This window comes from Pelophylax lessonae, assembly GCF_965119305.1.
Source record: "Pelophylax lessonae genome assembly, chromosome: 1".
In the NCBI taxonomy this organism is placed as follows: Eukaryota; Metazoa; Chordata; class Amphibia; order Anura; family Ranidae; genus Pelophylax; species Pelophylax lessonae.
In genome coordinates this window covers 836,590,835-836,735,013 of record NC_138768.1, presented here as the reverse complement: position 1 = coordinate 836,735,013, position 144,179 = coordinate 836,590,835, and the positions used below count along the sequence as shown (strand labels likewise).

Here is a 144,179-nt window from a genome sequence, read left to right as displayed (position 1 = left end):
ATGAATTGGAGCGCAGACTGTGAGCCAGGCCTTCTCATCCACAACAGTGCCTGACCTCATAAATGTGCTTCTGGAAAATGGTCAAACATAACATTCCCATAGACAGCCTTCCCAGAAGAGTTGAAGCTGTTATATCTGTAAAGGGTGGGCAAACTCAATAATGAACTCTACGGACTAAGATTGGGATGCAATTAAAGTTCATGTGCGTGTAAAGGCAGGTGTCCCAATACTTTGGGTAATATAGTGTATATAACTTTTTTATTATAAAATTGACTTGTAGGGGGGTGTTGCTGGTAGCTAATGCCCCTGGAGCGGGTGTCAGCATGGAATGGAATGCAGCATTCTGCAGATCCCTCACTCATGTCCTGGTTGCCCTGTGTGCAGGATTATAAGTCGGGGGCCTTCTGTAAAAAAAAAAAAAAAAATGGTTGTGGTTTGCATTGTCCTGTTTTTTGAGCATGGCTTAACCTTCTTAGCGGTATTCCCGAGCGTGGCTCGGGGTTAAATTTCAGACCCAAAAGCGGTAACTCCGAGCCACACTCGGGGTACCACCAGAAGCATCGCTGGATCCTGTAAGCAGGGTTACTTACCTTGTCACCGGGATCCAGCGATGTGTCCCGGCGGTGTCTCGCGGCGGATCTTCCCCCCGATCCTCTCCGTGCCCGGGCTTCCGTCTCCTGCGATGTGACGTTCGCAGGGGGGTGGAACCGGCGGCAAATTCAAATGTAAAAACACACCAAACACACTGATACCATTCAAAATAAAAAAAAAATCATATTAGTTTGCCCCCAGTGCCCTTTCCTGAAGTTTTACTGTACTTTTTATGTATATATATATGTGTATATATATATATATATATACGTGTATATGTATGTATATATATATATATATATATATATATATATATATATACATAATTCTTGTGAATGAGCAGCCCAGACCAACTGTATACATTTATTATATATTTATATATATATATGTATATATATATATATACGTGTGTATATATATATATATATATATATATATATATAATGTATACAGTTGGTTTGGGCTGCTCATTCACAAGAATTACATGCAAAATAATGGTACCGCTTTCAGCACCTAAAATCCAAAAGAATCATACCGCCAGGGAGGTTAAAGGGGTGTGGTAAATGGAGTCTGAGACATCAGCTTCCTCTCGCCCCCTCCTAACATTGGCCAGGAAGCACAAGAGGCAGAGCAATCGGAATCATGGATGAAATGTACCCTTAATTTGCAGGAGTACAGATGTCCACAGAGGATGGCTGGTTCAGATGCCTAGGCAGGAATGCAGTACTTAGGCAGAAGTTTGGTCCAGGCCGCAGACAGAAAAGAAAGTCAATAAACAAGCAGTGGATCAGTTCAGGCAGCAGGCATAGATATGGTAAGAAAGCAGGCAAAGGGTCGATACACAGGAGATCAAAATACAATCCAATGGCAGTTAGTTAGGCACAAGGAAAAAAGCTGTAACATGCACCAGGCATAGGATCCATGGTGTTTAACGTCACTAGCCTGTGAGGCTCTGGGGAGCGAGCGCGCGCCGCCGGCGGCGCGATCCCACTCCTGCGCGGTCACGGACCCCCGCCCCCCGCCCCCCGCGTGTGTGACCGGCGGACCCGATGTCCGCCGCTCACTCTGCGATCGGCGGGGGAGAGGGAGAAAGTCAGGCAGCTTGTATAAACAAGCTGCCTGTCATTCTCCCCTGTGTAGAGACACCGATCATACGGTTCTACTATGTAGGACCGTTGATCAGTGTAACTACAGCTCAACAGACAGCTAATCACAGTTAGAATCACGCCCCTAGGGACACACACAGCCCCTCCCTCTCAAATAAAGTTAACCCCTTCACTGCCAGTGTATTTTTACAGTAACAGTGCATATATATAGCACTGATTACTGTAGAAATGTCACTGGTAACCCCAAAAGTGTCAAAAATGTCAGTCAAGGGTCCGATCTGTCCGCCGCAATGTCGCAGTCCCGCAAAAAAATCGCAGATCGCCGCCATTACGCATTAAAAAAAAACAACAAAAATCTTTCCCTTTGTTAGTAAACGCAATAACTTTTGCGCAAACCAATCAAAATACGCTTTTTGCAATTTTTTTTTACCAAACATATGTAGCATAAAACAAATTGGCCGAAAATGTTAAAAAATTTTGATTTTTACTTTTTTTTGGGGGGGAATTTCATATAAAAAAAAAGTGAAAAATATTGTTATTTTTGCAAAATTGACGCTCTTTTTTTGTTTATAGCGCGTGATCAAAAAATCGCACAGGTGATCAAATACCACCAAAAGAAAGCTCTGTTTGTGGGAAAAAAAGGACGTCAAATTTGTTTAGGGAAAACGTCGCACGACCGCGCAATTGTCCATTAAAGTCACGCAGTGCTGCATCGCAAAATACCCCCTGGTCAGCAAGGGGGTAAAATCTTCCGGGGCTTAAGTGGTTAAATCAGACGCCTCTGCATGGGTGAACCAATCAGGACAGAGGTGAGGAATGAAGGAAGGCATTGCATGCCAACCAGGTTTCCAAGAAGTTTATTCACAGGCGACTGCTCAACTGCAAAGTCGGATAAGGAGCCCAAGGTGCAGCCACATTGCCTAAATGACAGGACCCTGGGCTGTATAGCCACATGAATCACTAGCAGATGGAGAAAGGACCAGTGTGGGACACAGGAGGGGGAGAGCCTGATGGGAGCATTCAAGAGTGACAGGCATGACTGCAGCTGCGATGGGACCACATTATTCCCATCACATGTAGTGTATGAAAACTTAGCGAGCCCCATACCCTTTGAGCACACATTGCACCGATGAAGGATACACCCCTGGCTGCTTACTTCTGGTGCTATGAAAACCCTGCAGAGAACTGACTTGTCCTCTGTGCTGGAATTCCTATGGCCATCTTGGGAAAGATTTAGGCAGTCATCTTTGCCCAAAAAGGCTATACATATAGTCTCTGTTGGTATACTTTTGGCACACCCTGCAGTGCGGGGGAGTTCAGATAGGGAAAGAGGCCTGCTGTTGAGGGAAAGCTGAATTCAACATAGAAAAGGATACCATGGAGGAGGGTCAGTTTAGGATTGGTCCTGCAGTCACTGGAAGCCACCTGGTTTTTGTAAGATCCTTTCTGCCAGCCTGCACATGGATTGGCGCATCCTTGTGTCGCCAGCCCAGCATCTTATCTGGGAGGCCCATTGTGTAAACCCAAGAAGACCTGCTTAAAGCGGAGTTCCGGGCACAAAATCGACCTAATCGATTTTGTGGCCATCCGCTTGCTTTGCTTCACCTGAAAAGGAAATGGATAGTTAGGATTATTTTTTTTTTTTACTTACCTTGTAATTGTAGAAAGAAATACTCACCTATTTTCCACTTCCTCCCTCTGTGGCCTCAGCCCGCGCCGTCTCTTCCGGTTTGCAATGATTCCTGGGAGCTGAACGTCATCGCTCCCATTAATCAATGCGACGGCACCGGCCCCGCTCGTCACTTCCGGTGCGACGCCGTATTACCTGCTAAACAGCTTCTGGGCATGCCCAGAAGCTGTGCAGGAATGCGGTGCTGCACTGGAAGTGACGAGAGGGGCCGGTGCAGGCGCATTCTGGGAGAAGAAGACGCGGAAGAGGACGCAGAAGAGGATCGTGCTGGCTTCAGCTGCCCACAACAGAGATGGCAACGCTGTAGAAGAAATTTTATAAGTGAGTATTTCTTCTTGCAGGTAAGTGCGAACCGGGACAGATCAGAGGCTAGCCATTGTGGAATGTACTAGCCTTGACTGTCCCGGGGGTATGTTCATTGAAAAAATGTTTCTGTGCCCGGAACTCCGCTTTAAGAAAGAGCTGTTCAAGCTCAATGCCTCATGTGGATTGCATAGTTGAATTTACTTTTTACGGAACCGTAAAGGTGCCCAGCTGTTCATACAGATAGTTTGAAGATAACCATCACATGGCTGCATCTTCTACTATTCATTCCATAAAAATTTCCAATTTCCAGAAAATCACGATCATTTCTAAAAGATGTTGTCTTCCTGGTCCCTTTAACTTTCTGCCACCCAGTTTGCCCCAACCACACACTGTGGTATGAAGATTTGCCCCTGGTACCTGGAGGTCCCTGGCACTGTGCTTTCCTCTTGCTTCCTCTTGTGGGCAAAGTGTTGTAATGTTGAGATATCAGTGAAATATTGGCTTTTAGAATTTACAAATGTAACAATTTAGAAATTGGATGAAAGGTTTAGCACTGTAAAACATTTTTTGATAGATAATTAATGCATTTTACACACAACTATATAGATCAGACCAAAATGAGGGACAAATGAGGAGGAAAGAGAGACTTTGTTCCGAATGAGGGACAGTCTCTCGAAATCAGGAACAGTCGATAGCTATGGAACTATGCTTTATGAAAAGGGTGAATGGAGCCCAATGAAGTTTCATTAATTTAAGGGCAAATGTTGGAAGAATGTACAGGCAACATCATGTCATCTCCTTTATAAACAGACCCCCAAAGAGTGTACTTTTAATTTCATGTTGGCTTTGTTTACACATACCTATCAATAGAAGTTCATTTAGAATAGCAAAAATAAGTAATCTTATTAATCAATATCGCTGACACGTCGTGGTGACATGTGTGGCCGTGATTTGACATTGCGCAAACAAAAAGAAAATTGGCTTGCCCTTACATTAATTAAAATATGGCTACCGAGGGCAGGCCTCTTCACCAAGAGGTGACAAGCCACATAACTTTTCCAAGGGGGACCCCAAAGGAGAGGAAGGATATAGTTACATAGTTACATAGTTACATATTACATAGTTACATAGTAGGTGAGGTTGAATAAAGACAATAGTCCATCCAGTTCAACCTGTGTAGGTGTGTGTGGCCGTAATCATCTCACATAGCCCTTAATGTCCTGATCCTTGCATAGGTGTGCGCAGCCTATTGCATTAGGGTGTGCACCCCAAAGTTTAAATACACATGCATGTGTTTGCCTACATGTATATGGCCCCGGTACATTACTCTCCCTGCTGGCAAAGTGAAATAGAAGTGTGTGGCACTTCTCTTATGGCAGAGCAGGTCCGAGGGAGATCTTTCCCATCTCCTCACTGGCAAACAGAGCGATAATGCTAATGTGCCCTAGGTGATTAGGGTGTGCCCAGGCACACCCGGCACACCCTGTGCGCATGCCTATGGATCCTTGATATGTACGTCTAAGAGTCTTTTGAAAGCCACCATACTTCCCGCAGAAACCACCTCTTGTGGTAGAGAATTCCACAATCTTGTAGCTCTAACAGTAAAGAACCCCCCACGTTGCTTGAGGTTAAAACGCTTCTCCTCTAATCGCATTGTATGCCCTCGAGTCCTCATGCACTATATTATAATTGGGGCTCATTTAAAAAATATAATTGGGGCTCATTAAAAAAAATGCATCTGCATTGGCCAAAGCTAATAATCGCATTGTAGGTGTTTTTTTTTCCTCTAGCGTGAGCTTGAAATGTAAATTGAAAATTTATTTGATTCCTTTGGGTGACTTGTGGATTTTACTTTTTTTGGATTTGGTGCAGACACACACTGGAAGTCTTGCAAAGGTCTAAGCTTCTGATGCAGTGGTTCTTAACCTTGTTGGAGGTACTGAACCCCACCAGTTTCATATGCGCATTCACCGAACCCTTCTTAATTGAAAAAATAAAATATGATTTTTTCAAATTCAAAACATAGGTATATATTTAGATATATATTTATACATAGGTGCACAAAATGAACAAAACCATTAAAAAAACAAAATCATAAAAAAAAAAAAGGCTCCATAGCTCAGGGGTTAGAGCACTGGTCTTGTAAACCAGGGGTCGCGAGTTCAAATCTCGCTGGGGCCTCCCTGCAAGTGTTGGCGACTGTATCTCAAAAAACAAAACCATTAAGAACAAAGAACAAAACCATTAAAACATGGGGTGTCAGGAGGGCACACCATGGGGTGTCATGAGAGAACACACTGAGGGGGGAGGTGTTGGGAGGGCATACTATGGGGTATCAGGAGGGCACACACTGGGGGGAACACACTGGGGGGAGGTGTTGGGAGGGCATTCCATGGGGTATCAGGAGGACATACACGGGGGGGGGGGGGGGTTGTGGGAGGGCATACCATGGGGTATCAGGAGGGCACACACTGGGGGGGTTGGGAGGACATAGCATGGGGTGTCAAGAGGGAACACACTTTGGGGAGGTGTTTGGAGGGCATACCATGGGGTGTTAGGAGGGCATACATTGGGGGGAGGTGTTGGGAGAGCATTCCATGGGGTATCAGGAGGGCACACACCAGGGGGTATTCACAATGCTTTATTGAGCTAAATGAAAAGGACATGCATCTCCATCTGTCAGCTAACAGCACCTCTATGCTAAGCTGCAGTAACTCAGCAGACGTAGCATAGAGGTGCTTGTAAACGAATCCACCATGTACAGCTAGCTGAGCCTACCTCCAGGAACATTCACTCGGCTCCCTCTGCTCAGCTGCTCACACTTCCCTCTTCCAGGCGGGCGTGATCTCCGTGGTCAGGTACATCCCCATCCTGCCCACTCACGCAGCAAGCAGCCTGCAGGAGATAGGCTGGAAACCTGCTGGGGGAGGTACAGGGGGCGGAGTGTCAAGTGTCTATGTGTAATGGCTGTGAGTTGTCCCGACCGCAGCTCTGATTTCCCGGGGTGCGCTCGGCCTCACAATCAGTAATATTTTCTCGGGGGGAGCAATTGCCCCTTTGTCGTACCCCCCCCCCCCCGCCAAACCCCGGAGACTGACTCACCGAACCCCTGGGGTTCGATCGAACCCAGGTTAAGAACCACTGTTCTGATGTATTAAAGAACATGTAAACCCAACATTTCAAATTCCTGATATGTGACTGTGATACCATGTATGAAAAAGTATCCCGTTCTCCTGTATTGCTTTCTTTGATGAAATCCCTGGTGATCCTGCCAGGGATGGGGCTTTCTTATAAAACTGACCATACTAGGCAGCACAGTTCTCTAGCTGTGCTGGGAACTCAGATCAAAAAAGCAAGGGGATATCCAGTCACAGCTTACCAACCAGCCAGCGACCAACCGAATTGACCTGTCTGACAGTATGTGTTAAAAACAGGGGTTTAGTTGCACACATTTGCAAATACATGCGTAAGCTGCAGGCCCCAGGAAGGCACCCTGATATCTGCAGTCCCTAACTCTACAATTTAAAGAGTCTCCACAATGGGAGCAAATGCATTCTAATGGATAGATGGAGGACAGGTGACTGGAGGGAGCCCACCCCTCCTTAACCACTTCAGCCCCGGAGGATTTGGCTGCTCAAAGACCAGGCCCTTTTTTGCGATTCAGCACTGCGTGACTTTACCGGACAATTGCGCGATCGTGCGACGCTGTACCCAAATGAAATTGACACCCTTTTTTTCCCCACAAACAGAGCATTCTTTTGGTGGTATTTGATCACCTGCGCGATTTTTATTTTTTGCGCTATGAATAAAAAAAGGGGGCATGATTCTAACTGTTAGGGGGCGTGGCTTGTGAAGTAATCACAGAGACATGCGATCCTACATAGCAGGATCACATAGCCTCTGTCATTACTTCAGGGAGAATGACAGACGGCTGTGTTTACATCATCCATCTGTTTTTCTCCCTCTCCTGTGGGAGATTGCGAGTGGCCGGCAGACATCGGAGCCGCAGGTCACACGCACTGGGGGCATGAGCTCGGCGGCGGCGGCACGCGCTCGCCCCCTACAGGCTCTTTGGCAAGCGACGTAGTACTATGTCACTTTGCCTGTAAGTGGCTGAGTGTAAAATGTACAGGAGGTGGTCGGCAAGTGGTTAAAGGGTCACACTGAACACCCAGCACATGCCACCATGGCAGCAAAGGTGTCAGTGCGTTGCCTGGCCAATATAAATATGAACGATAATACAAAAAGTGGTCACCACCCCCACCTATAACTGGTCTTGATAGTAAGGATCACTGGAAGGGCAAACGCAGATCAAAAAAGCAAGGGGATTTCCAGTCACTACTTACCAACCAGCCAGCAACCAACCGAATTAACCTGTCTATCAGTATGCGTTAAAAGCAGGGGTTTAGTTGCACACATTTGCAAATACATGCGTAAGCTGCAGGCCACGGCTAGGCACCCTGATATCTGCAGTGCTGGGAACTCAGCCTGCTTTTCTCCAATGACTAGACTTGTCCTGACAGCCCCCCCCCCCCCCCCCGCACAGTCTTTCACTGGGAAGATCAATGTGCTGCCCTTTCTCATCCCATAGCTCTTATGCAGCTGAGAAAAGAGGCAATGGGATCACTTAGGGCTCTTTCACACAGCCCGTCCGTCGGACGGACTCCGTTTATCTCAGGGGGGGGATCCATCCGCTGATCCCCCACTGAGCAGGAGGATGACAGCTGTTCTCCGCACTGTGTGCGGAGACACAGCTGTCAGTTCCCCATACATCTCTATGGGGGAATCGGATGGGAACGGACCGTCGGTCCGTTCTCATCCGATCCGATCCGCTGGACGGATGGAAAATAGGGTTTCCATCCATCCAGATTGACGTATCGGATTGGATCTGATGTCAGTGGACATGTCTCCGCTGACATCTGATGCCCCATAGGGATGTATGGGGGGACTGTTCAGATCCACCAAAAAAACGGACAGGCGGATCTGAACGGTCCGCCTGTGTGAAAGGGACCTTAAAAAAAACATGTATTTGGAATTTTTTTTTATATTTATACATTTGGCTTTCATTTCTATTTGAAAATGAATGAGTTGTTTTACAGGGTGATCAGTTACAATCACTTTAAGAAGAAAGAGCTACTTCCAGATGAGCCTGCTCTCTGTTTGTGCATTGCTATATACACTATATTGTCAAAAGTATTGGGACGCCTGCCTTTACACGCACATGAACTTTAATGGCATCCCAGTCTTAGTCCATAGGGTTCAATATTGAGTTGGCTCATCCTTTGCAGCTATAACAGCTTCAACTCTTCTAGGAGAGATGTCCACAAGGTTTAGGAGTGTGTCTATGGGAATGTTTGACCATTCTTCTAGAAGCGAATTTGTGAGGTCAGGCAGTGATGTTGGAGAGAAGGCCTGGCTCGCAGTCTTCACTCTAATTATTCCCAAAGGTTTTCTATCGGGTTGAGGTCAGGACTCTGTGCAGGCCAGTCAAGTTCCTCCCCCCAGACTCGCTCATCCATGTCTTTATGGACCTTGCTTTGTGCACTGGTGCGCAGTCATGTTGGAACAGGAAGGGACCATTCCCAAACTGTTCCCACAAAGTTGGGAGCATGAAATTGTCCAAAATGTCTTGGTATGCTGACGCCTTAAGAGTTCTCATAACTGGAACTAAGGGACCAAGCCCAACCACTGAAAAACAACCCCTCACCAAAATTATTTGGACCAGTACACAAAGCAAGCACTTTTCAACAAAAATACATTTAATAAAAAAAAACATTCCCTTAGACACACTCCTAAACCTTGTGAACAGCCTTCCCAGAATAGTTAAAGCTGTTGTAGCTGCAAAGGGTGGGCCAACTCAATGTAAAACCCTACAGACTAAGACTGGGATGCCAATAAAGTTCATGTGCGTGTAAAGGCAGGCGTCCCAATACTTTTGACAATATAGTGTATGTTACCATAGCTTGGAACTAATTTAAAGTTAGTAGCCAAATTCATCAGAGGTGCCTTCACAAAGCTATGTGGCTTTCACATGTATTTGCAAACGTATGCAAGAACAACCTCAGTTTTTTGGTTGAGTATGTAAGTTAATTTAGGCTCCTTTCACACGGCCGCTCCGTGTGAAAGGTCCGCTGCGGGACTTTTTTTTTTTTTTTCCACGGAGCGGCCCAGTCTCCGAAGGGATGGGGTCATGCTCTGCTTCAGTATGTCACAGTACATGTTGGCATTCATGGTTCCCTCAATGAACTGTAGCTCCCCAGTGCCGGTAGCACTCATGCAACCCCAGACCATGACACTCCCACCACCATGCTTGACTGTAGGCAAGACACACTTGTCTTTGTACTCCTCACCTGGTTGCCACCACACACCCTTGACACCATCTGAACCAAATAAGTTTATCTTGGTCTCATCAGACCACAGGGCATGGCTCCAGTAATCCATATTCTTAATCTGCTTGTCTTCAGCAAACTGTTTGTGGTCTTTCTTGAGCATTATCTTTAGAAGAGGCTTCCTTCTGGGATGACAGCCATGCAGACCAATTTTATGCAGTGTGCGGTGTATGGTCTGAGCACTGACAGACTGACCCCCCCCCCCCCCACCCCTTCAACCTCTGCAGCAATGCTGGCAGCATTCATATGTCTGTTTCACAAAGACAACCTCTGGATATGACGCTGAGCATGTGCACTCAACTTCTTTGGTCAACCATGGCGAGGCCTGTTCTGAGTGGAACTGTCCTGTTAAACCACTGTATGGTCTTGGACACCGTGCTGCAGCTCAGTTTCAGGGTCTTGGCAATCTTCTTATAGCCTAGGCCATCTTTATGTAGAGCAACAATTATTTTTTTCACATCCTTTGCCATGAGGTGCCATGTTGAACTTCCAGTGACCAGTATGAGAGAGTGAGAGAGATAATACCAAATTTAACATACCTGCTCCCCATTTACACCTGAGACCTTGTAACACTAATGAGTCACATGTCACTGGGGAGGGAAAATGGCTAATTGGGCCCAATTTCGTCATTTTCACTTAGGGGGGTACTCACTTTTGTTGCCAGCAGTTTAGACATTAATGGCTGTGTGTTGAGTTATTTTGAAGGGGACAGCAAATTTACACTGTTATACAAGCTGTACACTCACTACTTTACATTGTAGCAAAGTGTCATTTCTTCAGTGTTGTCACATGAAAATATATAATAAAATATTTACAAAAATGTGAGGGGTGTACTCACTTTTGTGAGATACTGTATATCATGTCTCCCAATGCTCTGGCTGTGAGATGTTTGCCTATTTAATTATCACAGCTGTAGCGCTACTTCCAAAGGCACACAGGCTCATTCACATGTTTCTTCAATGACAAGTCTAGGGGTGTTTTTGTTGTTTTTATTTTTGGAGAATATGGATAGAGATGAGGGAATTAGGTGGGGTAATCTAAAAACCAGAACTATGTACACTTGAGGACTTAGGTATTCTTCAGAACAAGCTATAATAATGGAAGGCCCGAAGCTAGGAGGAACAAATGAAGCGTAGGGAGGGCTGGCAAGAAAGGGTGGAAGGGGAACCAGACAGCAGAGAGTTAATGTACAAAAGAGAGAGGTGGGAGTCTTATTTACTGTACGTGATTGGTTCAGTAGATGGGTGATGGGGAGGAGCATAGAAGAAAAGACTGTAGGAAGGGGTGGTACAGTAACAGCTGGAGTAGGGAGCCATTGGATGAACATCTTGCCCTAACCTAAGCGGTTAGAGGGGTAGGTACGGAGATGGCTGTTGGGACCCCTTGGATGGGGTTAAAAATCGGTTGGTGTGATACAAGTGGGGAACCATCGTTGGTATGGTGTCCTCTGGTTGGGTGTGGTCCAATGAGAGGGACCAGGTAGTGTTAGACCTGTAAGGTCTGTGGGACAAGTGGTAATGTCCCCGAGTCGGTGTTCTGTGCCTGGGGACATCTAGCTTTGGTTTATGTAACTGTTATTTTATTGTTATTTAATATTTATGTTGATATTTATGTTGTTTATGTTGTTATTTATGTTGTTTAATAAAATGCCGGAAGGCCATTTAACTCCACCTTGTGTCTTGTGTCTTAATAGGGTAAAAGGGGGGGTGGGGCTTATAAGGGGACCTTGGACAAAGCTTTTTGGGACACTAGCCTGTTTCCCTTTAAATAGACCCACAGCTGACTCTCTAACACCAAAGGTGTTCCAAAAGCACAAAGGTCCACAAGGTCTCTCAAAGCATCTGTACTCACGCAAGGCCCAAAGAAAAACTGGTTGCCTCCTTCCAACTTCCAAGCGACACCTTACTTCGGTGATATCAGACTAGATGTTTAGCGGACAGCCCCCCTCAGTCAGTTCTCTTTAGTTCCTGGGTCTCAGCATCCAGACCCTCAGGTTGCCCACCTGAACCTTTACAACAGTAGACATAGCAGCAGTGCTTGAGAGGGCGGTGTGCCCTCCAGGCTGGACTAATCCTCTCCAGGAAAAGACCCAAAGCTCAGTGTGTTCACAGTATATACAGTCTCCCAGCATGCCATCAGAGCCAGCTTCTCCGCGATTCACCAGAGCTGTATCCATATGCATACTGCTATCTGCATGGCTCCACTCCTGTCATCCAGAAACTTCTCAAGTTCCCTGGATACAGAGGAAGCTATCAGACAGACTGGCAGCAGCTGAGCACACTGAGCAGACCTAACTAATTGATCACAGTTACTCTGAGTACAGTGAGCAAATTATACTTTTAACTAACAAACAATTACAGCCACACTGACTACAGTGTGTCAACTAAATGTACCTAACAAAACACAAACTAATTCTATTTATCTAAACCTGCACCTTTCTAGGAGGGTGCTACACAGCTATTTATATAGTGCAGGCACTTTATGAAGCACTTAACATACTGTACATTTACATCAGACCCTGGCCTCAAGGAGCTTACAATCTAAGGTCCCTAACTCACATGCATACTCAAACGAGGTCTAGCTTAGATGGGGGCCAATTTTCCTACCCGGAGTACCTGGAGGAAACCCATGCAATCACAGGGAAGACATCAACTTGATGAACAGGGTTTCCAGGTCTCGATCCATACTGAGCTGTGCTGCAAGGCAGAAGCTCTAACCACTTTAAGATTCACAGTGTTTAAAATTAGAGTGCTTAACTGTCCCTGGTTTCTGGGTTTGGTCCCCATTATGGTAGTGTTGGTCCCAGAATACAAGGCTGGGCATTAAACTTTGCATGTGCAAGGAAGAAGAAGGATAGCCATAGACAATGTGGGCTATGTGGGACTTTAAGTGAGACACCAGCAGGTATGCCCAGCGTCTCCATCCCTATATCGGAAAAAATGAATTGAAAAGGATTAAGAGAGGTGCATGGAAGCCAGCCAGCCCCCAGTCTGATGTACTCACCCTCCAGTCTGCCACCAACTAAGTAGACCTGTCTCATGATATAAATAAAGAACAGGGGTTTAGTTGACACGCATTTGCAAACGCATGTGTAAGCTGCAGGGCCACGACACGGCACCCTGTTTTATCTGCAGTCCTAACACTTTTGAATTTGAGTGTCTCCACTCTGGGAGTACATGGCTGCTAATGGATGGATAGGAGGCAGGTGAGAGGGAGCAGCCCAAACTTCCCCCAACCCACCTCCATCCATGACTGGTCTAGTATCTCAAAACTCTAATAGCAATGTTCTTAAGATGGTACATACTGAAAACAACCGGCTGAGAAGCATACACCTCCAACCCCTTGGTGGATGCAGTGCAAAACACAGATTGGGACTTTATATGAGGCTATTTGCCTGTATAGCTCAGTGCCTCCATCCCTAATTTCATAAAATATTTGGAACTTTACATGAGCAAGCAGGTCATGCTATGGTCTCCATCCCTGTATATGAAAAAACTGGGGTCAAATTAGACTGCATCCACCAAAAACGCACGAAAATCGCACGTTGGGACTTTAAATGAAGCACCAGCCTGTAGGCAAGGTGCCTCCATCCCTGGTTACATAGACAGGGTGCCATGTCGTGGCTCTGCAGCTTACACATGCATTTGCAAATGCGTGTCAACTAAACCCCTGTTCTTTATTTATATCAGAGACAGGTCTACTTGGTTGGTGGCAGACTGGAGGGTGAGTACATCAGACTGGGGGCTGGCTGGCTTCCATGCACCTCTCTTAATCCTTTTCAATTAGTTTTTTCCGATACAGGGGTGGAGACGCTGGGCATACCTGCTGGTGTCTCACTTAAAGTTCCACATAGCCCACATTGTCTATGTAACCAGGGATGGAGGCACCTTGCCTACAGGCTGGTGCTTCATTTAAAGTCCCACCGTGCGATTTTCGTGTGTTTTATGTGGATGCTGTCTAATTTGACCCTCGTTTTTTCATATACAGGGATGGAGACCATAGCATGACCTGCTCGTCTCATGTAAAGTCCCAAATATTTTATGAAATTAGGGATTGAGGCACTGTGCTATACAGGCAAACTGCCTCATATAAAGTCCCAATCTGTGCTTTGCACTGCATCCACCAAGGGGTTAGAGGTGTCTGCAGTGGCGTCGGCAGGGGGGGCTGACCTGGTCTATAGCCCCGAGTGTGCTCCCCAAAAGCCCCGGGTCTCCTGTTGCTTTTTTAAAATGATTAGCCCCAAGTCCCAAAGCTCAGCAGTGTAAGATTTATAAAGCACATCCAATGATTGGTGGGCAATCCGGGGCAGCCACAAGGAGAGTGAATGCAGCTGTCAAGTTTCAGCATTGATGTCGGGTGTGGGCGGGGCCGGTATGCCACGCCCACCTTCCTCCCCAGACAGCTTCTGTTTCTCTATGCACGGAACAATGGGGCGGAGCCCCGCATACCGGTCCCGCCCACACCCGAAATCAATGCTACTTGACAGCGGCAATCACTCTCCTTCCTTGCGGCTGCCCCAGATCGCCCACCAATCACTGGATGCAGTGGCGTAAAGGGCACTGTGTAAAGGGCAGGCAGTGGCAGCTCCTTCAGTCCGGGGACTAGCGGGGGCGGAGCCGCGGCGGGAAGGGGGCGGGGACTCGGCGGGAAGAAGGGGGCGGAGCCTCGGCGGGAAGAAGGTGAGTACCCATTGCCCAAGTGTGTGTGCTGGGTAGTAGAGGGATGGGGAAGCTGAATATAGAGGAATTCATCTTTCCCTATTCTTTCTGCAGCTGCTGAATAACCGATTCTCCTCCTCTCCCTCCTGCAGGAAGAATAGGGAAAGATCAATTCCTCTATATGCAGCTGCCCCATCCCCTCCTATACAACTTCTTTTGCTGGCTCACCAGTGCTCTTAACCCCCCCCCTCCAGTGTTCTAATCCCCCCTCAGTGCTCTTATCCCCCCCCACCCTCAGTGCACTTATCCCCGCCTCAGTGCTCTTATCCCCCCCCCCCTCAGTGCTCTTAACCCCCCCCCACCCAGTGCACTGGACTGCCCCCTGTTCTTTAGCCCTCCCCCGGTGCTCTTCAGCTCCCCACTGTGCTTTTCATCTCCCCCCCCCCTATGCTCCCTGTCCCCCCCAGTGCTCTCCACCCCCTGCGCCTTCCAACCCCCTGCAATGCTTTCCAAACCCCCTCTTAATACTCTCCAGTCCCCCACCCCCACCCCACCGTGCCCTTCAGCTCCTCCAGTGCTCTCTGCTTCGCCTGTGCTCTCCGGCCCCCCTAGTGCTCTTCTATCTTCTATCATGTCCTCAGTCTCTGAGCATCTCCTGTATCATGTCTGCAGTCTCTGACCGTCTCCTGAACCATGTCTGCAGTCTCTGACCATCTTCTGTAACATGTCCTCAGTCTCTGGCCATCTTCTGTTTAATGTCCTCAGTCTCTGACCATCTCCTGTATCATGTCTGCAGTCTCTGACCATCTCCTGTATCATGCCCTCAGTCTCTGACCCTCTCCTGTTTAATGTCTGCAGTCTCTGACCATCTCTTGTATCATGTCTGCAGTCTCTGACCATCTCCTGTATCATGCCCTCAGTCTCTGACCCTCTCCTGTTTAATGCCTGCAGTCTCTGACCATCTCTTGTATCATGTCTGCAGTCTCTGACCACCTCTTGTATCATGTCTGTAGTCTCTGACCATCTCCTGTACCATGTCTGCAGTCTCTGACCGTCTCATGAACCATGTCCTCAGTCTCTGGCCATCTTCTGTTTAATGTCCTCAGTCTCTGACCATCTCCAGTATCATGTCCTCAGTCTCTGACCATCTCCTGTATCATGTCCTCAGTCTCTGACCCTCTCCTGTTTAATGTCTGCAGTCTCTGACCATCTCTTGTATCATGTCTGCAGTCTCTGACCACCTCTTGTATCATGTCTGTAGTCTCTGACCATCTCCTGTACCATGTCTGCAGTCTCTGACCATCTCCTGTACCATGTCTGCAGTCTCTGACCGTCTCTTGTATCATGTCCTCAGTCTCTGACCATCTCTTGTATCATGTCTGCAGTCTCTGACCACCTCTTGTATCATGTCTGTAGTCTCTGACCGTCTCCTGTACCATGTCTGCAGTCTCTGACCATCTCCTGTACCATGTCTGCAGTCTCTGACCATCTCCTGTACTATGTCTGCAGTCTCTGGCCATCTCCTTTAGCAAGTCTCCAATCTCATACTCAAACTTAAACACATTGCTAATAGTATTAGCTATCTATTTATGCTGAAGGTAGGACTATGCAGGGGAGGGAGGCAGAGAGTGCAAAAGGGGGAACTGTGATTAGAGAGACGGAGGGCAGACTGCAAGGGGCACTGTGATGGGGGGCTGTGAAATGTGTGCAATAAATATTCTTGAAAACATTACACTTTTAAAGTTGGGGGGTGCCAGATATAGGATCCGCCCCGGGTGCCAAATGCTCTAGGTACACCACTGACTGGATGTGCTGTAATACATTTGCTTTCTAAAAAACCCCAGTGAGTCGGCGCACAATAGAAGAGATCTCAGAAGAAACTCAGACCGAGTCAACCAATCGCAGCAAGACCTCCCAAACTAAAATAAGAAAGGGGTCACACCATAAATATGTACCAATGTTTAAGAATGACCAAATAAATAATCTATAAGCAGCTAAAAAATCAACTGATTGAAGCAAACAACATATAAAATCCAACTCTTGTAGGCTGATCCGATTCCTTAAAAAAATTCTTAAAAAATCCTTAAAAAAATTCCTATATTCGCCTAGGATATATGAAGATAGGAAAATATATCCAACTTATAGACAACTCCCAATCTATATTAAAAGACGTGTATGATGCGAATCCTAAAATTGATCCAATTCCTTAACACTAATCATAAATAAGTAATCTAAATATCTGTTCCCAGTGGAATTATGGCTTCTTTTCCTAAAACAATATGAGATGAAAACAGGCTAAATAGTCGCAACAGCCGACTGGATCGCAATACTAGTTCGTAATTCACAAATATAGCCAATATTCTCACAAATGAATCAGTGATGATGCATGTGTACCCAAAGATCGTAAAGCTGTTGCAACTATTTAGCCTGTTTTCATCTCATATTGTTTTAGGAAAAGAAGTATTCCACTGGGAACAGATATTTAGATTACTTATTTATGATTAGTGTTAAGGAATTGGATCAATTTTAGGATTCGCATCATACACGTCTTTTAATATAGATTGGGAGTTGTTTACAAGTTGGATATATTTTCCTATCTTCATATATCCTAGGCGGATATAGGAATTTTTTTAAGGATTTTTTAAGAATTTTTTTAAGGAATCGGATCAGCCTACAAGAGTTGGATTTTATATGTTGTTTGCTTCAATCAGTTGACTTTTTAGCTGCTTATAGATTATTTATTTGGTCATTCTTAAACATTGGTACATATTTATGGTGAGACCCCTTTCTTTTAGTTTGGGAGGTCTCACTGCGATTGGTTGACTCGGTCTAAGTTTCTTCTGAGATCTCTTCTATTGTTCTCTAGTGAGAAATACTAGAGTTGGCTGCATGTAGAATCGGATTGAATCCGAATCTCAGAGTTATATATTTGTCACCAGCTGCAAAAAAACACATTAGAGGAACCCTCCTACTCGGATACACACGTGACAGCGCATATATATGACCCTATACTTTTTTAATACATTTACTTTAAAGCAGTCCTAAACACTAAGATATACTCTGAATGTCTTTCAAACATTATTATTGCTTCTGAAAGCATTAAAATCTCTTATTGGGCATCTGCAGGTTTCTTTGGGCTCTAGAGCTGGTAGAGCAGGGGTGGTATCAGTTTGTAGGCAGAGCTATTGATTGGCTGCTAAAAGATATCCAGTTATTGGCTGCAGCTGCACACAGATCCCACCCTCCTGCACCAGATTGTTGAGCTGCCCAAAGAAAGTATTACAGTTGTCTTCATCAATCTGGGTTAGACAGCATCAGAGGGAATTTAAAATAGATTTAGTGCATATTAGGGCTCTGGTAAACTTTAAACTACACTCCAAAGCTCATTGAGCACAGCCACGTTTCCCATGCAAACATGTATGTGCAAGTACTGGATGTTGAGTAAGTGAGCATGAAGGGAGATTGAACATTAAAATCTCTGGCAGTTTGCCTTTACTAATCACTAGTGGCCCAAAGTCTGACACCTGACGATCATACCTATGGTATATGAGATTGTTGGACATCCCTTTTAAAAACTATGGGCAAGAAAGTAGACTTTCACCCTCTGAATGCACTTGGCATCGTTATTTTTTTCTCTGGTTTGTTCTCCTTTTTTCATTTTTTTTTGTACACCCTGTCTTGCGGCTGCCATTCTTGTCTAGGTGAGAATGACGTCTCTAAGACTTTGAAATGTGTTCACCACATATACCAGGATGCTTCGCTTTCCATTCACAGGCCTGTGGAAGAGGTGCTGCAAATCACAGCAGGACAATGCTTGCTGGATCTGTTGGGTTGGGCAGGTGAGTGTTCCCACGTATAACATGTAAGAGGAGGGAAAAAAAATGATGGGACAATGGTCAGACATGGGGTGGTATGGAGAGGAGTACAGGGGGTCAGACATGGGGTGGTATGGAGAGGAGTACAGGGGGTCAGTCATGGGGTGGTATGGAGAGGAGAGGAGTACAGGGGGTCAGACATGGGGTGGTATGGAGAGGAGTACAGGGGGTCAGACATGGGTTGGTATGGAGAGGAGTACAGGGGGTCAGACATAGGGTGGTATGGAGAGGAGAGGAGTACAGGGGGTCAGTCATGGGGTGGTATGGAGAGGAGAGGAGTACAGGGGGTCAGACATGGGGTGGTATGGAGAGGAGTACAGGGGGTCAGACATGGGTTGGTATGGAGAGGAGTACAGGGGGTCAGACATGGGGTGGTATGGAGAGGAGAGGAGTACAGGGGGTCAGTCATGGGGTGGTATGGAGAGGAGAGGAGTACAGGGGGTCAGACATGGGGTGGTATGAAGAGGAGTACAGGGGGTCAGACATGGGGTGGTATGGAGAGGAGTACAGGGGGTCAGACATGGGGTGGTATGGAGAGGAGAGGAGTACAGGGGGTCAGACATGGGGTGGTATGGAGAGGAGTACAGGGGGTCAGACATGGGTTGGTATGGAGAGGAGTACAGGGGGTCAGACATAGGGTGGTATGGAGAGGAGAGGAGTACAGGGGGTCAGTCATGGGGTGGTATGGAGAGGAGAGGAGTACAGGGGGTCAGACATGGGGTGGTATGAAGAGGAGTACAGGGGATCAGACATGGGGTGGTATGGAGAGGAGTACAGGAGGTCAGTCATGGGGTGGTATGGAGAGCAGAGAAGTACAGGGGGTCAGACATGGGGTGATTTGGAGAGGAGTACAGGGGGGCAGATATAGGGTGGTATGGAGAGGAGCGGAGTACAGGGGGTCAGTCATGGGGTGGTATATTGAGTTGGTCTCACCTTTGCATCTGTAAACAGCTTCCACTTTTCTGGGAAGGCTTTCCACAAGATTTTGTATTGAGCTTGTGAGAACTTGTGCATTTTTGAGGTCAGGTACTGATGTTGGACAAGAAGACCTGGCTGTTTACATTTACGCCAAAGGAGTTTAATAGGATTGAGTTTAGGCTGCATTAATTTATGTTCCATCTGATGCCGGCAGTACTCCTCTCCATACCACCCCATGTCTGACCCCCTGTACTCCTCTCCATACCACCCCATGTCTGACCCCCTGTACTCCTCTCCATACCACCCCATGTCTGACCCCCTGTATTCCTCTTCATACCACCCCATGACTGAACCCCTGTACTTCTCTCCTCTCCATACCACCCCATGACTGACCCCCTGTACTCCGCTCCTCTCCATACCACCCTATATCTGCCCCCCTGTACTCCTCTCCATATCACCCCATGTCTGACCCCCTGTACTTCTCTGCTCTCCATACCACCCCATGACTGACCTCCTGTACTCCTCTCCTCTCCATACCACCCCATGTCTGACCCCCTGTACTCCTCTTCATACCACCCCATGTCTGACCCCCTGTACTCCTCTCCTCTCCATACCACCCCATGACTGACCCCCTGTACTCCTCTCCTCTCCATACCACCCCATGACTGACCCCCTGTACTCCTCTCCTCTCCATACCACCCCATGTCTGACCCCCTGTACTCCTCTCCATACCAACCCATGTCTGACCCCCTGTACTCCTCTCCATACCATCCCATGTCTGACCCCCTGTACTCCTCTCCTCTCCATACCACCCCATGACTGACCTCCTGTACTCCTCTCCATACCACCCTATGTCTGACCCCCTGTACTCCTCTCCATACCACCCCATGTCTGACCCCCTGTACTTCTCTCCATACCACCCCATGTCTGACCCCCTGTACTCCTCTCCATACCACCCCATGTCTGACCCCCTGTACTCCTCTCCATACCACCCCATTTCTGACTCCCTGTACTCCTCTCCTCTCCATACCACCCCATGACTGACCTCCTGTACTCCTCTCCATACCACCACATGACTGACCCCCTTTACCACCCAATTTCTCACCCCCTGTACTCCTCTCCATACCACCCCTTGACTGACCCTTGACTGAGGGGGCCATTGGGTGGAGCTTGGGCGGTACTTACTTTTAAATATGGGAGGAGCTTGGGCGGGGCTTACTTTAAAATGTGGGAGGGGGTTATCAAATTTATCTTCGGGCTGAAGCCCCTGGTCTTTTTCCCACCTAGCAACGCCCCTGGGTGTCTGCTTCTCAGCTGGTCGTTTTCAGTTTTAACCATCTGAAGAACATTGCTATTAGAGTTTTGAGATACTAGACCAGTCATGGATGGAAGTGGGTTGGGGGAAGTTTGGGCTGCTCCCTCTCACCTGCCTCCTATCCATCCATTAGCAGCCATGTACTCCCAGAGTGGAGACACTCAAATTTAAAAGTGTTAGGACTGCAGATAAAACAGGGTGCCGTGTCGAGGTTCCAATTTTAAAATTGGAAAATAAAGTGGATCAGTGCTGCGCTAAAACCATGAAGACTAGTTAGACTTATCTAACATATAAGTGCTACATATAAACAATTAAAAAATATAATGGTGCAAAATCAACTACCAGAACAGCCCAAAGCAAATACAAACTGCTCCATTGATTACAGAGGAGCCAAAAGAACTAAATGTACTTAGATTTCCTAGTATCCTATCTAGGGTGCTACATAGGAATGCTTTGAATCATGTTAGTAGGACAACAGTGCCCATACTGATATCCTCACAGATTTCCTCACCAACCTGTACACATGAGAAAAGAAGATAATAAGTAACTAAAACTATTTACAAAGTTAATTGTTTTTTTTTTGTTTTTGTTTTTTTGCCCAGTGTTCCAAATCGAAATTTGTTATAGAAGTAAGTAGAAGGAGCAAAGTAATAAAAGAAGGAGACTGTCTGAATGTGCGATGTGTGTCATCGGAGAAAGAAAGAGGATTAAACAAATGAGCAGAACAGGGAAAACGCCGGTATAAATATTCTGATATCGAAACTATGTGGATTCATTTCTGAAACAAGAGTTCTGAGTATAAGGAATAAATCCTGGGTGACAGGGGTGATGTACAATTACAGGGCCTGTCTAGAAAAAGTAAAGATTGATCATTTATTATTTTTCATCCTGGTAAATTTAGAGCCATGGGGGTTTGTGTACAGGGGGTACAAACCATACAGATCTGCCCAGTCTGGTTTTGGAGGGATCTGAATGCAGCAGTAAATTATACTATGGTCCATGCACAAAGCTGCATTGTGGACGGTAATCCCATGTAGCATTGAGCTGCGTAAAACTGAAGTTAAAAATGTACAATTGCCCATCTGATTTAGAATGTATTGTACATGCGAAAGGTGTAAATGGACATTGCCCTGTGATACTGCCGGCAGTGGTTAGGAGTATGTCCTATACAGCCCTACATACAAAGTGCAGTATTTAGGAGTATGTCCTATACAGCCCAACGTACAGAGTGCAGTAGTCTGGAGTATGTCCTACACAACCCAACATGCAAAGTGCATTAGTCAGGAGTATGTCCTACACAACCCAACATACAAAGTGCATTAGTCAGGAGTATGTCCTTTACAGCCCAACATACAAAGTGCATTAGTCAGGAGTATGTCCTATACAACCCAACATACAAAGTGCATTAGTCAGGAGTATGTCCTATACAACCCAACATACAAAGTGCATTAGTCAGGAGTATGTCCTATACAACCTAATGTACAGAGTGCAGTAGTCTGGAGTATGTCCTATACAGCCCTACATACAAAGTGCAGTATTTAGGAGTATGTCCTATACAGCCCAACGTAAAAAGTGCAGTATTTAGGAGTATGTCCTATACAGCCCAACGTACAGAGTGCAGTAGTCTGGAGTATGTCCTATACAACCCAACATACAAAGTGCATTAGTCAGGAGTATGTCCTATACAACCCAACATACAAAGTGCATTAGTCAGGAGTATGTCCTATACAACCCAACATACAAAGGGCATTAGTCAGGAGTATGTCCTATACAGCCCAACATACAAAGTGCATTAGTCAGGAGTATGTCCTATACAGCCCAACATACAAAGTGCATTAGTCAGGAGTATGTCCTATACAACCCAACATACAAAGTGCATTAGTCAGGAGTATGTCCTATACAACCCAACATACAATGTGCATTAGTCAGGAGTATGTCCTATACAACCTAACGTACAGAGTGCAGTAGTCTGGAGTATGTCCTATACAGCCCAACATACAAAGTGCAGCATTTAGGAGTATGTCCTATACAGCCCAACGTACAGAGTGCATTAGTCAGTAGGGATGATCGAACTTTTGAAAAGTTCGGTTCGACCAGAACACCCGAACTTCACGAAAGTTCGGCCCGGATTTCAGAACCCCATTGAAATCAATGGGACCCGAACTTCTGTAATCAAAAAACACCATTTTTAAGCCCTAAAACCCAATAAATGCCCCTAAAAAGTGCCTAGGGTTCTGGGTCATGCCCCATTAACTATTAATCACACAAAAAAAAGTTCTTAAAAATTGTCATTTTTGATAAAAAAGCCAATTATTGAAAAATTAAAAAAAAAAAAAGAGATTTTTTTGATTTTTACTTTGGATTTAGTATCTGGGGGGTCTAAAAGGTGTACATGTGAAGTTGCAGCTCTGTAGCATGTCCAGAACCATGAAAAAAAAAAAAAAGATAATTTTTCAGTAGAACAGGGATGTGGGTCGGGACCCTCCTTTAACTTTAACACCTATATGATCTTTTTTTCTGGTTCTGGACATGCTACAGAGCTGAAACTTCACAGGTACACCTTTTAGACCCCCCAGACACAAAATCACACAAAAAAAGTTCTTAAAAATTGTCATTTTTGATAAAAAAAGCCAATTATTGAAAAATTAAAAAAAAAAAAAAAGAGATTTTTTTATTTTTACTTTGGATTTAGTATCTGGGGGGTCTAAAAAGTGTACATGTGAAGTTGCAGCTCTGTAGCATGTCCAGAACCAGAAAAAAAAAGATCGTTTGTATTAGAAAACTTTAAGCACAGGAATATGGCTTCTCTGCTGTAACACCTTGCCGGTTTAATAGCAGGCATTTTTTTGGGTTCTTTGCAGTCAGGAAAAACATCTGAACTTGTGTATAGTGGTACTGTGCACAAGTTCTGATGTTTTGCCTGCCTCCAAAACCCCCCAAAAAATGCCAGCAAAAACACACCTGGGCATTTTTTTTTTGACGCTAGCGTTTTTTTTGGCATTTTTTGGGGTTCTTTTGAGGCAGGCAAAACATCTGAACTTGTGTATAGTGGTACTGTGCACAAGTTCTGATGTTTTGCCTGCCTCCAAAACCCCCCAAAAAATGCCAGCAAAAACACACCTGGGCATTTTTTTTTTTGACGCTAGCGTTTTTTTGGCATTTTTTGGGGTTCTTTTGAGGCAGGCAAAACATCTGAACTTGTGTATAGTGGTACTGTGCACAAGTTCTGATGTTTTGCCTGCCTCCAAAACCCCCCAAAAAATGCCAGCAAAAACACACCTGGGCATTTTTTTTTTTGACGCTAGCGTTTTTTTGGCATTTTTTGGGGTTCTTTTGAGGCAGGCAAAACATCTGAACATGTGTATAGGGGGTATATATAGGCATATATGTCTGAATATATACCCCTAGACATATATAGGTGTGATAGTAGCAGAAATATATTACTGTAAATGATTTCATTAGCGCAAGCATTTATTTCTGCTACTATCACACCTATATATGTCTAGGGGTATATATTCAGACATATATGTGTATATATACCCCCTATACACATGTTCAGATGTCATGTCTGACATCAAACATGTCCTCAAAAAAGCACTGGCAGTGGCAGCCCCTGCAGCATTAAAAAAATGCTTGGCTGGTGAGAAGCCATAATGGTGTCCCGAAGCAACTCAGAGAAATGATCATTTCTCTATAGCGGTCACCCTGCTATGGAAGGGTTTTGTCACCCTGCCATAGCAGTCACTGTCAGTTAACCCTATACTAAACTACGGTCCCCTGACACTTAACACTTTCCCTACAGAAACTAAATTTTTGAAGCTAACTTAAGTGTAAAGGAGCACTCTAACTACACTAGATATCCCTTTCCTCACACTAAAAATAGCTAAATGACACTTTTAAAGTAAAATTAACAGAACTGCTTCCACTCTCTTCCATGTCCAGTATAACAATGCTAGGAATATGGCGGGGGCTATCTTATATACTGGGGGGCGTATTCACTAATGATTGGTCTAGGGACCCCCTAGTCACTCCAATCACATTCCTAGCATTCTCCTGCCCCCTCAATTGGCTTTTGCTAATGGTTCTGGTCCAATCACGGGCTTTTAAAGCCCATTTCCTGAAGCATTGCATTTTGGGCGGTTCTGGTTGCCGAATTCCGAACTTTTTGGGCAAAAAGTTCTAAATTCGGCCGAACCTCGAACACCCAATGTTCGGGCCGAACCGATGGTGGACCCGAACCGTTCGATCATCCCTATTAGTCAGGAGTATGTCCTATACAACCCAACATACAAAGTGCAGTATTTAGGAGTATGTCCTATACAGCATTGGCCTAAAAGGATGAAAACAATAGATTTCTAATTTTTTTTTTTTTTGGGGGGGGGGGGGATGTCATATAGCAGAAAGTGAAAAATATATATTTTTTTCAGAATTGTCGCTCATTTTTTGTTTATAGTGAAAAAAATAAAAATCGCACAGGTGATCAAATACCACCGAAAGAAATCTCTATTTGTGGGAAAAAAAGACATCAATTTAATTTGGGTACAGCATCGCACGACCGCGCAATTGTCCATTAAAAATTAACACAGTGCCGAATCACAAAAAAATGGCCTGATCATTAAGGGGGCAAATCCTTCCGGTCCAGAACTGGTTAAACACAGGGATCCTCAAACTATTTTTTTTTTTTTTGTTGAACCAGATAGACTTGTGTCTTTTTTCAACCTGACTAACTATGTAACTATGTAATTATGTAACTATGTGACTACGGCCCTCCAGCTGTTGCGGAACTACACATCCCATGAGGCATTGTAAAACTCTGACATTCACAGACATGACTAGGCATGATGGGAATTGTAGTTCCTGAACAACTGGAGGGCCGTAGTTTGAAGACCCCTGAGGATAACGCAACTTTCACAACAAATCCTTCCATTGTTCTTGTACGCTGGATGCAGCACTCAGTCTCGCAGAGCTGCCCCTGACGTCCACTAGAGGGCAGTCTTGGCAGATGAGAAATGTATTGCGCAGGATGAGCTAATAGGACTAAGTTTTATCAATTTGTTCCTGGACTGAAACTTGAACGGTGTTATCTATCTGCTTTACATAAGACATTTAACCAAGGTAAGACTTTTATTCGGTTGTATACTCATCAAGCTTTTGTCTATATAGAGGTTTGCGATATTGATTTGCAGTTGATACGTTGCGTGATATCAATAGGATGAAAAACACCTGTAGGACACGAATCCTGGAATTATTATAAACCACCGCCAAAGCTGACTCTTAAATATCTTCCCTTTTTTCAGGCTTTGTGGTTTATTAAATGTGACCCAGAGGAGCGGTGGGTTTATTTTGCTCTTGTGGTTTATTGGCTTTTGTTTTATTACATTTTGTAATACCTGAATATTGACAGAGTCTCATTACATCGTATTTCATTTGTCCAGATCCGTGGGCTTGTCATCTGCATGTAAAAAATAAAAATAAAAAAAGAATTCAGTTACAATGGATTGGTGTGCGCAAACTGGGGAAAGTGTCCGTGCCGTCCATAATGACCAATTAACCACTTCTGGACCGGACCGGATTTGCCCCCTTAACGATCAGGCCATTTTTTGCGATTCGGCACTGTGCTATTTAACGGACAATTGTGCGATTGTGCGAGTCTGTATCTAAATAAAGCTGATGTCCTTTTTTCCCACAAACAGAGCTTTCTTTTGGTGGTATTTGATCACCTGTGCGATTTTTATTTATTGCGCTATAAACAAAAAAAGAGCAACAATTCTGAAAAAAAAAAAAAAAAAAAAACAATATTTTTCACATTCTGCTATATAACATTTCCAAAAAAAAAATTTTAAAAATAAAATTCTTTTTTTTTTTTTTTGTTTACAAAATTCTTTCATCCTTTTAGACCAATTTGTTTTCTGCTACATATTTTTGGTAAAAAAAAAATCCCAGTAAGCGTATTTTGATTGGTTTGTGCAAAAGTTATTGCATCTACAAATTAGGAAAGATTTATTTTACTTTTTATTTTTACTAGTAATGGGGGCAGTCAGCGATTTTTAGTGGGACTGCGGCATTGCGGCAGACAGATCGGACCCCTAACTGACATTTTTGACACTTTTGGGGGGACCGGTGACATTTCTACAGTAATTAGTGCTAAAAATATGCACTGCTACTGTAATAATGACACTGGCAGGGAGGTGGTTAACACCAGGGGTGATCAAAGGGTTAAGCCTAGGGGAGTGTTTTCTAACTGTATGGGGGAGGGACTTGTGGAATCAACACAGAGACCTGTGATCCTAAATAAACAACATAATTTACAACAGCAGACCATCGTCCTCTCTCTCTTGTGGATCGGCTTCCCTGCTGCCTAATAGGGGCGGGTGCGTGCCTCTGGCAGTGCGTGTGCGCCCCCAGGAGCCTTCCCATGAACCGCTGTAAAGGTACGGCAGTTCGCGCAGCCGAGCCAGCCTGCCGCAGTAAATCTGCAGCGGGTGGTCGACAAGTGGTTAAAGTAGAATTCCATTTACCCACTTCATGACCAGGCCATTTTTTAGCGATAATGCATTGTGTTACTTTAGGCTGCATTCACATGTCAGTTTATAATCGCGGGCAGAACCGCCGCGGTTCGGCCCGCGATTCGGAGATTTATTGCAAATCACAGGACCCCTAGCGTTGCCCGTTGATTTGCAATAGCCCCCCAAACGCCGAGCGATGTTGCCGCGATTTACGCCCGCCGAATCGCGGCAACATCGCGCAAACAAAATCGCGGGACGCAATACGCTCCAAAGAAGCTCTTGTACTTTTTTGGAGCGTATTGCGATTTTGTTTGCGCGATGTTGCCGCGATTCGGCGGGCGTAAATCGCAGCAACATCGCTCTGCGTTTGGGGGGCTATTGCAAATCAACGGGCAACGCTAGGCGTCCCGCGATTTGCAATAAATCTCCGAATCGCGGGCGGAACCGTGGCGGTTCTGCCCGCGATTATAAGCTGACATGTGAATGCAGCCTTAAATGACAAATGCGCGGTCTTGCGACACTTCACCCAAATAAAATTAATGTTCTTTTTTTTTTTTTTTTTAGTGGTCACGTCTGAGCTTATTTTTTGGGCTATAAACAAAAAAGAGCGACAATTTTGAAAAGTAAAACAATATTTTTTACTTTCTGCTTTAAAAAAAAATAACAAAAATGTAAAAAAAATCAAATTTCTTCATAAGTTTTGGCCAAAAAAAAATCCCAATAAGCGTATATTGATTGTTTTTTATGCAAACGTTATAGCATCTATAAACTATGGGATATATTAATAGAATTTGTATTTGTTTATTTATTTTTTACTAGTAATGGCGGTGATCAGCAACTTATAGTGGGACTGCAATATTGCGGTAGATAAATCGGACACTAACTGACACTTTTGACACTTTGTGGGAACCAGTGACACTAATATAGAAAATATGCACTGTCACTGTACTAATGACACTGGCTGGGAAGGGGTTAACATCAGGGGTGATCAAAGGGCTAACTGCGTTAGCCAGTGAATTTGTGTGTACAGTGTGCTGCTTTCTCACCCCCCCCCCCCCCTTCAGAAATGATACATGCCTTGTTTACATAGGCATATCGCAGTTCTCTGTGTATTACTGATGATCAGCAGGTGCCAGAGGACATCGAGTCTATGGGGCCCGCAGATCAGCTTTTGCTTTGAATTATCATACAGAAGCGGCATGCTGGTGGAGCACGCGCCCCCTGCAGGCGGAAGTGCAGGAATACGTATATATATGTGATCCTGCGCACAGCTGCCACCCTGTAGCAGTAAAAGGGCTATAGGGCGGTCAGCAAGTGGTAAAGTCAAATTAAACATGAAATTCTACTTAGAGGAAATCTATGGTCACAGAATACACTTTCATTTTCAATCATCGTCATTGTACTTACTTACCTCCCAACTTTTTGAGATGGGAACGAGGGACACCTATTATCAAAAGTATGTAGGCATAAGACACACCCCTTGCCACACCCCCTTAAAGGAGAATTAAACCCACGAGTGCCTTTTTTTAACACTACAACTTTTTTATACTGCCTTTTGAAATTTATAAATGCAGCAATTTAGAACTTTTAGGCATTGGGAAACACTTTTGCATTGACAAATAGTGCATTTTAAATACAACTATATATATAGATCAGACCAAAAATGAGGAACAAATGAGTAGGAAAGAGAAACAGAGGGACTTTGTTCCAAATCAGAGACAGTCCCTCAAAATCAGGGACAGTCCCTCGAAATCAGGGACAGTTGGGCGCTATGTAATTACAATACAAAAAATAGTTGTATTTGACAATACAATATAGTATTCAGTGAAAAAACTCTTTCATGTTGTGAGTTCTGCCTGTCTGCTGGCCATCTCTTTCCAAATCTTCCTGGATTCCCTGCATGCTTTACAGCTTCTCCTCCATTTCTAAGGACTACATATCCCATGGTACCATGCTGCCTGCAAGCATTGATTCCTGTTCTGACTCCGCCTACTGAAACCCCTCCTCTCAGCATGTCTGTAGATCAGAAGGCAGGCTATGTGAAATGTGTGACACAGCAGTGCTTACCCACAGGACATAGTGACTACATGTCACAGAATTCAAGAAGTAAATGTGTGGGATCTTCACAAAGTGATTTTACAAACTTCAAGATCATTCAGAATAAAAGGAGAAGGCTAGAAATAATTGAAACACAATGTGGAAATGAGTATATTTAAAGCGGTATTACACCAAAAGGCAAACATTTATTATAGTGCGGCTTAAAATTTCTTAGATGTGATGTCTGCGTTCGTTTTCTTTTTTAGGCTTTCTTTCTTCTATTTTTATCTGGTAATCTGGTCAGTAAGTCTGTTGTTTTTCAAAAGGGCAAGCTCTGTTCCAGATCTATCAGTTTACAGGGATGAGACAAACATACCTCCAACATTTAATTCGGAATGAGGGACAAGATCTGCGGCGCGCATAGTAAAATGTGGGTGTGGACAATCGCTTAGCAGTGGGAGGGGCTTAAGGGATGTGGTAAACAAAACCCAGGATTCCTTGTACCCATAAAATATGCTTTGATTGTTTTGTCTGAGCCTACCTTAAAGACAAACCTCCTTAAAATAGTCAGGGACTGCAAAGCAACCAGCAACTGTTGAGACAATGAAGATTTTGGTGAGAAGTATATAATGTACAGTATTGTGTATATAGTGCAGGAGTGTGTAATGTACAGAATGCAGGGGGCAGGAGTGTGTAATGTACGGAATGCAGGGGGCAGGAGTATGTAATGTACAGAATGCAGGGGACAGGAGTATGTAATGTACAGAATGCAGGGGGCAGGAGTATGTAATGTACAGAATGCACGAGACAGGAGTGTATAATGTATAGAATGCAGGGGACAGGAGTATGTAATGTACAGAATGCAGGGGACAGGAGTATGTAATGTACAGAATGCAGGGGGCAGGAGTATGTAATGTACAGAATGCACGAGACAGGAGTGTATAATGTATAGAATGCAGGGGACAGAAGTACGTAATGTACAGAACGCAGGGAACAGGAGTATGTAATGTACAGAATGCAGGAGACAGGAGTGTGTAATGTACAGAATGAAGGGGACAGGAGTATGTCATGTACAGAATGCAGGGGACAGGAGTATGTCATGTATAGAATGCAGGGTACAGGAGTGTGTAATGTACAGAATGCAGGGGACAGGAGTATGTCATGTACAGAATGCAGTGGGCAGGAGTATGTAATGTACGGAATGCAGGGGACAGGAGTATGTAATGTACGGAATGCAGGGGGCAGGAGTCTGTAATGTATAGAATGCAGGGGGCAGGAGTGGGTAATGTACAGAATGCAGGGGGCAGGAGTGGGTAATGTACAGAATGCAGGAGACAGGAGTGTATAATGTATAGAATGCAGGGGACATAAGTATGTAATGTACAGAAGACGGGGGGCAGGAGTATGTCATGTACAGAATGAAGGGAACAGGAATATGTAATGTGCAGAATGCAGGGGACAGGAGTATGTCATATACAGAATGCAGGGGACAGGAGTGTGTAATGTAAAGAATGCAGGGGGCAGGAGTGTGTAATGTACAGAATGCAGGGGGCAGGAGTGTATAATGTATAGAATGCAGGGGACAGGAGTATGTAATGTACAGAAAGCAGGGGGCAGGAGTGTGTAATGTACAGAATGCAGGGGACAGGAGTATGTAATGTATAGAATGCAGGGGGCAGGAGTATGTAATGTACAGAATGTAGGGGACAGGAGTATGTAATGTACAGAATGCAGGGTGCAGGAGTATGTCATGTACAGAATGAAGGGAACAGGAATATGTAATGTACAGAATGTAGGGGACAGGAGTATGTCATGTACAGAATGCAGGGGACAGGAGTATGTAATGTAAAGAATGCAGGGGGCAGGAGTGTGTAATGTACAGAATGCAGGGGGCAGGAGTGTATAATGTATAGAATGCAGGGGCAGGAGTATGTAATGTACAGAAAGCAGGGGGCAGGAGTATGCAATGTACATAATTCAGGGGATAGGAGTCTGTAATGTATAGAATGCAGGGGACAGGAGTGTGTAATGTACAGAATGCAGGGGGCAGGAGTATGTAATGTACAGAATGCAGGGGACAGGAGTATATAATGTGTAGCAGCTACATCCATTCCCCCAATCCCATCCTGGCTCCATCCACCACCCTGATCCCATTCCGGCTCCATCCACCACCCCGATCCAATCCTAGCTCCATCCATCCTCCGATCCCATTCCAACTCTTTTTGTTCCCTGATCTCATCCCTGCTCCATCCGTCCCCTGATCCCATCCCCGCTCCATCTGTCCCCCGATCCCATTCCGGCTCCATCCGTCCCCCGATCTCATTCAGGCTCCATTCATCCCCCGATCCCTTCCCAGCTCCACCCCCCCCAACAAATGCCCCCGAGCTCCATTCACCCCAAATGCTCCCCCCAGCTCCATTACCCCCCCCCCAGCTCCATCCACTCAAAATGCCCATCCCAGCTCCATCCACCCCCTTCCCTATGCTTTCCTCCTCTGCAAGTTAGTATAGTAGTTAAAATCACAGACCTCAGATCAGCTGCGTTGTGGCAGAGTGGTGTGCTGCTCCTCGCTTCCTCCTCTGTATACAGGAAAACACAGGAAGGAGGAGGGGCGGGTTCAGTGCACACCACTCCCTGCACTGTGTCAGAGGCAGCCGGGGACTGAGACCAGCTGCCATGTGTTGCTCGCGGCGTGTGGGAACCAAGCCACCCCTCACTGGCCGCAGGCATTCCGGGACTTGGTCACGGTCACGGCTCCAAACCTTTTTCTGCACTGCGCCTTTTAGGGCTGGGCCTTTTCGGCTATAGGCAATTTTTGTTACCAGGCCTCAGGGCCCGGCCAGTGCACCATGCATGGCCACTTATTTATTTAATTTTTTTTTTCTCCCACGTTTGTCACCTTTCACTTTTGTGTGTGTTTTTCTCACGGGTGAAGGGTGTAAGTCCTTGGGCTTGCCATGATGTCTAGGGGAGGATGTGTGGCCTTCTGGTTCCTTCCTCCCTTGCCCCTGGGGGGTCTCTCTTTGGGAGAGCCCTTCAACCAAGTATTCGGTGGCAGCTTCGGCTGCCCAGATAAACGGGGTCCGCCAGGCCTTCTGGCTAGGCGGACAATGTAAACCCTTTGCCCCTGTCAGGAGCCTTGCGTCCCAGGGGATCAGGGTAGAAGTCCTACCCCTTCGGCGGGTGGACTAAAAGCACACCCTTAAGTGCACTTTTAATGTGTGTTCACCTACACGTTTTTTGTTCACTTACGGGTTTTTTCGTTGTCATTTTTGCACCACCTCGGATTCAAAAAATAAAAAGCCTGTTATCCTATGTGTCCATGCACACATAGGCTGGTATCAGCAGTTTCTGGCTGGAAAGAACCCAGAACTAGGGGGTTTTGAGAAGAGTTTTTCACCTGTAAAAATGCTCTAACTCTAAAAAAAGCTGAAAAACATTAAAAAAAACCTGAAAAACTCAGCTATTTGGCGTTTATCTACATTTTTGACCCATAAGCTTTTGTGGGAATATAGTTTTGCTACAAAAAAGCTAAAAAACACTACAGCTGAAAAAAGCTAAAAAACTCCTTCTACAGCTACAGATTTCTACTGGTGTTTTGATAACATCCAGTGTGCAGGAGGCCTTCCCGTAGATAAGGACAACTCTCACTTGGCCTCACCAGGTTATTTGTGGAAGCAGACACACTGCTTTTACCATACTGCCACTTGTATGGAGGAATTATGTATTTTTGCTCTTTCTTGCAGCAGATTTGATGCAACTACTTTATCTTCAGGACACTCTTTAGCATCACCTTTACTGACACCTGTCCACTGACTATTCCAGTAGAAAGGATGGCCCTCTCAGGACTGGCCCCATGACACAGATCTGTACTAACTGTAGGCAGAATCAGATCCTTTCCAGTGTCTCCCTTCCAGTCAGCTCTACAGGACCTCTGGGTTCAGCTTCTCTCTGACTCTCAGGTTGACTATCCGAGGCCGCATGGCAACTTCTACAGAGGAGGGGCAGCTGCCCCCTCCCTCCGGGACCCCGTTTTCCAGAAAAAAGAGCCCGAGCACATGTGCCTTTGGCAGTTATACAGCATCCCAGCATGCACAGAGGCGCTTTCCCCTGCCAATCACCAGGGCTGTAACAATGCCTGTGCACTCATTCGTCAGGTTTCCCCCCACTGTCCAATATGCCTCCCTATTGGAGCAGTGTGAAACATTCAGAAAAACTGAGCTGCACCTGAGCACCATGAGCAGACCTCACTAGCAGATCCTGCTCTCTAGTAGGCAGAGAACAATATAGATTTACCTGGCAATCTTTCTGGTAAGAAACACCCAAAAACTATACTCTCTATAGCACCTACCTAGGAGGGTGCTACATACATTATATTGAAGCTCACCAATGCTTAGATCTTAGAAGACCTTCCCTTTATTTTCATCTGGTAATCAAGCTAGCAAGGTTGTTGTTTTTCAGAAGCACAAACTCTCCAGCAGAATGTATCAGTTTATGGGGATGAGACAAACCACTTTTGCCCGCTGGACACTGCCCCCCCCCTCCCTTTCCTACCCAGGAAAATGTTCAGCTTTCAGCGCTGTCGCACTTTGAATGATAATTGCACAGTCATGCAACACTGTACCCATATGACATATTTATCTTTTTTTTTGAGACAGATAGAGCTTTCTTTTGGTGGTATTTAAACATTTTATTTTTTTGCTAAACAAACAAAAATTTTTTCTCCTTCACTGACGTGCGCTGATGAGGCTGCACTGATTGGCACTGATAGGCCCTGATAATGCGGCACTGATAGGTGGCACTGATGGGTACTAACAGGTGGCACTGATGGGCACTGATGAGGCGGTACTGGTGGGCACTGATCAGGAGGCACTGATGAGGCTGCACTGATAGGTGGCACTGATGGGCACTGATAGGTGGCACTGAAGGGCACTGAGAGGTGGCACTGATAGGCGGCACTGAAGGGCACTGATAGGTGGCACTGATGGGCACTGAGAGGTGGCACAGATAGATACTGGTAGGTGGCACTGATGATGAGGTACTGATGGGCACTGATTGGCAGCACTGATAGGTGGCACTGATAGACGGCACTCATGGGCACTGATAGGTGGCACAGATAGATACTGGTAGGTGGCACTGATGATGAGGTACTGATGGGCACTCATTGGCAGCACTGATAGGTGGCACTAGTAGGCATTGATTAGTAGTACTGAAGGGCACTGTTAGGTTGCACCGTTGGGCACTGGTTAGCAGCACTGGGTGGGGACAGTGTGGGACCGATGTCCCTCCTACAGAAATCGGTAATCTGCTTTATTTTTTTCTCCTCACGCTGGAAAAAAAGCTGATGACCGCCTTCTGTTTACATCACCTGATCAGCTGTCATTGGCTGATAGCTGGTCATGTGTTAAAGGACCAGCTGTGTTTAGCACACAATAGGAGGATGTCCAGGTTTGTCCTCCCAGCATTTTAGGCCCATGCTGTAGCCACCTGTGTTCTAAATGCAGAAGGTTTTTTTTATCCTAATGTATTCTATGCATTAGGATAAAAAAAAAAAAAAACCTTCAGTGTGAAACTCCCCCTAATACTTACCTGAGCCCCATCTCTATCCAGCGAGTTTGCATGAGAGATTGAGCTGTTCGGGCCCCTTCCTCCCTCCATGTCTAAATGGACACACAGAGCATCGGCTCGGCTCGGGTGCCCCCGTAGCAAGCTGCTTGCTGTGGGGGCACTCCACAGGAGGGAGGAGCTCCAGTCAGGGACCCTAGAAGAGGAGGATCTGGGCTGCTCTGTGCAAAACCAACTGCACAGAGCAGATAAATATAACATGTTTGTTATTTAAACAAAAAAACAAGACTTTAATGTCACTTTAACACTGACAGGGGTGCTTACAATGATCAGCTTTTCATTATTCATGTAAAAACTTTATCCCAAAAGGAAAATAATTGTTTGCTGTAACGAATTATAAAGGTGAGCTGGAGCTTGGCTTCACTATTTTAGTGTATCTAAGGCTTAATGTACACTAGCCTATATTAGCAGTTCCTTAACTTTACTTTAGGAGCAATTGGCGTTTTTTTTTTTTTTTTTTTTTTGCCAAACCTCCTAAACTCAACTCCCTAAAAGCCTATGGAGTTGATTTACTAAAGGCAAATGCATCGTGCTCTTTGTTTCTCCAGAGCTTAGTAAACAAGATAAGGCAAAGAATACCCAATCACATGCAAGGAAAATAAAAAAAATGTTTTTTGCTTGCACATGATTGGATGATGGAAGTCAGCAGAGCCCCCACTCATTTACTAAGCTCTGGAGCCACTGCTCTTGAAGAGTGCAACTGCACAGTCTATTTACCTTTAGTAAATCAACCCCTAAGTGTCTGTGTACACACAGGCTTTTAGCGGAGGTTAGGAGCTGCCGCGTTTGGGTGAGCTTCAACCCCCCTCTCCTGAACACGGAAATATCATGTTCAGGATAGGAATGTTTCTATCACTGGCCATGGGAAAACGCAAAACGCGGCAAAATTGTAGCTAAAACATGGCACGGTTTTGCACCCCGCAACCCTACACTCTGTACATAGCACACCCCTCATCCCAGCACTCTGTACATAGCGCACCCCTCATCCCTGCACTCTGTACATAGCGCACCCTGCATCCCTGCACTCAGTATGTAGCACAACCCGCAAACCTACACTCAGTACGTAGTGCACCCCGCAACCCTGCACTCAGTACATAGCGCACCCCTCATCCCTGCACTCTGTACATAGCGCACCCCTCATCCCTGCACTCTGTACATAGCGCACCCTGCACTCAGTATGTAGCACAACCCGCAACCCTGCACTCAGTACGTAGTGCACCCCGCAACCCTGCACTCAATACGTAGTGCACCCTGCAACCCTGCACTCAGTACGTAGTGCACCCCGCAACCCTGCACTCAGTACGTAGTGCACCCTGCAACCCTGCACTCAGTACGTAGTGCACCCTGCAACCCTGCACTCAGTACGTAGTGCACCCCGCAACACTGCACTCAGTACATAGCGCGTCCCGCAACTTTGCACTCAGTACATAGCTCACCCCGCAACCCTGCACTCAGTACGTAGTGCACCCCGCAACCCTGCACTCAGTACATAGTGCACCCCGCAACCCTGCACTCAGTACATAGCGCACCCCGCAACTCTGCACTCAGTACATAGCGCACCCCGCAACCCTGCACTAAGTACGTAGTGCACCCTGCAACCCTGCACTCAGTACGTAGTGCACCCCGCAACCCTGCACTCAATACATAGTGCGCCTCGCAACTTTGCACTCAGTACATAGCGCACCCCGCAACCCTGTCTCAGTACGTAGTGCACCTCGCAACCCTGCACTCAGTACGTAGTGCACCTCGCAACCCTGAACTCAGTACATAGTGCACCCTGCAACCCTCCACTCAGTACATAGTGCACCTCGCAACCCTGCACTCAGTACGTAGTGCACCTCGCAACCCTGAACTCAGTACATAGTGCACCCTGCAACCCTGCACTCAGTACAAACTGCACCCCGCAACCCTGCACTCAGTATGTAGTGCACCCCGCAACCCTGCACTCAGTACATAGCGCACCTCACAACTCTGCACTCAGTACATAGCGCACCCCGCAACCCTGCACTCAGTATGTAGTGCACCTCCCAACCATGAACTCAGTATGTAGTGAACCCCGCAACCCTGCACTCAGTACGAAGCACACCCTGCAACCCTGCACTCTTTATGTTGTAAAAGAAAGTAGTAAAAAAAAATGCAGACCCCTGCTTTCTGTGCATTACACACTCCTGACCTCTGCCACCTCCACCATATGCATGGGCAGGGCAAAGGGAGTGGAGTCAGGGGTGGAGCCAAAGGGGGCGGCAAAATGAGGATATTGCCTGGGGTGTCAAAAATCCTTGCACCAGCCCTGCCTGGGTGCCCAGAAAAAGATCCAGCCAGCACTTTTTTTGGCATCCCTACTTGACGGATACCTTTGGTGGCGGTAGATCTGCTGTAGTTGTTTGCTAAGCAGTTAATAAGGTTCACACAAGAGTGGACATCACATTAGAGAGAGAGTGAGGACTAAGGCCGACGTAGTCTCCAGTTGATCATTGAAGGCATTGTGCTATATCTGCCCCCCCCCCCCCCCCCCTCAATGATCAGCTTTTATTTATTTATGTAAAACCTTTATCCCAAAAGAAAAAGAATTGTTTGCTGTAACTAATTATAAAGGTGAGCTGGAGCTTGGCTTCACTTTTTTAGTGTATCTAAGGCTTAATGTACACTAGCCTACACTTCCAGCTCCTATACTTCAGGTTAGGAGCAATTGACGTTTTTTTCTTTTTTTTTGCCAAACCTCCTAAACTCGTCTCCAAAAAAAAAAAGCCTATGGAGTTGATTTACTAAAGGAAAATGGACTGTGCACTAAGGCAAGGAATACCCAATCACGTGCAAGGAAAAAAATAAAAGTTTTTTTGCTATCACATGATTGGATGATAGAAGTCACCAGAGCTCCTCCTCATTTACTAAGCTCTGGAGCCACTTCTCTTGCAGAGTGCAACAACACAGTCTATTTGCCTTTGCAGGGTTGCGGGGTGCACTACGTACTGAGTGCAGGGTTGCAGGGTGCACTACGTACTGAGTGCAGGGTTGCGGGGTGTGCTATGTACAGAGTGCAGAGTTGCGGGGTGCGCTATGTACTGAGTGCAGGGTTGCGGGGTGCACTACGTACTGAGTGCAGGGTTGCGGGGTGCACTATGTACTGAGTGCAGGGTTGCGGGTTGCGCTATGTACTGAGTGCAACGTTGCGGGGCGCGCTATGTACTGAGTGCAGGGTTGCGGGGTGCACTATGTACTGAGTGCAGGGTTGCAACCCTGCACTTTGTATGTAGCGCCACCCTGCACTCTGTACATAGCGAACCCCTCATCCCTGCACTCTGTAAGTAGCGCAACCATCATCCCTGAAATCTGTAAGTAGCGCACCCCGCATCCCTGCACTCAGTACATAGCGCACTCGCAACCTTGCACTCAGTACATAGTGCACCCCACAACCCTGAACTCAGTACATAGTGCACCTTGCAAACCTGCACTCAATATGTAGTGTGCCCCGCAACCCTGAACTCAGTACGTAGCCCATCCCGCAAACCTGCACTCAGTACGTAGCACACCCCGCAACTCTGCACTCAATACATAGCGCACCCTGCACTACACTGTGATTGGCTAAAGAGTGGACATAACATTGGAGAGAGAGTGAGGACTAAGACCAGAGTATCTCCAGTTGATCGTTGAAGACATTGTGCCATATCTGCTAAGCTAAGTCCCTCCAGAGTTCCTTGGGGTCCCTTGAGCAGTGGACTGGCCTCCACTGATAGTGCCTTCATAGTTATTGGGCCAGCATCACTTGACAGAGCCAGTGGCATGACACTAGTAATCTTTTTAGCGGTCTGTATTCCTCCCATTCACAAGAACTGTTAGGGGAGTATTCTCCCGACTGACCCCCAACCCCCCCCCCCCCCCAATGAAACGGTGCATTCTTTCCCAACAATGTAATCGGTCTTCTTCCACTCATTGAACAAAGCTGCAAGGGTTACCTCTTTCACTAACTCACAGTTTAAAGATACCCTTCTTCTGTTGACTTCAAATGTAAGGTGACACCTCTACTATGGTGTAACAGGACCCTTCACTGATTGTAAGGAGGCATTTCTTCACTGACAAGCAGGAATGAACCACAAAGCTATTCACCATCTCACCTGCCATCAGTGACGGTCAACTACAAGAAAGCAACTGCCATAGGAAAATGACAAAGAGAGAGAAAGAGGATCATAGACTCAGAGTTAAGCTGAACCCATGCTAAAGTCGTCAGTTTTCATTTGAAATAAGCTGCAGATCTAAAGCTTGCACCTACTGTTTTGCTAACTGCTCATTTTTTTGCTTGGCTAGGCCCAAGGCAGCCAAGTTACCTGTTCTGCTCCTCAAATTGCTGCAACTGCGCACACCCTAACATCTGACTGCTGCAACCGTGCACGCCCTAACATCAAACTGCTGCAACTGTGCGCAACCCTAACATCTAACTGCTGCAATTGGGTCTGCCTCTGTCAAAAGTACTCATCTGCATCTATAGATTCCCCTCTCTTGCTAAAACCAACTTCTCAGGTACAATACCTTAACACCCAGTTTATAGGCACACCCTTATTTCCCAGCATGCCAGCATCTCCAAAGGGCCCCAATGTAGCCGGCAGAAGGATAACCTCAAAGTGTATACTTAAATCACTGTATCCTAAATGGGCAGATCTGTGTTGAACTTGAAATCTTTATCTCTCAGGGCTAAACCTAGCCCCTTTAAGAGCTCTCAAGTGGCATAGTTGATCCATGTTGTTACTTTGTTATTCACTTAGGATGATTTATCTCATATTGAGAGCTACTGTGTATGTTCTTCAGGTCACAATATATGCTGGAATGTGAAGCTAATTGTGCATTCAGTATTACGTTCATGCTTGACGTGCCAATATACTCTGTGATATTTTTATGAATTTAACCTGCCAATACCATCTGCTTTTCTTTTCTAGAGTTGTGAGTCTAATGCATGTGCGCCTGCTAAGGTTTACAGAAAGTTTTCTTGGTGGTGTCAGTGAGGTTAAAGCCTCACATAGAGCTGGACAAGAGCAGAGAAACGCAATCCTGTGGGGGTATTGCTACAGAAATATCAAATTTATAACAGTATTTGCTGAGTACATGCAGGTACCCTGTAATAAGAACTGCAATGTTGAACAAGACACCCCCCTCAGTGCTCAGCCGTCCAACACTGCAGCTAGAAAAGATGGCCACTTTCTAATCCTAATCTAATTTTTACAGAATGGAATTCGATGTAAAATTTAATTCAAATTTTAATTTCAGAAATTTTAATGAATTTCGTTTAGTTATTCTGAACATTCTGTAAACTTGTTTATGCTGTAATTCGGATATTCGGACATATCCAAATCCCCGAATGACAAAAAGTTTGTCTGAATATTTATTCGGAATGAAACAAATCGCACATATCTAGTCATAACACCATTGCTTGCTATCTCTCAGATACCCAATGGGAAATATGTTTCCTAGTCTGTGTTATCCCAGGGAAGGTGATCCACTTCTTCACATGGTTGACCTAGATCAGTGGTCTCCAAACTGTGGCCCTGGGGCTGAATGCGGCCCTTTGTTTGTCTTTATACAGCCATTAAAGGCATTATTCCTGCCACTGACACCAACAATGGGGCAAAATTCCCTCCATTGACACCAACGGTGGGGCATAATTCCTTCAGCAAAAATGGGGCACTATTTCTCCCCCTAATACCAAAGATTGGGCATTGTTTACTCCCTCTGGGCACAGTCCGACCCCCCTAAAATCTGAAGAACAGTAAACTGACCCTTTCTTTATAAAGTTTAGAGAGACCCTTGGCCTAGATCATTCCATCCATTCACTATTATAGTGGGGGGTTGTTATGGTGCCTCGGGCCAAAAGGGTGGGACTTTATGGGCAAGTGATCATGTACACGGGTTATACATAAAATCGAAAGATAATTTATTGAATAATAGATAATTTGAACATAAATTCAGGAAACACATATAAAATTGTGTTGGTAAGTGTTTGATGTTGGTAATGTTTCGATGATACATTATTTGATTGACCGTGGTCCATATAGCCAATAATTGATTTATTATTGCTATTTTTACAGACTGGGTGATAAATCCTTGAAAAAGGCTATAAATTAGCCAAAACGCATCAGATAAATATTGAATGACCTCTGTGAATATCTTTCCAAGCCTCCAAACATGGAAAAACAGAGATAGCATCCATATTAAGTCACCATATTCACACCTGTCACTGAATTTTCTGAATCTTCTTTTCTAACCTTTTCACTTTTGGGTCTTTAACCCAAACACTTATCAACACAATTGTATATGTGTTTCCTGAATTTATGTTCAAATTATCTATTATTCAATAAATTATCTTTTGATTTTATGTATAACCCGTGTACTTGATCACCTGCCCATAAAGTCCCACCCTTTTGGCTCGAGGCACCATAACAACCCCCCACTATATACCAAGGGAAGGAGGCAACCAAAACTGTCTTAGCTTTTTAGAGATCAAACCATACCCTCCATTCACAATTATTAGCCTTAAATAAGGTGTCATTATGTCTGCTTTGGTTCATACAAGCATTCTGGTTTCTTCCACTGTTCAGTCATTAGAACTTCTGGCCTCCACCAAGTTTTGGGATATACAAAATTTGGGTTTCTCCAGCCATGCCCCTGAAAATTTGGATCGTTGGTTTCCTTTTAGATGTTTGTGCTTCCCCCTTTCACAAGATCGCAGCAAGAGTGTAACTTTGGGGTGCCGTGTCATTGACCCCGCCAAGGGACATTGGTTCTGGAACTTTGCTGGCACCATCAGATAGAGTGTTACTTATCAATAGCTCAAGGAATCCTTAGTATTCTCTGGAGAAACCGTATTTGAGAATATCTGTTCTACATTATATAGAATCCATTGGGCAATATGACATCATCATCATTGTTCTTGTGTTAAAGTCAGAGCAGTTTGACAAAAAAGGGAGTTCTAGTGAAAATAGCTCATGGGGACTGTCAAGGGACATCTTAGACCAGGGCTTCTCAACCAGTGTACCATGGAACCCTGGGTTCCTCTGGAGGATGCTAGGGGTTCCTTGAGCAATGAGCAGTTTCTGCCTCTCAGATATGTTCCACTGACAGCATTGATCTTTTTAGCTATCTGTAATGGGGTAATTCTTCCCAATGGTCACCAATGTAAGGAGCATTCTTCTCAGTGACCATCACACTAATGTATCATGAGTTTTATATATAATAATTTTCAGCAGTGGTTCCCTGAGACCAAAAATAAATTGTTGCAAAGGTTGAAGGAGGCTGTCTGAGACTCTGAAAAGGGTAAGTATCTAAGTAAGATCAATTGATTATCAATCAATGCATTATAACGTGCCTTCTATTATCGTTAAGAGCCTGCAAATACTTTTCTGTATGGCCTTCTGATTTTAAATTGTTCTTACAAAGAACTTTCCTACAGTGGTCCTAAATCTCACCCCCCCATACTGCCCATTGTCCAAAGAGAACACATAAATGGCCCTCACTGAACAGCAGGTTGGCCATGTGGCTAGAGCAGGGTTTCTCAAATAGGGTTCCTCCGGAAGTTGCTAGGGGTTTCTTGAGCAATTTCTGCCTCTCAGATAAGTTTCCCCTGATGCTAATGGTCTTTTTAGCTATCTATAACCACTTAAGCCCCGGAAGATTTTACCCCCATTCCGACCAGGGGGTATTTTGCGATTCGGCACTGCGTGACTTTAACGGACAATTGCGCGGTCGTGCGACGCTGTACCTAAACGAATTTGGCGTCCTTTTTTTCCCACAAACAGAGCTTTCTTTTGGTGGTATTTGATCACCTGTGCGATTTTTTGATCACGCGCTATAAACAAAAAAAGAGCGTCAATTTTGCAAAAATAACAATATTTTTCACATTTTTTTATATGAAATTCCCCCCCAAAAAAATGTAAAAATCAAAATTTTTTAACATTTTCGGCCAATTTGTTTTATGCTACCTATGTTTGGTAAAAAAAATCGCAAAAAGCGTATTTTGATTGGTTTGCGCAAAAGTTATCGCGTTTACTAACAAAGGGAAAGATTTTTCTCATTTTTGTTGTTTTTTTTTTTAACGCGTAATGGCGGCGATCTGCGATTTTTTTTGCGGTACTGCGACATTGCGGCGGACAGATCGGACCCTTGACTGACATTTTTGACACTTTTGGGGTTACCAGTGACATTTCTACAGTAATCAGTGCTATATATATGCACTGTTACTGTAAAAATGCACTGGTAGTGAAGGGGTTAACTTTATTTGGGAGGGAGGGGCTGTGTGTGTCCCTAGGGGCGTGCTTTCTACTGTGATTGGCTGTGGCTTCAGCTGTAAGGACACTGATCAACGGATCTACATAGTAGATCCATGTGATCAGTGTCTTTGCAGCGAGGAGAATGACAGGCAGCTTGTTTACACAAGCTGCCTGACATTCTCCCTCTCCCCCGCCGATCGCCGAGTGACCGGCGGACATCGGGTCCGCTGGTCACACGCGCGGGGGGGTCCGTGACCACGCGGGAGTGGGAGCGCGCCTCCGGGGGCGCGCGCTCGCTCCCTAGACCCTCACAAGCAAGCAACGTAGCCCTACGTTAGTTTGCCTGTGAGGGGCTGACCGCCGACGTAGATAGTCGTGCGGCGGTCGGCAAGTGGATAAAGGGGTAATTCTTCCAAATGACCACAAGTGTAAGGAGCATTCTTTCCAATGACCATCACACTAATGTATCATAAGTTGTAGCTATAGTCATTTTTAGCAGGGGTTTGCCAAGACAGGAAAAATATGTCAAGGGTTTCTCTGTGTTGAAAAGGTTGAGAAAGGCTGGACTAGAGAATGGTTCTCCAGAAGTTGGGGATAGTCTTTAGTAATCAATTTAAAATATGATCAGAAGGTAAAGTAAAGATCAAAGGTAAAGTATGATCCTAACTGCCGGTTCACACTGTTCCGACTTGTCAGGTGACTTGATCCCCTGACAAGTAGCGGTCCATGCTGTGCAATGGTTCCCGTTCTAATAGGAGCGACTCAAGTCGCTCCGGCTTAGAAAAAGGTTCCTGCACCTTTTTTTTTGCAAAGTCAGAGCGACTTGCATTGACTTCCATTATGTGAAGTCGTTGCAAGCCGCGCCAAAGTCGCGGTGCACGGGCGACGGCATTAGTCGCCCGAAGTCGGGTCGGATCAGTGTGAACTGACACTTAGGGTACCTGATCTTAGGCTGACAGGTTCACCTTTAAATTGCATTGTGTGACAATATAACAGTAACAAGCTCACATGGTTAGCAAGACCACTGCGTATTTATATATTGGCAGTGGCACTCAGTCTTTTAACCGGTTGCCGACCGCCGCACCACGATATACGTCGGCAGTCAGCCCCGACCAGGCAAAGTGACGTATATAGCCTGTCACTTGCTTGGGAGCCAATAGCGGGCGAGCGCACCCGCGGAGCCATGCTCCCGCCCCGGCTCGTTCCCCAGTAAGTCCGTGCGTGTGACCGGCGGACCCGATGTCCACCGGTCACTCGCCGATTGTCGGTGCAGAGGGAGAAAGGCAGGCGGCTAGTGTAAACAAGCCGCCTGTCATTCTCCCCTGTGTAGAAACAATGATCATACGGTTCTACTATGTAGGACCGTTGATCACTGTTCCTACACTTCAAGCCACAGCCAATCACAGTAAGAATCACGCCCCTAGGGACACACACCACCCCTCCCTCTCAAATAAAGTTAACCCCTTGACTACCAGTGTTATTTTACAGTAACAGTGCATATGTATAGCACTGATTACTGTAGTAATGTCACTGGTAACCCCAAATGTGTCAAAAATGTCAGTCAAGGGTCCGATCTGTCCGCCACAATGTCGCAGTACCGCAAAAAAATCGCCGCCATTACACGTTAAATAAAAACCACCAAAAATGACAGAAATCTTTCCCTTAGTTAGTAAATGCAATAACTTTTGCGCAAACCAATCAAAATACGCTTTTTGCAATTTTTTTTTACCAAACATATGTAGCAGATAATAAATTGGCCAAAAATGTTAAAAAATTTTGATTTTTACATTTTTTTGGGGGAATTTCATATAAAAAAATGTGAAAAATATAGTTGTTTTTGCAAAATTTACGCTCTTTTTTTGTTTATAGCGCAAAAAGTAAAAATCGCACAGGTGATCAAATACCACCAAAAGAAAGCTCTGTTTGTGGGGAAAAAAAGGACGTCAAATTCGTTTAGGTACAGCGTCGCACGACCGCGCAATTGTCCGTTAAAGTCACGCAGTAAAAAATCGCAAAAAAACCCCTGGTCAGGAAGGGGGTAAAATCTTCCGGGGCTTAAGTGGTTAAGATTGCTTCTACACCAGCAGATCAGAATAAAGTTGACTGGGAAATATTTGCAGGCACAAACTGTTGTTGTCTGGTGTTGAAGCTTCATATATCAACATGTCCTGCCTTGCAAAGACTGCATTTATCATCCTGGCTGTTCAACGTTCGAATGGTTGTTTGTTTGATTACAAAGTCATTAGGGCAGTGTACTCAGAATAATTATTAGCATAGAGGTTTGACACAACTTTTTATGGCCTAAAATCTGCTTGAATAAGTGCACAGCTCTTGAAGGAATCCTCCTATCCACAAGAGTAATTAGATGGCCCCGAGGTGCAATGTGCAATAAATCTCACATAGACATGACTCAAATATCGAACACAGCAAGTTTTTGACAAGCAGGCTGCCTATATCACAAAGCCCCCAAATCTCTCTTAGGTAAGTGGCATGTTGAACAAAGCCAGTGGACAGGCTGGGTCAGCTAGACCTGACTTCTCATAGAGGAACACAGATTGAAATCGTCATAAACTTTACAGTCAGCACAGCAGTAAAAAGCCGCTTTGATTTATGTTAACAGCAGGTCACTTGGCTTTCTTTTCCCTTTCCCTTGTAGCAGCCGAATTAGACTACCCACAAATGTGCAAACTGAAAGAAAACCATGACAGATAAAGACACAGAGTACATAGTAAGAACTGCAATTATTGTTAGGCATCCATGGGCCTCCTCATAAGGCCACAGGTTAAAGGGAGACCATAGCGTCTTCTCAGCAAATACAATGGTTCAGTCATTGTACATTTTACAATACTTTTTTATTTAGAACATCATCTTCCTTTTTTGAACAGCTGTCAGATTTTTGCACTGCTTACTGATCTATATTAGATAACTGTATACAGTATATAGAAAATGCAGAACATTTCTAGAGCCTTAGTGCCGGTTCACACTAATACGACTTGTCAGGCGACTTGGTCAGCCTGGCAAGTCGTGCAGCGTCGCGGTCATTGAGTAGTACACAACCGGTTCTAATAGGAGGGACACAAGTCGCTCCGACTTAGAAAAAGGGTCCTGTACTACTTCGGAGCGACCTGGAGGCGACTTGCATTGACGTTCATTTTATGAAGTCCATGCAAGTCGCGGCGAAGTCGCGCTGCACGCGACTTCACAGGTCGCCCCCTAAGTCGGAGCGTCCTAGTGTGAACCGGCACTAATAGTATCCAGGCATTTTTTTAAGGTTAATTCAAGTCAGGACCAGGAGACATTAATGGACACTAGACTGGGTACTCCAGGTCCTCCCCCTTAGTAGGGTATATAAATCTCACAAATAAAGATAAATCCTCCAATTGGTGGGAGTATATTGGTAAAGTACAAAAGGCAAAAACTGAGTTAAAAGGCCTGATTAAACTCAACCACCAGAGGAAAAAATAAAATGCATACTGCAACTCACTGTACTATTGTTAAATATTTATTTTATTAATTACTCAAAAAGGGATGATTAACTGCAAAGTTGTATAATTAAAATGGTACCACACCACACCATACACACCTAAAAACACGCATTCACCTCTCTTACTATAAACATATATCATAACATCCCCTACAATGTATATGCAATATACACTGCTCTAAAAAATTAAAGGAACATTTTTTAATCAGAGTATGGCATAAAGTCAATTAAACTCCTGGGCTATTGATCTGATCAGTTAAGTAGCAGAGGGGGTTGTTAATCAGTTTCAGCTGCTTTGGTGTTAATGAAATTAACAACAGGTGCACAAGATGGCCAACTACCTCCAAAACAGAAATGGTTTTACAAGTGAGGCCACTGACCTTTTTTTTCCCTACTCATCTTTTCTGTCTATTTTTCACTAGTTTTTCATTTGGCTAGGGTCCGTCTCACTACTGGTAGCGATACCTGGACCCTATAAAGGTTGCACGGGCAGTCCAACTCCTCCAGGATGGCACATCAATACGTGCCATTGCCAGAAGGTTTGCTGTGTCTCCCAGCACAGTCTCAAGAGCATGGAGGAGATTCCAGGAGACAGGCAGCTACTCCAGGAGAGCTGGACAGGGCCATAGAAGTTCCATAACCCCTCAGCAGGACCGGTATCTGCCCTTTTGTGCAAGGAGGAACAGGATGAGCACTAACAGAGCCCTACAAAATGACCTCCTGCAGGCCACTGGTGTGAATGTGTCTGACCAAACAATCAGAAACAGACTTCATGAGGGTGGCTTGAGGGCCTGGTGTCTTCTAGTGGGCCCTGTGCTCACTACCTGGCACCGTGGAGCTCGATTGGCATTTGCTATTGAATACCAGAATTGGCAGGTCCGCCACTGGTGCACTGTGCTTTTGACAGATGAGAGCAGGTTCACCCTGAGCACATGTGACAGACGTGAAAGGGTCTAGAAAAGCTGTGGAGAATGTTATGCTGCCTGTAAAATCATTAAGCATGACCGGTTAGATGGTGGGTTAGTGATGGTCTGGGAAGGCATATCAATGGAGGGATGCACAAACCTCTGCAGGCTAGACAATGGCACCCTGACTGCTATTAGGTATCTGGATGAAATCCTTGGACCCATTGTCAGACCCTACACTGGTTCAGTGGTTCCTGGGTTCCTCCTGGTGCACAACAATGCCCGACCTCATGTGGCGACAGTATGCAGCCAGTTCCTGGGAGATGAAGGAATTGATAACATTGAATGGCCCCCACGCTCGCCTGACCTAAATCCAATAGAACACCTCTGGGACATTATGTTTTGGTCCATACGATGCCGCCAGGTTGCACCTCAGCCTGTTCAGGAGCTCAGTGATGCCCTGGTCCTGATCTTGGAGGAAATACCCCAGGACACCATCCGTCGGCACATTAGGAGCATGCCCCGATGTTGTCAGGCAGGCATACAAACACGTGGGGGCCATACAAACCACTGAATACCATTTTGAGTTGCTGCAATGACATTTTAGCAAAATGAACTAACCTGCTGCATCATTTTTTCACTTTGATTTTTGGGGTGTCTGTGAATTCAGCCCTCAGCAGTAGGTTGCTCATTTTACTTTCCATCGAAGGATGTGCCATCCTTTTCTTCCTAACACATTACCCAGTTCATATCAGTATAGATATCCGGTGTGATATTTTTCCCCATTGAGATCTGATTTGTTTTCAAAATGTACCTTTCATTTTTTTTGAGCAGTGAGTATATATATATATATATGTGTATGTGTGTGTGTGTGTGTGTGTGTGTGTGTGTGTGTGTGTGTGTGTGTGTGTGTGTGTGTGTGTGTGTGTGTGTGTGTGTGTAGGAGTAACGGATGGTGATCCTAGGCAGAAGATAAGGGATGTAAACCAGCAATGAACATGTATGAGTTTCTATGCATATGGATGTTAGTTCATGACACTCATCCAATAATGATGTCCTTGTCAAGGAGTGATGGGAATTCCAGATGTGCCTGGTAAGTAAAAGGTACTGTATTTCCTTGGTTAACTCCGGTACCGGTGAAATTCCTTTATTGGAGAACAGGGAGTAATGTGGTCCAGAGGAGTGTAGATGTTCACTAGTTGAGTACAGTCATTTGGTTTCACAGGCATAGGGCTACATATCCATTCAGTAGACCAAAGTGTATATGTGTGAACATGAACAACCCCTCCCTCACACACTAGTAAAAGTTCCAGGTTATCTATTCCATCACCGCCTTGGAAGTAGGTCCTCAAGGCCTTAGATACAACTTGAATAGCCAACCGATCTAAAGATGTTCCAGGATGACCGGATGACCAGGAGACATTACCTTTGTTAAAATTTTAGAGTGAATGCAAACCACTTACGTTGTGTTTAGCATGAGCATTGACATTCTTATTTTAGCATTTTGCTCTGATGTGCAATTTTTATTATTTAGGTTTATTCACAACTTGAGCCAAAATATGATGGGTTGTAACATGTTGCATTTAAATCCATCAAAATATATTTTTTTTCCAGTACACTCTAATGCAGAGTGTTGGTGAACTTGGCCAAGTGGAAATATTGTTTCTGCTTGTTATTGCATTAGGCCGATGTTGAGCTACGTAGCTCAGTGAAGTGTGAAAAAGCAGTTATGGTGCTAACCAGGAAGGGGTATTGAATAAAAGAGTCCTATAAGTGGTTCCTTAGGAAAGTCTAATAAAAGGCTGTGGAGGTGCCATTGATGGTGGCGGGTTAGCCATGAGGCAGGCGAGGCAGCTGGAGTGTGCAGTGATCAGCTGGCAATCTGGAGCGGGGAGGCCAAAATCCATGAGCTAGCCAGGGCTGGAGCCGAGACCCACCACCATCAACAATGCCTCCACAGCCAGACTGACACCATCTTCCAGCTGCTTCCAAAGCCTGATCCTTCTTACCCAGCCGTGACCTTCTGCAGTTCCTCCATCTGGATATGTTTATAAATTTCCTATAAAATGTGAGTGCAAACTTTACATGTACCCTTTTTTTTACCTACAACTAGCAATCTACACTTAGAGGGTGGCACTTCCCATACATTTTTTCGTCACACAGAGCAGCCCAGTGCTTGTGATATGAATGGGCCCAAACTGTTTTTTTTTTTCTTTATTAGTGCTCTACCACAGCCCCAAATGTCCTTTTCATGACAGAACACTGGTGATGAAGACCACTGCGCTATATGTAGAGCAGCCTTCCAGATCTCCATTCTCCAACCCTACTCCACCCCAGTAGCAAAAGCTCACGCTCCATTGGAGCACAGTAGTTGTGACACTGTAGGGGGAGTGTTGGACCACTGGAGATTTCGAGCACATACAGAGTGGAGAAGTTTTCATCCTCAGCTTTCTGCCATGGAAGGGAAGTTTGAGGCTGCGATTGCCATTGGAGGGACAAGGTTTTATAGCATCCTAGGCAAAAATGCCAAAGTGTGCTCCTCACCCACTACTTTAGCGGCATTTATTGAAGGCCTCGTCATTTTTGCACCTCCCTCCTGTTGATGTGGCCAAGGTGGCCACTTCTTCTGTCTACCGCTCGGCTTGACCCTGGTAATGAAGCAATAAAGAAAATAAAAAAATATATATTTTTTTAATGTTTTCTGCTCCCTAAATTTGACTAACTTATAAAAATGAAGTACAGTTGCGCTTTAACACCAGACAGCCGTGACCAGCTGAGAGGCCAAGAAATATTTGTGGCAATCGGGGAAAGCCAACCCCCCCCTGAGAGAGGGGGCGCATAAGGGTGGGGAATTTGTATCTAGGGGGGCGGGGACCCCAGAGGAAACTGGAGAACAGCCTATTAAGCGCAGTGAAAAAGGACTTCGGAATCCATTGCGGAGAGTGACGGAACAAGTAGGTCAAGTTTCATTTTAATTAAATTGACTTTGCCTAGTAGGGAAAGAGGGAGGTTCTCCCACGCCTTCAACATGACCCTAAGCGCAGCTACAGCCGGGCCCAGATTCAGGGTAATAAAATCAGCAGGGTCCCGTGAGACCCGGACCCCAAGATAAGTGAAACTATCCACCCACTGAGGAGAAACATCCGGCAAACACCCGCTCCTAGCCCCAGGGTCAATCGCCAGCAACAGGGATTTGGACCAATTAACCTTGAGCCCCGTCACCTCAGAGAAGGCATTTAGGATCCTGAGGGCACCCTCGAGGGACGGTCCAGCATCATTAAGAAACAGGAGGAGGTCATCCGCGTACAGGGCCACCCTCTCCTCCAGCCACGCCACGAAGTACAGTTGCGCTTTAACAATTAACTTTCTTAACCTGAACATACTTAAGAAATATAAAGTATATGTAAAGATAAGATGCTTTAAGACATAAAATGTGTGAATAATAAAAAAATAATTTTGGTATAAGAGATTATTATTTGGGGTGCTATTTCATAGCTATTTTTTGATTTTAAAATATATTTGTTAATTTTATTGTTTTCCATTAATTGTATTCACTTTACACTGATGCAGTTTATTTGGAATTTATGACATGTAAATTGTTATGTATTTAATGAGCCCTAAGGGACATCTAATTCACAGACATAAGGGCGATTGCTTTCCAATCTGGAAAATGTGTGCACTGATTTACTGGCTTTTTTCCATTTGTACTGCAGGAAATGTCAGGCAGCTCGTTAACTTTTCTGTGGGTGATTCAATCAGAATAGTAGATTTCAGTAGAAGAATCTCTGCCCAGGGTCATTTTGGTGTGGGGCTGGGTGTGATTGGCACTAATGCTTCAGACACAGACTAAGAATTATTGGGCTTCCTCTATAAGAAGAAACTCTCATTTTTTTCATCTCTGTGTAAGTCCCAATTTAGGTGCTCCCAAAGCTCAGGGCTGGGCCCACTCTTCACTTGGGTGCCTTTTAATGGAATGTGTCTTTTTTCATATTTGCTCATGTAGGCAATAAAAACCTTTGCTTGCAATTAAAATGTTAGAGAAAATGTAAATGTAGTCTTTCTGTGCTAGCTACTGTAGATTTCCCATAATGGAACTTTAGTAATGTTTACTTTCCCCTGTTAGTTTACCTGCTAATACTTGACTAAGGCACCCCAGATGTAATTTGAACACTTACCATAACCCTTATACCAAATCCCAACCCTTTCAATAAACTTCCTACAATAAATACACGGACACCTTTATTGGAGTAAAATTGGCCAACGTGGCCATTTATTAACCAATAACAAAATATATATAACACGTTCCTTAGAACAGGAACCAAAATATTATAATAAAAGATAACATAAGGTTTCCGATCTTTGGAGGCCCCAAATACCAAGTACCATTTGTGTATCTGTGTAACTCTTAACTGTCCCCAGCCGCAGCACCGGCTCGGGGACGACCTCAACACACAGCAGATACCTCCCAATTTAAAACACCAGTTAACCCATCTATTAACTGGCATTCCCCAGGTGACTCCATACCTTAGATGGGTCCCTCAGCTGCTAAGTACAGCAGGTTTTACCAGAAACACCTCCAAAGACCCCAACCAAAAATCAGCAAACAAGCACATTAAACAGACATTTCAATGTAGGGGCGGGCGGGCGGGCGGGAATGCTTCTTCACCCACGCTGAACTGCTGCCCGGGAAAGAATGCAGTGAGCTAACTCCCCCCCTCTACAGCCCCTCCCTTAACTGCACCTTGACCAATAGAAGGGAAACCCCCACGACTGCCTAACTTGTTAACCCTTGCTAGGACAATTCCACTGCTGGCCAAGTCATGCTCGCCCTGCGCTTATTTCTTTGCTATTTTGCTCCGGGCTGTACTTTCTGCTGTTATTGAATAGGGTAAGTATGCTGTTGGATGGGTTATGTAGAAAAGCTATACATTAGGTTATGGGTAAGGTTAATTTTAGTGTCAAGCAGGGCCCGTTGGTATCCATTTGACCAACTAAGGAAGCTGCCTCAGTGATGCTGGGCCTTGGATGTTTTTTGGCAACAAAGGCCAAAAAACAAATGTTCTGCAGTCCATAACTATAACAATTTCCCCCTAATATTATAATGGACACTGAGTTTACAGGGTTGGTATCACCCAATAAAGATGGGTTGGGAGGGGTGTGCCCATTTGTGAGCAAACCATTGGACGTCCAAGACTCTCTGCGACAAATATCTGATGATGTGCACTTGTCATACTTTTCTCTAAAGTAAAGGATTGAACTAAGCCACATATTTTCCTAAAATTAGTAAATCTCCCTGTGATATAAGGAGCCAGAGGCATTCATTATTTTTCCCTAGGAGGCTTAACCGCCTTAGCGGTATCCCCGAGCGTGACTCAGGGTAGGAATTTTCTGCTATTAGCGGTATCCCCGAGTCACGCTCGGGGTCAATGGGCAGAGCTATGCAGACAGCGCAGCGGAGCGTCTCTTACCTTATCCTGGCGATCCAGCGATGAGCTCTCATTGCTGTGACCGCCAGTGAGATCTCCGCCACTCGTCTGTCGGTAGGAGGACTTCCTAGTTCCGTTCCCTGCAGCAGCAATGCTGCATGGGAGCGGAACTAGGGAGGGAAAGTCAAAAAAAAAAAAAAAAAACGTTGCACAAAACACATAACACATTTTATATTATATATATGCATATATATATATGCATATATATATATATATATATATATATATATATATATATATATATGCATATATATATATATATATATATATATATATATGTATATATATATATATATATATATATATATATATATATATATATATATATATATATATATATATATATATATATGCATATATATATATATATATATATATATGCATATATATATATATATATATATATATATATATATATATGCATATATATATATATATATATATATATATATATATATATATATGCATATGTATATATGTATATATATATATATATATATATATATATACCTATATACACACACACATATATATATATATATATATATATATATATAAAATTATATTATTGATTCGATTATAATTCATGCGTTATATATATATATATATATATATACACACACACATATATATATATATATATATATATATATATATATACACACATATATATATAATATATAACACATGAATTATAATCTAATCAATAATATAATTTTATTATATATATTATATATTAAATAATAAAATAATATTATTGATTCGATTATAATTCACTTGTTTGTGTTTCAAATTTATCACATCTGGGATGTCTACTAGAGTCTTGTTTTGGTCAGGTTTAAGTCAGTAATTACTAAGAATTGTAGGCCTATAATACATAACGCCAAATTTCCATGAAAAGAATTGTACCGCTTTTGGAACAGAATTCCTGACAGAATCATACCGCGCCAGGGAGGTTAATTATTCTTAGTGATTCTAGAAATTGAGAGCACCACCTATTTATGGCCTTCATAGTGTCTTGGAACTGTGCCAGCCCTCCACCTCCCCCCTCAGCTGGGACATATACAACTTCAAATTAATTGAGAGCAAGCTCACACATCTTACTTTAAGGAACCCTGTGCTGTGATAGATCCAAAGGCTGTTATTGCTTTCTATGTGGGCCCCTAGGACGACGTCATCTGTGACAAAACACATCGGGTGCTGACATCACTGTGTACAGTGTCCCAGAAGGACGGGTATGTTTGTATAGCCGGCCGGCATCTATTACAATTACAAATATGCATCTTTCTACATCTGCTGCAAGTGCCATTTTATATTCTCTAGTCCAAGACTTTCTGCGACAAATATCTGATTATGTGCACTTGTCATACTTTTCTCTAAAGTAAAGGATTGAACTAAGCCACATATTTTCCTAAAATTAGTAAATCTCCCTGTGATATAGGAAGCCAGAGGCATTCATTATTTCTCCCTAGGAGGCCTAATTATTCTTAGTGATTCTAGAAATTGAGAGCACCACCTATTTATGGCCTTCATAGTGTCTTGGAACTGTGCCAGCCCTCCACCTACCCCCTCAGCTGGGACATATACAACTTCAAATTAATTGAGAGCAAGCTCACACATCTTACTTTAAGGAACCCTGTGCTGTGATAGATAAAAAGACTGTTATTGATTTCTATGTGTGCCCCTAGGACGACGTCATCTGTGACAAAACACGTCGGTTGCTGACATCACTGTGTACAGTGTCCGAGAAGGATGGATATGTTTGTATAGCCGGCCGGCATCTATTACAATTACAAATACGCATCTTTCTACATCTGCCGCAAGTGCCATTTTATATTCTCTACAATAAATATTGAGGTTTTACACTATGGCGATTATTATAATTTTTTTATTTGGAATGACATCTCTATAACTGTGGAGGTGGATGTGTGGATATCAACCTCAGGATCATTATCCGTGTCTCCTTGATATAAAAGAGGCCCTGGTGGGGTTACACCACAGGTATTGCTAATCTTTACAGGTCTCCTTGTTATGGTAAGAGGACATCTTAACTTGGTGGAGGAACTTCACTTTGGGTGACGATAATCACACATTTGCGGGTGGAATACGTTTGAAGATATTTTTAACTTTACTGGTGTTTTACATTGAAGAGCTATGGACATTTTTCCACTATATTTGAATTCACATTTTTATGATTTGTATTGATTGATTTAGCACAACTTTTTCTTTTCTTATTGTTATTGGTTTCTCCTTGTTCTGCTAGTTACCTGATCACCTGACCATCAGGCTGATTTCAATGGCTTCAGTTCTCTGAGACTGAACAAATAAGCAAAACAGTTTTGAATAGAGTAATATTTCATTTCAAATTTTGCCAATAATTGGGGCTGTTTGGCATAATTTCACCATATTGGTAATATCGGTAAGATTGAGTGCATGGCCATGAAGATCTTGCATGTGAACATACTGCAGTTCATGGCCTGGTGCATAGAGTGAAACCTTTGTACCTGCTAATGTGCATGCACACATTCATTAGTGTGCATTTCCAGCATACGGAATACGGAGCAAAAATAAATAATTAATATCAATAAACTATTTTCAATGGTCATTCAAATATATATATTTGAAATCAAATCTTTATTATTTCTGGGCAATAACATGGTTGATTTATGCTACCTATGTTTGGTAAAAAAAAAAACGCAAAAAGCGTATTTTGATTGGTTTGGGCAAAAGTTATTGCATTTACTAACTAAGGGAAACATTTTTGTCATTTTGTTGTTTTTTTTTTAACGTGTAATGGCGGCGATCTGCGATTTTTTTTGCGGTACTGCGACATTGGGGCGGACAGATCGTACCCTTGACTGACATTTTTGACACTTTTGGGGTTACCAGTGACATTACTGCAGTAATCAGTGCTATACATATGCACTGTTACTGTAAAATTACACTGGCAGTGAAGGGGTTAACTTTTTTTGATAGGGAGGGGTTATGTGTGTCCCTAGGGGCGTGATTCTAACTGTGATTGGCTGTGGCTTGAGGTGTATGAACAGTGATCAACGGTCCTACATAGTAGAACCGTATGATCACTATTCCTACACAGGGGAGAATGACAGGCGGCTGTGTTTACATTAGCCGCCTGCCTTCCTCCGGCTCTAACGGACGATCGCGAGTGACCAGCAGACATCGGGTCTGCCAGGCACAGGCATGGGGGGGTCCGTGACCGTGCGGGAGCGCGTCTCCGGCGGCGCGCGCTCGCTCCCTAGACCCTCACAGGCTAGCGACGTAGCCCTACGTCGCTTTGCCTGTGAGGGGCTGACTGCCGACATAAATAGTCGTGCGGCGGTCGGCAAGCGGTTAAAGACACAGTGTCTGGAAAATTGAAAGAAAAACCTAGCTGCAAAGGAGTGTATCCAGCTTAAGGCAGAACTTTACCCATAACAACTTGATAAAAAAAAATAATGTTGTTTAACAAGGAACATACATTCCACATTAAAGAGGAGTTCTGGCCTCAAATACCTTTTTTAACTAAAAATACCCCTATAATACTAATCCATTGCCCTTTACAGAACCGCTATTCTCATACTTACAAGGTGTACGATATTGGATTTTATTCAAAATCTTACTTTTAAAAAAGCTGTCATCTTGGATGTGGGCATCTGAAGCCGCAGTGTAATCTGCTGTGTCCTTCTTCCTGATTCCAGGGAGTGTTCTAGGAGTTCTTCCTGATTCCAGCCTCCTGGGAGTGATGACAAACAGCTCCCAGGATGCAATGCAAAGGCGGAAGTGATGTCGGTGGCCGCGGCCACAGAGGGGGGAGAAGGAGGAAGTACAATCAAAAATGCCCTGAAAATAAGGTAAGGGACCCCCAAAAAAAATTGAAAATGCCCAATATTTGATCAGCATAGGGAGCACTCCAGGAATCACTAAAGTTGCAAAATAGGCCGGAACTCCGCTTTAATAATTATGCTACCAAAATGAGAGTGTGCTGTAAATTGCCCCCCAGCATTGCTCCTGTTTCTTCTTACCGGAGGTTGCCATTTTGCTGAAGCCCAGAACCCCGAAACAGCAGTAAATCATAAAGCATAACTAAACCCATCGATTTAATGGTTTCAAAAAACAGTTACATTCCTGGAATGCTGGCAATGCTAACTGTCACATTTGCTTGTGTCGTCAACCAAACTGTCAAACCATCAAATGTCTGGTGTCATAACTGATCACATGTGCAGCCCCATGGCAGTTGCAGATCAAACAGAAGCAGCTTCCTTGGCTGTAAATGATAGGGGGGTTTATTTTGCTTTAAGGCAGACCTCTACAAATTCAGCAATGCCTAAAAATGGAGAGCAACTGAGCATGTACAAAGCCATACACAACTCTGCCCCCAGCTACATCACTAACCTAGTTCCAAATTACCAACCAAATACTGCGGCAAGCCAAAAATATGTAGCAAAATACAAATTGGCCTAAAATAATGAAAAAATTTGATTTTTAATTTTTTTTTTATTGGGACGGTTATATAGCAGAATGTGAAAAATATTGTTTTGTGACATGTGATCAAATACCACCAAAAGAAAGCTCTATTTGGGGGGGGAAGGACACAACAAATTTATTTGGGTACAGCGTCGCAATTGTGAGTTAAAATAACGCAGTGCCGAATCGAAAAAAATGGCCTGGTCATTAAGGGGGTAAAACCATCCGGTCCTTAAGTGGTTAAGGTTGTTTGTGCTGTTTTTAAAGGGGGGGGGGTTAGATTGCTCCCATGGTTTTCAGATCTCCTTTCAGCTGTCATAGACTTCATAGGTGTGTGCAGCCTATTGCATTAGGATGTACACATCAAAGCTTAAACACACATGCATGTGTGCGTATGTATGTATATATATTGTACATACAGTCTTCCTTGCAGCACTCTGCCCACCATCACATGATCTCCCTGTTTGCAGATTAGAGTGAGAAAGAAAGGCTTCCACACTTCTCTTTTAAGCAGAATTGCTCAGTGGGAGATTTTTCCCATCTCCCCACTGGCACACAGAACAAAAATGCTAATGTGAACAGGGTGATTAGGGTGTGCCTAGGCACATCTGGCACACCCTGTGCACACGCCTATGATAGACTTGTTTTAAAGCCAAAAAAAGGCCGCTCATAAGCTTCAACATTTTAGGGCTTGTGAGTGCCTTGCAATGAACCACATGGTGTGGTGTACCTGGGCCACTGCATCACATCTACACTGAGCTGTGCAAGTGCAAATTCTACAGTCCTTTGCAAGCGGGAAGATTTTAATGCAGAAGACAAATAGGGCTTCATTTACTAAAGGCAAAAAGACTGTGCACTTTACAAAGTGCAGTTGCACCCTGGAAGAGCATTTGCTCCAGAGCTTAGTAAATGAGGTAAAGGTTCACTTTGCAAAGAATTCCCAATCACACGCAAGGAAAATTAACAACTTGCCTACTGGGCACTTATACTCCATTCCTGCCCAGGCCAACTTTCATCTTTTAGCGCTATCTCAATCTGAATAACTATTGTGTGGTCATGCAACACTGTACCCATATGAAATTGTTACAATTCTTTTCACACAAATAAAGCTTTATTTTGGTGGTATATAATCACCACTGGGTTTTTTATTTTATGCTGAACAAAAAAAAAGACCAAACATTTTTAAAAAACTATATTTTTCTTAGTTTCTGTTATAAGATTTTGCAAACGGGTAATATTTCTCCTTCACTGATGTGCGCTGATGAGGCTGCACTGATGGGCACTAATAGGTAGCACTGATGGGCACTGATAGGCTGCACTGATGGGCACTGATGAGGCGGCACTGATGGGCACTGATATGCTGCACTGATGGGCACTGATGAGGCAGCACTGATGGGTACCGATAGGCTGCACTTATGGGCGCTGATAAGGTGGCACTTGTGGGCACTGATGAGGCTGCACTGATATGCGGCACTGATAGGCAGCACTAATGCGCACTAATTTGCAGTACTGAAGGGCAATGATGGGCACTGATAGGCGGCACTGATGAGGAGGCACTGATTTGCAGCAGTGATGAGCACTGATTGGCAGCATTGATGGGCACTGATAGGCTGTACTGATGGACACTGATGAGGCGGCATGGATGGGCACTGTTTAGGAGGCACTGATGTGGCTGCATTGATAAGCAGCACTGATGGGCACTGATAGGTGGCACTGATGGGCACTACTAGAAAGCCTTGATGGGCACTGATAGGCAGCACTGGTAGGTGGCACCGATAAGGAGGCACTGATTGGCAACACTGATTGACAGCAAATATTGGCAGCATGATGGACACTGATTGACAGCACTATTTTGCAATGCTGATTGGCACTGATTGGCAGCACAAATAGGCATTTATTGGTAGCACTAATGGGCACTGATAGGCAGCACTGATGGGCACTGATAGACTGCACTGATGGGCACTGTTGAGGCTGCACTGACAATCAGGACACCAAAGATCAGTGCCCTGATTATCGGTGTAGATGTCCCCTTTCACACTAGGCGGTTACCAGCCTTTCCTGTCCTCACGCTGTGGAATGCAGATAACTGACAAGTGTGAACATCGTTATCAGCTGTGATTGGACACAGCTGATAACATGGTAAAGAGGCGCTGTAATTGGCTCTTTACCCTGATTTGTGATCATCTGTGGGTATGCGACCGGCGCGATCACGTCATATGGTGGCCTCCCAGAACTGGCTGACCATGCTGTAGCCATCATTGTGCTATAGCGCAGTCGGCAAGTGGTTAAAAAAAAAAAGCATTTTTGCTTGCACATGATTGGATAATGAAAGTCAGCAGAGCTTCTGCTCATTTACTAAGTTCTGGAGCAATTGCACTTGGTAAATCAACCCCATAGTATGTCTCTTCTTGTAACAAATGTGGGAACAACAAAATGTATAATGAAGGTATACTGGACAGGCACTGAAATATCTAGTCTAGTGTATATTTAAAATGAACAGACACGCCAAGAGCAGTTTTGATAAAAAGCATAAAACACAACTTTACTGAACATCAAAATACATAAAGCTTCTTACACATAAAAGTAACTATGAACATTAACAAGACTCAAACATACACTCCTATTCCCAATATCCCAAAGAAAGGTCAAATAATACCAAAATCTGGTAGATGAATGTCAACAGCTTACACCGGATAGCTGGAGGAACAGGGCAATAAGAAATCCTGGCTGCATGCTTGGTCTTTCCACAGCTCCAAAAAAAAACCCAGACTATTCCTCATGCTATGGACTCTTTTTATAGTCCTGTATACCAGAGACCTGTATACACAGGGTGTAATCATTCCTCTTGACCACTCACAGGTCATTTTGTGAGTGAGGTCAGCAACACATGGTTGCACTTCCCCGACAACCACATGGTCAGTTGGATATGCGGCAGCCATCTTTAAAGCGGAGTTCCACCCTGGAATTTTTTTTTTTTTTTTAAAAACACCCCCGGGACAGTCAGGCCTAGTGCATTCCACAATGGCTAGCCCCTGATCTGTCCCGGGTTGCACTTACCTGTTAGGACAAATACTTACGATGAAAATGTCTTGTCCAGCGCTGCCATCTCAGATGTGGGCAGCTTGAAGCCAGCGAGATCCTCTTCGGGGTCCTCTTCCGCCTTCTTCGGTCCCGCGATGCCCTGCGCCGGCCCCGACGTCACTTCCGGGTCGCGCGTGTCATCCCTCCACAGCTTCTGGGCATGCCCAGAAGCTGTTTAGAAGGGGATGACGCGCGCGCCCCGGAACTGACGTCGGGGCCGGTGCAGGCGCAATGATTCCTGGGAGCGATGACGTTCAGCTCCCAGGAATCATTGCAGAGCCAGGAAGTGACGACGGGCCGCGGCCGAGGAAGGAGGAAGAAGGAAGTAAGGTAAGTATATTTTCTTCGCTACGAGGTAAGTAAAAAAAAAAAAAAAAATGCGATTATCCATTTCTTTTTCAGGTGACCCGGAGCAAGAAGATGGAGATAAGTATAAAATTAGGGTGGAACTCCACTTTAAATACACAACGTCAAAAGCTCACTAAACCACCTGTGGGTGAGAGATAGTATTACACATGTATGGGGACATTTGTCATAATTCAGCTAAAAAATATCCACAACTGATACACTTCTGTAGAAAAATATATATTTTATTTTTTTTTATTTTTTGGTCATAGGTTAAACTCCACTTTAAACGCAGTAACGGTGCTAAAGAGCTTAGTTTCCTGAATGGCATCAGTATGATGAAAATTACATCTAATAAGTTATTTCTGTAGTGGACAGTCAGTTATGGCGTAACATATTTCATTCAACCCTGCCTCCATTCAAACACAGCTCACCTTAATGCCTCGTACACACGCAACGATTGTTGGCCGTGAATTTTCGGCCAGCGTCCGATCGGCCGATTTTCGGCTTGTTAGTATGATGCTTCCGACAACCGACTGCGACTTTTCGGCGGAATAAAATCTGGTGTGCATGCTATAAAATTTTTGTTGGCCGTCACCACAACGGCCGATTGTTCGTCAGTCAGTACAGATTTCGGCAGACAAAAATCTGATGAGCAAGACTGGGCATGCTCAGAGAAGAAAAAACACACAGAAAGTAAACCAGCACATGACATCACTTCTGAAGTTGGTTTTTGTTGGCCGAGAAAATTCGTTTGTGCAGTCTAGAGCACATTTCAACCAACACAACAACACTGGACAAAAGTCGACCGATCGGTCGGCCGATAATCGTTGCGTGTGTACGAGGCATTACACACATTGGGGTTATTTACTAAAACTGGAGCATGCAAAATCGGATGCAACTCTGCATTGAAACCAATCAGTTTCCAGGTTTTATTGTCAAAGCTTAATTGATCAAGCTGAAGTTAGAAGCTGATTGGTTACCATGCACAGCTGCACCAGATTCTGAGTGCTCCAGTTTTAGTAGATCTTCCCCAGTGATACAAAGCACAGAAAGTTGGGGGTATCAAAACTTTTAACAAGATCATACAGTAAATTGTACTTTGCAGAGTTTGAAAAGCCTATTAAAGTAGAACTTCACCCAAAAGGGGAAGTTTCGTTTTATGTCCTCCTCCCCCTTTCTCTACCACAATGGGCACTTTATATGTTTTAGGGGGAGAGTGAAGGGGGTGGGGGGAGCATGGTGCAGTGGCAATAAGTCACACAGTCAGGTGCAATAGAAAACCTGTATTGAAATAATACAGTAACAGTTCACAACAAGCCTGGTGGTAAGACTGCCCAACCAGGTGCACCCATGGTTTCCAGCAACGTGAAGGAAGCAATTTTCAGCTGGACTGACAGCGTCTGATGATAAGGGTAGAATGGGATCTGGCCATCTCTTGTCCAAATGGGAAGTTGCTCCGAAGAGTTACGACCCTATGCTTTCCCTCCTCGTCAGGAACCTCTTTGGTCAATAACAAGCCGGGTACCTTTCCCTGTGCTACCCATTTGCAAAAAGCGCAACAAGCCCAGGAGCTGAGGCCCTAAAAAAGCTCTGCCTGACCCAAGTTGCCTGCCAGGGTTGCATCCAACTGGATTGTTTCCCCAGTGACCCAGGAATCCATAGAGGAACCATGTTCCTCATGACTTCCTCTCTAGATGCAGGCCACTGTGGTTGAGCACCAGCTGCAGTGGAGAAAGTAAACTGCACCTGCCTACAATTGGGCATCTGTTTTGGACAGGTACCTGCTCCCACTTGGATCACCTAGGCCAGTGATGGTGAACCTTGGCACCCCAGATGTTTTGGAACTACATGTCCCATGATGCTCATGCACTCTGCAGTGTAGGTAAGCATCATGGGAAATGTAGTTCCAAAACATCTGGGGTGCCAAGGTTCACCATCACTGACCTAGGCATTCAAGAGGAAGTTTGAATTTTTTTGCCCACCCTTCTGAGACACTTCACAGGTCCCAAAAAGCTGCAGGATCATTCACACAGTGCAGCCCGCCCATACCCAGTAGGAAGCTGTCTGTGAAGCCCCATGGTGTCATATCCCACAGTAAACATGCTGGGGCCGAGGACATGAAGACCATGAAAGAACTAGCGTGAGTGAGGACGGCGCCGAATCCCTGGATGGGTAACTGTCCTTTTATTAAAAGTCAGCAGCTGCAGTATTTGTTATGACTAAAGCCCACCCACACTGAAACGTGTCAACGTTTGTGCATTGTTCTCTTTATCTGGATGGATTTGACGTAAATAAAGAAGAATTTATGCAGATGACACGTCTTGTTGCCGACCTGTTACTGGAAGATAATTTGATAGTGTTTACGGCTGTGATCTGAGCATAGGTATTTCATAGCTCCCAACTCTCCCTGATTTCGAGGGACTGTCCCTGATTTAGAAAAAAAGTCCCTCTTTCCTCCTCATTTGTCCCTCGTTGATCTAAATGGTTGTATATAAAATGTACTATTTGTCTTTCAAAAAGTGTTTCCCAGTGCTAAACCTTTCATCCAATTTCTAAATTGCTGAATTTGTAAGTTCCAAAAGCCAGTACAATGGAATTTATTTTGTACAACGTTCCTTTTAGGGGGCGTGGCAGGGGGTGTGTCCTATGCCTATATATTTTTGCTACGGTAATAGGTGTCCCTCATTCTCATCTCGAAAATTTTGGGAGGTATGGTATTGTCATTACACGTTTGCAGGGCACAAGGGTAGAAGCATCACGCTTTAATTTTAGTTCCTGCTGCCACACCTAACTCTCTGACAACCTAGACTCCCAAGATCCTCCTGGCAGATATAAAATACACAAATTATTGTAGCTCTGTATTCATTATTACATTACTATATAAAGTATATAACTTTAATGCAAGCCGTGTAAGTGCTTGAGTTTTACATGGTATCAGCATCTTGCAATCCCCTGTACAGCAGAGTGCAGATGGGGAGAGGGAGAAGCAATACCAGGAGTCTTTCAACTGCATGAAATGCTGATAGGAGGAAAGAGCAGAGTGACAGAGTTATGCTGCTTCTCCATTCACAGGCTGGGGGAGGGACAAGACCTGTAAATGTTACTTAACCTCCCTGGCGGTATGATTCTTTTGGATTTTAGGTGCTGAAAGCGGTACCATTATTTTAGGTGCTGAAAGCATGTAATTCTTGTGAATGAGCAGCCCAAACCAACTGTATACATTTATTATACATATTATATATATATATATATATATATATATATATATATGTATGTATACATATATTATGTATACATATATTATATATATATTATATATATATATATATATATACATATATATATATATATATATATATATATATATAATGTATACAGTTGGTTTGGGCTGCTCATTCACAAGAATTACGTGTATATATATATATATATATATATATATACGTGTGTATGTATATATATATATATATATATATATATATATATATATATATATATATATACATATATATATACATATATATGTATATATATATATGTGTGTATATATATATATATATATATATATATATATATATATATATAATATGTGTGTGTGTGTGTGTGTATATATATATATATATATATATATATATATATATATATATATATATATATATATATATATACTGTATATATATGTATATATATATATATATACATATATTTACATAAAAAGTACAGTAAAACTGCAGGAAAGGGCACTGGGGGGTAATGTAATGTGATTTTATTTTATTTTGAACGATATCAGTGTGTTTGGTGCATTTTACATTTGAATTTGCCGCCGGTTCCACCCCCCGGCGGACGTCACGTCGCCGGAGACGGAAGCCGGGGCTCGCAGACGATCGGGAGAGAGCTCCGCCGCCGCACACCGCTCGCAGTCTTCGCTGGATCCCGGAGAAAAGGTAAGTAAAACCTCCTCCAGCATCCAGCGATCTTCTTAGCGCTACCCCGAGTGTGACTCGGGGTTACCGCTTTTGGCACTAAAATCTTACCCCGAGTCACACTCGGGAATACCGCTAGGAAGGTTAATTGCAGCAGATAAAAATCAGGTCTTCTGCCCTGCCAGACAGGGCTGTGTTATGTTTTGGGCTGTGTAACTGGAGGGACAAAAATATGATTCTTTGGTAAGTGAGACAGCTTCATTATATGCAGAGTTTTTTCTCAGATAATAGGTGCAGGAACTCAACCACGACCCCCCCCCCAAAAAAAAACATCCCCCCCACACACACACCCTCAAAACCGCATCAAATAGTGGGTGTGGTCACATTTCACAAAGAGTGGGAGGGTCTTATATGGGCATTAAATACCAGGAGTGCATTATGTACAGAGTGCAGAGTTTGGGGGTGCGCTAAACACAGAGTGCAGGGTTCATTCACAGCTGCTTACCTCATTCACATCTCACTTTTATCCCTCTTTAGCTCTGATCTCTGCATACAAACCCCATCCACTGCCCCCATCTCCGCCCCCCCCCCCCCACCCCTTAAAAGCTCCACCTGCATCTCCCTTGTCCCCATCCTGCACTCCTCAGTGGGAGCCAATGGGAGACAAGTCATTTCTTGTCAAACACAGAAGCCGGACTTCTGTGTTTACAAGTGATAGTGGAGAGCAGGGAGCCGAGGGCCCGAGCCAGAGGTGGTGGAACTGAGTTCTGAGTTCCACCAAGTTCCAGCTGAAAAAAGCCCTGATTATATATATTTTAGCTATGTATTAAAGCGGAGTTCCGGCCACGAAATTTTTTTTTAATAAAAATACCCCCGGGACAGTCAGGGCTAGTACATTCCACAATGGATAGCCTCTGTACTGTCTCGGGTCGCACTTACCTGGAAGAAGAAATACTTACCTTTAAAATTTCTTCTCCAGCGTTGCCATCTCAGATGTGGGCAGCTGAAGCCGGCGCGATCCTCTTCTGCGTCCTCTTCCGTGTCCTCTTCTCCCAGAATGCCCTGCACCGGCCCCTCTCGTCACTTCCGGTGCGGCGCCGCATTCCTCCACAGCTTCTGGGCATGACAAGCGGGCCCGGTGCCGTCACATTGATTCCTGGGAGCGATGACGTTCAGCTCCCAGGAATCATTGCAAAACCGGAAGTGACGGCGCGGGCCGTGGGAGGAAGTGGAAGAAAGGTGAGTATATTTTTCTACAATAACAAGGTAAGTAAAAAACAAAAAAAAAACGTAACTATCCATTTCCTTTTCAGGTGACGAATAGGAAGCGGATGGCCACAAAATCGATTATGTTGATTTTGTGGCCGGAACTCTGCTTTAAAGAGGTTGTAAACCCCCAACATTTTTTTTTGCCACCTGCAAGAGAAACACATAATGAGCTAGTATGCATCGCATACTAGCTCATTATGCAATACTTACCTTAGAACGAGCCCCCGCCGTGCAGTCCGCTTACCTGCATGACGGGCGACATGTCCAGTCGCCCGTCTTCCGGGATCGCGGCATCCGGCCATCTGATTGGCCGGAGCCACGGTGACGTCACTCCCGCGCACGCGTGCGGGAGCCGACGGTCGCGGCACGGGGCTCTGAAGGAACGGCACCAGCGGCCGTTCCTTCAGAGCGCATGCGCCAGTGATGTCACTGGATGCATCTAAGGTAAATATCTCCTAAACGGTACATGTTTAGGAGATATTTACAGTACCTATAGGTAAGCCTTGTTATAGGCTTACCTATAGGTACAAGTGTCAGAGGAGGGTTTACTTCCTCTTTAAGCTGCATATTTGGAGTTCGACTTTAAACATTTCACTCCTAAAATTTCCAAGCCATAGGGGTTGGTTCAGGCAAATAGACTGTTCACTTTGCAAGGTGCAGTTGCTCCAGAGCTTAGTAATTGAGCAGAAGCTCTGCTGAATTTTATCATCCAATCATGTGCAAGCAAAAATGCTTTGTCCTTGCATGTGATTGGGTATTCATTGGAAAACTAGCTTTCCCTCATTTACTAAGCTTTGGAGCAACTGCACTTTGCAAAGTGCACAGTCTATTTGCCTTTAGTAAATCAACCCCATAGTGTTTTCTATATCGCTGGAAGAACAGAGTAAAGCCTCCATCTCCCTCCTCCTCCTCCTCTACAATATTATGTATATTACAAAAGGATGGGGAAGCACAAAAGCTGCAGGAAATCTTTAATTTTTATTATTTATATACACATTTTTTTATTCTTTATGAACAAGTGTAGAGGGACATCCGCATAAATACTGACATGATAAGACTTCAGCTGAACCTCCCCATGTGTGGGATTTAATGCTGTACCTGGATACACAGGTATAAGACCTTAGATAGATAGATGGATAGACGGATAGATGGATAGACGGACAGACGGACAGACGGACAGACGGACAGACAGATTGATATGTATAGATGGAAATAAATAGATAGATAGATTGATTCACACACATGACTTTCCTATTCCCAGGAAAAATGTTGCTCATTTCAATACTAAGCTGACTTAAAGGTGGGGGCCCAGGGGACACCTCCAAGTAACCTGATGGAATGTGCTGTGACTTACAGCTGAATCTCACTAATCACAGAGCAGAGCCTGGACGTCAGCAGCACATTCATCCTCACCCAGGCGGACGGAGCACATAAATACTCAGGGCAAGTGCTGGCTGATCATTGAAGTCTGCTGGATCCAAGTGGACATCTGCAAGGTATGTACAGAAGAACCCCCCCCCCCCCTTCCCACCCCATCCCATCTCACTGCTGTCATTATTGCTGGAACTTCCTCATTGTTATCCATCTGCAATGCAAGACTTGACAAATTTAGTTGTATATATATATATATATATATATATATATATATATATATGCACAGATGTAGATATAATTCTAACAATTTGTACAATATGGTATATATATATTTGTGTGTATATATACACCTGTATATATATATATATATATATATATATATATATATATATATATATATATATATATATATATATATATATATATATATATATATATATATAAAATATATAGATAGATAGATAGATAGATAGATAGATAGATAGATAGATAGATAGATAGATATAGATTGATATCTATCTATCTATCTATCTATCTATCTATCTATATATATTTTTTTTTTCTTTTACTAATTTTAATAGGTTTTTTTGTGCAGCAGTGGATATAGTTACATGCAGAAATGTATATATATAAAGATGACTGCAGAAAAAGTGAAAAAGTTACAGGTTTTTTTTTTTCTACAGTAGATGAGTCAGTCACTAGCTCTGCTGGATGTATGTCCCAAGCATCCACTACACCTTCAGTAAAATAACTTTCTAACATTTTATTTGAAGTTTCCTTTGATTCGTTTAAGATAATGTCCCATTAATTATGTCAAAAATGGCATAGAATCAGAATTTATTCTCAAAACACATGAACAACTTGAAACCCTCTGGATCTGCCTACAATATATATATATATATATATATATATATATATATATATATATATATATTTATTTATTTTTATGTTTTCCTTAATTTATTATATTATAATGTTTAGTTTTCTATAGAGAAAGAGTATGACATATGAATAAATTTCAAATTAAAATGAATTTCATAGAAAAGACCAAGTCTTAAGTATTCTGGATTACAGATGTACGGTATATACATTCCTGAACATACTGACACCCCATCACCCTTGCCAGGCACATCCCATTTTTTTTTCTTCAAATACAAAATGTCATAAATGTGTGCATTTTCTACACGGTGGATTGATTGCCAGTCTTAAATGTTGACGAGTTAAACAAATTCTGTGAAGTACAATGTAATTATTATTTATAATGTAAACACATTTGATTTTTTGGATGATTGTATAGCATGATTGGTAATATAATCAGTAGTAGTAAGGCATGCCATAGAAAGAGAGAAACTTAGGGGTCTATTTTTCTGTTCTAATAATTAAATATTAGGCTGAAAAAAGTGTGACATTTTTTTTTAAAGTTGTGTGAATTTCGGGTGAAGACATTGAAAAGTATTCCTCTTACCGCTCACTTCTCCATGTTTCCAATCACGTGGCAAACCGCACAACAAATGCACAATTTGCCTCACGTTTTGGAAACGCGCATTGCACTTGCATTTCCCTTAAATTTTAATGACTCCCCAAGTGTGGGTAGCAATTGCGAATTTGCCATGCGTTTTGTCACATGACAAATGCACTGCAAGCGCACCAAAAAGTGTGGTTAAAAAACCCGCTACTGTCTGCTCCAAAAAAGTACAGGAGCTTCTTTGGGGCATTTGTTACCTGTTAGGATAGCCCCGTTCAAGTGAATGGGCTGCCCTATGCGCAACGCACATTAACATGTGGAAAAGATAAAAAAAACACGCAAGCTGGAATGCGCAGATGTATATGCAGCCTTAGGGAGGGAGAGCCAGAAATTGCCTAGATTAATCCTCATTCTTTGTCTTATATTCAAGTGTGTTCTATCTATTTCTATCTATATTCTTAATATATGGGTAAATAGCTAAACATGTACTGTATATATATATATATATATATATATATATATATATATATTTATATACATATATCTCGAACATACAGTGCATATATTCTGTGACACAGGACTAGGAAAAGCAGCTCTTTAGGAATAGGGATTACCCAGACTTGAAATTATGTTTCAGCCGATAAAGAAAGGGGTTAAGTCTCATTCAAACTGATCTATAGCTAGGTAAATATTTTCTTCATTGACATTCAAACGGTTCTGTCACAGCCATTGTGAAAATTCCAATGCCTGCTGATACAGCTTACTGACCTAGTGCAGTGCTTTCTGTCCAGCACAGCCAGTTATACATGTTGGCTTACCAGCAATCCCCTGTCTATGCCCTGCAAGTAGGGGGCAGCAGTCCCAACCAGGGCACAAAGAGCAGATCTTTACCTTCTGCAATCCTACCTAGGCTGGACTGCGTGGATAAAAAATTGTATACAAAATGTTTGTATGTATTCCCGGAAAACGTTTTACCACAAGTCCTTTATACTTTAGTGTTTTTATGTTATTCAATTTTTTTTTAGTTTATTTATTTATTTATTTTTTTTCCGTAAAGTTTTTATTGGAAATAAATGGGAACAAGCATAACAGAGTAAGGTACAGAAACACATAGTACAATAGGCTTGGTAAAGGACATGTTTTGCTAATAACGTATCTATGAGTTCTTTAACGTCAGGACTTAACATAACATAAAATTGTGTTGTCTAGAAAGAACGTAATTGAAAATGATGTAAGAAAGACTATGGTCATCTCCAGGGATACTAGATATTGGGAAAGGTTCTTAAGGCCCCTTCCATGTGGGGTGGACTCCGCTAGCTCAGGGGGGATAGCTCAGTTGAACCCCGTTGAGCAGGCGGATGGAAGGTCCATCTCCGCTCACTGTGCAGAGACGGACCTGTCAGAGCCCCGCTCTCCTCTATGGGGAGATCGGATGAAAAATGGACAGCATGTCCGATTTCATCTGATCCCATCCGACCCGCTGGACGGATGGCGAATGTATCACCATCCATCTGTTTTAAGGGGATCTTGTCGGATCAAATGACTGACGGGTGTCAGTGGACACATCTCCGCTGATATCCACCTCTCCATAGAGTAGAATGGGTGGCCCGATCAGGTCAGCCTGGAAAACGGACAGCTGGACCTGACTGGTCCGATCGTGTAAAAGGGGCCTAGGAATTAGGTATATTGGTAGGAAGTACAAATGTCTAAAGGCATCAGTTATACAGATTGTTTCGTATTATTTTCTAATGAAGTATACTAACATAGGTTTAGTCAAGTAGCTAAACTCAAGTTTATCTGAGGTTATGTCTTAAAGTTATGAATAGAGTCATTCATTGATGCAGTTTAAGTGTTGTAGCATGGGTGATTGTGTTTGGCTTGGTTGAGGAGCTCTGGAGTGATTGTGTTTGGCCTGGTTGAGGAGCTCTGGATAGAGGTCCTTGTGATTGTGTTTGGCCTGGTTGAGGAGCTCTGGATAGAGGTCCTTGTGATTGTGTTTGGCCTGGTTGAGGAGCTCTGGATAGAGGTCCTTGTGATTGTGTTTGGGTTGGTTGAAGAGCTCTGGATAGAGGTCCTTGTGATTGTGTTTGGCCTGGTTGAGGAGCTCTGAATAGAGGTCCTTGTGATTGTGTTTGGCCTGGTTGAGGAGCTCTGGATAGAGGTCCTTGTGATTGTGTTTGGCTTGGTTGAGGAGCTCTGAATAGAGGTCCTTGTGATTGTGTTTGGCCTGGTTGAGGAGCTCTGGATAGAGGTCCTTGTGATTGTGTTTGGCCTGGTTGAGGAGCTCTGGATAGAGGTCCTTGTGATTGTGTTTGGCTTGGTTGAGGAGCTCTGAATAGAGGTCCTTGTGATTGTGTTTGGTTGAGGAACCCTGGGTGGAGCTCCTTGTACATAAGGAGCTTATATAAGAGTAAAAGGAAGAGTTTCTGTATGACTTTCTATATGAATAAGGGAGGGATAGATGTTGGGGGGTGGGAGGATGGGAGAAGGGGGAAGACTGTAAGAGGAATTTGTGGAGGAAGGGGAGGAAGCTTTTTTAGGGGGTTAGGTGGTGAGATGTGGGGTGAGTGGAGGGGTAAGGGTGCAGGGGACGGAGAGGGTGGACGTCCATCTCTCTCTACCTCTGTCGGGGAATGAAAGGGGATTTTTAGGTTTCTATATGAATAACGGAGGGGTAGGGGTTGGGGGGGGTAGGAGGATGGGAGAAGGGGGAAGACTGTAAGAGGAATAGGGGGAGGAAGGGGGGAGGAGGGGGAAGCTTTGGTAGGGGGTTAGGTGGTGAGATGTGGGGTGAGTGGAGGGGTAAGGGTGCAGGGGACGGAGAGGGTGGGCGTCCATCTCTCTCTCCCTCTGTCGGGAATGAAAGGGGATTTTTAGGTTTCTATATGAATAACGGAGGGGTAGGGGTTGGGGGGTAGGAGGATGGGAGAAGGGGGAAGACTGTAAGAGGAATAGGGGGAGGAGGGGGGGCTTTGGTAGGGGGTTGGGTGGTGAGGTGTGGGGTGAGTGGAGGGATAAGGGTGCAGGGGACGGAGAGGGTGGGTGTCCATCTTTCTCTCCCTCTCCTTTGCTCTCTCTCCCTCTGCCTGGAAATTAAGGTTTTGGAGTTGGAATGAGTCTTGGATAGATATTTTAGTTTTATAATGCAAAGTTTCCCTAAGAAAACTTTTGGACATGCCTTTGCCACTCTTATATACTTGCTGTGCCAGTGATTTATAATTGCAATTGAAAGTTCTCTCTTTATTGGTTACCCGCTATGTCAGGCAGTGCAGTCAGCACACAAATCCTGGAAAAAAAAAAATCATTTATCTATAAAAGGCAATAGGGTTGCTTTGAAAAAGATTAACAGTAAAGCACAGCTACTGGGCTGCCTTGCCGTTTAATTATTTCCACATATGTGAAGTTTTGTAGACACCAGAGAGGCCCAGAGTTAAAAAAAGAAGAGCTTAAATGGAGGGCCGGCAAGACAGGGGTTAAAGAGGAAGTAAACCCTCCTCTGTAACTTGTATGATAAGGCTTACCTATAGGTACTGTAAATATCTCCTAAACATGTACCGTTTCGGAGATATTTACCTTACATGCAGCCAGTGACGTCACTGGCGCATGTGCTTTGAAGGAACGGCCTCTCGTGCCGTTCCTTCAGAGCTCCGTGCCGTGACCGTCGGCTCCCGCGCGCACGCGCGGGAGTGACGTCACCGCGGCTCCGGCCAATCAGATGGCCGGATGCCGCGATCCCGGAAGTCGGGCGACTGGACATGTCGCCCGTCATACAGGTAAGTGGACGGCAGGGGCTCGTTCTAAGGTAAGTATTTCATAATGAGCTAGTATGCGATGCATACTAGCTCATTATGTGTTTCACTTGCAGGTGGCAAAAAGAAAAAAAAAATTTCTTTGGGGTTTACAACCTCTTTAAAGGGTCTGGGAGCTGTAGTCTTAGGTCTATAGTAAAAAAAAAAATAATAATAAGACCCAATTTAAAAAGAAAGTTTTGGATTGGGTACAAGTCTAGGAGAGGGTGGAGCTGTTGGGCGGAGTGGGGGCAGGGGTCTCCAGTCGGAAGAGAGACCAACAAGGAAAAACTTCCCTTTAACTTCCCACCCACCCTGGTAATTTTACTTTTTCTGGTAAGTAACTTATTGTTGGGTTGGGGGTTGTTGGGGATGATTGTTGTCTATCAGCTGGTGGGGTGCAAGGTTCTTGAAGGTTACTGTGAGCACTAAAAAGGTACTTGGTAGGGACCCATCTGAGGTACGGCTCTCAGTTGTTCTAATGGAGGTATCTGCAGCTGGTTGTCCCTGAGTCGGTGGTGTTGCGGCTTGAGGCCTGTTTTAAGTAGGTCGCAGATGTTTTTCTTGCAAGTGATGCCTACTAGGACCTGGAGGCTTCAGTAATACTGTATTTACCTTGTATTTAGGTTGTTATGTTTTTTATATGTGTTATTTATTACTTTGCTTAATAAAAGTCTGTTTTGGCCATTAACTCCATCTTGTTGTCCGATTATTAACCTGCTTAGCGGTATCCCCGAGCGTGACTCGGGGTGGATTTTCTATGCTAGGATCGGTATCCCCGAGTCACGCTCGGGGTGGATGTGCAGAGCGAGCAGCGCTGTCTCTTACCTTCTCCTAGCGATCCAGCGATGATCTCCCATTGCTGTGATCCACAGCCGAGATCCCCGCCGCTCGTCCGTCGGTATGAGGACTTCCTGGTTCCTTTCCCTGGAGCAGAAATGCTGCATGGGAGCGGAACTAGGGAGGGAAATGCAAATGTTGCACAAAACACAAACACATAACATTTATATTATATATATATATATATATATATATACACACACACACACACATATATATATATATATATATATATATATATACATACAGGGAGTGCAGAATTATTAGGCAAATTAGTATTTTGACCACATCATCCTCTTTATGCATGTTGTCTTACTCCAAGCTGTATAGGCTCGAAAGCCTACTACCAATTAAGCATATTAGGTGATGTGCATCTCTGTAATGAGAAGGGGTGTGGTCTAATGATATCAACACCCTATATCAGGTGTGCATAATTATTAGGCAACTTCCTTTCCTTGGGCAAAATGGGTCAAAAGAAGGACTTGACAGGCTCAGAAAAGTCAAAAATAGTGAGATATCTTGCAGAGGGATGCAGCACTCTTAAAATTGCAAAGCTTCTGAAGCGTGATCATCGAACAATCAGCCCATGAACTGAGAAAAGTCAAGCGTGCAGCTGCCAAGATGCCACTTGCCACCAGTTTGGCCATATTTCAGAGCTGCAACATCACTGGAGTGCCCAAAAGCACAAGGTGTGCAATACTCAGAGACATGGCCAAGGTAAGAAAGGCTGAAAGACGACCACCACTGAACAAGACACACAAGCTGAAACGTCAAGACTGGGCCAAGAAATATCTCAAGACTGATTTTTCAAAGGTTTTATGGACTGATGAAATGAGAGTGAGTCTTGATGGGCCAGATGGATGGGCCTGTGGCTGGATTGGTAAAGGGCAGAGAGCTCCAGTCCGACTCAGACGCCAGCAAGGTGGAGGTGGAGTACTGGTTTGGGCTGGTATCATCAAAGATGAGCTTGTGGGGCCTTTTCGGGTTGAGGATGGAGTCAAGCTCAACTCCCAGTCCTACTGCCAGTTTCTGGAAGACACCTTCTTCAAGCAGTGGTACAGGAAGAAGTCTGCATCCTTCAAGAAAAACATGATTTTCATGCAGGACAATGCTCCATCACACGCGTCCAAGTAGTCCACAGCGTGGCTGGCAAGAAAGGGTATAAAAGAAGAAAAGCTAATGACATGGCCTCCTTGTTCACCTGATCTGAACCCCATTGAGAACCTGTGGTCCATCATCAAATGTGAGATTTACAAGGAGGGAAAACAGTACACCTCTCTGAACAGTGTCTGGGAGGCTGTGGTTGCTGCTGCACGCAATGTTGATGGTGAACAGATCAAAACACTGACAGAATCCATGGATGGCAGGCTTTTGAGTGTCCTTGCAAAGAAAGGTGGCTATATTGGTCACTGATTTGTTTTTGTTTTGTTTTTGAATGTCAGAAATGTATATTTGTGAATGTTGAGATGTTATATTGGTTTCACTGGTAAAAATAAATAATTGAAATGGGTATACTGTATCTTTGATTTTTGTTAAGTTGCCTAATAATTATGCACAGTAATAGTCACCTGCACACACAGATATCCCCCTAAAATAGCTAAAACTAAAAACAAACTAAAAACTACTTCCAAAAATAGTCAGCTTTGATATTAATGAGTTTTTTGGGTTCATTGAGAACATGGTTGTTGTTCAATAATAAAATTAATCCTCAAAAATACTCATTTGCCCTAATAATTCTGCACTCCCTGTATATACATACACATATATATATATTATATACCGCATGAATTATAATCTAATCAATAATATAATTTTATTATATAATATATATATATATATATATATATATATATATATATATATATATATATATATATATATATATACACATATATATATATATATATATATATATATATGTATATATATATAATATTATATTATATATTATAAAATGAAAATTCTATTATTGATTAGATTATAATTCATGCGTTTGTGTTTCAAATTTATCACATCTGGGATGTCTACTAGAGTCTTGTTTTGGTCAGGTTTAAGTCAGTAATTACTAAGAATTGTAGGCCTATAATACATAACGCCAAATTTCAATGCAAAAAATTGTACCGCTTTTGGTACAGAATTCCTGACATAATCATACCGCCAGGGAGGTTAAAGGGGTTGGAGGGCGTGATACAGGTGAAAGCGGAAGGAGACAAGACCTCTTTAGTACCCTAGTCATGTCAATAACACCAGAGTGTCTCTGTAGGAATTTATTCAGAATCAGCCAAATGGGTATTCGGAGGTTAGAAAATTATATTGGATTAGAAAACTTGGCTCACAATCAGTATGATCCAAAAGTGTCCAAAAGGTGTTCAGTAAGGTTGGGGTTCAGGGCTCAGTGCAGGTCACTTGAGTTCCTTCACATTCAACCTATGAAACCATGGAGTTAACTTACTAAAGGTGGGCCCCGAGCCCACCCTTTTTTGAAGCCTATTAACCACTTAAGCCCCGGAAGATTTTACCCCCTTCCTGACCAGGGCCTATTTTGCGATTCGGCACTGCTTGATTTTAACGGACAATTGCGCGGTCGTGCGACGCTGTACCTAAACTAATTTGACGTCCTTTTTTTCCCACAAACAGAGCTTTCTTTTGATGGTATTTTATCACCTGTGCGATTTTTTGATCATGCGCTATAAACAAAAAAAGAGCGTCAATTTTGAAAAAATAACAATATTTTTCAAATTTTTTTATATGAAATTCCCCAAAAAAAATGTAAAAATCAAAATTTTTTAACATTTTAGGCCAATTTATTTTCTGCTATGTATGTTTGGTAAAGAAAATCGCAATAAGCGTATTTTGATTGGTTTGCGCAAAAGTTATTGCGTTTACTAACAAAGGCAAAGATTTTTGTCATTTCTGTTGTTTTTTTTTTTAATGAGTAATGGCGGCGATCTGCAAATTTTATTTTTGCGGGACTGCGACATTGCGGCGGACAGATCGGACCCTTGACTGACATTTTTGGGGGTACCAGTGACATTACTACAGTAATCAGTGCTATAGATATGCACTGTTACTGTAAAAATGACACTGGCAGGGAAGGGGTTAACTTTATTGGAGAAGGAGGGGTTAAGTGTGTCCCTAGGGGCGTGATTCTTACTGTGATTGGATGTGGCTGTGTGTAACAGCACGGATAAACGGTCCTACATAGCAGGACTGTATGATCTGTGCTGTTACACAGGGGAGAATGACAGGCGGCTTTGTTTACATTAGCCGCCTGCCTTTCTCCCGCTGTAACCGACATAGAAACATAGACATAGAAACATAGAATGTGTCGGCAGATAAGAACCATTTGGCCCATCTAGTCTGCCCAATATATCTGAATCCTATGAATAGTCCCTGGCCCTATCTTATATGAAGGATAGCCTTATGCCTATCCCATGCATGCTTAAACTCCTTCACTGTATTTGCAGCTACCACTTCTGCAGGAAGGTTATTCCATGCATCCACTACTCTCTCAGTAAAGTAATACTTCCTCATATTACTTTTAAACCTTTGCCCCTCTAATTTAAAACTGTGTCCTCTTGTGGTAGTTCGCGAGTGGGACATCGGGTCCGCCGGTCACTCGCACGGGGGGGGTCTGTGACCGAGCGGGAACGCGCCTCCGGCGGCGCGCGCTCGCTCCCTAGACCCTCACAGGCTAGCGACGTAGACCTACGTCGCTAGCCTGTGAGGGGCTGACCGCCGACGTAAATCGTCGTTAGGCAGTCGGCAAGTGGTTAAGAGCACTACGTGTCACTTTTGTCTGCTGCTTTTTTCCTCTGAAATCAGCATGAATCACTTCTGACAAGTTTTCCTGACACCAAGAGAAAAAAAGTGACAGGGGAGGGATTACCAGCTTATTGTTCCTGTATGCTGTGTGGAGGGAGGGGGGGGGGTATGGTGTCTCTTCCCTCCAATCGGCTCTCAGAGCCCTCCTCACTGAGCTCTGCAGAGTGTAACTTCAGCTCTCCACCCCCTTTTTTCTGACAGAGCAGACAGGCTTTATAAATGCTGGACTTTGAATGGATGTAGAAAAGAAAAGACTGCCGATAAACATGTACAACTTATGTAGGAGAATTTGTTTCATCTCTGTGTATCACCTAAGGCCAGTCACTTCACTGGATATATGTAAGGGTTTAAGTTTAAGTTTTTTGCTTTGAATGGTGGTTAACAACAACATTCTACCAATCTGAAAGAAGAAAGATTGTTTTTATTTGGTCTTCCAGTTCCCGAAGCTTGAGGGAGATCCAGCCCCTGGGGACACCTACCATAGCCTTCCTATGTATTATCTGTAAAGGGTCTCTTTAGGAGGCTAAAACCTGGTTATTTCCATATTCCAATAAAATGGTTGACTGATCAGGACGGAGTAATATATATGTAGGTCTAGATCAGTGGCCTCCAAACTGCAGCCAGGGGGCCGGATGTAGCCCTTTGCTTGCCTTTATCTGGCCCTTGGGGAACTATTCCTCCCACCAATACAAGGCACTATTCCTCTGACTGACACCAGCAACGGGGGGAAATAATTCCTTTCACTGATACCAACGATGGGGAACTATTCCTACCACTGACCTCAACAATGGGGCAATATTCCTCCCACTGATACCAATGGCAGGACATTATTATTCCCACTGACACCAGTGATGGGGCACTATTCCTTCCCCTGATACCAGCAATGGGACAATATTCCTCCACTGACACCAATGATGGGGCACTGTTTACTCCTATTGCTCCCATTGACGTCAGGGCATTTTCTACACTCATTGGCCACAGCCCGGCCCCCTCAAAGTTCGAAGGACAGTAGAAAGTTTGGCAACCCCTGGGCATGTAACGGGTTCTTGTGGTCTAGGAATATGTCTTACAGCACTTTTTGTATACACTATTACATAGTAGGTGAGGTTGAATAAAGACAATAGTCCATCCAGTTCAACCTGTGTAGGTGTGTGTGGCTGTAATCATCTAACATAGCCCTTAATGTCCTGATCCTTGAGATGTAAGTCTTTTGAAAGCCACCATACTTCCCGCAGAAACCACCTCTTGTGGTAGAGAATTCCACAATCTTGTAGCCCTAACAGTAAAGAACCCTCCTCGTTGCCTGAGGTTAAAACGCTTCTCCTCTAATCGCATTGTATGTCCTCAAGTCCTCATGCAATTCCTTCGAATGAACAGCTTTTTTTCTAAGCTGAGATCCCCATTAAGATATTTATAAATTGCTATCATGTCCCCTCTCAGACGTCTCTTCGCCAGGGAGAATAAATCGATTCTCCCTGATGTGTTGGTTTTAAACACTTTTATTATGTTGTTAATAATACATTTTGTATATTTATATAAATTTTAAGCACTGACTTTTTTCTTTTCGGATTAATGGTGGCTACCTTTAACGTCCTATATACATATATGGTTCATTTTACCTGCTCTAGATCATCTGCACACAATTTTCATCTGATCCCCAAAATGGTTTACTTCATTACTGCAAACTGACCAAAAGTTACAGATTCATTAATTTGACATTTATTGACAATGCTATTAGCAACACAACACAATCAATTCTTCAGTGAGAGCATGATAAGAGATTTTTTAATCAAGGTTGGAAATGATTAAAACCTCTTTCAGGGTTTGTTTTTTGGTGTCTGCATCCCATTGAAGAGATGCCCTTCATGCCCTGGCCTGTAGACATATCAGGGAGTGAGGAGAAACATCTGCAAAGTGAGGGAACCCTTCCCTTAGAAAGTTACCACTGCAAATGTCTCTTTTGGAAGACTTTCCCTCTAGGTGACGACTGTTGCATCTAATTTTGATTTCATTCTCTACTCCACCTTTAACCACTTGCCGACCAGTCACGTTGACTGTACTGCAGCAAAGTGGCTCGTTCCCGTCCAGCGTCGCTGGACTCCTCCCCTTGTGGGCGGCGCGCGCGCGCCGCCGGAAGCTCGCTCCCGCTGTTTTCAGTCACAGCGGGAGTCGGGCCAGGGGAGGAGCGGCAGTGATCACCGCCGCTCTTCCCCGATCGTCGGGGAATCGAGTCTGGAGATCCGCTGGCTTGTGTAAACAAAGCGGGCGGATCTCCTAAGTGACAGGCAGTGACAGATTGCAGGGTTCAGCATAGCTGAACATGCGATCTGTCCCTGTGTCACTCAGTCACCTCCCCCCATACACGTTAGTAAGCACCAGGCATACATTAACCCCTCCCTCTCCAATAAGATTAACCCCTTCCCTGCCAGTGTCATTTTTACAGTAACAGTGCATATATATATAGCACTGATTACTGTAGTAATGTCACTGGTACCCCCAAAAGTGTCAAAAATGTCAGTCAAGGGTCCGATCTGTCCGCCGCAATGTCGCAGTCCCGCAAAAAAAATCGCAGATCGCCGACATTACTCGTTTAAAAAAAAAAAACACCAAAAATGACAGAAATCTTTCCCTTAGTTAGTAAACGCAATAACTTTTGCGCAAACCAATCAAAATACGCTTATTGCGATTTTTTTTACCAAACATAGGTAGCAGAAAACAAATTGGCCAAAAATTTAAAAAAATTTTGATTTTTACATTTTTTTGGGGGGGGAATTTCATATAAAAAAATGTGAAAAATATTGTTATTTTTTTCAAAATTTACACTATTTTTTTGTTTATAGCGCAAAAAGTAAAAATCGCACAGGTGATCAAATACCACCAAAAGAAAGCTCTGTTTGTGGGAAAAAAAGGATGTCAATTTTTTTTGGGTACAGCGTCGCAGGACCGCGCAATTGTCCGTTAAATTCACGCAGTGCTGAATCGCAAAAAGTGGCCTGGACGTAAGACAGCAAAATCCTCCGGTGGTAAAGTGGTTAAAGTAATCTACAGGCATTAGGATAAAAATAATAACTAGGTATATTATTTCACCATTGCCATGAGGACCACCCAATAATACCTCTACTGTCCTAAAGCCGAACCATCTGGGTTTTTTGGCAAAACGTTTGACAAAGCTGGACATTTCTTGTACCTGTATGCACTCCAGTAAAACGAGTGGGGGCTGATCAACTCCTGCTAACCAGAGAACACTTGTCAGTACACAAGGAACAAGTGCATTTGTAATCATACAGAAAAACAATCATGGAGAGGGCTCTCATGGGAACAGAAATCAGGAGTCATTAGACTTGTAAAAAGTCTACGCACTTTTTCTATAAATAAATGCCAAGCTTGACCGGAGGGAACAAACAATTTACTGGAGAGGGCACTTGCAACAGGAAAACAGGAAAAGGAAATGTTATATATATATATATATATATATATATATATATATATATATATATATATACACATATATACACTATATTACCAAAAATATTGGGACACCTGCCTTTACACGCACATGAACTTTAATGGCATCCCAGTCTTAGTCCGTAGGGTTCAATATTGAGTTGGCCCAGCCTTTGCAGCTATAACAGCTTCAACTCTTCTGGGAAAGCTGTCCACAAGGTTTAGGAGTGTGTCTATGGTAATGTTCATCCATTCTTCCAGAAGCGCATTTGTGAGGACAGGCACTAATGTGAATGAGAAGGCCTGACTCGCAGTCTCCACTCTAATTTATCCCAAAGGTGTTCTGTCGGCTTGAGGTGAGGACAGTCAAGTTCCTCCACCCCAAACTCGCTCATCCATGTTTTCATGGACCTTGCTTTGTACACTGGTGTGCAGTCATGTTGGAACAGGAAGGGGCCATCCCCAAACCGTTCCCATAATGTTGGGAGCATGAAATTATCCAAAATGTCTTGGTATGCTGACGCCTTAAGAGCTTCCTTTACTGGAACTAAGGGGCCAAGTCCAACCACTGCGAAACAACCCCACACCATAATTCCCCCTCCACCAAATGATTTGGACCAGGGCACAAGCAAGGTCCAAAGGGAACTCTTAAGGCCCGTACACACGATAAGGAAATCTGAAGGGAAATTTCGTCCAACGACCGATCTGCCGATTTTCGGATTGTTAGTATGATGCTTTCGACAGCCGACTCCGACTTTTCGGCTGACAAAATCCTGATGTGCAGGCTATAAAATTTTTGTCGTCCGTCAAAACAACGTCCGATTTTCCTCTCATTAGTACAGATTTAGACGGAAAAAAATCTTAAGAGCAAGACTAGGCATGCTCAGAGAGGAAAGAACACATACAAAGCAATCCAACACATGACATCACTTCTGAAGTGGAATTCTGTCGTACGGGAAAATTTGTATGAAAATAACCTCTTCACTTTCCACATCAGACTAGCATGCCACAAAAAACAGACGACAGATCGTTCGATAATCTGATCGTGTCTACGGGGCTTTAAGGTGTCAACATACCAAGACATTTTGGACGATTTCATGCTCCCAACTTTGTGGGAACAGTTTGAGGATGGCCCCTTCCCGTGTCTACTGTGTCTACCAGTGCACAAAGCAAGGTCTATAAAGACATGGATGAGCAAGTTTGAGGTGGAGGAACTTGACTGGCCTGCACAGAGTCCTGACCTCAAGCCCAACCCTGAAAAACAACCCCACATCATAATCCCCCCTCCACCAAATGATTTGGACCAGTGAACAAAGCAAGCTTTTTAAGCAAGCTTTAGGCTGTTTAATGCTCAATTGTTACTAAGGGGCCCAAAGTGTGCCAAGAAAATATACCCAACGCCATTACACCATCACCAGCAGCCTGAACCGTTGATACAAAGCAGGATGGATCCATGCTTTTATATTGTTTACACCATATTGAATTAAACCCTGGCTGTGCGTAAAAATCCCAGTAGATCAGCAGTTTTGAAACTTTGGTTTGAACTTCAGCAAGGCGTCCTCATCACGTCTAGAAGCCTAAATGTATTGAGTTGCTTCCTTGTGATTGGCTGATTAGCAATTTGTGTTACCAAGCAATCGAACAGGTCAAACATCTAGGCTTCCTCTTCTAAAGTCTGTAAAACCCCTAATCTAAAAACAACCCAACTTGGATCTTAGGACCAGATTGTAGAAGGAGCCTCGAATTTTGGACGTGTTGAGTAGAGATGTATAGTAATTAAGTAGAACTTAGTAGAGTAGAATTTTTTTCTCCTACTTCCACTTTTACTTCACTACATTTTTTCAATGATTTCAATACTTCTACTCCGATATTTTTTTTTTTTTTTGTGCTGCATAGTTACTCGTTACAATTATAAAAATTACCACTGCCAGAACAGTAGATGGCAGGTTTCATGTAGCTCACAACATGTGTATTATCAGTGCATACGAAAATAAATGCTACTGCATGTATAAATAAAAGCTGCATTTGAAATAATAAAAAACAATATGATGTTCAAACTTTTGACTTCTTTCTTTAATAACCACATAACACAGTACTTGTACTTTTACTTTCAGTACTTGAGCAGAAAAATTTTTAAAACAACTACTTGCAATACTTAAGTACAAAAAATGTTGAATACTTTAGTACTTCTACTCAAGTCACTTTTTGATCGAGCACTTCCACTTCTACTCAAGTCACTTTTTGATCGAGCACTTGTACTTTTACTCAAGTATGGGTTTCAAGTACTTTATACAACTCTGAATAAATACCAACTCTAGCCTTCTAATTCCTGGTCTTGCTTTTGCAGTTTCTGGAAGAATTGCTGAGACTAAGCTGAGTGAATTGTCACTTGACTGAGTGTCCTAGCAAATGCTGCATTTGGGGGAGAGTTGAGACTGCCGGTGGCTGATGTGCTCTGTGAAGTCACAGCCAGTCACACTCTAGGTGCCACATGAGTGAGTGGAGACTCCATAATGACTCCTTGTGGAGCAAATTCTGTGTTGGCCGCTCAGTTATCACTGAAGAATGTGTGACTGATATTTGGAAGCTTTTTTGGCAATAGAATAAAGCTCTGTTGCCAAGTAAGTGTAAGCTCTGGTGTCAAATGGTGCAATTTCCTCCCTGTTCGCTCTCTTCTACCTCTAAAATTAGTTGTGAACCTCAGACATAAAATATGAACAAAGCATATCCCTCTATAGTGTACACTTGTCTCAATTAAAAGCACTAAGTGTAATTTATGTCTGCTGCTTCGTTCCTCTGCTATCTTCAAGAATCACTTCTGACAAGTTTTCCTGACACCAAGAGAAAAAAGGTGACAGGGGAGGGATCTGCAGCTGATTGACAGCCTTAGCTCTGTTCCTGTTTGCTGTGTGAAGGGGGGGGGGGTCTCTTACCTCCAATCAGCTCTCAGAGCTCTTCTCACTGAGCTTTCCAGAGTGTAACTTCAGCTCTCTGTCCCTTTTTTTTCCTGACAGCTCAGACATGCTTTATAAATTCAGCACTTTGGATGCATGTAGAGGAGAAAACACTAAAAGAGGAGAAAAGAGTAAACAGGTACAACTTATGCAGGAGATTTGTTTATTCTCTGTGTATCACCTGAGGAAGGTCACATCACTGGGTATATATGAAGGTTTACAACCACTTTAGGCAAAGGGCTGTGTCTGATTTATCTGACTCTAATATCTGAGAGACTCTGCATGTCTGCTGATTCGGTAAAGTTGTATCTTCTGCAACATCTAAGGATAAAGGAAGTTGTATTTTGGGCTACAAAGGATATATAGATTAGACCTTTTTTTTAAAAACCTTTATTGTTTTCTTCATGTTTTGTTCATTCTTGTAGACTCTCAGCTTCTGTCGTGGACTTTTTAAGCTTAAAATGTTACTAAACCCACAGCAGTAAAATCAATCTGTATATGCAGTAAAGCATGCTTATTGTACTCATTGTGGAACCTAAGGGGTTATTCCTCTGCATTGTGTAAAAAGGCTGTTTGATCCTGTCTTCCCTGATCCTCCCCCTTCTTCCACAGTCCCCAATATATCTGCTGATAAAACAGAGCTATGGTAGCACTCTGCACATGCTCAGTTTAGTGTGTATTGCTAGAGGATTTATTTATTTATTTATTTATTGTTGGGGGGGGGGGGGGGAGGGTGCATGTGATCAGCACAGAGCCAATCAGGACTGTCCTGACATAGGGTCAGAGGTCCTGCAGCATCATAGAACAGTCAGAGGAAAATGAAAACTCCTCCTTCAAGCTTTAACTAGACACTGATAGAAATAATAAGACTGCTATATACTGCTTATGGGAAAAGGTATTTAGCAGTCTATATTAATTAAAATAATTGCATTCCCATGTTCTGTGTACTGTGGGAAACCAGATTTCCAGACTGCTGATAAGGCAGTACAGCTAGAACCTGTCTTATTGCAAACAGTGATCCTCTTCTGCATCCCCCTGCAGCGCTGCCAGCTTCTCCTCTTCTTTGTCTCTCGAATTGCACTGCAGGGGGTTGGTTCTAGCACATGCACCCCTTTCATGTGCTGTTTAGGCCCCCATGTGTGCCCCTTTCCCCTGACATGCTACCAGCTCCCCCCTCCCCTCTTCCAGCTGCAGGCACTGCAGGCACACAAGGGGATGTTTCAAGATGGAGAGCAGGGGAAGGGGCCGGTATATATGAAATGTACTGGTCCCTTCCTTTCCAGGATGTACACAGTGAGTGATCATTACCAATCACTCCTGTGTCCATTCATAAAGGAAGCATAGTTAACTGTGTTTGCTATGCTTCAGTTTAAAGCCTGAGAGAACTTCCTATTCATTCATCTGTGCAGCTGAGGCTACAGAGAAAGGGACTGATAAAGCTATGTCCTCAGTCACTTTTGGACGGAGGAAGGGGGCCCTGTCATGTAGGCTGCATGAGGCCCCGTGATTTCTAACAGCAGCCCTGTTAGATATAGTGAATGCAGGGTCCTGGGTTTAGTGACACTTTAATCAAGTCATGGGGAGAATGTGGCTGTGTGCCAACTGTCTCGGTTGGTGCAATCTCACCTTGCCACCCAAAATTATTACCAGCACACCCATTACATAGACAGTGGTACATAAGAATCCTCAGGTTGTGACACTTAGGGGTTGATTTACTAAAGGCAAGAAGACTGTGCACTTTGCAAAGTGCAGTTTCTCCCGAGCTTAGTAAATTAGCAGAAGCTCTGCTGACTTCCATCATCCAATCATGTGCAAACAAAAATGCATTTTTTTTTATTTTCCTTGCATGTGATTGGGTACTTTTTGCAAAGTGAAGCTTTATTTCATTTACTAAGCTCTGGAGCAACTGCACTTGCAGAGGACAATTGCAGTTTGCAAAGTGCACAGTCCGTTTGCCTTTAGTAAATCAGCCCCTGAGACTCCTATAACCCCTTCCATACATATGTTGGCATTAATCGTCCTCGTTATATTACATATACAGGTTGTTTACACACACTCACATATATATTTAAATTGTGTGTTACCTTTAAATATCGGACCCATGTGCTTGAAATTACTTCCCATCTACATCAGTGGTATACATTCTTGAATAATTGGACACCCCTACCCTCCCTTAAATCGACAGATGAGTTACATTTTTTACATACTCTCTACGTTACAACCTTGTGGTCGTTCTTATCTATATAGTCCCAGCACCTGCCCCGGAGGTGATACGCCTGGTGTGTCTGTATATGGGATCAGAGCCTATATGCTTATATGTCTTTTTTGTTTTAATGCTATACATACCTAATGTCAGGGCTTGACAAATTTGCCTGAAATCCGGGAGCCAGCTAAAAAAAGTTAGGAGCCAGTTTTTTTTTTTTTTTCAAACTAACAACCAAGCTTTATTTAATAAAACGTATACTAAATTTACACATAAATACGACTAGAACCCCACTCTCCTCTATAGCGCAATTGGATGGAAACAGACTGTCTGTCTCTTTCCATCCGATGCCATCTGATCCGATCCACGGGATGGATAGAAAATAGAACCACCATCCGTCTGTTTTTGGCGGACAGGATCAGATGGCGGCAGATTACTGCTCCATAGAGGAGAATGAAGGGTCTGATCAGGTCTGCCTGAAAAACTGACAGGCGGACCTGATCATGTGAGAGGGGCCTTCGGCTGTGAGGGAAAAAAAAAAAAAAAAGATTATATATATATATATATATATATATATATATATATATACATATATTTTTTTTTTTTAATAATATTAATAATTGAAAAAAAAAAAAGAAAAATATATATTTTTTTTAATAATTAAAAAAAAAGAAAAAAAATATTATTATTATTATTATTATTTTTTTTAATTTAAAAAGAAATTAATAATAATAACCACACTCCCTTTCCACTTACCTTTAAGCAAAGGTAACTGGACAGGGAGATGAAGCCTTCAAAAACTTCCCTCTTATCTCCTCTTGGGAAGGAGATGGGAATGCATTGAGAACAGGCAGTGGAAACAGTCATTACTCCCGGCCACCACAAGAGGGCGCCAGTTCCCCATTGGAAGCCTCTCTCATCTCACAGAAGAAGGCAGAAAAGCCGGGGCCTCAATTTTCGGACGGTGCCGAAGTCCGTGCACTCGGGGAGGAGGTGGGGGCGCAAAAGGGACAGGACACCTCCTTCAGGGCACCCCAGGCGCCTGGTCGCTAATTCTAGTCGAAATTGCGACCTGGCACCCGGGGTTTGTCGAGCCCTGCTTAATGTGATGCTATATGTGATCAATATACGTTATCTTCTTGTAGAAAAATGTCTAGAAGGTCTCTCTTGCCCTGAAGAAGCCTTTGGCGAAACACGTCGGCTCTTTGAGGACCTACAGACTTTGTTAGCAGAGACATTGCTTTTGCCAGTTTGGTATCTTGTATCTAGTACATTCCTACGGGAATGTTTTTTTATGTGCATTATATTGTGTGTATACATACTCTTTTACCTATATGGAATAATAACATTTGTTATTATTTTAATGATTTGTGATCATCCCTTCTTTCTGGCCTTGAAAGTCCCGCTTTCCTCTTTTTTATGTGTTTTGTCTGATATAATTGGGATGATGGCCATTAGTTCACGGTGCTCTGTGAAAAACTCTTATATCCTCTGTGCTGAGGATTCTTACTTATAGTTTTAAGCTTAGAAAGCTACATAGGATACATAGAATAGTTATCTTGAATAAAAAACTTTATTGACTTCCTCACGTTCTTTCTTCACCCAATAATACCAAACCTCCAGCCATACGATGTCTAAAATCTGACCTTCCACTAGTTGGTAAACTTCTACCACCTAAACCACTTGGCTGATATATTTAAAAGCCTGGTCATTTTTTTATACCAGTCCTGAAAAGTGATGGGAAATAACGAAAGGATTAGATCTATAAAATGTTTGGTCATTAGGTCCTGATCTCTGACGTGATCTCACGTAGATCTCAGATGATCTAATGAGACAATTAGGCACCAGTTTAAAAAAAAAAAAAAGAAAAGCCATGTGTTCACTCTGAAGCTATTGTCTCAAGAGAATTATGAGTTAGGGTGTCAAAAAGTCGCCATATTTCAGATTTCTGAGATAGGATTACATCATACATAAACTACTTCATTGTATTTATTGATAAAAAGAAAGTTGTTTACCAGCTGAAAAAAATATTTATAACCTTCAAGATTTTCCAATTACAGCAAATGGTGTCAAATGGTGTCAAATGGGGAGGGGGGCATTCTTAAAAACTGTAATTACACCAGCAATGTGAGTAATGCCTCGTACACACGCAACGATTATCGGCCGACCGATCGTCCGACTTTTGTCCAGAGTGGTGTTTTGTTGGTTGGAATGTGCCTAGACTGCACACAAATCTTCTCGGCCAACAAAAATCTACTTCAGAAGTGATGTCATGTGCTGGTTTACTTTCCGTGTGTTTTTCTTCTCTGAGCATGCCCAGTCTTGCTCATCAGATTTTTGTCTGCCGAAATCTGTACTGACTGACGGAAAATCGGCCGTTGTGTTGACGGCCAACAAAAATTTTATAGCCTGCACACCAGATTTTTTTCGGCCGAAAAGTCAGAGTCGGTTGTCGGAAGCATCACACTAACAAGCCGAAAACTGGCCGATCGAACGTTGGCCAAAAATTCCCAGCCAATAATCAATGCTTGTGTACGAGGCATAAGGGCCAATATACACCAGAACGCGGTATGGCGTGTACGTTTCCTGTACCGTGTTCAAAACCAACTGAGTGTGCAATCTGCTGCGGGTGTCAATATATTCTTAAGGACCCTGCACCAGGGTCCTTTGCCTGGACCAAATCGCATGGTACTGCAGCACCTTGAAATTTGATGCAGTGCGTTTTTGGAAAATAGTGCATGCACAGCTTTTTCTGCAATTCAAATGAATGGGCTGAAAATCACACCATAGCAGAGGGATCGCACAGGAACGTGGACCGTTTCCTGTGCGATTCAGGTGTTAACCAGCCCGAAAGTGGGAAACATCTACTTGTTGACCTTTGTGTTGACAAATGCTGGCTCTTGAGAGGCAACTCTCCCTTTTTCCTCTTTTCTGTTTAGGCCAAGGTAAGATAATTACCGAACCATTCAAATAGTTTTCATTATCTACTTTGTTCTTAAAGTTTCTACGCTACATCCAGTCAAAAATGTTCATGGGAACATCATGCTCTATCAATATTGGCCTTACTCAACTTTTTTGCCCCAGAAGAATCCTAGAAATATTTTTGAAGCTTTGGGTAACCCCTGTCAAACGAATTCATTGAGAGTTATTAGGAAAAAGGCGCTTTACATTGATGACCACCTGGAAAAATGACCCCCAACCAAGTGACATTGGCCTGGAATTATCCAGGCAACATTAAACTGAAGGTCAATCCAAAGCTCAAGGAATCCCTAGCTAAAAATGGAGGAACCCTAGTAGAGAATGGCTGATCTCTATGAACTTGAGGAAAGTGTCCTCCGTGACATCAACAAACATCTGAACATTTCCATTAGTGCACAATGGATACTTCTAAAGTCTGCAAAAACTTCAAATTCAACTCCAATTACCACAGTCGACCAATCCTCCTTCTCGTTTCCTCCAGGACATTGGCTTTAAAGCAATTCTGTTGACAAAGTTAGATATTTTGCTTCCTGGCTTTACAATATCGAATATCAAAATGTACGTCACTACAGAATAAAAGTGAGAGGGCCTTTTCACTGAGTTTTATAATTTACTTAACTGATATCAGTTTCATGAGCTTTTAGGGCTGATTAGCTCTGTATTCTTTCCCCATGATTCCTTACTACTGTTGCATTCACCACCGCAAGGACACGATAAATTGGACCCGAGGTTCTTTCTCCAATAGGTTCTCTAGCAGCCAGACACAGCTTCAGTCACTCCTCCGGCTCGATGATCCGTCTAGGGGTATTCTATTGCTAGCTTTATTGAACAAAAACCTGAACTTGGATGAGTGCGGGGTAATCTTGGGATACTCCAGCAACAAGTAGTAACCTGAGGACACCTATCTTTTTCTTAGAGATTCTAAACACAGTCCTTGTAGCAGCAAATGATGGGCTGAGCTACACAGGGACACCATGGGCAATGGGGGAGATTTATTAAAACTGGAGTATTTAGAATCTGGTACAGCTTCGCATGGTAGCCAATCAGCTTTTAACTTCAGCTGGTTCAGTTAACCACTTAAGCCCCGGAAGATTTTACCCCCTTCCTGACCAGGGCCTACTTTGCGATTCGGCACTGCGTGATTTTAACGGACAATTGCGCGGTCGTGCGAAGCTGTACCCAAACGAATTTGACGTCCTTTTTTTCCCACAAACAGAGCTTTCTTTTGGTGGTATTTGATCACCTGTGCAATTTTTACTATAAACAAAAAAAGAGCGTCAATTTTGCAAAAATAACAATATTTTTCAAATTTTTTTATATGAAATTCCCCAAAAACAATTGTAAAAATCAAAATTTTTTAACATTTTAGGCCAATTTGTTTTCTGCTACATATGTTTGGTAAAAAATTTTTCAAACAGCGTATTTTGATTGGTTTGCGCAAAAGTTATTGCGTTTACTAACTAAGGGAAAGATTTTTGTCATTTTTGTTGTTTTTTTTTTTTAACGAGTAATGGCGGCGATCTGCGATTTTTTTTTGCGGTACTGTGACATTGCGGCGGACAGATCGGACCCTTGACTGACATTTTTGACACTTTTGGGGGTACCAGTGACATTACTGCAGTAATCAGTGCTATACATATGCACTGTTACTGTAAAATGACACTGGTAGTGAAGGGGTTAACTTTTTTTGAGAGGGAGGGGTTATGTGTGTCCCTAGGGGCGTGATTCTAACTGTGATTGGCTGTGGCTTGAGGTGTATGAACAGTGATCAACGGTCCTACATAGTAGAACCGTATGATCACCATTCATACACAGGGGAGAATGACAGGCGGCTTGTTTACATCAGCCGCCTGACTTTCTCCCTCTCCACCCGACGATCGCGAGTGACCGGCGGACATCGGGTCCGCCAGTCATGCGCGCGGGGGGTCCGTGACCGCGCGGGAGCGCGCCTCCGACGGCGCGCGCTCGCTCCCTGGACCCTCACAGGCTAGCGACGTAGCCCTACGTCGCTCTGCCTGTGAGGGGCTGACTGCCGACGTAAATAGTCGTGCGGCAGTCGGCAAGTGGTTAAGCTTTAATAACAAAACCTTGTAGCTGATCGGTTTCTGTGCAGAGCTGCACCAGAGTTAGCACGCACCAATTTTATTAAATCTTCCGTAATGTCCACTCTTGACTGCCTAGAAGGGCAGTAGCCCTTTAGGCTGGGATCTCTTTCTCCTGGACATGAAGCCTCTGTTTCAGGCACAAAACTATTTATGCTTCCTCCCAGCCACCATCTGGGCACCCTCCCCCAGGGGTTGGCTTGGATTGCATAAATATTCAGCTGCTAATTTAACTCTTTCAGCCCACTACGTTCCAGACCCCTCTAGAAGGTAGAAGGAAAGCAGTCAATATTGCAACCAGTGAGACACAGAACAGCCCAAAATAATTACAAGCAGTTCATCTGATTACAGTAGAGCTATTAACATAATTTACCTAACCGAGCACCTATCTCAGAGGGTGCTACACTACTATAAACATTGGCTTTGGTATTTAGATACTCTAGGATGCTTAATCTGACTGGCCCTGGTTCAGCATCTGCACCAACATTCTGAGAGTGTGAGTTTTATGTTTGCTGAGATACATTCAAAGGTTGCTGAACATCTGGGGATTACGGATGGAAGAGATGGAAGTGATTTACTAAAACTGGAACACACAGAATCTGGTGCAGCTCTGCATAGAAACCAGAATCTAACTTCAGCTTGTTCAACTAAGCTTTGACATAAGCCCTCATTCTTATTGGAGCTACTTGTCATGCAATTTGACAGGTTAAATTGCATGACAAGTCGCACCCTATTGTCAGCAATGACCGTGTTCAAATTGGTGCAACGCCAACTTTATGGTGACGCACCGATTTGAAGAAGTAGTTCCTGCACTACTTTTGGCGATTCCAGGTGCTACCTGCATAGACATCTGTGCATGAAGCTGCACAGATGTCTTCAAAGTCGCACCTGAAGTCACACTGACATGCTGCTTTGAAATCGTGTGATTTTTAGATGAAGTCGCACTATTTCAAAGCCGCATTCAATATGAACGAGGGCTAAAACCTAGAAGCTGATTGGCTACTATGCACAGCTACACCAGATTGTTTATGCACCAGTTTTAGTAAATTCCCCCCAATATTTCTTACTATAGAACTGATCATGTGTTCATTATGTAAAAATGGCTTCTTGTGTTTTTCCTCTGCAGGTTCCTGTGAACTGTGAGTCACATCTGCTAACCAATGGCCTGTCAGAGACACTTGCTGTTCCTGCTCCTGGTTCTGTTTGCAGTCAGTACACAGCTGTCACACGGCCAGCACTGGTCCCATGGGTGGTACCCAGGAGGCAAGAGGGAGTTGGACGTGCCTGCTTCTCCAGAGGTATATTAACATTGTTTTCGAACTAAGGGTTTTGACATACACTATATTACCAAAAGTATTGCTGCAGAGGTTGAAGGTACTCACTTTTGTTGCCAGCGGTTTTAACCTCCCTGGCGGTATTCCCGAGTGTGGCTCGGGGTGGAATTTCAGTGCCATTAGCGGTAACCCCGAGCCACACTCGGGGTACCGCCAGGGAGCATCGCTGGATCCTGGTAGAGGTTACTTACCTTGTCCCCGGGTTCCCGCGATGTATTCCTGCAGCATACAGCGGCCGGATCTTCCGCCTGATGCTGGGAGCCCCGGCTTCCATCTCCTGCGAGCATCACGTCACAGGGGGTCGAACCGGTGGCAAATTCAAATAGTAAAACACACAAACACACTGATATATTGTAATCCTATTGGATTACATTACTAAATAAAATAAATTGACATTAGATTGCCCCCCAGTGCCCTTTCCTGCAGTTTTACTGTACTTTATATACATATATAGATATCTATATATATATATATATAATATATGTATACGTTTATATATATATATATATATATATATATATATATATATATATATATATATATATATATATATATATAATATATATATATATATATATATATATATATATATATATATATAATATGTATTTTTTTTCCAAAATATAATATATGTATATGTGTATATATATATATGTATATATATATATATATATATATATATATATATATATATATATATATATATATATATATATATATACTTTAACTTATTTATAGTTATTTATTATATTATGATTTATGATTTTGTGTTTTAAACTTTATCATATCCGAGATGTTATAAAGAAGAACGCACAGTAAAAAATAATCATATGTAAATAGTTGGTTTGGGCTGCTCATCTTTAAAAATTACATGCAAAATAATTGTACCGCTTTCAGCACCTAAAATCGGAAACAATCATACCGCCAGGGAGGTTAATGGCTGCGTGTTGAGTCATTTTGAGGGGACAGTAAATTTACACTGTTATACAAGCTGTACACTCACCACTTTATATTGTAGCAAAGTGTAATTTCTTCAGTGTTGTCACATGAAAAGATATAATAAAATATTTACAAAAATGTGAGGGGTGTACTCACTTTTGTGAGATACTGTATATATATATATATATATATAAAACCAGAAGTTATTTTAAGAAAAGCAGATATAAAATACTTCTAAAAAATAACTGAAGACCAATATAGTTTCCCTTTTTTTTTTTTTTAACCCAGGAAGGTGTTAGGATGGTAGGCATGAGGACTGTTGATGAGCTTAGTTTTTTTGGGAAAAATACAAACTAATATCTTTTGATTTTGTGTATTTGATCTTTTGTTGAACAAGAAAAAAAAAGCGTTAAAAATGCATGCCAGCCCATCTGCTTAACAAATAGGATAGATCCTAGGAGACCATATACAAGAATTGTGCATTTGCTTTTGTTTTTTATCTTTGTAAGTTGCTTAATTCTGTCTGTGACCCCATTTTAGAGATTTTCCCTACTTCCTGTCTCTACCTACAGAAGACCGGAAGGCACGGGCAATCAAAATATTGTGAGAAGTTGTAAACCTTGGCCGTTCTACTCCAAAGTTTGTCTGTGATCCCATTGGAGATATCACCCATCATTTCCTGTTCTCTCCAATGGTGGTAACAGATGGCCATAAAAGCATTTTTTACTTTTTTTTTTTCTCTCCACGTGGCTGTCACTTCACTCCTTTTGGGTGTTATTTGTATTCACCCACGGATAGTAGGATGTGGATCTTCAGACCAGTAGCGGCTGGTGCTCAAAATTTTTTGGGGGGGGGGGGGGGCGCAAAAAGAAAAATGTAATAGGTATTGCTTCGCGGCAAAAAACGCTGTAAAAAAATTGCGTGACTTTGAGGTCATGGTACAGGCATGGCACAGGTGATGGTATAGGCATGGCACAGGAGATGGTACAGGCATGGAACAGGTGATGGTATAGGCATGGCACAGGTGATGGTACAGGCATGGCACAGGCATGGCACAGGTGATGGTACAGGCATGGCACAGGCATGGCACAGGTGATGGCACAGGCATGGCACAGGTGATGGCACAGGCATGGCACAGGTGATGGTATAGGCATGGCACAGGTGATGGTATAGGCATGGCACAGGCATGGCACAGGTGATGGTATAGGCATGGCACAGGTGATGGTATAGGCATGGCACAGGTGATGGCACAGGCATGGCACAGGTGATGGTATAGGCATGGCACAGGTGATGGTATAGGCATGGCACAGGCATGGCACAGGTGATGGTATAGGCATGGCACAGGCATGGCACAGGTGATGGTATAGGCATGGCACAGGTGATGGTATAGGCATGGCACACGAAAGTGGGGGTGTCCTAGCGCTTTGACCTGCGCCCAGGTTACACCCCCAGAAGGCAGCCAATCGGCGCCTCTTCTGGGTCGTAAAGCCCACCCCCCCCCCCCCCCCCATAGCCACCACATAGGCCGGCGAACGCAATTTTTTTTTAAAAAACTTTATTGTTCTTTTTGTAATTTTTTTTTCCTTTTTTTAGGGGGGGGGGGGCAGAGCCCTGGCGCCCCCTACGCACAGGCCGCCACTGCTTCAGACTACCCTGAAGTCTAGGGGATGAAGCGAGATGAAGGGGAATGAAGGGGGATGAAGGGGAGTGAGATTTGTGTCCCTTAGTTTCCTTTCTCCCTTTCCTTGGGGGTCTCTGTTTCGGAGAGCCGATAACCTAATACCTAGTGGTCGGCTTCAGCTGATCACGAGCAGAGGGGTCCCCTGGATCCTTCAGCTAGGTGGACCTGTGTGTGCCTTGCCCCCATCAGGAGTCTTGTACCTTGGAGATCAGGGAAGGGTCCTTCCTCTTCAGGTGGGGACCATATGACACACCCTACTGCACTTATTATCAATTTTGGTGTTTTGTTTTGGTGCACTGCATGATGAGCTGAAAAAAGAAAAAGTTAAAGGAGACCTGTCAGGAACGCTGCTTGTAGGCAGGTGCAGTCTGCTTCCTCCACTGTAGGTGGCGCCCGATCTGAGTGACATCACAAACTGGACAGGAAGTCAAGGGAAAGTTGGTTTCTCTGTGGTTTGCAGGTTCTTGGAAGCAGCATTCCAGTTGGCTGCACTGCATCCAGGTGACCTTGACAGCCATCTTGGATCAGCAGAGTCATTTTAAGTCCTTGTTCTCCAGGTTTTGGCATGCATTCACGTATGGGTTGTGTAGGGATAGGTACCCAGTCTTTCAGGGACAGTATTAGGGACAGGGAGAGGTTCCGGGCGAGAAGGGAAAGCTTAGGAATTGCAATCGCCTTGGACATCTTCCTGTTTAGGTGCGAGACGGCCAGGCCACATTCTGCCCCTCCAGACAGACGCTGTCAGTTCAGCTGATACCTGCCCCGCTACGCGATGATATTCGTGAGTGTTCCCGGCTCGGTCTTCTCCCAGTGCATTTGTTGTGAACTGTTTGCCTTTTCTACAAGTTTTGCCTTTTCTGCAATGTAAGCTATACTGATCGCACCTTGACTTTGTGTGCATTATTGCTGCTGCACCAAGCTGCATCCACCCACATGCTGGATTCCTATCCAGCCTTGTATCATTGTAGAGTTCCTAACATGTTCCTTTCAGAGCATCCCCCTGTGCTCAGGAACACTTGTGCGTTGTGATAATGCACTCCAAAATGCATTAACATGCATTGCCACCATGCATGGCAATAAACCTGCCCTATGCGTGTTGGAAAGCCATTAATTGTGAGCAGAACTCGATGCATTGTAGAGTAGAGACCAACACACTTCAGCGCAGCCTATTCCATATACACTATGTTGTCAGAAGAATTGGGACACCTGCCTTTACACGCACATGAACTTCAATGGCATCCCAGTCTTAGTCCATGGGGTTCAATATTGAGTTAGCCCATCCTTTGCAGCTTTAACAGCTTCAACTTTTCTGGGAAGGCTGTCCACAAGGTTTAGGAGTGTGTCTATGGGAATGTTTGACCATTCTTCCAGAAGCACATTTGTGAGGGTTAGGCACTGATGTTAGACGAGAAGGCCTGGCTCGCAGTATCCATTCTTATTCATCCCAAAGGTGTTCTATCGGGTTGATGTGCAGGCCACTCAAGTTCTTCCACCCAAACCATGCTTTGTGCACTGGTGTGCAGTCATGTTGGAACAAAAAGGGGCCATCCCCAAACTGTTACCACAAAGTTGGGAGCATGAAATTGTCCTAAATGTTTTGGTATTCTGACACCTCAAGAGTTTCCTTCACTGGAACCAAGGGGCCAAGCCCAACCCCTGAAAAACAACCCCACACCATAATCCCCCCACCAAAGGATTTGGATTAGTACACAAAGCAAGGTCCATAAAAACATGGATGAGCGAGTTTGGGGTGGAGGAACTTGACTGGCCTGCACAGAGTCCTGACCTCAACCTGATAGAACACCTTTGAGATGAAATAGAGTGGAGACTGCGAGCCAGGCCTTCTTATCCAACATCAGTGCCTGACCTCACAAATGCGCTTCTGGAAGAACGGTTAAAAATTCCCATAGACACACTCCTAAACCTTGTGGACAGCCTTCCCAGAGGAGTTGAAGCTGTTTTAGCTCCAAAGAGTTGGCCAACTCAATATTGAACCCTACGGACCAAGACTAGGATGCCATTAAAGTTAATGTGCGTGTAAAGGCAGGCGTCCCAATATTTTTGATAATATAGTGTGCCTTGCATTTTGAATAGGTCACATTTTGTCTTCCGCTATGGTGCGGTGCCAACCCATTCATAATGAATGGTCTGCCTTAACACAGCTCACAATAACACGTGTCATATCACTTGTTAACGCCTGTACACTAGTGCACTGCAATGGAACGCCGTAGTCCTGATATGGCGGACCTCATCTGGAGGTGGCTGGTTCCCTTTAAGATCCTGATGATACCACACCGCTCAGCCAAGCTGACACAACACACAAGAGAGCGGAGAGTAGATTGCGTCTCGTCTCAGCGCTGGGACTGCAGTGAAATTTTATGTCAACGATGGGATTGCGGTGAAACGTCCCCTATCACGGCAGATGTTCCACAGATCGTTGGGCCATTGAAGTTTGTCTCACCTCGGCAGCAGGATCTGATCAGTAAACAACATGTGAGGGAATGGAGGGGATTTTCATCTCTCGGAAAGAACAGAAGTGATCATCTCTGGAGAGCAGGAAGAGCGCCGGCGGTTTACCGAATTAAAAAGTTTCCTATCTTTTTTTCCAAAAGTGTACACAGTATGGCAAGGCAGCTTAGATTTGTTTGCAAGACATGGGCATATAATGTTATTAAAGAGATAATAGAGGATAAAAAAAGAACACCGGTTTAATAGCAGAATTCAACTCTCTCAATCAACATTAATTATTTTTAATCCTTATGCTGCTTGCATTAGTAAATAGATAGGCAGGTATAAAATAATTACTTGTTTTAACCAGTTCTGGACCAGAAGGATTTGCCCCCTTAATGACCAGGCCATTTTATGCGATTTGGCACTGCGTTACTTTAAAGGAAAATTGCACGGTCGTGCGACACTGTACTGAAATAAAATTGATGTCCTTTTTTTTCTACAAATAGAGCCTTATTTTGGTGGTATTTGATCAACTCTGCTATTTTTATTGTTTGCGCTATAAACAAAAAAAAAAAAAAGAGCGACAATTCTGAAAAAAAAAAAAATATATATATATATATATATATATATATATATATATATATATATATATATATATATATATATATATATATATATTTCACATTCTGCTATATATCATTCCCAAAACAAAAAAAATGAAAAAGTCAAAGTTTTTCATCCTTTTAGGCCAATTTGTATTCTGCTACATATGTTTGGTAAAAAAAAAATTGCAATAGGTGTATTTTGATATACAAACTAGGGGAAAGATTTATGTCATTTTTATTTATTTATTTTTTTTTACTAGTAATGGCGACGATCTGTGATTTTTAGTGGGACTGCAGCTCCTAACTGACATTTTTGACACTTTTGGGGGTACCAGTGACATTTCTACAGTAATCAGTGCTAAAAATATGCACTGTTACTGTACTAATGACACAAGCAGGGAAGGGGTTGACCCAGGGGTGATCAAAGGGTTAAATGTAAGTCTAGGGGGTGTTTTCTAACTGTGGGAGTCTGAGCTTGTGAAATGATCATGGAGACTTGTGATGCTATATAGAAGGATCACAGGATCTGTGATCATTTCAGAGAGAAGAATGGTCAGCTGTGTTTACAACAGCTGACCGTACTTCTCCCCAGCACCACGCTCGTGAACGACGTAGTGCTAAGTTGTTTTGTGCAGCTGAACCAGCCTGTTGCAGTAAATCTGCAGGGGGCGGTCGGCAAGTGGTTGAACTTTTTTCTTTACTTTTTTTCAGCTGCTTCCTGGTTTCCTGGCCTAGGCCAAAATGATGTCATACATCCCAGGAGGCTTCATGGGCATTTTTTTTTTCTTTTATCTGGAAGCTTTTTTCACACCCTTTTGCATGCGTGCCTGAGCTAAGGGCAGATGGATTTCAGGAAGTAAATGCTAGATGAATCATCTGCCCTTACTCAAGATGGCTAGAAATGCTAGAGGGTGTTTTTCTAAGTGATTTCTCCACAAAATAATGCGTGGTGACATGGATGGATAGATTAATTTGCTTTGAATATTAAAAATGAATTGACCAGTGTTTTCAGTTTGTGGTGTTCAGGTACAGTTTAGTTCCACTCTTAAGTCGCAATTATGATATGACAGCTGTGTAATTATAAGATTCTTGACTTTTTGCGTGCATACCGTTCTTGATTTTGTCAGTATTTTAGCAACTTAAAGCTTAAAGTGATTGTAAAGGATCACCTTGTAAAACAGCCCATTCATTACAATAGAAATGGAAGGCAAAACATTTTAGTATAGGTATAAAAAAAAAAAAAAAAAAAAAAACTTTATAAATACCTTTTTTCCCTTTTTTTATAAGTGATCATATTCCGTCTGTTCTCAGCTTAAGAGATTGGGGGAGGAGAAGCAACAGTACAGTGAGCTTCCCAGTGAATGGCTGTGCAGTGGTGGGATGTCAGGTCAAGTCTGATCATTGGAGGAGAGTACAGTATGGAGCTAGAGAACTGACCGCGGTGTGCTCTCCTGCTTAGTTTGGTCAGCAGGCATTTCACACAAATGAAGCAATACAAAGAGAACTGGATACTTTCTCATACAAGTACATGGAACAGCAGGCACATATCAGGAATATAAAGTGTTGGGGTAACAAATGCCTTAGGTACTCATATTGAATGAGAAATGTCCATTGTGGTTGTGGCTGCTATGTTTGGTAACATCTTCATTACTCCCCCTCCCCCCGCCTAAACACACCCCCAGCTCTGATCTTTTAGTGCTTGTGGGAGTTAACGCGAGCCACTGGACCTGTCATAGGCACTCATTAGAGGTTCCAACTATGCCCTATACCTTTTTTTTCCCCTCCTCCAGTCATAGTAGCTATACTGATGCTTCCCGCGATGAAAAGAGCTCTATGCATGAAGAACGAGCAGATGAGTGAATTGTCTGCCGCCTCCATTCATAGGTTGCTTTACATCTGCATTAATGAAGCCAAAAGTTAGGGCTCTGATGTGAAAAAGGGACTGCGTGATTGGGGGAACTCTGATTTCATTGCAGACCTTTGATGTATAGGGCTGAATCTAATGTGATGGAGAGTATTTACAAAAAGCCTCTGATGTATAGGGGTCCTGATGTGATGGGAGACCTCTGACATGATCAGGGAACCTCTAATGTGGAGGGAGGCTTCTGATGTATAGCTAATTTCCTCAAGGTGGTTGTGTGCAAAAGGTGACAATGAATTAAAGTGTTTGTTCACCAATCACCAATGTCAGAAGTCTGCCAAGAAAGATATGTGAGTTAGAAGTTTTGGTGCACAAAGAGAAATATGATTTAATTGGTATTGCTGAAACTTAGCTTCATTCTTCATATGACATATGATTCAGAACAAGGTCATGTTACCAGTGGGGTACCTCAGGGATCTGTACTGGGACCAATTTTGTTTAATATCTTCATAAGTGATATTGCAAAAGGCCTCGATGGTAAGGTTTGTCTTTTTGCTGATGACACAAAGATATGTAACAGGGTTGATGTTCCTGGAGGGAAAGGCCAAATGGAAAAGGATTTAGGAAAACTAGAAGAATGGTCAGAACTCTGGCAACTGAAATTTAATGTGGATAAGTGCAAGATAATGCACCTGGGACGTAAAAACCCAAGGGCAGAATATAGAATATTTGACACAGTCCTGACCTCAGTATCTGAGGAAAGGGATTTAGGAGTAATTATTACAGAAGACTTAAAGGTGGGAAGACAATGTAATAGAGCAGCACGAAATGCCAGCAGAATGCTTGGATGTATAGGGAGAGGTATAAGCAGTAGAAAGAGAGAAGTGCTTATGCCGCTGTACAGAACACTGGTGAGACCTCACTTGGAGTATTGTGCGCAGTACTGGAGGCCATATCTCCAGAAGGATATAGATACTCTAGAGAGAGTTCAGAGAAGAGCTACTAAACTAGTACATGGATTGCAGGAAAAAACTTACCAGGAAAGGTTAAAGGACCTTAACATGTATAGCTTGGAAGAAAGAAGAGACAGAGGGGATATGATAGAAACTTTTAAATACATAAAGGGAATGAACTCGGTAAAGGAGGAGAGCATATTTAAAAGAAGAAAAACTACCACAAGAGGACACAGTTTTAAATTAGAGGGGCAAAGGTTTAAAAGTAATATGAGGAAGTATTACTTTACTGAGAGAGTAGTGGATGCATGGAATAACCTTCCCGCAGAAGTGGTAGCTGCAAATACAGTGAAGGAGTTTAAGCATGCATGGGATAGGCATAAGGCTATCCTTCATATAAGATAGGGCCAGGGACTATTCATAGGATTCAGATATATTGGGCAGACTAGATGGGCCAAATGGTTCTTATCTGCCGACACATTCTATGTTTCTATGACTGGGCTATTAATATGCCTGGCTTAGCTCTCTTTCAGAGAGACAGGGTAAAAAGGAAAGGTGGTGGTGTCTGTCTCCATGTGAGAAGTGAGCTTGAAGCGAGTGTGAGTGAGGACCTAGTTGATGAAGAGACTTGGCTCCTTGCAAGGGCTGGGACATTGATAATTATGGGGGATTTTAACTACCCGGAAATTGACTGGAGTATTGGGACTGCAGGAACAGTTAGAGGGCAAAATGTTTAAACCTATTACAAGACAATTTTAAGGTCCTGTTTATGGAGGCCCCAACTAGGAATAACACTTTGCAGGACCTAGTAATCTCAAAACATGTAGAGCTTATTGCTAATGTTCATATAAAAGAACATCTGGGTAGCAGTGGCCATAACATTATTCTGTTTAATCTTAGCTGTAAGTGCCGGTTCACACTTGTGCGATGCGGGAACGCTGCGAATATGCAGCGTGTTCCCGCATCGCATCCGCACATCTGGCAGTTCACACTGCCATATGTGATACGCAGAGGGTGTCAATTAAAAGTAAACGACACTGCCAGTTGCGATCGCAAATCGCAGTGCGATCTGCAAGTTCGCACAGAATCGGATCGCACAAGTGTGAACCACTGTGCGATCCGATTCTGATGCGGCTCAAAAAAAGCCTCATGTGCGAGTTTGCTGCAGATGCGCTGCGAATTCAGCCATACAAGTGTATGGCTGAACTCGCATCCGCACATGAGATCGCATGTAATGAAGGAGCAGTGCGCTCCGAACAGGGCCGGAGTGGGACTCATTTTCAGCCCTGGAGTTTCATGCCTTAGACCGGCCCACTTTAGTTCACGACTGACTATATTAAAATAATGTAATTAAAACCTCAGAATATAAGTTTGCAATGGCGCACTGTTCTCTACAACCTTGTAATTCATTGTATTTTTCAAAAAAATATCATCATTTACAATTCAGTGCAAATACAGTAGCCTTCTCCGCCATGGATTCCCCCAGATCCTCCCCCCCCCCCCCCCAGTATGTATGATGCATGCATATTCTTAGCCCCCAAGTGCATAACTTTACATTTATCAACATTAAACCTCATTTGCCACATAGTTTTTTTTAAATGTACGAAAATATCGGCCAATATCGGCAAAAGCCGATATTCAATGGCCAAAATATTGGTATCGGCAATAAAAAAACTATATCGGTCAATCACTAATTCATAGTGCTGCCAAAGCAGCCTATTCCATGTTTTAGCTTAGTATTAAAAATGAGATTAAACATTGCAGTGATATAAAGTGGGGAACTTTTGTAATCTGTTCTCCGGCTATAGCTAACACAAAACCTCTACCCTGTACAAATCTCTAGAGAAATACACAGACATGCAACGATGTAGAATCCACAGATCACATTCAGTTTGGTGAAAGGTGACAGTTACATTCGGTGTATGGTCTATGTGCATTTGTTCAAAGACCTCAAAAGCCCCTAAACTGCGTCCATTGGAGGCTTTTTTCCAATTTTGCTTCAGTAAACTACCAAACCCTGCAACTGTGCTGCAGTCAGAAATTAATTTACTTCACCTTAATCTGAATTTTATGTATTTTTAAGAATTATGCAAAAATCTAAGATTCATGCAAGCTCCCACATGGAACGCCTGCTTCTTGTTCTTGTACTGTGCAGTTGTCTCAGGGACACCAAAATGAATGATGGCAACCAGAGGACCTTGCAACTCAGGGGCAATATCTCCTTATTCAAGGCCATCCTTCACCTCACCCTCCATAAAATGCTAGTTAAAACTGCAAAAAAAAAAAATCCCCTAAATACCTGTAGGGGGGGGGGGGGGGAATGAGCCTCCTCCAGAGGTAGCTTACCAAGGAGAACCTCATCTCCTCCTATTGAGATCCTGGGGAATATTGAGTAATGCAAAGCTCATGAGAAGACAATCCTACACTGTGACAAGGGCAGTGATTTTTAGCAGGAAGAAGAGCAGAGCCAGAGCGAGGACAACATGAACAATCCACTTACCTGCAGCGAGGAGGAGGTGGGTGGAGCTACTTTCTTGGCGCGGAGGAGGAGGAATTTAAACCCTCTTCCGCTATGAATGCTGGGCTTCTGCCTGTGTGTGCCTGATGTCACTGGAATCACCAGTTCAGGAATCACACAGTGTGCGTTTCATTTTGGGACACTGCTTTGTCCTGGAATAAAACTGCCTGCACTGTCATGCTACACGACACCCCCTCAGATGTTGCGCCCGGTGCGGCCGGACCCCCTGCACCCAGTGCCGAGACAAGGTCATTCAGTGCCCAGGGCAAACATGGCAAGCTGTGCCCCCCCCACCCCATAAGGCTAATAATGGTAGAAGGTTTGTTTCAGGCAGTAGGGAGGCGATACAACGGCTCCTTACCTCCTGTCAAATGCTCTCTGAAGAGCAATCTGCATGATGGTTGCTTTTCAGAGACCAAAACACGTGTGAACAAGCCCTTAAGTATTTATTTTTTACAAATGTTTTACATTATTTATATTGTGTTGAGAATTTATATGTACAGTGTATATATATATACTTTTTACATTTTTAACTGCCCTGTTGGGGGGCTTTTATGAAATATCAGGGCTCTAAACAGACCCCAGATGTTTCACTTTTGAGACACCATGTGGTTTGGTGCCTGTGTTAGCAGATGTGTGGGGTGCCATTACCAATAAATGGCACTGTCGCACGTCTACTAATGGACAATTTGTTTCTGTGTGTGTGTCAGGAAAGCCACAATCTTGTGACTGACATTCAAAGGTGTGAAGTTTGCCTTATAGTGGGGTCACACCGGTGCATTGCAGTTTGGTCACAGTGTGATTGTATGTGCGTTTTACCTGGATTTAGGTGTACTTCTATTGAATTCCATTACACAGTGCGTTTTCTGAAACCGCATCAAAGATGCAACATGCAGGACTTTGATGTACTTTCATGAAAACACACTTTGTAATAGAAATTCAAATAGAAGTGAACCTAAAATCCAGGTAAAACGCACACACAATCACACTGTGACCAAACCACAGCGCACAGGTTATTAGGTATAGGTATGGGGGGGGGATAGGGATAGGGGGGAATAGGTATAGGGGGGATAGGTATAGGTGGGGGGATAGGTATGGGGGGGAATAGGGATAGGGAGGAATAGGTATAGGGGGGATAGGTATAGGGGGGGGTAGGGATGGGGGGGGGCAGGTCTGGGTAATAAGAATATGTGTTAATGAAGAACAGAGTGAGGGACTGTAAAGAAAGTGCTAATGCTGCATTTTAGGATAGGACAGGGTCAGCTAAATGGCTGCTTGGATAGCCCAGAGTTGGGACCAGAGGCTTCAGGACATACAGTGCAGATTTATGGAGTGGACAGCTGAAAGAAGAAGGTGAAGGGTTAATGTGAACAGGAGAGAGGAGCAGAAGACTCGGCGCTGACTTACTATTGTTCAGGGAAGGTAAAGAGACGACATGCTGCGGACAAAGTGAAAGTGACCAACAAGGAAGACTCAAGTGACCTGGCCGGGAACGGGGAAGTAGAAGAAGCTGACAGGGGGGAGGGGAGCTTGTAAAGAGTAGAGTGATAAACAGCTGAAGGAGAGATAAGGCAGAGGTGAAGTGAATGGAATGAACAAGTCCGGGGATCATACATTGTTGTACAGTGACAGGAGGGAGAATGATATTCACCCCTGTCAGGCAGGAGAAGGCAAAAGCTCTCAGTGCGCCCCCCCCCCCCCTTCATCACAGATATGGACATGTCCAGGGCAGATGATACTTGTAACTTTCGGCATTACACCGGCCCTGCCTGCACCCCAAATGGACCAGCCCACCTGGAATTCTCCAGATGCTCCCGATTAGCCAATCCGGGCCTGGCTCCGAATTACATGCGATCAGCGCATCCGCACAAGTGTGAACCGGCACTTAACAACAAACACATACTGGAAATATAAAAACACTTAACTTTAAGAGAGCAAAATTTCCAAAGGTGAGGGCTGCTCTCCAAGACTTAGACTGGGAGAGAATATTGGCATCGATGAGCACAGAACAGAAGCGGGAATCCTTCATAAAGACTTTATGCAAAGTATATTCCCATGGGCAATATGTTTAAAAAATAAAAATAAAACCTATGTAGCTCATGGCAAAGTTAAAAAAGCGATCAATAATAAAAAAAGAGCCTTTGAAAAATATAAACATGTAGGAACACTATCATCATTTAAATGTTAAAAAAATATAACAGAACATATAAAAAGGAAATCAAGGCTGAAAAAAATCAAAACGAATGACAGATTGCAAAAGACAGTAGGACAAACCCCCAAAAATTCTTCAAATATATTAACAGTATAAAGGTCAGGTCTGGTCATGTCGGCCCTTTACAAAATAATCTGGAGTGGGTGACTGGGAACAAAGAAAAGGCAAATTTATTAAATACCTTCTTCAGCTCTGTATATACAAAGGTGCATGGGGGAGCTCATGTCCATAATGAGGACGGTATTGACACAGCCCCAAATGATCCACAATGGCTCAAAACTGATATGGTCCAGAAATATTTAGACAGAATTAATGTGAATAAGGGCCCTTTCACACGGGCGCTCCGTATGTCCGCAAATTATCCTATTTTTTTGCGGATGATTTACGGACATAATGTAAGTCAATGGCATTGCGGATGTCAGCGAATACCATCCGCTGACATTCGATTTTTCTTCCTTTCAGTTCTGTTCCGTTTTTTGGAACGAAACAGAATACTATTTTTCCTCCGTTCAAAAAACAGAAAGGAGGCAAAATCGGATGTCAGCGGTGTCATCCGCTGACATCCGCAATGCCCATAGACTTACATTATGTCCGTATATCATCCGCAAACGAAAAAAAAAAAAAAAAAATGACCGGAGCGGAGAATAAAAACTGATCGCCCGTGTGAAAGAGCCCCAAAGCACCTGGACCAGATGGCATCCACCCACGGATCCTAAAAGAATTGAGCTCTGTCATTTAAAAGCCATTGTTTCTAAAGTTTAGGGACTCTTTAATGACAGGCATAGTACCACTGGATTGGAGTAAGGCTGGCCATACACTATACAATTTTCTTATTCAATTTCCTTTAGATTTACCTTAAACTATGTAGTGCAAAGTCCTGCCTGATTGCATACAAATTGAAAGTGTTTAGGTTTGACCCTACATTACATGGTTTTGGTAAATCTAAAGGAAAGTTGAACAAGAAAATTGTATAGTGTATGGCCAGCCTAAGGCCAATGTGGTGCCTATATTTAAAAAGGGATCAAAGTCTTTACCAAGTAACTATAGACCTGTTAGTTGGGAAGATACTGGAGAGTTTAATAAACGTCAAAAACAAGACTGATGCAATTTGTAGAGATATTTCCACTATACGGGTATCTTCCCCACTTCATATACCCTGTCTAACAGCACATTCAATTCTCTCCTCTTTTGACCCAGCTACTACTGATGAGGATACCAAACTTTTCTCAGATGCCCACCTAACCAGTTTTCCCCTTGATCCCGTTCCCTCACAACTACTACAGTCACCCTCTTAGTTAGTGCACTATGACACCCTTGGTAGTTAAATAATACCGTTTTCTTTAGAGGTGTATATTTCATAACAAAAAGAGGGACAGAGGGATTTGGCTTTAAAAGAGTCCCTCCAAATGAAGGGAATGGGAGCTATGGCGGGAAGAACCACTGAGAGCAGCAGCAGAAACAGGACTTCCTGAAAGTACCAGCTTCTTCAGAGAGTTTGGGGAAGGTTTCCTCTTTACCAGAGCAGTGTTCAGTGGTGCAGATATCTGGACACGTAAGCAGGACTGTGATAAGGAGTGGGCAGAAGGGGCAGAAGGGGCAGCTGCCTCGGACAGAGGCAGCTGTAGGGGGTGCACCCACTTACAGAATGCATGCTTTAGATCAGTGACTGGCAACCAGTAGGCTGTAGCTTTATATGTGCTCTGACAGCTGCTGCTGTCACATTGTGCTCCAATGTGCCCACTTTGTACCCCATGTGCCCAAAGCTGAAACAAAAAACATGCATGCATAACAACCTTCTAGATGTTAGGAAGCAAGCAATTGGCCATGCAAGGGCAGTGCACATTCCGTACCAACCATGGGCAGCTGGAACAAGGGGTAAGAGATTTTTTTAGTATACATTAGCAATGGGAGAGGGGGGCACAGTTCTGCATCCTTGGCTCTGGACAACTTCTCCAAGTACTGAAGTTAAATATTTTGACTCTTTTTTGTAGGTAACTCTGTGCGCCGGTTCACACTACCGCGACGCTACTTTAGGTGGCGACCTCCGAGGTCGCGGTGCGAGCAGCGCGCCGCGACCTCGGAGCGGCCGCCACGGACTTCATAACATTGAAGTCTATGGCGGTCACCCCAAAGAAGCTCCGGACCCTTTTTTTAGGTCGGAGCGACTTGTGTCGCTCCTATTAGAACGGGTCCGTAGCTTCCCTATGGGAGGCGACCTGCGGCGACCTGTGAGGCAACCAGGTCGCCTCACAGGTCGCCCTAGCGTGAACCGGCACTGTGTGTTGTATTTATAAACAGTTTTTTAGCAATTCACCAAATAAAATGCAAATGTGCATTCAGTATGTGCAAATGGGACAAAATCCAATGTTTTTTGGGCTATTTCCTGTGCTGTATGAATGTTTTTCATTGATTTAAAATGGAAAAATCCGCATTTGGCCACTAGATGGAGTTTAGTACCATAGGAAATTCCTGTGATACTTACCACCATCTAGTGGCCAAATGTGATATTTTTTCCATTTTAAGTAAATGAAAAACAGCCAGCACAGGACATAGCCCACAAAACACTGTATATTTTCTGTTTATAATCAAAGAAAAACATTTTCCAGCATAATAACATTCATTTTCTGCCCCATTTCCACAGAACAAATGTGCATGCGCTTTAACTGGGCAAATTGCCATGCATGTTTTTTTTTAAATACACCCTGTAGTGTTGCCATATTTTATTTAAGCATCAAAGTCACTTTAACACTCATCAACACAAAAAGAAATTGGAAGACTATAGTTGAAGTCAACACAAAATTTATAAAAGTTTAAATGTGTCCAAAATGCGAAGGGGATAACACACACGCCAACCGAGCACATCTGGAGTAAATGTAGCATTACAGGTACATCTGTTACAAAGACCGGGTCATTAGCGGCTGAGCTAATGCACGCCTGATAAATTGCCTATTTGGAAGGTTCTCCGCTTAGAAGGGCTGATGATATTCAGAAGCAGTTTTTTCTTTGATCTTTAACCCATTTATGGGAAGATGTAGTGGCATTTTCAGCAAACTCATATTTTAATTTTTTTGACAGTCCAACGCCGGACTTGTGATGACATCAGTTCAGCTCTTTTCATTTTTACACTGTGAGTGCAGGGTGCCATCTTCAGGTGCTGGGTCATTAACACCCTGCATTCACAGTCTGGGTGTCATTCGACTAGGAAGACTGGGGACATCTTGTGGTGAAGAAGAGGGAGGCAGAGCTTTGTGGTGAAGAAAGTGGGGAATAGGCAGGTGGGTGGGGTGGTAGGAAGGAGGGAGAGGAAGTAGGGAAGGTCCAACAGCATACGTCGGTCACGCTAGGGGACGCTAGGGGGCGTGCACGCGCCTTTGGCGGCACGCTCCCGCCCCCGTTTGTCAGCGGGGAAGCCGATGCAGCGGGCAGGCGGCTCCGATTGTCGCCTGACACCCGCGATTGTTCCCCGCTGAGAGAGAACGGTCAACACAGGTCTCTATGGTCATTTCACAAGCCACGCCCCGCACAGTTAGAATCACTCCCCTAGGCTCACATTTAACTCCTTGATCAGCCACGATGTTAACCCCTTCCCTGCCAGTGTCATTATTACAGTAACAGTGCATATTTTTAGCACTGATTACTGTAGTAATGTCACTGGTGCCCCCAAAAGTATCAAAAATGTCAGTTAGGGGTCCGATCTGCCCGCCGCAATGTCGCAGTGCCACAAAAAATCACAGATTGCCACCATTACTAGTTAAAAAAAAAAAAGAAAAACAATAACATATATCGTTCCCATAGTTAGTAGACGCAATAACTTTTGCGCAAACCAATAAAAATATGCTTATTGCGATTTTTTTTACTAATAATATGTAGCAGAAAAAATTGGCCTAAAATGTTTAAAAAAAGTTTGATTTTTGCATTTTTTTTTTTTGGAAATGTCATATAGCAGAATGTGAAAAATATATATATATTTTTTTCAGAATTGTCGCTCTTTTTTTATTTATAGCACAAAAAATAAAAAATGGCACAGGTGATCAAATACCACCAAAAGAAAGCTCTATTTGTGGAAAAAAAAAACGTAAATTTCGTTTGGGTACAGCATTGCATGACCGCGCAATTGTCAGTAAAAGTCGCGCAGTGCCAAGTTGAAAAAAGTGGCCTGGTCATTAAGGGGGCAAATCGTTCCGGTCTTAAAGGGGTTAATGCATACAATGCAATAGGATAAAAACCTTCTGCCTTTACAACTCCTTTTATTATATAGCTGCAGGTGTGCAGAGTCCAGCCAGAAAAGCCTCGTACACACGTACCGATCGTCGGCTGAACGATCGCCGTCTTTTGTCCAGGGCTGTCGTGTCTGTTGAAAACTGCAAAAGACTGCACATGAATTTTGTCGGCCAACGACAGCCGACTGCAGAAGTGATGTCATGTAATGGTTAACTTTCCTTGTCTTTTTTCTTTTCTGAGCATGCCCAGTCTTGCAAATCTGCTGTCTGTCGGCCGAAATCTGTACTGACTGGCGAACAATCGACCGTTCTGGTGACGGCCAACAAAAATTTTAACGCCTGCACGACAGATTCTGTTCGGCCGAAAATGCGCTGTCGGCTGTCGGAAGCATCATACTAACAAGCCTACAATCGGCCGATCGGTCGTCGGCCGAATATTTACAGCCGACAATCGGTACGTGTGTACGGGGCTAAACTCTCAATCTAAACTAGAATAAAAGTGGATCACACCTCGCTAATTATCCCAGGTAAAACGATATAGTTCTGTGTCCACAACCAGTGTTGGGGTAGTTACTCAAAAAATGTAACTAGTTACTAGTTACTTCTGTAAATTGTAACGAGATTACTTTACTAGTTACTGCATTTGAAAAGTAACTTCACTACTTATTACTTTACTTTCCTCTTTCTTAATTGACCGTGTAGAAGAAGATACATGACACTCTTTCTGCATAGAGTTTATTGTATAAACACAGGCTTTGGGAAACATGAGAACAAAACCTGAAAAAACAGAATAAAACATAAAGTGCAACAAAAAGTCATAAACTTCATCCCTCTCTATTCTTCCAAATAACGATTGTATCGCACGGCTTGGGTAACGCAGGAAAGCGCGTTCCTATAGTCTAGTAAAGTAGTGTAGTTACCTCCTTCCTCCCTTTGTCGGTCCGAGGAGCTTCCACAGTGTCCCTATGTGCACTGAGTAAGCAATCTCATCAGTCTTTGATATTTGCTTATGATGGGTTTTAATTGTATTGTTTTTAAGTATATGGTTTTTATTTTTATTTTTATGCATATGGTTTTAATTATACGTATATACACTTTTAATATTGTATTGTACTTACATGATCGATGTATGCCACTGTATACCACTAATGATGTAATGAGAGGGAGTGTCGTGGTGCTCTAGCCACCCCCCCGGGGGAAGGACACTCCCACCTGGGGGTAGGGACTAGATCAGTACACCACTACTTAAACCAAGGAGATAGCCATGACACAGTGGCTCTGAGGAAGAGGCTAGGCCTCGAAACGCGTCAGCCGTCATCATATCGATTATGAACGATTGTATGGACTACACCCGGACATTGGAGCAATCTAGCTTGATATGATGTATTTTCATCTACGTCTGTGAGTAGCCATTTTTTATTGTTACATAAATAAAGCCTTCTACTGAGGATAATGCGCTAGGTCGGTGCGCCCTTTTTGTTTTCTTTGATTCTAGTACCGGTGGACGACCCCAGTCCGATATGGGCAGCAAGACTTAAGCCATTTGAGAAGCCAGTTGTGAGTCCCGTGAGGAGTGTGGTCGAGGGGTTTGGATACCAAGCGCAGGAGGAGGGTGGTCACACCCTATTGGTTTTTGGAGTTACCTCCTATAGCCTAGTAAAGTAGTGTAGTTACCTCCTATAGCCTAGTAAAGTAGCGTAGTTACCTCCTATAGTCTAGTAAAGTAGTGTAGTTACCTCCTATAGCCTAGTAAAGTAGTGTAGTTACCTCCTATAGCCTAGTAAAGTAGCGTAGTTACCTCCTATAGCCTAGTAAAGTAGCGTAGTTACCTCCTATAGCCTAGTAAAGTAGCGTAGTTACCTCCTATAGCCTAGTAAAGTAGTGTAGTTACCTCCTATAGCCTAGTAAAGTAGTGTAGTTACCTCCTATAGCCTAGTAAAGTAGTGTAGTTACCTCCTATAGTCTAGTAAAGTAGTGTAGTTACCTCCTATAGCCTAGTAAAGTAGTGTAGTTACCTCCTATAGCCTAGTAAAGTAGTGTAGTTACCTCCTATAGCCTAGTAAAGTAGTGTAGTTACCTCCTATAGCCTAGTAAAGTAGCGTAGTTACCTCCTATAGCCTAGTAAAGTAGTGTAGTTACCTCCTATAGCCTAGTAAAGTAGTGTAGTTACCTCCTATAGCCTAGTAAAGTAGCGTAGTTACCAATATTAGTACTGTAACTAGTTACTTTACTTAGTTACCAAAAAAAGTAATTTAGTTACTGTAATTAGTTACTTTGTAACTCGTTACCCCCAACACTGTCCACAACACCGGTTGATACTTTATAATATAAAATAATCACAATAAAGTCTTTCAGCAAAGATGCAGAGGTTAGATCAGGGGTCTCCAAACTTTCTAAACAAAAAACCAGTTTACTGTCCTTCAGACTTTAGGGGGGCCCAGTGGAAGTAAACAAAGCCACATCTTTGGTATTAGGTGGAGAAATAGTTAATGTAAGGAAATTATTTATACCCCATCGGTGGTGTCATTGACAGGAATTATGCCCCATTGTTGGTGTTTGTGGCAGGAATAATGCCTCAAGTGCCAAGTATATACACAAGCAAAGGGACACCCCGGGGCCCCACGTGCCACAGTTTGGAGACCACTGTGTCAGACCCATGGTAGTGGGAGACTTTATATGTATCAGATGAAAAGGAGTCTTCACCAATGATATACAGTGCATCCAGAAAGGATTCACAGCGCTTCACGTTTTCCACATTTTGTTATGTTACAGCCTTATTAAAAAAATTATTAAATTCATTATTTTCCTCAAAATTCTACAAACAATACCCCATAATGACAACGTGAAAGAGGTTTTTTTTTTTTTTTAAATCTTTGCAAATTTATAAAAAAATTCAGAGATGTATAGTAACTAAGTAGAACTACTTCACTACTGTACTTAAGTACGGAAAGGCGGTATCTGTACTTTCCTAGAGTAGAATTTTTTTCTCCTACTTCCACTTTTACTTCACTACATTTTTTCAATGATTTCAATACTTCTACTCCGATATTTTTTTTTTTGTGCTGCATAGTTACTCGTTACTATTATAAAAATTACCACTGCCAGAACAGTAGAGGGCAGGTTTCATGAAGCTCAAAACATGTGTATTATCAGCGCATACGAAAATAAATGCTACTGTATGTATAAATAAAAGCTGCATTTGAAATAATAAAAAACAATATGATGTTCAAACTTTTGACTTCTTTCTTTAATAACTACATAACACAGTACTTGTTCTTTTACTTTCAGTACTTGAGTAGCAATTTTTTTTTTTCAAAACTACTGGTACTTTTACTTTCAGTACTTGAGTAGCAAAATTTAAAAAAAACTACTTGCAATACCTAAGTACAAAAAATGTTGAATACTTAAGTACTTCTACTCAAGTCACTTTTTGATCGAGCACTTCCACTTCTACTCAAGTCACTTTTTGATCGAGCACTTGTACTTTTACTCAAGTATGGGTTTCGAGTACTTTATACAACTCTGAAAAAATCCCACGTACATAAGTATTCACAGCCTTTGCTCAATACTTTGTTGAAGCACCTTTGGCACCAATTACAGCCTCAAGTCTTATTGAGTATGATGCTACATGCTGGCACAACTATTTTTGGGCAGTTTCTCCCATTCTTCTAAGCAGGACCTCCCAAGCTCCATCAGGATGGATGGGGAGCATTGGAGCACAGCCATTTTTATAAGGTTTGCCCCAGTCTGAGGTCCAGAGCGGTCTGGAGCAGGTTTTCATCACGGATGTGTCTGTACATTGCTGTATTCATCTTTCCCTCAATCCTGACTAGTCTCCCAGTTCCTGCCGCTGGAAAAATATCCCCACAGCATGATGCTGCCACCACTCTTTACTGTAGGGATGGTAATGGGCAGGTGATTAACGGTGCCTGGTTTCCTCCAGACTTGATGCTTGCCATTCAGACCAAAGAGTTCAATCCTTGTTTCATCAGACCAGAGAATTTTGTTTCTCATGGTCTGAGAGCCCTTCAGGTGCCTTTTGACAAACTCCAGGTGGGCTGGCATGTGCCTTTTACTAGGAAGTGGCTTCCGTCTGGCCACTCTACCATAGGGGCCTGATTGGTGGAGTGCTGCAGAGATTATTGTTGTTCTTCTGGAAGACTCTCCTCTCTCCACAGAGAAATGCTGGAGCTCTGTCAGAGTGACCATCAGGTTCTTGGTCACCTCCCTGACTAAGGCCCTTCTCCCTCGATCGCTCAGTTTGGCTGGGTGGGACGCTCTAGGAAGAGTCCTGGTGGTTCCAAACTTCTTCCATTTACGGATGATGGAGGCCACTGTGCTCATCAGGACCTCTAATGCTGCATAAATGTTTCTGTACCCTTCCCAAGATCTGTGCCACCATGCAATCCAAACACACTCTCACTCCAAAAATGGATGCAAGCCCTATACAATCCTGTCTCGGAGGCCTACAGACAATTCCTTGGACTTCATGGCTTGGTTTGTGCTCTAACATGCACTGTTAACGGTGATACCTTATATAGATAGGTGTGTGCCTTTCCAAATCATGTCCAATCAACAGAATTTACCACAGGTGGACTCCAATCAAATTGTGGAAACATCTTATGATGGATTAGTGGAAACAGGATGCACCTGAGCTAAATTTTGAGCATCATGGCAAAAGCTGTGAATACTGACGACGTCAGCCTATGACGAAACACGTCGGGAGGAGCCTACGGTGACGCTAGCCCACACAAGGAGACGCGGTGGCCATTTTGTTGGCGGGATAGGGACGCGAACCGCGATGCAAGGAGAATTTCCACTCCGCTCCACTATATCCACTATCTTGTAAGCTGCCTTTTATTCATTTGCGTGGTATTAAAATTATTTGTGCATATTACGCTATGGACATTTCCTTGTCTTGTTTTACCGGGGCACATTTGGAGACAATTGTTCCTGACATCTTGGAGGAGTGCTGATTGTATACATATGTGAATGCTGAACATGGCCTTTGTAATGAGGGTCCATGTTATCCGGTAAGAGGCAGTGTGTTTCTCAACTTGGTGGTGGTCTTGGAGTTTGGACTTTTCAACCTGTATACACATCCTTGTGGAGTGATATTAACACCTTGTGGACTTTCCTTGTTTATGGACTTGCATATTTCAGATTAGCGCTACACTTTTAATATATACATGCTTACTGATCTGTTTTTACAATTTGGATCTGTGGTAGCTGCTTTTCGCCTATTTTTTATTTATCTTTATATTTTAACCTAAGCGCAGCAAAATTTTTATACAAACCCTAACTAAACCTAAATCTATTTCCACCCCCATTCTAAGCCTATTCGACCTACCCTATTAAAGGAAAGATGCCTGTACTTACCTGTTCTTACCTATTCTGAAATCGCTATGGCCCCATCACATGACCGTCTTCCAGTGCTGGCTTCATTGTATAGGAGGGACAGCTGACATCAGATGCTCCATAGTAAGTCCATGGATGGTGTACTACTCTACACTGAAGCCAGCACTGAAGAGATCATGTGACCAGACCGGAGCACTTAAATAAAGGTACTACACTGAGCGAAGGGTGCGTTCCCTATGCACCATAAGCCAATGGTATTTTCACTCCTGATGAAGCCTATTTATTAAGCGAAACATGTAGAGTTATAGATTTTTGGGAGCACTATTATTATTTGGGGTACAGCATGGTTTGTGTGGAGGTTGGCAGATAGAATTAGTGTTATTAGCATCTAGCTTTATTATGAGGCAGGCTTGAATAGTATTTTCAGCTTTTAAGTTGAATCAGACTAGGCAGGAGAATATTTGCTAGTCCAATAGCCAGTCAGCCACCTAGCTCTTGTCAAGGTCTTACCTTGCCTTCCTGTTGGCAGCCATCTTGGACTTGTGCAGACTGCTGCTTGTCTGCTGCCTGGGCTTCGGTCAGTGATTATGTTGCACACCTTACTATATATATCACCTGATGGCTTTCAGACCTTGCCCTTGCTTTTGTGCTGCAAGGTGCATTTCTGCTAGCAGTCCTCTGGTCTCTGTGGTTTCTCTGTGCATGACTTAGCTTGGCTGATGGCCTTCCTGGCTCTGGATTCCGCATCTGTGTTTCAGCCAATGAGGACAGAGAGACCCAGGGCAGCCGAGACTCCAGTGCAAATTGTTGGATCGAGAGGGGGCTCAAGTGAGTATTAGGGGTTCATGCATAGAATGCATGAATGTAAAATATCTTGAGCCTATACAAGCACCTTAACATATCATATTGATATCATATACTCCTTGTCAAAACTTGTCAGCTATGTTGCAGTGGAACAGCCCTGATCCTCAGCTTCTCAGGTCTCCTGTTGGCGCTCCTGGCTCCTCCCCCTTAAACAGCACCCCCCAATAGCAATCCGCTTGCTCCTGAGCCCTGCTATATGCTGCTTCCATAAGACACATAGACCTGCAGCTTAGCCCCATCCCCTTCTCTCTCCTCAAAAAAAAAACAATAAAAATGACATAAATTTCCCGTAGTTAGTAGCTGCGATAACTTTTGCACAAACCAATCAAAATAAGCTTATTGCGATTTGTTTTGCCAAAAATATGTAGCAGAAAACAAATTGGCCTAAAATGTAAAAAAATTTAGATTTTTACATTTTTTGGGGGGGAATTTCATATAAAAAAAATGTGAAAAATATTGTTATTTTTTCAAAATTGTCGCTCTTTTTTTGTTTATAGTGCAAAAAGTAAAAATCGCACAGGTGATCAAATACCACCAAAAGAAAGCTCTATGTGTGGGGAAAAAAAGGCCGTCAATTTAATTTGGGTACAGCGTCGCACGACCGCGCAATTGTCTGTTAAATTAACGGAGTGCTGAATATGGCCTGGTCAGGAATGGGGTAAAATCTTCCGGTCTTAAAGTGGTTAAAAATACGCTCATTGAGAATTTTTTTGTCAAAGACATGTAGCTAAATACATTTTGGCCTAAATATATGACAGAAATTGAATATATTGGTTATTTTTTTAACTGTCAAAGTAGAAAAATATTGTTATTTTTTCAAAATTGTCGCTTTTTATTATTAATATCGCAAAAAATGAAAATCGCACAGGTGATCAAATACCACCAAAAGAAAGCTCTGTTTGTGGGAAAAAAAGGACGTAAATTTTGTTTGGGCACGGCGTTGCATGACCGCGCAATTGTCAGTTAAAGTCGCACAGTGCCGACTCGCAAAAAGTGGCCAAGACGTAGGACAGCAAAATCCTAATAAAGGGGTTAATGCTCTTTGAACTTGGTTGGGGTACAGGGAAGCTTTGGGATACTACAAATTTAGTGCACAAAGTAACTAGAGGACACTCTCTGCCCTGTCTACTCTCTTCAGGGTAATCTCCGTCTTGGCAGATACTAGGTATGCAACTCTTCCTTGTGTGTGAATAGCTGCTATCCCCATTGTGGACAATGGTTCCTCCCAGTGGCTCACACATCACTACAGATTGTATTAGCTGGCGGGAGGAGCTACTGTTTGCAGCAGGGGAAACAGGTACTCTTATATATATGCGTTTTTGGTGCGTTTTTTTTTTAACTGAACAAAAAGGCAGCAAGCAAGATTTTTAACACCACAATGGAAGCACAAATGTGAAGATATAAATAGAATTTAAAGGGATGCATTTTTCTTGAGCTTTTCTTGCACTAAAGGTGCCAATAATGGGCAACAATAAATTCATATTAATTAAAATTCATGATATTAAATAACCGCTTGCCGACTGTATATCTTACATATACAGCGGCAAGGCGGTTCTGCTGCGCTGGATCACATACCTACTATGTGATCCTGCACTTCCAGGTATCGGCAACAAGTGTGCGCCGCTGGAGACCTGCTCCAGTTGTGATTATACAGGGATCAATGCCTTCCTCTAGTAAAAGCACCTCCCACACAGTACAGAAGCACTGGCTAGGCACACATTTAACCCTTGGATCGCCCCTGATGTTAACCCCTTCTCTGCCAGTGTCATTAGTACAGTAAGGTGCATATTTAGCACTGATCACTGTATAAGGCTCCGTTCACATGTTAGCGTATGGATCGCGGGCAGAACCGCCGCGATTCCGCCCGCGATCCGGAGATTATTGCAAATCGCGGGACGCCTGTGCGTTGCCCGTTGATTTGCAATAGCCCCCCAAACGCTGAGCGATGTTGCCGCGATTTCCGCCCGCCGAATCGCGGTAACATTGCGCAAAAAAAAAATCGCGGGACGCATTACGCCCAAAAAAGTACAAGAGCTTCTTTGGAGCGTATTGCGTCCCGCAATTTTTTTTGCACGATGTTACCGCGATTCGGCAGGCGGAAATCGCGGCAACATCGCTCAGCGTTTGGGGGGCTATTGCAGATCAACGGGCAACGCACAGGCGTCCTGTGATTTGCAATAATCTCCGGATCGCGGGCGGAATCGCGGCGGTTCTGCCCGCGATCCATACGCTAACATGTGAACGGAGCCTTAGTGTCACTGGTCCCCAAAAAAGTGTCAGTTACTGTCAGAATGTCCACTGCAATATCGCAGTCCCGCTATAAGACACTGATCGCCGCCATTACTAGTAAAAAAATAAATAAACAAATAAAAATTCCATAAAAATATCCCTTAGTTTGTAGGCGCTGTAACTTTTGCGCAAATCACTCAATATACTTTTATTGGGATTTTTTTACCAAAAATATGGAAGAATACATATAGGCCTAAATTGATGAAAAAAGTACAATTTTTTTTACATTTCTTTATTAAATATGTTTTATAGCAAAAAGTAAAACATTTTTTTTTTTTTTGATTGGCTTTTTTTTTGTGTATAGCCCAAAAAACAAAAATTGCAGAGGTGATCAAATACCACCGAAAGCTCTACAGTATTTGTGGGGGAAAAAATACATTGATTTTATTTAGGTACAGCATCGCACGACCGCGCAACCGTCCGTTAAAATAAGGCAGTGCCGAATCGCAAAATATGGCCTGGTCATGTAGGGGGGTAAATCTTCCGAAAGTTAAAGTGGTGTTCAGCTGGGGAAAAAAAAAAAAAAAAATTCAGCAGCTACAAATACTGTACAAATACTGTAGCTTCTGACTTTTAATATATAAACACTTACCTGTGAAGGGAGCCGGCACTGTCAGCACCCCAACAAATTTTCGGATCGGCTGCTGGGTGCTGCCGCCGCCATTCTTTCTAAGGGAAAGCCTTTTGGCTTCACAGCCAGATCCCTACTGTGCATGCTCGGCAGCGGAGGAAGAAGGAGGGGGCCGAACTTCTGAGGGACGACGCCGCGGCGCTGTCTTCTGGAAGTGGGAAAGGATGCCTGTCAAAAACAGGTATCTGTTCCCCTCATCTCCCGGAAAGGTGCCAAATGTGGCACCAGAGTGGTGGAGGAAGCAGATGAGCGGAAGTTCCACTTTTGGGTGGAACTCCGCTTTAAAGCATAACTCTTTTGTTGAGAAAAAATCATTCCCCTCTGGGTGATCTCTGTACAGGGCCGCTGATAGAAATCATGGGGCCCCGTACAGCCTAGCTGACGGGGCCCCCTTAAGCCCCACCCATGGCCCCACCCCAACCCCGCCCCTGGTCACATCCCAGCCCCACCCCCGGCCCCACCCTAGGCCCCGCCTTTAAACAAAGTGCAGTTTTGTCTTCAAGTGATATTTACCTTCCTCCAGACAGTTTTGGGTTACTTCAAATGAAATGGAATCAGTATACAGAGGTTTACTTTTTCTGAGAGATATTAAAGGAACACTCTAACCACCACGACCACTTCAGTGATCTGAAGTGGTGATGGTGGTAGGAGTCAGATACACTGCACATGCTGGGATATTTACAGTTATGTGCTGGGGGATAGTTGCACCCCTAGTACCTGTGACTTAGGTAGCTAGAACATGTCATGTCGTCCTTATTCATACGTGTATGAACAAGGACATGACATATTATGACAAAACACAACTAGTTATTAAAAAACATATTGTAACAATTGACACACGCTAATGCACATACCTTTTCTAAGACTGCTGTCGGTTACTGCAGGCGGGTAATGCTGGTGGTTACTGCTTGCGGGTAATGCTGGTCATGCGGGTACTCTGGAAGAAGCAGCGGCTGCAGTAGAGAGCAGAGCTGCTGCTTCCTGTATCTAAAACCAAAAAAAAGAGACTAAGCGCTGTGATAATCATGTGCCTATAGCTGCCAGAGAGGATCAACCTAGGGACCGTGAGGATGCTAGGAAAATGCACACAAAAGAGTCGCTTGGGAGTCTCACCAGGAGACGCTTGGGGCTGTGATGAAAAATACTAATGCCATTGCAAATAAAGTAAAACAACTTACTGTTTATTAAGATGAACAAGGGAAACAGTTAAAATAATAATACTGTCATGTGCTTTCTGCTTCACTGACCCTTTAAGACAAGCCGAGTGTTCTGGTCAGTGGATAGAGCCGAATAGGAGCCAATCCTGCAGCTGTCTAAAAAAGGCTGGGAGTGCTGGGAGAAAAAGGACAACCTGTTCCTTGTAATGCTAACCCCAGTGGACTGTGTAACATACCATGGGGGACTTCCAGCGGTCCGCTTGTAGACACACAAAGGGCTCTGTCCAGGCAAAGAGGTGGAGGGGAGATCAATGGCGATGGAGCCGAACACTGCAGCTGGAGGATGACGTCACCGCTGTGAGCCGACCGACAATCCGATGGTATGGGACAGGCCGCACTCGGCTACTGAAGGCCGTGTGATGCTTGGACAAAGCCATCCCATACCACCAGAGTGTCGGTCGGCTCACAGCGGTGACGTCATCCTCCGGCTGCAGTGTTCGGCTCCATCGCCGTCGGTCTCTCCTTCGGCAGACATCCTAAGTCTCCTGCGGCAGCTGGGAGATCGCACGGCAGTTGCGGGTGTCCGTGAGCCACCAGCCAAAGGTGGGAGACTCCCGCAAGTCGCGAGAGACTTGGGATGTCTGTGATCGGCTCCAATACCCGGAAATGTAGAATCTCATATATATATATATATGATCCTGTGCAGCGCGAAGGCCCTGTAGCAGTAAATCTGCTACGGGGCAGTCAGCAACTGGTTAAGATCATCAGCATTATGATAACTCTGTCGTGTGTATGGTAACATCCATGCCATATTGTGCTTCAGAGACAGTGCCATCCATGCCATTGATGCAATGCCATAATGCATGTGCTGCAGAGATGGTGCCATCCATGTCGATGCAATGTATGTGCTGCAGAGACAGTGGCATTCATGCCGATGCCATGTATGTGCTGCAGAGACCGTGCCATCCATGCCAATCCAATGTATGTGCTGCAGAGACCATGCCATCCGCTGTAGAGCACCTACATGGCATTGGCATGAATGACACTGTCTCTGCAGCACATACATGGCATCGGCATGGATGGCATGGTCTCTGCAGCACATACATTGGATTGGCATGGATGGCACGGTCTCTGCAGCACATACATTGCATCGGCATGAATGCCACTGTCTCTGCAGCACTTACATTGCATCGTCATGGATGGCACGGTCTCTGCAGCACTTACATTGCATCGGCATGAATGCCAGCAGACAGTGCCATCCATGCCGATGCAATGTATGTGCTGCAGAGACTGTGCCCTTCCAATGCCATGTATATGCTGCAGAGACAGTCCCCCCATGCTAATGCCATGTATGCGCCGCAGAAACAGTGCCCCCCCTTCCAATGCCATGTATCATACATGGAATTGGCATGGGGGGGGCACTGTCTCTGCGGCACATACATGATATATGTGCTGCAGAGACAGTGCCCCCCCATGCAAATGTCATGTATGTGCATCAGAGACAGTGCCCCCACCCCATGCCATGTATGAGCTGCAGTCAGAGACAGTGCCCCCCATGCCATGCATCATACATGGCATGGGGGGAGGGCACTGTCTCTGACTGCAGCACATACATGGCATGGGGGGGGGCACTGTCTCTGTCAGAGACAATGCCCCCCCCCCCCCATGCCATGTATGTGCTGGCGCTGCAGCTAGAGACAGTGCCCTCCCGCTCCCCCCTCATGCCAAAGCCATCCCCCAAGCACACACCTGTTGTAAAACACTTGCGTCCTCCTCCTGTCTGGACTGCTGAACTCACACTTTAAAAAGCAGCTGCCTCCTCCTCTGATTGCTACACAGCCTACTACAGTCTACACCGCTGTAGCTTCTAAGCTGAGTTGGGCTGTCACTCACTGAGTCACTCACAATCACGAGTCTCACACAGCACAGGCAGCCTCTGTCTCTCGTCGCAGGATGAGTGGAGAGCAGAGCAGAGCTTAGTGCCGGCCGTGGGCGGAGCCGCGGAGGATAATAGATCCCTCCGCCAGAGAAGGTATAGGCATTCAAGGCAAAGTGAAAGTGCAGACAGGCGGCCGGGACTTGAGCCGGACGGCGCCCTCCGTCAGCGTAGAACGCGGCGCGGGGCTGATGACATGATGCGCCGGCGCCCGAAATAGAAAAAATAGTCCCAGACTCCCCCCAGCACACAACATCGCAGAGGGGCCATAGAAAGAAAAAAAAACACACACACACAGGCGCAGCCTAAGATGCATGCAGTAAGGCTTTTTTTTTTTTTTTTTGCGCTGTTTAGAGATTTCACCGGGCCCCCCTACTGAGCTGAGGACTCCGGGCCCGGTACAACAGGGCCGGTTGTACTGGCCTATCAGCGGCCCTGTCTCTGTACATTGCAAGGATTTTAACAAACTTTGTTGCAGATTCTTACCTTTTGTTATTCTAAAGAAATCATTGTTTGTTCCTCTGTGCTGAATGGGTCAAATGGGAGTGGTTTCATAATGATCTATCAGCTGTGGCAGCTGCAGGGCTTTAATGAGGAAAGCTGCTGGGCCTGCATCCCTTTAGACGTGTTCCTATTGGGAGTATCTCACCAAAAATGACATTATTGTTGCAGGGGATGCCAGAAATCTGACTTGTATCTTAGGCAGACTTCTGGCAAAATTGGTGTGCCAATCACACAAGAAGGAAATGATGTTTCTGGGGGTGTGGTCAGTATACATTCTGTGTACAGAACACCTCCAGGTGACCATATTGTATTGCAATTTCCAAAAATTACAACAGCTGCAGATTGAAAAGGAAAGGTCATTTTTAATAACATTAAATCACAATATGATTTGTGTCGCAATTGTATACACTATATTGTTTTTTCTTTATTTGCTTTTTTTTCCCCACAAAAGTGGAGTTAACCTTTAAGTGGTTGAAATATAAAACAATTATATATAAAAAAAAATAAATATATATATATATTTAAAAAACTGTCATTTTCGGTTTCGAACCAAGTGCATCCTAAATTTTCAGTTTCAGTTTCGGCACCAAAATTTCCATTCGGTGCACCTCTAGGAATAATAAAGTGGCTGGTGAGCAGCACTGCAGCTGCCTTCCAAAGGCTTGAGCTACTGGAAAGGGAAATATAGTGACAAATCCTAGCAAAAATTAACAAACTTCATCTAAGAAAAAAAATAATATTAAAAAAAAGGTATAAAAGATAATGTTTAATCTATGTATATCATTTTGGTTATTTCAGTATTAATGAGTACACTTTACATTGATTTCTTATATACTGTATATGACAGCTGTTGCTGTGCCAGGTCACTGGATATTTATCAAGGATCCTTCTGACAAACATCAAAAGCAATTAACAGAGATGTCAACAAAATCTTGGAAATATGGATCTCGTTTGTCACCTGCAGGCATTTTACAGGAATACATGAGAAAGGGAATGAGCTTAAGGCTACGCTCACATGTCAGCGTAGCGGACCGCGGCAGAATCACCGCGATTCTGCCCGTGATCCGGAAATCATCGCAAATCGCAGGACGCCTGTGCGTTGCCGTTGATTTGCAATGGCACCCCAAACGCTGTGCGATGGTGCTACGATTTCCGCCTTTTGAATCGCGGTAACATCGTGCAAACGAAATCGCGGGTCGCATGGCGCTCAAAAAAGGTACAAGAGCTTCTTTGTTCTCTTTGTATTGCTTCCTTTGTGTGAAATCCCTGGTGATCCTGACAGTTCCCCCTGCTTTCCTATTAAAAACTGACCACACTAAGCAGGAGAGCACAGCGTGGTCAGTTCTCTAGCTAACCGGTGAACTCAGTGTACTCTCCTCCAATGATCAGAGTTGTCTTGACATGCCCCCACTGCACAGCCATTCATTGGCAAGCTCAGTGTGCTGCTGCTTCACCTCCCCCAGCTCTTATGGGAACAGAGGGAATTTAATCACTTATAAAAAAGGGGAAAAAGTATTTAAACTGAATAGCTTGTTTTACAAGGTGATCATTTAAAATGACGATTTCGGGAGGTCAGGGCTCCTCCCGCGGCCCGCTGTGTCTAAACACAGTGGGAGCGCGGCTCCGGCGATACGCGCGCGCCGCCGAGACCGTGAGCACAAAATCATGTAGATCTACGTGACTTTGTGCAGCCGAGGTGCCCTGCTGCAGTAAATCTGCGTGGGCAGGTCGGCAAGTGGTTAATGACCAGGCCAGTTTTTGCGATTCAGCACTGCGTTATTTTAACTAACAATTGCGCGGTCGTGCGATGCTGTACCCAAATAAAATTGATGTCCTTTTTTCCCCACAAATAGAGCTTTCTTTTGATGGTATTTGATCACCACTGCGGTTTTAATTTTTTTGCGCTATAAAAAAAAAAAAAGAGCGACAATTCGGAAAAAAAAAAAAAGAACAATAGTTTTCACTTTCTGCTATATAACATTCCACAAAAAAAATTTTAAATCTAATTTTTTCATAATTTTATTCTGCTACATATTTTTGGTAAATAAAAATCCCAATAAGCGTATTTTGATTGGTTTACACAAAAGTTATCACGTCTACAAACTAGGGGAAAAATTTATGTCATTTTTCTTTTACTAGTAATGGCGGCGATCAGCGATTTTTAGCAGGACTGCGACATTGCGGCGGACAGATCGGACCCCTAACTGACATTTTTTACACTTTTGGGGGGACCAGTGACATTACTACAATAATCAGTGCTAAAAATATGCCCTGTTACTGTAATAATGGCACTGGCAGGGAAGGGGTTAACGCAGGGGCGATCAAAGGGTTAAATGTAAGCCTAGGGGGTGTTTTCTATTACTAACTGTGGGGGGGTGGGCTTGTGCAATCAACATAGAGACCTGTGATCCTAAATAGGAGGAACACAGGCGCTCTGTGTTCATTCCAGAGAGAACAACGGCAGACATCCGTTCTCTCTTCACGGGAAGCGATCGCGGGTGCACGGCGGCAATCGCGGCTGCCGGCCCTGCGCCTTGGCTTCCCCGCTGTAGAGTGGGCACCTGCAGGATGGCTCCTGCAAACCGCTGTACAGGTACGGTGATTCGCGGGAACCTGTCGACCTGCCGCCGTGTAACTGCGGTGGCTGGTCGGCAAGTGGTTAACAAGACTCAAATATACACTCCTATTCCCAATATCTCAAAGAAAGGTCAAATAATACTTAACTCTGGTAGATGAATGTGAACAGCTTACACCGGATAGCTGGAGGAACAGGACAATAAGAAATCCTGACTGCATGCTTGGTCTTTCCACAGATCCAAAAACAAAACTGATTATTCCTCATGCTATGGACTCTTTTTATAGTCCTGTATACCAGAGACCACCCATAGGATGTAATCATTCCTCTTGACCACTCACAGGTCATTTTGTGAGTGAGGTCAGCAACACACGGTTGCACTTCCCCCCACAACCAAATGGTCGATTGGATATGTGGTAGCCATCTTTAAATACACAACGTCAAAAGCTCACTAAACCACCTGTGGGTGAGAGATAGTATTACACATGTATGGGGACATTTGTCATGAATCAGTTAAAAAATATCCACAACTGATACGGGATGTGTAGTGTGCCTTGAGCAGTGTACCAGAAACTATTTCATAAAAAATTGAGTATAGATAGACATGTGCAACTTGTTTAGTTACAAATTCATTTTCGGAAGAAATTCGACATATTCGTTCATTCGGGAGCATCCGAATGAGCAAATGACTCTTTTGACGAATGCATACAAAAACAAATTGTCAGAAAGAATAAAAATCCAAAAGAATGATAAACAATTCAATATACAAGTTTGACGAATTAATTACATTCGGATAATTTAGTTTTTTGTATTTTTGTTCCTTCTGACTATTCGTTATTGCTGAATATAAAGAAATAATTGAAGAATGCATTCGTGTTCGTATTTTTTTTGGATATATTCAGATGGGCAGTGTTAGTGTTTTATCTCTGGCCAATGAGCCTAAAGCCCCGCTACGAATTTCCGCCGACCTCTCGTCCGTTTTTTGTGGCATGCTGGTCTGATGTGGAAAGTGAAGAGGTTATTTTCATACGAATTTTCCCGTACGACAGAATTCTACTTCAGAAGTGATGTCATGTGTTGGATTGCTTTGTATGTGTTCTTTCCTCTCTGAGCATGCCTAGTCTTGCTCTTAAGATTTTTTTCCGTCGAAATCTGTACTGACTGCACGAAAATCGGACGTTATATTATGGACGACAAAAATTTTATAGCCTGCACACCAGGATTTTTTCTGCCAAAAAGTCGGAGTCGGCTGTCGGAAGCACCATACTAACAATCCGAAAATCGACAGATCGGTCGTCGGACGAAATTTCCCTTCCGAATTTCTTACCGTGTGTACGGGGCTTTATACCCTTCTGTGTTTTTCTGTGTCAGACCGTATTCCATCCAGAGTCCAGACAGGGTGTGGTGAGCCAATGGCACTGTTTTGTTTTATTTGTGAGTCTTTGGTGAAACAGAGAGTGAGAGATAGATTATTATGAATGCATCCAAAGTTACAAATTATCCGAAGTAAGGAATGCCGCATCTAAACGAACTGAACGGAACGAATACAAATGCATCTGAAGTTACAAATTATCCGAAGTACCAAATGCTGCATCTAAACGAATGGAACAGAATGAATACGAATGCATCCGAAGTTACAAATGATCCGGAGTAACGAATGCAGATCATAATGAATCCGATAAACAAACAAAAAAAAAAAAAACAAACAAATGAAACAAAACCAATTTTTCCGCAGTGCATATGTCTAATTATAGGGCCATTATGTAGTAGATGTGTAAGGATTAATTTTTTAGAATAAGGATATCATTTAGGGGGTAGATTTACTGAAGGCAAATAGACTGTGCACTTTGCAAGTGCAGTTGCTCCAGAGCTTAGTAAGTGAGCAGAAGCTCTGCTGACTTCTTTTATCCAATCGTGTGCAAGCAAAAATACTGTTTTTTTTTCATTCCTTTAACGTAATTGAGTATTTCATTATTTTTTTCCCTATTTATTTTATCTTTTATTTTTAATTTTTACACTTTTTTTTTTGATCACTTTTATTCCTATTACTGTACAAGGAATGTAAACATCCCTTGTAATAGAAATAAGCAGGACAGGACCTCTTTATGGTAAGATCTGGAGTCAAAAAGACCTCAGATCTCACATCTACAAAAAAAAAAAAAGAAAGTGATTTTTTCATGATGAAAGAAATCGGTTGCTAGGAAGCGACATATGACGTTGCTCCGGTCCTCCAAAGCCATAGAGTCGAGTGAGGGCCATCTTGCCCTCACTCGACTTCCTGCCTGAGAGGAGAGCGGACCGGATCTTTTTCCCCGCTACTGACAGGTCCGGTAAGTGGGGAAAATGACCGGGAAGCAGCCGGGTGGGGGGTACACCTCTCCCGCCGCCCATAAGGGTGATCCCACTGGAACCATCCTTATGTTAAAGTGGACCGCCCGCCATTTAAAAAAATACTTGGGCTATGTGACATAATCCTGGTATTTAACGTCAAAATACTGGCATAAATACACGGTGGGCGGTCCGCAAGTGGCTAGGAGGAATATAGCTTATAACAGCAGACTCCCAAACATCTAATACCTCCATTTGGGACCACTTCTACCTCCATCCACTGGGGCCTCCCTTGGTACACAGATAGGTAATTCCCAGAATAACAGGGGTACTGCTCCTTTAAAATTGCTCTATATTTCATGCGGCCAGATAGATGATATTCTCAATGTGACAAGCATAAATGAAGGGCTCTCATAGTGTAATAAAACTCAAACCATCAAATTTATTAAAGGTAATAATGATGACAATTAAATATCAACACTAACAATTAAAATATCAAAAAAACGCCTTTAAAACTATTCAATAGCCAAATACCTTCCTTACACGTCACTTCCGGTCCGCACTGTCTCTGCTTGCATCCTACGCGTTACGTCACAATCACTGAACTTCATCAGGGGAGCATTAATATCCATGTTTAATTGTAAAGCAAATGATCTTACTGTTTTTTTTTTTTTATGTTTTTAAATATAATTTTTTTATATGAAAAATAAATGCCCTGTCTTCACTCCGACCTTCTGTTTTTCTCCTGGGAATTGAAGTCTTTTTAATATATAAAGCTTTTATTGTGTTTCTGTCTTAAGGTTTCAGAAGAAATCAAGTTGTGCGAAGGAGAAGAGTGTGCTTACCTCAGGAACCCCAGGAAAAACCTTCTAAAGAACATATTGGTAAGATACACACAGGAGCTGTGGTTGGAAGAATGTAATGTAGGAGTAGCTGTTATATACTGCTGCAATGGAAGCTGCCATGCCTGTTTTTGGTATGATGCCAATGCCATGCCCGCATCCTACCCCACTGCAGGAGAGTAGTTACCAAAAAAAATTATATTTTACCAAATTTTCCATCAAATATAAGTTCTTTTGCATCATTAAGCCCAACTGAAGTTTCACACATTTTTTCTCTCTTTATAGTCCGGTGCCATTGTGTGTTACTTTAAAGAGGAGCTTCAACCCAAGGGTTCATTTCAATTGTATAGTGAGTGCAATGATAACTTTTTTCAGAATTTATTACCAACCTGCTACCATCCCAACTTAACACCATCCAAAAAAAAAAAAAAAACATTTTTTTTAAAGTCCCATGGGGCTGGTGGAGATTTTGTGGGATCATTTTGATCCTAAACCTCTCTTACCTGGCCTGCTGGTTTCAGCTGAAATAGCATACACACCCACCCAGCAAAACCAGGGCTGTCCTGCCATGATCCACTGAAAGTCGCTGCATGCTGGGTCCCACACCACCATCTTCTATGCTTACCTCTCCACCGGGGCCTAGCATCATGTACTCTACAGTGCCTTGAAAAAGTATTCATACCCCTTGACATTTTCCACATTTTGGCATGTTACAATCGAAAACGTAAATATATTTTATTGGGATTTTATGTGATAGACCAACACAAAGTGGCACATAATTGTGAAGTGGAAGATAAATGATAAATGGTTTTTAAAATATTTTACAAATAAATATCTGAAAAGTGTGGCGTGCATTTGTATTCAGACCCCTTTACTCTGATACCCCTAACTAAAATTGAGTGGATCAAACTGCCTTCAGAAGTCACATTATTAGTAAATAGAGTCCACCTGTGTGTAATTTAATCTCAGTATAAATACAGCTGTTCTGTGTAGCTCTCCGAGGTTTGCTACGAAACAAACAGCATCATGAAGGCCAAGGAACACACCAGACAGGTCAGGGATAAAGTTGTGGAGAAGTTTAAAGCAGGGTTAGGTTATAAAAAAATATATTCAATCCATCATCCCAAAATGGAAAGAGTATAGCACAACTGCAAAACTACCAAGACATGGCCGTCCACCTAAACTGACAGGCCGGGCAAGGAGAGCATTAATCAGAGAAGTGGCCAAAAGGCCCATGGGAACTCTGGAGGACCTGCAGAGATCCACAGCTCAGGTGAAAGAATCTGTCCACAGGACAACTATTACTCATGCACTCAACAAATCTGGCCTTTCTGGAAGAGTGGCAAGAAGAAAGCCATTGTTGAAAGAAAGCCATAAGAAGTTCTGTTTGCAGTTTGTGAGAAGCCATGTGGGGGACACAGAAAACATGTGGAAGAAGGTGCTCTGGTCAGATGAGACCAAAATTAAACTTTTTGGCCCAAAGGTAAAAGGCTATGTGTGGCAGAAAACTAACACTGCACATCACCCTGAACACACCATCCCCACCGTGAAACATGATGGTGGCAGCTTCATGTTGGGGGGATGCTTTTCTGCAGCAGGGAAGCTGCTTAGAGTTGATGGGAAGAGGGATGGAGCCAAATACAGGGCAGTCTTATGCCCCATACACACGTGCAGATTATCTGCAGACTTTTGTCTGCAGACTTACCAAAACCATATAATATGAGGTCAAACCTAAACACTTTCAATTTGTATGCAATCCGGCAGGCTCTTGCACTACATAGAAAAGGTAAGTCTGCAGACAAAAGTCTGCAGATAATCTGCACGTGTGTACGGGGCATTAGAAGAAAACATGTTAAGAGTCTGAAAAAGACTTGATATTGGGACGGAGGTTCACCTTCCAGCCGGACAACAACCCGAAACATACAGCCAGAGCTACAATGGAATGGTTTAGATCAAAGCATATTCATGTGTTAGAATGGCCCAGTAAAAGTCCAGACCTAAATCCATTGGAGAATATGTGGCAAGAGTTGAAAATTGCTTTTCACATCCAATCTGACAGAGCTTGAGCTATTTTGCAAAGAATGGGCAAAAATGTCACTCTCTAGATGTGCAAAGCTGGTAGAGACATCCCCAAAAATATTTGCAGCTGTAATTGAAGCGAAAGGTGGCTCTACAAAGTATTGACTCAGGGGGGCTGAATACAAATGCACCCCACACTTTTCACATATTTATTTATAAAAAAAAATTGCCGATTGCCACCTGACACCCGCGATCGCTCCCCGCTGAGAGAGAAGGACAGTCGGCTGTTGTAAACACAGCCGACCGTCCTTCTCCCTGCAATGATCACAGATCTCATGTGATCCTTCTATATAGGATCCCATTTCTCTATGGTCATCTCAGAAGCCACGCCCCCCACTGTTAGAATCACTCCCCTAGGGTCACATTTAACCCCTTGATCACCAACAGGGTTAACCCCTTCCCTGCCAGTGTCATTATTACAGCATATTTTTAGCACTGATTACTGTAGTAATGTCACTGGTACCCCCAAAAGTGTCAAAGATGTCAGTTAGGGGTCTGATCGGTCCGCCGCAATGTCGCAGTCCCGCAAAAATTGCAGATCGCCGCCATTACTAGTAAAAAAAAAATGACATAAATCTTTCCCGTAGTTTGTAGACGCGATAACTTTTGCACAAACCAATCAAAATACACTTATTGTGATTTATTTTTTTACCAAAAATATGTAGCAGAAAACAAATTGGCCTAAAATGTAAAAAAAAATTTGATTTTTAAATTGTTTTTTTTTTTAGAATGTCATAGAGCAGAATGTGAAAATAGTGGGTTTTTTTTTTCAAAAATTTTTGTTTATAGCGCAAAAAATAAAAATCGCAGAGGTGATCAAATACCACTAAAAGAAAGTTCTATTTGTGGGAAAAAAAGGACATCACTTTTATTTGGGTACAGTGCCGCACGACCGCACAATTGTCCGTTAAAGTAACGCAGTGCCGAATCGCAAAATAGGGCCTGGTCATTAAGGGGGCAAATCCTTCCAGTCTTAAAGTGGTTAAAAAATGACTTTCAAACTAAAATAACTTTAGTAGTTAGTTTGTGATTAAAAATATAAATATATGGACACCTGAAATTTTACACTTGCCTGGAATTTTTCTATACTTGATGATCTCTCACTATAATAAATGGCTTATTTTTTTTTTTTTTAGGCTGATGTCTTGGCAAGACAACTACAGAAAAAGTGACAAACTAACGTAACTCCTTCCAAATCTTCGTCTTCAAGCCATGTTTCCTTTAAGAACCCTACTGTCTTCTTCAGTTGCATCGCCGTCTTCATTAATGATGTCATTATTCTGCTGCTGGGCACTGATCAGAATTCTGGACACTCTTTCAAAAAACTTTATTAATGTGTATGTTTATCATTTTTAGGGCCAACCCAACCAGAAACTGCTATTGCGGATCTGAAGTAATAATTAGTGGCTTCTTCCATGGTTTTTTGGGGTTGAGATTGGTAACATTTTACTAGAAGAATTCCCATTCCCAACTGCTATGGCTAACACAAAGCCAAATGATGGTGTCAGGCTCTAAAAATGGTTGCAGCGTGACGTGCTTGTTGAGGCTCCGAGACAAGAGGCAGAGTTTTTTGGGGGGATAACAAAAAAAAGCTGATGGGTGAACTCATTGGTGTACAGCCAAAACCTAGTTATCGGTTTTGGGTTGGGTTGGCCTTTAAGAGATCTTCTTTTTTTATGTTGAATATTCAGACCGAGAATTCTGTCCCTTTCATACTTGTTTTACATTTCCAACTGGTTGAGAAACATTGTTGGCTTCAGATAATCTGTGTTCTCAGAAATGTCTTATTCCCAATAAGCTACATTTTGTATAAAGTAACATTCCTGGAGTTTTAGTAATGGTTTTCAATGTATTTAGCCAGGAGGCTTCATAGGACTAAATATGGAACATCAGATCTTTAAATAAAATTCCTTAGGTCGTAAGACCATCTGCCTTGTTTCTTGCATAGCTAAGAGGGAGTGGAGCATCTATGGTAATTCATGTAATTACAGATACAAGCTTATTCAGTAAGGCAGCGTGAGGACCACTGATGATAAGTGCTAGTAATTCACTGAAATGAATCAATAATTACCTTTTAACCATTTTACCACTGGAGAATTTTGCTGTCTTACGTCCAGGCCACTTTTTGCGATTCGGCACTGTGCGACTTTAACTGACAATTGTGCGGTCGTGCGACGCCGTACCCAAACAAAATTTACCTCCTTTTTTTCCCACAAACAGAGCTTTCTTTTGGAGGTATTTGATCACCTGTGCGATTTTTACTTTTTGCGCTATAAACAAAAAAAGAGCGTAAATTTTGAAAAAATAACAATATTTTTCACATTTTGTTATATGAAATTCCCCCCCAAAAAAATGTAAAAATCAAATTTTTTTTAAATGTTTGGCCAATTTGTTTTCTGCTACCTGTGTTTGGTAAAAAAAAATCACAATAAGCGTATTTTGATTGGTTTGCGCAAAAGTTATTGCGTTTACTAACTAAGGGAAATATTTCTGTCATTTTTGGTGTTTTTCTTTTTAACGAGTAATGGCGGCGATCTTCGATTTTTGTTTTGCGAGACTGCGACATTGCGGCGGACAGATCGGACCCTTGACTGACATTTTTGACACTTTCAGGGGTACCAGTGACATTACTGCAGTAATCAGTGCTATAAATATGCACTGTTACTGTAAAAATGACACTGGCAGGGAAGGGGTTAATTTTATTGGATAGGGAGGGGTTAATGTATGCCTGGTGCTTACTAACGTGTGTGTGGGGGGGGGGGTGACTGAGTGACACAGGGACAGATCGCAGGTTCAGCTATGCTGAACCCTGCAATCTGACCCTGTCTGTCACTTAGGAGATCCGCCCGCTTTGTTTTGGATCTCCAGACTCGATTCCCCCGACGATCGGGGAAGAGCGGCGGTGATCACCACCGCTCCTCCCCTGGCCCGACTCCCGCTGTGACTGAATACAGCGGGAGCGAGCCTCCGGCGGCGCACGTGCGCCGCCCACAAGGGGAGGAGTCCATCGACTTAGGTCTACGTCGCTGGACGGGAACTAACCACTTTGCCGCAGTAGAGCTCGAGTGAGCGGTCGGCAAGTGGTTAACTGGATTCTCTGAAAGCATATCTGAACCCACACCTTGTTACATAGTAAGTGAGGTTGAATAAAGACAATAGTCCATCCAGTTCAACCTGTGTAGGTGTGTGTGGCTGTAATCATCTCTCATCCCTCTGAATGTTTTTCTCCTTGACATGTACGTCTATGAGTCTTTTGAAAGCCACCATACTACCCGCAGAAACCACCTCTTGTGGTAGAGAATTCCACAATCTTGTAGCCCTAACAGTAAAGAACCCCCCATGTTGCCTGAGGTTAAAACGCTTCTCCTCTAATCGCATTGTATGCCCTCGAGTCCTCATGCAATCCCTTCGACTGAACAGCTTTTTTTCTAAGCTGAGATCCCCATTGAGATATTTAAAAATTGCTATCATGTCCCCCCTCAGGCGTCTCTTCTCCAGGGAGAATAAATCAAGCGATTGCAGACGCTCTTCATAATTAAGGTCCTCAAATCCCCTAATCAGTTTAGTTGCCCTTCTTTGGACTCTCTCCAGCTCCAAAACATCCCTCCTGAGGACTGGCGACCAGAACTGGACAGAATACTCCAGATGCGGTCGGACCAGAGTTTTATAAAGTGGAAGGATTATAGACTTATCTCTGGAATACATACCTTTCTTTATGCATGCTAATATTCTGCCGGGTTTGGCAGCTGCCGCTTGACATTGCATGCTATTGCCTAATCTATCATCAACCAAGACTCCCAGATCTTTCTCCATTTTTGATTCCCCCAAACGACCTATCCAGTTCAAAGTAGAAAAGTAAGGCAAAACATTTGTGTGTGTGTGTATAGATATACTGTATATGTATGTATGTATATATATATATATATATATATATATATATATATATACAAACATCCGACTTACAAACGACTCCTACTTACAAATGGAGGGAGACAACAGGAAGTGAGAGAAAATCTCCCCCCACAGGAAGGGAAATTCACTCCCGGAAGAGTCATCATGGGAAAAAGTGTCTCCACTGAAGCTTTATTACCGTTCCTTGCTTCCTCAACAGCCCAAAATTTTCAAAATCCAATTATCACAGGGACAGAAAGAGGTGAAATCTTCTGAACAGGGGCACAGACAGCAAAACAAATGTTACAGGGGTATTAACCCTTCCCTATGCTGTCCAAAAAACTTTTTTTTCTGGCTGGAGCTACACTTAAAAAATGTACCTGTTCCGACTTACAAAGAAATTCGACTTATGAACAAACCTACAGTCCCTATCTTGTTTGCAACCCTGGGACCGCCTGTATATACTGTGTATATATATATATATATATATATATATATATATATATATATATATACTGTATATATGACCATTCTTCCAGAAATGCATTTGTGAGATCCGCTCTAATTCATCCCAAAGGTGTTCTGTCGGGTTGAGGTCAGGACTCTGTGCAGGCCAGTCAAGTTCCTCCCCAACAAACTTGCTCATCCATGTCTTTATGGACCTTGCTTTGTGCCCTGGTCCAAATCATTTGGTGGAGGGGAGATTGTGGTGTGGGGTTGTTTTTCAGGGGTTGGGCTTTACCCCTTATTTCCAGTGAAGGGAACTCTTAAGGCGTCAGCATACCAAGACATTTTGGACAATTTCTTGCTCCCAACTTTGTGGGAACAACTTAAAGATGGCTCCTTCCTCTTCCAACATGACTGCGTAAAGACAGGCATCCCAATACTTTTGGAGATATACTGTGTGTGTTTATATATATATATATATATATATATATATATATATATATATATATATATTCTGACTCCAACTGTTGTAATAGTGGCTTATCTCTTGCTGAGACCTATGCCTGGCCTGAATAAGCAGATGCAATTACTGCAAACAGTCTTTACCAGATAGCTGAACTCATCAAATGCCTTTTTCCCATCAGCTAAGATCTTCATTGCAAGCAGGAGGTATAGCAGACAATAGGATATGGCAGATGATTAAAAAAAAAGACAGTTCCGGATACAAGAAGATTGCATGTGAGGCCTAGTGACAAGTGGAAATTTTTATCCCCACAAGACAATACATCACGAGAATGGGAGGGGACACAGATAAGACAGAAAAAGATGGTGCTGTAACCAAAATAACCACAAGATGGCAGTATAATAACCAACTATACAGAAGCCAAATAAACAATGGCTTAGGAGTAGGGTTGAGCGAACACCTAGATGTCCGTGTTCGACGGGTTCGGCCGAACTTTAAAAAAAAGTCCGGGTCCGTGTCCCGGACTTTTACCGAACTTTTCCCGGACACCGAACCCCATTGAAGTCAATGGGGACCCGAACTTTAAGGCACTAAAATGGCTCTAAAACACCAAAGGAAAGGGCTAGAGTGCTGCAAATGGCAGCAAAACGTAATTAAGAGCATGGCAAGTGCTCTGCAAACAAATGTGGATAGGGAAATAACTTAAAACAACAAAAAAAAAACAGAAAAATAAAACAATGTTCTTCTTCATCTCTGAAGGACGAGGCCCATATGGAGTAGGAGGGAGGTTGAGGTGGTGGTGGATGTGGCGGTGACATAGGCGTGCGCACAGGGTGTGCTGGGTGTGCCTGGGCACACCCTAATCACCTAGGGCACATAGCATTGCCAGTGAGGAGATGGGAAAGATCTCCCTGGGACCTGCTCTGCTCTATTTCTCCTTGCCTACAGGTACATGGCCCCGATACATTACTCTCCCTGCTGGCAAACACATGCATGTGTATTTCAACTTTGGGGTGCACACCTTAATGCAATAGGCTGCGCACACCTATGGGCGGTGTAGGTGGAAGCGGCGGTGGAGGAGGACCAGGGCCGGATTAACAGCATCATGGGCTTGGTGCTGAGGATTTTGAAGGGCCTTAAGGGCCGTGCCTTGCCATGCACCCAGAGGAGGAAGGGTGCAGCCATGCATGCCTAATTCAACATGGGATGCTGTCTCTGAAGCCCATAAACACATCCATGCATCGCCAACTGTCCCTCCTTGTCCGGCCTTCACGCTGTGTGGGGAGGTTCTGAGGGTGCTGCCTGGGGAAGCGAGCATAGAAGCCAGACTTCTGTGTTTACAAGTGACAGAAGAGCGGTAACAGTGAATATGGCCAACCCGGGGCCTATATAAAAGGTAGGGGCCTGGAGCTGCAGCTCCAATAGCCCCTACATTAATCTGGCCCTGAGGAGGAGGACGAGGTAGCCAACACTGCTTCTTTTCAAAAATTTTAAATGAGGGTACACCCCAAAAGAGTGAGAAAGAGCAAAAATGGAACAATGGGTGGGTAAGGTCGGTATCCATTGCTATTCTGCATAAGGTACGGAAAAGTCCCGTGGGATCCATGCCTGGTTCATTTTAATGAACGTGAGCTTGTCCACATTGTCTCTGGACAGGCGGCTGCGCTTGTCTGTTATAACGCCCCCAGCCGTGCTAAATACCCGTTCAGATAATACACTGGCTGCAGGGCACGCCAGCACCTCCAAGGCGTAAAGGGCAAGCTCAAGCCATGTGCCCAATTTGGAGACCCAGAAGTTGAAGGGGGCAGACCCGTCATTCACTACATGTAGGCGTGTGCACACATACTGCTCCACCATGTTGGTAAAATGCTGCCTCCTGCTAAGACGTTCCATCTGAGCTGCTGGTGCTGCTGTTTGTTGTGGCGTGCTGACAAAGCTTTTCCACATTTCGGCCATGCTAACCCTGCCTTCTGAGGTGCTGGCGGTGCCCTGGTTGCGTTGGCGACCTCCTCCTCCTCCTCCTCTGCCTTGTGCTTCCACTGTGGCCCCGCTGTCAGATGGGAATGCCAGCAGCATGGCGTCTACCAGCGTGCGCTTGTACTCGCGCATCTTGCGATCGCGCTCCAGTGAGTGAATTAAGGACGGTACGTTGTCCTTGTAACGGGGATCCAGCAGCGTGGCCACCCAGTAATCAGCACAAGTTAGAATGTGGGCAACTCGGCGGTCGTTGTGGAGACACTGCAGCATGTAATCGCTCATGTGTGCCAGGCTGCCCAGAGGCAACGAAAGGCTGTCCTCTGTGGGAGGTGTATCGTCCGTGTCCTCTGTATCCCCCCAGCCACGCACCAGTGATGGCCATGAGCTGGCCTGGGTGCCACCCTGCTGTGAACATGGTTCCATCTCCTCCTCCAGCTCCTCCTCCTCCTCATCCTCCTCATCCTCCAGAACTGTGCCCCTGCTGGACAATTGCGTCCCTGGCGTTTGCGTGTGCAGGAACCCACCCTCGGAGCCCCTTGCGAATGACTGCCCTGAAAGCCTTGGAAATGTTACCTCTTCATCCTCCTCCTCCTCCTCATCCTGTGCCACATCCTCTTCCATCATCGCCCGAATTGTTTTTTCAAGGAGGCATAGAAGTGGGATAGTTAAGCTGAGAACGGCGTCATTGCCACTGGCCATGTTGGTGGAGTACTCAAAACAGCGCAACAAGGCACACAGGTCTCGCATGGAGGCCCAGTTAAATTAAATAGCGGAATAGAAAATATGATCCAAAAAAAGTGTATGTATATCACACGTACACAACCACACTGGGCCCCAATTACTATTGTTTGTACCCCTAAAAGGCTAGATGAGGAGTAGGGGGAGTATGGAACAGGCAGCACCCTCAAACCTTCAGAAGTATGAGATGAACCCCAACAACTTGGAAAGGTGGATCTCTCTCACACTTACCGACACAGACTATCCCGCAATTCAATTGATCCTCAAAGGTTTTTATTGAATAGCGGAATAGGAAATATGATCAAAAAAAGTGTATGTATCTCGCACGTACACAACCACACTAGGCCCCAATTACTATTGTTTGTACCCCTAAAAGGCTAGATGAGGAGTAGGGGGGGTATGGAACAGGCAGCACCCTCAAACCTTCAGAAGTATGAGATGAACCCCAACAACTTGGAAAGGTGGATCTCTCTCACACGTACCAACACAGACTATCCCCCAATTTAACTGATCCCCAAAGGTTTTTGATTAAATAGCGGAATAGAAAATATGATCCCAAAAAAGTGTATGTATATCACACGTACACAACCACACTAGGCCCCAATTACTATTGTTTGTACCCCTAAAAGGCTAGGAGTAGGGGGAGTATGGAACAGGCAGCACCCTCAAACCTTCAGAAGTATGAGATGAACCCCAACAACTTGGAAAGGTGGATCTCTCTCACACGTACCAACACAGACTATCCCCCAATTTAACTGATCCCCAAAGGTTTTTGATTAAATAGCGGAATAGAAAATATGATCCAAAAAAAGTGTATGTATATCACACGTACACAACCACACTAGGCCCCAATTACTATTGTTTGTACCCCTAAAAGGCTAGGAGTAGGGGGAGTATGGAACAGGCAGCACCCTCAAACCTTCAGAAGTATGAGATGAACCCCAACAACTTGGAAAGGTGGATCTCTCTCACACGTACCAACACAGACTATCCCCCAATTTAACTGATCCCCAAAGGTTTTTGATTAAATAGCGGAATAGAAAATATGATCCAAAAAAAGTGTATGTATATCACACGTACACAACCACACTAGGCCCCAATTACTATTGTTTGTACCCCTAAAAGGCTAGGAGTAGGGGGAGTATGGAACAGGCAGCACCCTCAAACCTTCAGAAGTATGAGATGAACCCCAACAACTTGGAAAGGTGGATCTCTCTCACACGTACCAACACAGACTATCCCCCAATTTAACTGATCCCCAAAGGTTTTTGATTAAATAGCGGAATAGAAAATATGATCCCAAAAAAGTGTATGTATATCACACGTACACAACCACACTAGGCCCCAATTACTATTGTTTGTACCCCTAAAAGGCTAGGAGTAGGGGGAGTATGGAACAGGCAGCACCCTCAAACCTTCAGAAGTATGAGATGAACCCCAACAACTTGGAAAGGTGGATCTCTCTCACACGTACCAACACAGACTATCCCCCAATTTAACTGATCCCCAAAGGTTTTTGATTAAATAGCGGAATAGAAAATATGATCCCAAAAAAGTGTATGTATATCACACGTACACAACCACACTAGGCCCCAATTACTATTGTTTGTACCCCTAAAAGGCTAGGAGTAGGGGGGAGTATGGAACAGGCAGCACCCTCAAACCTTCAGAAGTATGAGATGAACCCCAACAACTTGGAAAGGTGGATCTCTCTCACACGTACCAACACAGACTATCCCCCAATTTAACTGATCCCCAAAGGTTTTTGATTAAATAGCGGAATAGAAAATATGATCCCAAAAAAGTGTATGTATATCACACGTACACAACCACACTAGGCCCCAATTACTATTGTTTGTACCCCTAAAAGGCTAGGAGTAGGGGGGAGTATGGAACAGGCAGCACCCTCAAACCTTCAGAAGTATGAGATGAACCCCAACAACTTGGAAAGGTGGATCTCTCTCACACGTACCAACACAGACTATCCCCCAATTTAACTGATCCCCAAAGGTTTTTGATTAAATAGCGGAATAGAAAATATGATCCCAAAAAAGTGTATGTATATCACACGTACACAACCACACTAGGCCCCAATTACTATTGTTTGTACCCCTAAAAGGCTAGGAGTAGGGGGAGTATGGAACAGGCAGCACCCTCAAACCTTCAGAAGTATGAGATGAACCCCAACAACTTGGAAAGGTGGATCTCTCTCACACGTACCAACACAGACTATCCCCCAATTTAACTGATCCCCAAAGGTTTTTGATTAAATAGCGGAATAGAAAATATGATCCCAAAAAAGTGTATGTATATCACACGTACACAACCACACTAGGCCCCAATTACTATTGTTTGTACCCCTAAAAGGCTAGATGAGGAGTAGGGGGAGTATGGAACAGGCAGCACCCTCAAACCTTCAGAAGTATGAGATTGTGTTCACTGTACCCCACAAAGATTGAGTTCACTGCACCCCACAATGATTGTGTTCACTGCACCCCACAAAGATTGTGTTCACTGCACCTCACAAAGATTGTGTTCACTGTACCCCCCAAAGATTGTGTTCACTGCACCCCACAAAGATTCTGTTCACTGTACCCCACAAAGATTGTGTTCACTGCACCCCAAAAAGATTGTGTTCACTGCACCCCAAAAAGGATGTTGTTCACTGCACCCCAAAAAGGATGTTGTTCACTCCACCCCAAAAAGATTGTGTTCACTGCACCCCACAAAGATTGTGTTCACTGCACCCCAAAAAGATTGTGTTCACTGCACCCCAAAAATGATTTTGTTCACTGCACCCCAAAAAGGATTTTGTTCACTGCACCCCAAAAAGGATGTTGTTCACTCCACCCCAAAAAGATTGTGTTCACTGCACCCCAAAAAGATTGTGTTCACTGCACCCCACAAAGGATTTTGTTCACTGCACCCCAAAAAGATTGTGTTCACTGCACCCCAAAAAGGATGTTGTTCACTGCACCCCAAAAAGGATTTTGTTCACTGCACCCCAAAAAGATTGTGTTCACTGCACCCCACAAAGGATTTTGTTCACTGCACCCCACAAAGATTGTGTTCACTGCACACCAAAAAGGATTGTGTTCACTGCACCCCAAAAAGATTTTGTTCACTGCACCCCAAAAAGATTGTGTTCACTGCAGCCCAAAAAGATTGTGTTCACTGCAGCCCAAAAAGATTGTGTTCACTGCAGCTCACACACAGAAAAATGGATGTGGATCACTGACACCTGCCTATCTCCAATCCCACACCACACAGCAATATCGATTGTAGTTTGTAGAACACAGTTTCCCTAAAATTCAGCAGACTCTGTCCCTAACAGGATTGAGAAGAGATCGTAGATCAGGATTGAGTGCAGATTCACCCCACCCCCCACACAGCAATATCGATTGTAGTTTGTAGAAGACACTGACCCTATAATTCAGCAGACTCTATCCCTAAAATGCCTACAACTCGCCCTGCCTAAACACTCCGACCTGTCCCTCAATTCTATCCGGACACAAATGGTTTTTTCCTGCCTATCTTTCCCTAATCAGCAGCCAGCACGTTGATGTGTGCTCTGTCCCTGAATCTAAGCAGCATAATGACGCCGCTGCGGCTGCCTCGAACTTATAAAGACTTGGTCACATGCTTCAGACGGCCAATCACAGCTACTGAGACATTTGCAGGCATGGCTGGGATGGCTTAAGGCACACCAGTTAAACGATTGTTGATTGGCTGTTGAAAGCCCGCCATGAAAAGAGCGCCAAAGCATGCAAAACCCGGAAATAAAACGACCGAACACGGATTTTTACCCGAACATACAGTAAAGTGTCCGTGTCCGTGTTCGGGTAAAAAAAATCCAATTATTCGGTACGAACACGAATAATACAGTCCGTGTTCGCTCAACACTACTTAGGAGCCATTCACTATATCTGCTCTCACACAGTACACAGAACATGGAAATGCAATTATTTTAGTAAATAAAAAACTGCTAAATACCTTTTCTCATAAGCAGTGTATAGTAATCCTATGATGTCTATGAGTTTCTGGTCAAAGCTTGTAGGAAGAGTTTTCATTCTACTCTGACTGTTCTATAAAGCTGCAGGACCCTTGACCCTCAGTCTGAACAGCGATTATTTTGACCCTGTGCTTATTGTATGCACTCTCCAAAGGAAAAAAAAAAAACTCTGTAGTAAAACACACTAAACTGAGCATCTGCAGAGTGTCCACATAGCTCTATTCTATCAGGAGCTGGATTGGGGACAGTGGAAGAAGGGGAGGATCAGAGAACACAGAATTAAACAGCTTTTTTACACAATGTGGAGTATTAACCCCTTAGGTTCCAAGTGAGTAAAGCAAGCATGCTTTACTGCATATAGAGACCAATTTTACTGTTGTGGGTTTAGTAACAATATATACAGTATATATATACAGTGCCTTGCGAAAGTATTCGGCCCCCTTGAACTTTGCGACCTTTTGCCACATTTCAGGCTTCAAACATAAAGATATAAAATTGTAATTTTTTGTGAAGAATCAACAACAAGTGGGACACAATCATGAAGTGGAACGAAATTTATTGGATATTTCAAACTTTGTTAACAAATAAAAAACTGAAAAATTGGGCGTGCAAAATTATTCAGCCCCTTTACTTTCAGTGCAGTAAACTCTCTCCAGAAGGTCAGTGAGGATCTCTGAATGATCCAATGTTGACCTAAATGACTAATGATGATAAATAGAATCCACCTGTGTGTAATCAAGTCTCCGTATAAATGCACCTGCACTGTGATAGTCTCAGAGGTCCGTTTAAAGCGCAGAGAGCATCATGAAGAACAAGGAACACACCAGGCAGGTCAGAGATACTGTTGTGGAGAAGTTTAAAGCCGGATTTGGATACAAAAAGATTTCCCAAGCTTTAAACATCCCAAGGAGCACTGTGCAAGCGATAATATTGAAATGGAAGGAGTATCAGACCACTGCAAATCTACGAAGACCTGGCCGTCCCTCTAAACTTTCAGCTCATACAAGGAGAAGACTGATCAGAGATGCAGCCAAGAGGCCCATGATCACTCTGGATGAACTGCAGAGATCTACAGCTGAGGTGGGAGACTCTGTCCATAGGACAACAATCAGTCGTATACTGCACAAATCTGGCCTTTATGGAAGAGAAGAAGAAAGCCATTTCTTAAAGATATCCATAAAAAGTGTTGTTTAAAGTTTGCCACAAGCCACCTGGGAGACACCAAACATGTGGAAGAAGGTGCTCTGGTCAGATGAAACCAAAATGGAACTTTTTGGCAACAATGCAAAACGTTATGTTTGGCGTAAAAGCAACACAGCTCATCACCCTGAACACACCATCCCCACTGTCAAACATGGTGGTGGCAGCATCATGGTTTGGGCCTGCTTTTCTTCAGCAGGGACAGGGAAGATGGTTAAAATTGATGGGAAGATGGATGGAGCCAAATACAGGACCATTCTGGAAGAAAACCTGATGGAGTCTGCAAAAGACCTGAGACTGGGACGGAGATTTGTCTTCCAACAAGACAATGATCCAAAACATGAAGCAAAATCTACAATGGAATGGTTCACAAATAAACATATCCAGGGGTTAGAATGGCCAAGTCAAAGTCCCAGACCTGAATCCAATCAAGAATCTGTGGAAAGAACTGAAAACTGCTGTTCACAAACGCTCTCCATCCAACCTCACTGAGCTCGAGCTGTTTTGCAAGGAGGAATGGGCAAAAATTTGAGTCTCTCGATGTGCAAAACTGATAGAGACATACCCCAAGCGACTTACAGCTGTAATCGCGACAAAAGGTGGCACTACAAAGTATTATTTTAAGGGGGCTGAATAATTTTGCAAGCCCAATTTTTTCTGTTTTTTATTTGTTAAAAAAGTTTGAAATATCCAACAAATTTCGTTCCACTTCATGATTGTGTCCCACTTGTTGTTGATTCTTCACAAAAAATTGCAGTTTTATATCTTTATGTTTGAAGCCTGAAATGTGGCAAAAGGTCACAAAGTTCAAGAGGACCGAATACTTTTGCAAGGCACTATATATATATATATATATATATATATATATATATATTAAAATACCTTTTTTTCTCCTTTTTTTTTTAAAGTGATCAC

The 144,179-nt window shown here is 43.5% G+C and overlaps 1 protein-coding gene across 1 annotated transcript; it reads left to right on the top strand.

Annotated features, from left to right (window-relative positions):
• Positions 1 to 67,569: 67,569 nt before the first annotated feature.
• On the top strand, positions 67,570 to 131,923 carry LOC309567632 (progonadoliberin-2). Its single transcript, XM_082273049.1, has 4 exons — positions 67,570 to 67,721; positions 92,326 to 92,497; positions 128,416 to 128,499; positions 131,673 to 131,923. The coding sequence occupies exons 2-4, from the start codon at positions 92,360 to 92,362 to the stop codon at positions 131,706 to 131,708; spliced, it is 258 nt and encodes an 85-aa protein (XP_082129175.1). The 5' UTR covers positions 67,570 to 67,721; positions 92,326 to 92,359; the 3' UTR covers positions 131,709 to 131,923.
• The last annotated feature ends 12,256 nt before the right edge of the window (positions 131,924 to 144,179 follow it).

Excerpts from the sequence above, each read along its gene's own strand:
- LOC309567632 (XM_082273049.1), top strand. The coding sequence starts at position 92,360 with ATGGCCTGTCAGAGACACTTGCTGTTCCTGCTCCTGGTTCTGTTTGCA. Across the intron at positions 92,498-128,415 it reads ACGTGCCTGCTTCTCCAGAG|GTTTCAGAAGAAATCAAGTT; the intron begins GTATATTAACAT and ends TTCTGTCTTAAG. Across the intron at positions 128,500-131,672 it reads ACCTTCTAAAGAACATATTG|GCTGATGTCTTGGCAAGACA; the intron begins GTAAGATACACA and ends TTTTTTTTTTAG.